This window comes from Pinus tabuliformis, chromosome 8 (assembly GCF_031772625.1).
Source record: "Pinus tabuliformis cultivar Carrire ecotype Pingquan chromosome 8, CPIR1, whole genome shotgun sequence".
Lineage (NCBI taxonomy): Eukaryota > Viridiplantae > Streptophyta > Pinopsida > Pinales > Pinaceae > Pinus > Pinus tabuliformis.
In genome coordinates, this window is record NC_142294.1 from 1,985,892,876 (window position 1) to 1,986,037,054 (window position 144,179).

General features: G+C 38.5%; 1 protein-coding gene across 2 annotated transcripts; it reads left to right on the plus strand.

Annotated features, from left to right (window-relative positions):
* Positions 1-47,148: 47,148 nt before the first annotated feature.
* Positions 47,149-118,336, plus strand: SVR3 (elongation factor family protein). Of its 2 annotated transcripts, XM_089374842.1 has the most exons (14): positions 47,149-47,512; positions 57,972-58,090; positions 58,383-58,586; positions 59,564-59,740; positions 59,866-60,018; positions 61,848-61,937; positions 62,950-63,084; positions 63,197-63,313; positions 63,429-63,580; positions 63,761-63,845; positions 64,025-64,116; positions 117,075-117,240; positions 117,361-117,556; positions 117,644-118,336. In XM_089374842.1, exons 1-14 carry the CDS (start codon positions 47,245-47,247, stop codon positions 117,775-117,777), a joined length of 2,088 nt encoding a protein of 695 aa, XP_089230968.1. In that variant the 5' UTR covers positions 47,149-47,244; the 3' UTR covers positions 117,778-118,336. The 2 variants fall into 2 exon arrangements, with proteins under 2 accessions (XP_089230968.1, XP_089230967.1); XM_089374841.1 differs by having other exon boundaries at positions 117,361-118,336.
* Positions 118,337-144,179: the final 25,843 nt, after the last annotated feature.

Sequence of the window (144,179 nt, forward strand, 5' to 3'; positions counted from 1 at the left end):
TGAGTGCCCTCCTAAGGGAGAAGTGTGCAATTCCATAAGAATCTTTTGTTTTAGCTGGGAATTTTTACAGAGGTACAAGCGATCTTTGTACCATAACGAATCATTTTGCCAGCTAAATGTATCAGACGTACTAGAATCTTGTTGTAACTTTCGAATAAGTGCCCACACTTCTTCGCCATTCTTCCATTCCTCCCTTGCTTCATTTATCCAATCTGGTTGGATAATAGAAATCGCGCACAACAATGCTTCCACATCCTCATCCTTTCTTGAGAGTGCATCTGCCACCACATTTTGCTTCCCTTTTTTGTAGATGATTTCAAAGTCATAACCCAACATCTTTGTGACCCACTTTTGTTGCTCTTCAGAGGATAATCTTTGTTCTAAAAAGTATTTAAGGCTATCATGATCTGTTTTTACCTTGAAGTGTCTTCCCATTAGGTAGGGTTGTCATTTCTTAAGTGCATGGAGTATTGCCAACATTTCCTTCTCATAAATAGCTTTGTGTAAAAACTTTCCCTTGATTGGACAACTTTCAAAAGCAATGGGTCTTTCATCTTGCATTAGAACAGCACCAATTCCATTTCCTGAAGCATCACATTCCACAATAAAGGTTTCTGTGAAGTTTGGTGTTGTTATATACCTAGGGGGGATAATATGGGGTACCAAGGGAGGTACCCATCCCTTACATGACATGGGTTAACCACCTTATTTATTACTATGGCCCATCCCATTATTACATTATTACTTTGGGTACCTCCCTTAGTACCCCATATTATCCCCCCTAGGTATATAACATTCCATCCCCCTTTGCATGTTTCGTCCCCGAAACATGGGAAGAACACAAATAATAAGATCTACTCAAAAGAGTAGTCCACTGGTACCATGCACGTGCATCTAGCCATCCAAGAGAAAGGTGAACCCTCGGTCTCGCTGGTGCCTCGCTCGCTTGAGATGGAAGTTGACTGTGGTAGCTCTGCAGTGTTGATGTGTAGTAGGTGGATCTTCGCTCCTCTCTATCTGTCCTGCGGGGGTTGTTGTCCATGTGGCTAATTGGTTTCCATTTTGATGGTTGCCTTGCGGGGTGATGTGGGTGATGATATGTTGAAGTTTTAACCCACAATGGCTTTTTCTTTAATTCACCCTGTTGTGGTGCCTGTTGTGGTGTCTTCTTTTCCAATATGACTTCAACCACTGAGCTCTCATCTGATGTACCTGTAACCTTTTCTGCTTCAGCCTCTGTTTGTGTTTGATTGTCGATCATCAAAGGCTCATCATCTGATATGTCAGTCCCTGGAACATCTTCTGCTTCCGCTTCCATGTACTCTACCTGTTTATTGATGGAAATATCCTGTAATGTAATTTTCTTCTTTTTATACCAGAGCTTCAGGAATTTCATCTGCACATTAATATTGATCATACCCGCAGATTCCATCCAAGGATATTCCAAAACAACATCCATATTATCCATCTCTGATGTATAAAAATCACCATGCAATGCGTACTTATCCATAGAAAGCTTCAAATCCTTATAAATTTGAACATCCTCATCATCAACCTGTGTATTTTCAATTTGTTTTGCTGGAACCTGCAATTTGTTTGCCAAATTAACATTGATGAAATTATGCTTGCAACTAGGATTTATAGAAACAATGATTTTCTCCTTCTGAATCAATCCATGAACCTGCATTAAGGAGACACCTGTAGCAATTAACCCCTTATGTGTCTCATTCTCCTTTTTTCTAGCCCGAGACCATTTGTCCAAAAAGACTTTTTCAAATTCTGCATCTGGAAGTTTGGTCCACTGCTTGTAGTCAAGTGATAAATTCCATTTTTCAGCCTCATCTCTCATATTAAGCACCACTGGAATCTTCCAATGTGTCCCATGTGTGGACTTGTATCGTTGTATGAATTCTTCAATAGTAGGACCATCATCTTTCCCTGTAAAATATAGCTTCTCCATGAAGAGGGTTTGAGAAAAATTCACTTACTTGGCAAAAATTTGAAATTGTCACAGTTTCGTCAATATTGTTCAGAATCCTTATTATGACATGTTTCCTTAAATGGAACAATCATTCTGCATCTACCCATGTGATAGAAATCCTGATCCAGGCACTAGAATTCCAGATCTGCACTGCAACTCTCCCGCCGTAACCAAAATTTCTGCAAAAAGAGCTGATTTTAAATCAGCGATATCTCCCTCATCCGGACTCCGATTCGACTGATTTTTTTTTGAAATTAGGTATTTTTTCACAAAGATTCCAGATCTACAATTAGATTTTGCAGATCTTGCACCAAGACGTCCAGATCTGTGCCGCAAACTCGTTGCCCTGAAAAATTGCCTGCAACCCCACTGATTTTTAGATCAGCGATATCTCCTTCATCCGGACTCCGATTCAACCGATTTTTTTTTTTGAAATCGGCTATTTTTTCACAAAGAATACAGATCTGCAATTAGATTTTGCAGATCTTGCACCAAAATGTATATATCTTATCTGCAACTCGCCGCCCTTGAAACCCTGCAAAAAAAAAAAAAAAAATCTCCACTTTTATGCCCAAGAAAGTGCTCTGATACCACTTGTTACAGATCTAATATGAAAATATAGCTCTGATACCACTTGTTATAGATCTAACCCAGAATATTATAGATCTGATATGAAATATAAGATAATGCAAATAAACCCATAAATAATATGAAATGATTCTTTATTGATCAAACCCTTAAGGTAGGGCAACACCATACATTCACTCCTTAAGGAAAGAGAACACTCCACAAGCCATATGCCTGTTCATACAATAATCCTTCACTTTCTCTCCCTGTGGAGTTTCTAGCCTCTATATAAGCCTCATACATACAATACCATGGATCATTACCATGGTTCCCTCATACCATCGACTAATACCATTGGGCCATTACATTATTACTAACTACTTGTGGTCCCTTACATGATATGGGTTAACCACCTTATTTATTACTATGGCCCATCCCATTATTATATTATTACCTTAGGTACCTCCCTTGGTACCCCATATTATCCCCCCTAGGTATATAACAGGTGTAGCTAAGACCGGTGCTTGGCACATTGCCTCTTTAAGATGTTCGAAGGCCTTTGTTGCTTCCGGAGTCCATGAAAATGCATCTTTCTTCAATAATGTTGTTAGAGGTGCTGCTATTCTCCCATAATTCTTAACAAACTTGCAATAATACCTTGTCAACCCGAGAAATCCTCACAGATGCTTTATGGATGTGGAGATTTTCCATTCCTTAATGGCTTTAATTTTGCTAGGGTCTACCTTAACTCCTTCATGAGATACAATATGACCCAGGTATTCCACCTCTTGGACTCCAAAGAAACATTTGGATCTTTTTGCATATAATTGTTTCTCCTCCAATAGTTGTAGCACCCTGTCAACATGTTCAACATGATCCTTCCAAGACTTGCTGTAGATTAGTATATCATCAAAAAATACCAACACAAATTTTCTAAGGAATAGTTTGAAAATTGAATTCATCAAACCTTGAAATGTTGAAGGTGCATTGGTAAGGCCAAAAGGCATGACCAAAAATTCATAATGACCCTCATGAGTTCTAAATGTTGTTTTCGAAATGTCTTCAATCTTCATTTTAATTTGATGATATCCTAAATGAAGATCCAACTTGGTGAAGTAAATTGATCCATGCAATTCATCCAGTAATTCATCAATGATAGGAATGGGAAACTTATCTTTAATAGTGAGCTTGTTGAGCTCCCTATAATCTGGACACATGCGCCATGATCCATCCTTCTTGTGCACCAATACTACTGGAGCAGAGAAAGAACTTTGACTCAGTTGAATTATACCAACCTCTAGCATTTCTGCAACCATACGTTCAATTTCACTCTTTTGGGCATAGGGATATCTGTACGGCCTGATGTTTGGAGGAACACTTCCTGGAATCAGATGAATAGCATGATCATGATCACGCATAGGTGGGAGACCTTTGGGAGTCTCAAATACCTTGGAATGATTGTCCAGGACTTTTTGGAGATCTGGAGAAATAGATGATTCCGACGTGGAAACATCTAGCGAACATAATGGTGCAATTACACCTCCTTGTTCTTTTTTTAGAAGCTTTGTCATACCATCAGAGCTGATTATCTTTCCTGGTTTCCCTACCATACCCCTTAATTCAACTTCCTTTCCTTTCGTAGAAAATTTGATGAAAAGTTCTTGAAAACTAAAAGCTATTGTACCCAAGGATTGTAGCCATTGGACTCCTAGTACAACATTAGCACCTCCCATTGGAATGGAAAGCATTGGGCTAGTCAATACATATTCTCCCATGGATAGCTTGATATTATGGCACTTTCCAGAGCAATTTATTGTTCCTCCATTTGCAATCATCACTTGACATTCTGGTGCTGGATATAGGAAGCAATTCAATTCTTTTGCTACCTTACAATGAATAAAATTATGGGTGCTTCCTGAATCAATCAACACTATTACCTTTTTCTTCTTGATTTGTCATTCTATCTTGATGGTTTGAGGAGTGGTAATTCCAGCCAATGCATTACAAGATATGGTCGGATTCATTTCTTCTTTATCTAGGCTTTGTTCTTGGAGTATCTCCTCTTCTTTTGACCTTTCTTGCTCCTTTTCTTCTTCCTCTTCATAATCTATGTAGAATAATTTCTTCTCAGCACACTTATGACCTTTAGTGTATTTGATATCACAACTATAACAAAGACCTTTTGCTCTTTTTTCTTCCAATTGTTGTGGTGTCAACCTTATAGGTTGTGGAAGACTAGGGGCAACAACACTTCCGTCTTTATAGTTGTGAGTGGTATGCTTCCTGGTTACCATAATTTTGCTTTCCATTTTTCTTGCTAACCTGAATGCCTTCTCTAGTGAATCAGGTTCCCAAAGGCAAACATCATGTTGGATATTATCCTTTAAAGACCCTATGAACACATCAATCCTATGCTCCTCTGGAATATCTTTTACCCTTATGTTCAATTTTTGGAACTCCTCAATGTGCTCCATTATTGAACCCTTTTGTTTGAGACTTATCAATTGACTAAAAAAAGTGTTGCTTTTTGTATCATCACAATGTGCTATCAATTCTTCCGTACAAATTGCCCAAGTGATAAATTGTTTACAAGAGAAAAGCCATTGATACCATACAAACTGATTTGGTTCCAAATATAAAGTTGCAATACGTACCTTTTGTGTGTATTGCACATTATTGAGATCGAAAAATTGCTCCATCTGTAATATCCATGTTGCGGGATCCTTGTCATCAAACTTCCTCATATCGATTTTTGGAATATGGCGGGTCTTCGATCCAACATTAGAGTCTATGGAATCATGATTAACAATTCTTTTGGTGCCATCATGAGTTTCATTTACTACCCTTTCACCATTAGTGACCATTTCTTGTAGCAACTTATTCATATTTATCTTCAATTCGTCCATGTCTGTCTTCAAATCTATCTTCAAATCGTCCATCTTAGCTTCTACGCCTTTCTTTAAACCATCCATCTTAGATTTTGTTCATTTTTGTGCAAGTGACAATTGTTGCACTTGGTCTCGTAATTTTGATATATCATGTTGCATTTCTTCCTCTTCTTCATGGTTCATGCTAGAGCTTTCAGGTTGCCTACTAGGTGTTTGCATTTTCTTTCCTCAGGGCATCAATTACCAATAATAATGCTTTACTATGCCCTTTGAATTCCTTCAAACTAATTTTTCAAACCAATCTTATGCAAAAAATTTTAAAAAAACTACACACCTTTTTTCACTTTGTAGGAGCCTGATATTGAATCTGATGTATCTCTTTAATTTCGGATCATCCAGTTCTAAAATTGCGATTTGTGGTAGCACTCTGTGTCCTCTTTCCAATGCCACCAGTCTGATCCAAATTGGATTCTCCAAGGAAGAGTTATGTGGAATCTCCCACAGTGACCTGATTATAGACTAGTTCAGTAGAGCAAACTTGTACGACGTGCCGCGAGTCACTATTTCGACCTTTAGCTCTGAAAAATATATAGAAGAAACTACAGTCCGTCCTCTTTCTGCACCTTCTTATGAAATTTCAATCTAATGCACAGAGAAAAAGTTATGACAGTTTTCCCTAGGTCACCTGTTTGGAATGTAATTCAGGAGTCCGCAAAAATCCCAACTTCCTCAGATCATATCTCCACGAATATAGTGCAAAAATCTCTAAAATTCGGACCCGAGATTTAGCACGATGTCTTCTCAAATGGGTTTTTTTTTCAACTTCTGAAACGTCGCAAAAAAAATGTTATAGCGAAAATGCCACGATGACCTGTTTGGAGCAGCGAAACCCTAGAATCCAAAGCTCTGATACCAAATGTTATGAAACCAGCTCAAGAAAAGATAGAAAAGATAAATCCACGCCTTAGAATTCAGCCTCTTCGAGGGGGAAACCTCCTTTACATTACATAAATGAACAATTCTTGGATGATACAAATGAAAAAACCTCCTTTCTATATATAGGAGTCTAAGGAGTCACAATATAACCCAGCCGACCTAACAATAATAATATAAAGCCACAAAAATAACAATAGAGGGATTCTATGGGGCACAGTAATAACAAAATGGGGATAATAGGGGCACAACAATATTAATAAGGGGTATAACTACAATAGTAATGGGGTAATCACTAGTATTATAGGGACCCAACAGACTATAACACTTAGGTAACCTAGAAGAATAATTCAATTAGAAATGCCCCATGGGAGGCATCTAGTGCATCATGGCAGAGATATAGTTCACATAACGAGTTGCAAGGATACCCCCATTTTCTTATGCACCTAATTGAAAATTACATGCATTCACAAACCTTTGGTTTTTCGTCCAAAAGGTGTAGCTTAATAGTTAACCCATGTAAGTAGAACAATATTTATTACTGATTGACAAGGGTTTAAGCTTTAAATCTTATGAAGACTACACCTGGCCTAAATATGCTCCTGTAATGGAAAGCATGAAGTCATGGACTTTAATAAAACCAAAATATAAAATACATCAAAGGTCAATATCCATGATTGAGTACTCACTCAAAAAAAAGCATTCTGATGTCAGCCCCTCATGACAAGGTCTGTAACATCCCTTCTTAGCATATTTACCTTAGCACTGCTCTTCTTTTGCCAAAATTCAACCCAAGATTTAATGACCTTAATCGATTTTTTGTTGCTTCATCACACAAATCAATACCACAAGCTTTCAAAATAGTACAAAGAAATTTTATTAGTTAGAAGCTTTCTGAAAACATTGACCAAAGAAAGTCGAGTATTCACTGGAGTGGATTTTTTAAGCCGAGCTAACTTACCATTTGGGGATGTCACTGTGGCCGAGCAAGCTATCAAACATCTTCACTAGTTACAGTTTTCCAGAAAATCTTCCAAAACAATTTCCTTGAAGTATCCACAAACCTTTAAACTCGCATGGCATAGATCTGGAAAATCAAGTTCCAAAAGTGTTTCCCATTAAAGCTTTGATTCCATCATCATGTAGAAGCCAAAACCACTTTACCTTTACCAGATGACCTCCATTATTCCATAAACTAGCTTGGACTTAAATGTGGAACAAGGAACGACAAATGATTTTACAGAGTCTTCCTCCATGGCGCTAATTCTCAAATCTAAGTTATATCACTATACATTTAGTATTTCAATCATATGATCTTTTCTCTTCCATTTCTGTAACTCGATGTCTTAACCTCTGAAGATTCAAATGTTGAATTATTTGCCATGCATAATTCTGAGTAATCGAGAAACGACAACAACGAACAACATAGGAAACGCTTTGGAGTTAAATGTCAGAAAGCTCACAATTTCGCTAAAGTGAGAGAAATGTTAAGGGTTGATGAGGTCGCAACCAGATGAGATCCCAGATAATATTTTAACAATTTAAATATCCATAAGTCACAATTTCACAAACCAAAAAATGATAAACATTACAAGTGTAACCTAATGTAAATACACATTAACATTCAAAAGATACATATGCTTACACTTGGAAATAGTCAACGGTGTTGTCTCTCATCTGCTTACACTTGCATTAATCAACAATGTTGATTAGATGACATTTAATTAATTACATGAATTATATAAGCCCAAAAGCTAACCTATAATTTCAAAGATGTTGCTTAGAAAGTGCTTAATTAATTACATTAATTTTCATTACACGGTGTTTGAAGTGTTGTATCCATCGTTGAATGCTAACCTATAGTTTCTTTCAAATCACATTAGAAGTAGGCTCTCTAAAATGAGGCTAAAATGTTTGAGAGTCCATTGTTGTGTATCAATTTTTTTCAGGTAGTGTTTCAATCGCTAAAACATTAAGAAAATTAGAATGCTCACACCTAGTTAACTAGAGGGTATTTGCTTCTCTTTAATAATGACAATTGTTTTTGCCGTATTTCTCCATGAAAAGCCTTGGAGACTTGGACACATTTACTTAGGCACATCACTGGTATTTTTTTACATGCTCCTGCCTGTCATTGCTCTTGTTTCCAGAGAGGATAACGAGACTCAGCGTTTTATTGTTTCTATTTTTCAAGTTGGATCAAGTGATTTGTCTAATGGGAGGTCGATAATGGTTGGCAATGGTATCTGAATTGGCCATCAATATTTCTGGAGTTATAACTCTATTAATGCACGGGGCAGTATATGCCACCCCCTAGATTTAGATAAGTACAAATCCCCAAAAATTAGCATATATTGTCCCAGTACATTAATAGAACTATAGCTCCAGAAATATTGATTGCCATATAAATTATTCTTTATTTGCATTGGAGTTGTTTTTAGTGCGATTTTTTGGAGTTTCCGATGCTAGAATCCGGCGAAAAAATTTGTGGTGAAATCTTGATTTGTGTTATTTAAACTAATTTTTTTAGTGTATATATGAATTCAACGCCCTAAAAAACCCGTAAAAAACTTCTATTATGCAAGGGTTACCCATCAAACTTGTGATTTCAATAAATTCATGCAAGATTTTAGAGAAATTAAACCAAAAATATCTACTAAAAAAATTCCAAAAATTCACACTAAAAAAACTCAATTACACGTTCCTCTGGCTGTTTATAGTTTCCCAAGAATATGTACCATTCACCTTCGTTGAACGCAGTTGAGGTAGTCTCTTCGCACCTTTTTCGCAGAGATAATCAGTATCATGTTGCTTATAGTTAAATTGAATGGATGCAATGTGTTCCAAGGAATTTGAACATAGACCAAAAGATTATTTCGAAAATTTAACTCACCTCAATTTGCGGGCCAATGGAGAGTGCCAATTCTTTCCGCATACGCTAATTTGACCTTAGGCATGGTTAATCCTAAAACTTAGGCGTTTATGTTCATTTAGAAACGACCCAATGTCTTGAATGAGTAAATTGAAAGTTCATGTTTTTGTTTTTATATGGAAAAAAAGCTTTTAAACTGTAATTCTCTTTTTAATATAAATATTTTTACCAGTATCACTTATAAAATTGAGTAGAAATATATAAATTAAATAATTTGAAAATTTGGATAAATATCAATTCATGATAGTATAATTATAATTTATGGTAAATATAAATAAAATTAAAAAATTAAAATTAAAATTATTATTAAATGAATATATAAGCGTAGTATAATTTAGAGACGAAATGACTTTTTCACGACATTTTTTCTAGTTAATTTTAATTAAAATCTGACGAAGATTTTTAAAAACTTGAATTGAAATTGTTTAATGTGTATAATTTGAGGGTGTTGCATCCATTTGTGCATTCAAAAATATATTTTAAACAACAACAAAATTTTGAAATTGTATGCCCTGATTTTAGTGAATTCAGGTGAAAAAAATTATTTCATCTATAAGTCACACTACACCTACATATATGTATGTGATAAAGAAATTTTTTGATCATGTAGATTTACTCCCATTTCATTATGTAAAGTCTTGTAATGAACTTTGTTATAATACTATAACTTATTCCTATCACATATAAAAAAACCATAACTCATTTCAAATTAATTATATTTCTTTTAAAACTACCTTAATTTATCAACCAAAAAATATAATCTTCAAATAAAACAATTCCTTAACTAAAATAAATGCCACTCCATCTCGAATTTGTAAATAAATCCTATAAATGGATGAGTGGGCAACCAAGGATGTTGACCTGACATCCATTGCGACCAAGGATGTTGACCTCACATCCATTTTTTCAATTTCATTTTAATTCAAATCATTTAAATTAGTTAAGTTAATTATTATCCTTATAGAATTTACAATGATAATTATGTTTATTTTATTTGTATTTTCTTTATTTATCTTAATGTTAGGTTTTAACTTAAATTCTATATCATAACTAATATAGCAAAGTTTAAATGTCCTTAATATAATATAATATATATATTATTTCTTTATTGGTTAGAGGTTTTTTAATGCCAGATAGAATTATAGAAAATAAAATAAATGACTAGAATTAAAAAAATATTTCAAAAGTTTTATTGTATTTTTTAATTTTTAAATTAATATTTATTTATTAACAATGACAATATTGTATAACAATTAGTTTTTAAAAGTTAATATACTAATAAAAAGTAATGTGTTTATTAACTAACATAGATCCATTTTAAGCATGGATTTAATATGAGTCAAGAGGATCAGAGGTGAAAACTTATTTTAAAGTGCAAAAAAACAATGTGTAATTTTTTATTGTTTAAATTGTATTATTGAATGCTATATATCTTTTTAAATATACCTCAGTATTAATTCATATTAAAATATGGATCTATTCAGATAAAATAATAATAATAATAATAATTTAAATAGGGACATGTGAGGACGACAGGAATACTTACACATCGCCTTCACAGGCTACAGAATGAGCCTCTCAGCTCAATAATGATCTCTTGATTTATTATATATAGCTAAATTAAAACTCATCTTCTTTTTTTTTTTCTAATAAAGCCCTTGAAGCTGAACTTGCTACATTGGAAAGCTTTTCTTGACCAATATTTATGCCCTAAACTCACTTAGCATACTTGTGGGTTGTTGGAGGGATAGTCCCTCCAACTCAACCCCAAACCTCCTTGATAATAGATGACAAGTCTACTAATTCTCTTTTATACCAAAAAAAAATATTATTACATTACTAAAAACATATATGTCTTCATCTACGGGTCTTGAATACATTGTGATCGAGTGTTCTGTTGATGTGAAGTCACTCATTCAATTCCCATCGTGATCGGGGTGATATATTGGACATGATGAAGATGAAATCTTGCCAAACTTACAAAAACACACATATATGTCTTCAATTTTTTTTAATAATTTCATTATTTGTATTTTTGTTACAAACATTTTTTTATAATTTACATAAAATGTATCGTTTAAGTGGTATTTAAAAATATATATATATTTTTAATGAAAATATATATTTGAGTAAAAAAGGGGATAAATGAACTCATATATATGAAATTATTATGGAAAAAAGATTACAAGTAGTATAGATTATTGATCAGGAGCTCGGGACTAAGTGTCGTAAAATGATCAAAAATGAAAGTCTTCAGAACTGGTTTGAACCTGAACAACCGGATAGAGCTCGTCTTCCTGATTCTGGCACTGCGAACGGTTCGAAAAATGGTCTCCGTATGAGGAAGTCATGCCAAAAGGAAAAATTGCCCAATAACATTAAAATTTTGAATTTTTTCAAAAAATTTAAAATAGAATATTCTATTTTGGACAGCGAATGGCAAGCTGCCACGTGGCAAGCTCGAAGGCCGCCCCATGGCCCAGATGACGTCAACAAGTACGTTGGGCGCATGTTTAAAATGTTTGGGAGTTCTGAGTATTGAACCCGCAACCTAGAGTCTACAACAACCACGCCTTTCCAACGTGCCACCGGGGTTACATTTGTCATTTGGGTGGTGGAAATTTTTATAAAGTTTGGTTTTGTATTAAGGCAGGGCCCCAAGGGGCCAACCCCCACCCATGAGACCACAGCACAAGACCACGGGCCTATCTACTAAACCGTCAACGCTAATAACGTTCAACGGTTATAATACGTGGTGGTCACATGTCCCCAAAGTCCGGGTTAAACAACGGTTAGACTGCCCGTCAACCACAATTTTGGGCACACAATCCGAGAAAGACTGCCAGTGTTATAAATGCATTCACATGCACTTTAACACAAAACAGTTAAATCCGGCGGTCCAGTCAGGGTTTGGTGGAGGATTTGGTGTAGCGCTCCAAAAATGGCGGAATTGCCTATTTGGCGGGGTTATCTGGCAGTTAGCCAGTGTTATCTGGAGTTTTTCTAGCGCAGACTAGAGAAACTTTAATCAGCCATAACTTTGGCTAGGAAAGTCCTTTTTGGACGATTTTTTTTTTTGATTTTGGGTCTCTTCAACCTTCTCAAGCCATTGGAATAGGTTTCACAGCCATCTGAGGTCGTTTGCAGGTGATTTTGCTTCGTGGAAGTTCCAGGAGCCACTAGGGCAAAATCAGTTTGGGAGTTGCATTGGGAATTGTGCAGCTAGTGAATGTGAAACGAAGGTCATTCCTAAAGTTTTTCAGCATTTTGAATCCATTTCTACAGCTTGTTTTTCCTGTTGAGGCATTCTTCTCACTGTTTAGCTTCAGGGAAGCTTTCAGGGCCACTAGGGCCATTTCAGTGCTTGAGCTGTTTGGGGGCTATGTTCATCCATTTTTGGTGATTCAAAAGCCTATGTCTGCTATTTTCAACCTTCTGAGTCTAATGGCAGAGGTTTCAGAACCAATTGAGGTCATCTTCACCTTGAAATTCTCCATGCAAGTTTAAAGGGCCACCAGGGCCAATTGGGGAAAGTATTGTATAAGGTATAATTTCACTATTTAGTGTTTTGGAAAGAGCATGTTTAGCTAATTCCTATCTTCTGATTCTGTATTTATAGTCATATCTGTCTTTCGAGACACTCATGTTCTTGTATTAGCCTTTGTAGCATTTTTAATATAAGAGGACAAGTCTAGTTTGAGAGGCTTGGTCCAGCAGATGTAGCCCAGAAGGGGTGAACTGCTTCATTATTTGGATGTCTTTATTTGCTGAAGATGATATGCTAAACAAAACTGATATAAAGTGTTAAACAATAAATATACATAACTTGCATACACACATAATCACCTATTGAGCTGCAGAAAGTTATTTGTCTTATCCGCAAGACATCAATCTTCAAGTATGTGTATGTCAATGACTTCTAAGTGTTTACTTCGTTATTTCTTTAGGCAGAGCCTGTAGAGGGCTAGGTAGCCTCTGGAACTCATCCTCTCTTTAGAGGTGACATGTCCAGAGAATGCCCCTACAGTCTATCTCTGTATAAGAAATAAGAAGTTTTCACATTTTCAGAGGTCACTTAGAGTGTATAACTCACATTTGAAATTATGGGAAATGGATACCTTGCACCCTTAAACAAGTACATTTCATTTTCAGATCAAAATTTCTGATCTGAAAATGGAATGTACTTGTTTAAGGGTGCAAGGTATCCATTTCCCATAATTGCAAATGTGAGTTATACACTCCAAGTGACCTCTGAAAATGTGAAAACTTCTTATTTCTTATACAGAGATAGACTGTAGGGGCATTCACCGAACATGTCACATCTAAAGAGAGGATGAGTTCCAGAGGCTACCTGGCCCTCTACAGGCTCTGCCTAAAGAAATAACGAGGTAAACACTTAGAAGTCTTTGACATACACATACTTGAAGTTTGATGTCTTGCGGAATAAGACAAATAACTTTCTACAGCTGAATAGGTGATTATGTGTGTATGAAAGTTATGTATATTTGCTATTTAACACTTTACATCAATTTTGTTTAGCATATCATCTTCAGCAAATAAAGACATCCAAATGATAAAGCAGTTCACCCCCTCTGGGCTACATCTGTTAGACCAAGCCTCTCAAACTAGGCTTGTCCTCTTGTATTAAAAATGATACAAAGGCTAATACAAGAATATGAGTGTCTCGAAAGACAGATCTGACTGTAAATACAGAATCAGAAGATAGGAATTAGCTAAACATGCTCTTTCCCAAACACTAAATAGTGAAATTGTACCTTATATAGTACTTTCCCCAATTGGCCCTAGTGGCCCTTTAAACTTGCATGGAGAATTTCGAGGTGAAGATGACCTCAATTGGTTCTGAAACCTCTGCCATTAGACTCAGAAGGTCGAAAATAGCATACATAGGCTTTTGAATCGCCAAAAATGGATGAACATAGCCCCCAAACAGCTCAAGCACTGAAATGGCCCTAGTGGCCCTAAAAGCTTCCCTGAAGCTAAATAGTGAGAAGAATGCCTCAACAAGAAAAATGAGCTGTAGAAATGGATTCAGAATGCTGAAAAAATTCAAGAATGACCTTCGTTCCACATTCACTGGCTGCACAATTCCCAATGCAGCTCCCAAACTTATTTGGCCCTTGTGGCTCCTGGAACTTCCACGAAGCAAAATCACCTGCAAACGAACTCATATGGCTGTGAAACCTATGCCAATGGCTTCAGAAGGTCAGAGAGACCCAAAATCAAAAAAAAAATCGTCCAAAAAGGACTTTCCTAGCCAAAGTTATGGCTCATTAAAGATTTCCTCCAGTTTGGCCTAAAATCACTCCAGCTAACTGTAGTGGAAGTTCAGTTAGCTCCGCCAATTATGGCGGGACTGCCCAAATTTGGCGGTGTGCCAAAAATACCGCCAGACAGACCACGCATTAAATGGTGAGTTGCAACTGCATGTGAACAGATTTAACATCTGGCAGTTTTCCTTGGTTTTCGTGCCCAAACGTTGGGAACGGGCAGTTAGACTAACGTTAACCCCGCGTTGAATGTGGCCATGTGCCCACGTAACCAGCATATAACGGTGACTGTTTAGAGTTACCCGCGCAGTTTAGGGAGGTTAGCACCCGGTTTTCTGGGCGGTGGTCACATATATGAGGGGGCTGGCCCATTTCGGGCCCCGCCAAAATGAAGTTTAAACTTCATAACAAATTTTCACCGCTCTCATATCAAGACCTTCAGTCGTGGAGCCTTGGTAAGGCTTTGCAGTTGTATGTAGGAAGTCGCGGGTTCAAATCACAGTTCGCCCAAAATTTTAAACATATGCGCCCATAATGCTGATGTCATCTTGGCCACGTGGCAACCTGTGCAATATTCTATTTTAAATTTTTTTGAAAAAAATTCAAAATTTCAATGTTATTGGGCAATTCTTCTTTTTAGCATAACTTCCTCATATGGAGACCATTTTTCGAACCGTTTGTGGCGCCAGAATAAGGAGGACGAGCTCTATCCGGTCGTTTAGATTCAAACCAGTTCTGAGCACTTTCATTTTTGACCATTTTATGACACTTGGTCCTGAGCTCCTGATCACACCTCCCAAATGAGAGGGCTTTTGGTCCCCAAAAGCTGACTAAATCTTTGAACTGAAATATACAGCACTTGAGGAACAGAAATATCCTCTTCCGTTTAGCCAAAGGAGCATACTGATGTCAAAATGTCCTGCTTTGCCAACTGTCATCATGGCGACTTTTTGCTGCATAAGCCAAGTACTTGTCGAATCTCGACCAAGCTTGTTCGCCAGACAAACTGAAAATTTGCAGAAACCAGCAATGATACTTGCTGATATATGAGCTGAAATCTTCCTCTGAACATGTGGGCTTGCCAACTGTCACGATGCCCATCCATGGCACCTCCACTCCAGAAGAAGAGCTGCCTCCCAAATGAGAAGGCTTTTACTGGCTGTAGCATGCTGAATGTACTACAAATGCTCATCCCAAACTCTTGGGATACTTGCTGCAAAAACTTCTCAAAAGAAGTAGAGACCCATGCTGAAATTTGAGCCCTCTTTGCTTGCATGCTTTTCCAGCTCATAGAATTGTGCACAGCGTTGCACCAAATTCTTTCCCTACACCAAATGACACCAAAGGTATCTTGTGCAACAAGACAATCATCAACAACAATTTGTCCTGAAATATGTTGAACTATGGACTCAACCATCAACATAACAAGTGTATACACAACCAACACAAGTCAACAAAACATGTGCACCACAATCGACACAAGTCCATAATCAATGTGTGACACCGTCGACAATGTAAAAGTGTGCTCACAAGCAACACTAGTCGACCAAAAACAAGATACATTTACAAATACCTATGCATGTATCATGTACAATGAACTATATACGGTTCGACAAACACACCTACAACATCTATGTACATGTGCAACTTCAACTCTTCTTTTCTAAGACCAACAGGTACATCAAACCAATAAAAACACATGTGGGTGACAAGCGCTAAAATAGAGTGAGTCCCATACTTAGCTTTTCCATCCTGCAACTTGCATTCCCTTAACAAAGAAATGCATTCAATCAAAAGACATGCAACTTTAATTGGATAAGAATTCTAACCATTTCTTACCAATCCATTTCAAAGGCGCTTCCTTTAACTGCACATCGATATCAACATGTGTATCATATTGACACATATCAATGATGGAAACTTCCTTCCCATTCTTGCCATACTCTTTCTCCAATTTCTTCAACTTTCGTGGAAGCATTGTTGGATTCAGAGTCCAACACCTTTCAGCAGTATGTCCATGCTTATGGCAATAAGTGCAACACATGTTCATCTTCTTGACAGCATGATTTGCATTGTTCAATGGAACTTTGGCTTCTTGCCTCCTTTCCTTCAAAAGTTTCTTGTATGTTGCCATTCTTTTCCAACATCTAGAAACACTATGGTTAACCAAACCACAAAAAGAACATGCAATTCTTTTCCAATGCTTGTGTGGAAATTTTCCATGCTTTACATGATCAAAGGAAGTGTGATGGAAATCAGATTTATACCTTTCTCTTTCACCTTCATTACCTTCATAAGGAGGTGAATCGAAAGAAGAAGAAGCTCCCTTTGGAACACTATCAATCCCTTCAATGGTTTTAGAGCTTTCACCACTTTCTTGTTCAAGTGCATGCTTATGCACACCTTCTTCCTGCAAAGCATGTTTCAAACTATTGCATTCCTCAAGGATACAACCTTTACAACCTTGAGATAGAGAACCTGAAATGAAACTCCTTCTAGGAACTGTTTCAATTGCCTTCATGGCTACTTTGGAACTTTCTCCATAAGATTGTCCATAGCCAAGACCCAAATACTTAGGCCTTACCTCAACCATTATTGGCTCAACTATACCCTGTGCATGTTTGCCCAATCCTTTTCCTTCATATCCCATTTTGGACATCAACTTGGACCCTATGCCTCTGGTATGTTTCTCAAAAGAACCAACATAAACATTCTTATAAGAATTTGAAGACAAACTAGAATTGTTTACCTCTTCTTCAAGTTGATACTTGGCTAAGGCTTCTTTGGCAACAAGGAGTTGTGTCTCCAACTCATGCATCCTTTCCAGATTCATGTTTGCAATATGAAGCTGGCCTTCCATTTCCTGCAATTGGTCAGAAAGCAACTGCTTCTCTTCCCTCATGGAATTCAACTGCTCTTGAAGTCTAGAGCTCTTTCTTTCATCCTCATACATTTCTCTCACCATATTCATCATGATGAAAAATTCTTGCTTCAAGCCTTCATCAAAGAATCTTGTGAAGGAGGACGATTTTGAGAACTCACTTATGGAAGTTGTCATTATAATGTCAATGAACAAATTAACTTCAACAATCTGCTTAAAGCTTTTCAAAACAAGTGACAAAGCTTTCTACCCAAATGTCTTTACAGACATCACATTCAAGCAGCCAACAGCAAATCAACTCAAGAAAAATTCTTGGAGTGATTTTAAGGTCCTTTTGGGGTAAGGAAAATACCTTCTATTCCTTTTTGTCTTCTCCAAGACTTAGCTAATCAGTAGCTATACCCAAACTTCAGCAAACTCAAACAACATGCAGTTTGCAAAATAGTAAAGCAATCAATCTTCAACACTGCTTAAGACACCTTTCAAGCTACACAATCAAGCTAGTGATGTCAGTCAAGCAAACCTAGTGCTCTGATACCATTCTGATCTGAAAATGGAATGTACTTGTTTAAGGGTGCAAGGTATCCATTTCCCATAATTGCAAATGTGATCTATACACTCCAAGTGACGTCTGAAAATGTGAAAACTTCTTATTTCTTATACAGAGATAGACTGTAGGGGCATTCACCGGACATGTCACCTCTAAAGAGAGGATGAGTTCCAGAGGCTACCTGGCCCTCTACAGGCTCTCTCTGTATAAGAAATAAGAAGTTTTCACATTTTTAGAGGTCACTTGGAGTGTATAGCTCACATTTACAATTATGGGAAATGGATACCTTGCACCCTTAAACAAGTACATTCCATTTTCAGATCAGAATGGTATCAGAGCACTAGGTTTGCTTGACTGACATCACTAGCTTGATTCTGTAGCTTGAAAGGTGTCTTAAGCAGTGTTGAAGATTGATTGCTTTACTATTTTGCAAACTGCATGTTGTTTGAGTTTGCTGAAGTTTGGGTATAGCTACTGATTACACCTCCCAAATGAGAGGGCTTTTGGTCCCCAAAAGCTGACTAAATCTTTGAACTGAAAAAATATTACAAGTAGTATAGATTATATATTATTTTTATAATATAGAGACATAAAAAAATAATTTTAAAATTGTACTAGTTAGATTTACAAATGTATGAACTATTTTTATATGTTTGATGAATAGTATCCTTGGTAAGTATTTGGATAAGTCTTTGTTGGTTTTTATTGATGACATATAAGTATATTTAAAGACTAAGGAGAAGCATGAAGAACACTTCAAAATGGTACTGCAAATGCTAAAAGAGCAACTATATGCCAAGTTTAATGAATATGATTTCTTTCAAGCACAAGCACACTATGTGAGTCATGTTATTTTAGAAGAGAGAGTGGTAGTGGACCTCAAGAAGATCAAGAAAATAACGGAATGGTCCAATAACATTTGTCAACGTGATTTCTTTTACAATTGGTGAACACTTATTCTATGGAGAGGTGTTTAGCAATTAGCTTAGTTTATTATTTTGGACATTTCACTCTTCATATTTTGATGTCCAGATGGCTTATTTTTGTAAATATAACTATTTGATCATGTTATTATTGAAAATTGTTAAATAAGTTATTTCATACCATAAGTTAATGGTCTATTTTATTATATGACCTAAACATTTGTATGTAACTTGTGAGCAAGGGATAAGTCAGAGGAACAAATCTGATCAGGGGAGGAAAAAAACATGGAGGAACTCAAATTATTGTTGTAATGGGGAGGACAAGGGTAGATAGAAGGATGAGATTAGGAAGAAAGGGCGCTTTGATTATGCCCAAAGAATTGGCAGAAATTTGTGGGTAAGGGATAAGTCAAAGGAAGGCACCAAAATAGTGGATGATGACAATAAAAACAGGAAGAAATAGGGTTCATCCCCCCATTTATCCAAATGATTATTGTGTTGAGCCACATTCAGACAAGAAGAGTCCAAAATCATGGGGGCGATCAACTTGATATACACCTTAACTAACTTCATGCTTTGGAGGGCATGATGCAAATTATACCAGGCCTAGCGTGAAGAACTAAGGAGGTGATCTAATATTGATCTAAGACAAACAATTAAGGTATTACAGACTCATGTGCATGGATGTTCCTATGTTATTTTATGCAACAGATCGATAAGATTACGAAATACACAGACACTGAAGCAATTAGAGAAAACACAACAGGCAAACATGTAAACACAACAAGTTTAATAAGGAGTTCACCCAATACTCCTAGGCTACGTCTCCCAGTCCAGCCCTCAGTGGTGGCCTCTCTATTATGTTTTCAAAAGCAAAGTTTTTACAACAGTGAGCTCAATTTGAGTCTCACACAGCATATATAAATCAGCAAGACTGTACTTGGATCCCCCAAGTCTCTGGAGTACACAGACTCTACTTATTGATACTTGACCTCCATTGGTCACAGCAGTATGAGCCCAATCTGAGACTCATACATGACAGACATATACAGAGGAGTTCGCTTGAACCTCTCAAGCCTTCTCTGGAGTACACAGACTCTCTGACTCTCTCTGGCTCTGTCTGGCTCAATGTTGCCTTTTGCTTCTATAGGTCAGCTCGGCTTCTTCTCTTTGCTCTTAGCTTTCTGTGTCTAACTTACTTGCTTCTTTCTCTATCAATTCATGGCTTTAAAGCCAATCTACTTTCTGACTATTCATTTCTGCTTCTCGGCTTTCCGGTTTCCCTGCCTCTGTCCGTTTGAATCCCTCTATTCTATGTAATCATCACTGTATAACGCCTCACAGGGAGGTGGCCACCTATTTCGTAATGAACTGAGTGTCAGTTCTCTTGGACATTTTCAAAATGACCGTTTATTCCATTAACTCCAAGAATGCCTGCGAAACACGACCTTCTGCCAATGCATCGTCCACCTCGGACTTCAAATCTTATACAACTCTGCCTGTTTACCTCGTCAAATCCGGTCACCCATCGGAACGCATCTCCGTCATTGATCTGGAGCCTCCAGATCCAACGGTCATCGTCCATATCGGGCGGATAAGTAACATGACGTTTACCCGTCCGATGTGAGCGGTTTTCTCTCTCTTTCGCTAGATGCGTGGCACCCATTGTGTGGCATCGGGCGGGACTCGGTTGAAACCACTTACCGCTCAAAGCCCTTCGAATATTCTGTCGGTTTTTGTGGGACCCCGCCTCTGATGGAATCGGCGCGATATCCATTACATTTTATAACTTTTCAGGTCCGGGCGCTCGGGGCTTTTCCTTCTTTGAGGGGTTTTCCCAACGATATGCGATTAGCAACTTGTCACTAATTACATATCAGAAACTACCCCTTGTTTCTTAATTTGACCTCTGGTTTCGCTAATTTGTGGCAACGCGCGTTACCATGGGACGACGGCCTACGCGCTTGACCAAGGGTCCTCGTTGCTTCACGCTGATCACAAATTGCAACTGTTTCGAGGATATCTCTGATAAGCTTGATCTTTATAAGACTTTGAAACTTTGGCATAATTTTAAGAGTTCATGAAAACTTAGAGAGTGTTCTAGGATCCAATTCGGATCACGACCTTCCCACTAAAAAAGCTTTTGGACCACCAAAAGTTGGTTCTTAAGCATCAGTCAAGTGAGGGTATAAATTCCTCACTTGCCCAATTTCTATTCATCTTGCACTGCTTGGTTTTGAACCTTTAAGCCCAATCCTGAGGTACTCAACATCCCCTTTGCACATAGTTCTCACCTTCCTGTCCAAAACTGTATCTTCCTGCAATTCATTGAAATATTCAAGCAACAGATCATCAATAGAAGGCAATTGACTCTGCTCTTCGGGATCTTCAATCAGTGAAGGTTCAAATAGTCTCAAGCTTTCTGTATTAACAATTGAATAGATGTGCATGTAAGCTGGAAAATCAAGGCAAAAAGCATTCTCACCAATTTTCTCAAGTATCTTGAAAGGTCCATACCTTATCGGCTTCAGCTTCTTACCTTCACCTTGCATTCTGTCTTTGCTGATATACAACCAGACTTGATCACCAACTTGGAAATTATGCTCAATCTGATGCTTATCATGCCTTGCCTCGTACTTGGCTTGGCTCTTTCCCAGTTGTTCCTGTACTACCTAGTGAATCTCTTGGATTTGTTCAATGAACTTGGTTACCTTGTCCACATCTCTGTGTCCATCAACTGCTATGTCTTTACCAAAGACAAAATCTAAGGGAGACCTTGGTGTGAAACCCAAACAGGTCTCAAAAGTAGATCTCTGTGTAGAAGAATATTTAGCTCGATTGTAAACATGTTGCACATAACATAGGTGTTCATCCCAAAACTTGGGACTCTTGCTACAATAGCCTCTGAGCAACTAGATCACTGTCCTATTGACCACTTCTGTTTGGCCATCTGTTTGTGGATGAAAAGTTGTGCTCTTCTTTAGTCTGGTGTCCATCAATTCCCACAGACTCGACCAAAATTTCCCAACAAATCGGGAGTCTCGATCAGATATAATGGAAGTGGGTAATCCAAAATGAACCCATACATGCTGAAAGAACAATTTTGCAATTTGTTCAGCTATAATCTGTTTGTTACAGGGTACTAAAATACACATTTTGCTGAACCTATCCACAATAACATATAAATAGTCATGACCTTTTTTAGATTTAAGCAGTCCCCCAATGAAGTCCATGGAAACACTTTCCCAAGGATGAGAAGGAACTGGTAGTAGAGTGTATAAACCTAGTTTTCTATTGCTGGGCTTGCTTTTAGCACACATACTACACCCTCTTACATATCTAGAAATTGTTTCGTTCATTTTTGGCCAATAACAAAAACTTTGCAGCTGTGCAACTGTTTTACTTACACCAAAGTGACCTGATATTAGAGAAGTGTGTGCTTCTCAAATTATCTTTACTCTTTCAGTTTGTGGAATGCATAACTTTCCAAAATGATACAAGAGTTGGTCCTTAACATGATAATCTAATTCTTCTACTTGTTCGCCATGGCTTAAAGTTGCATATACATCTTTAAAATCTATATCTTGAGCATATCGTTCAATGTAGCTTTCATGCAATACTGAATTATGCTTAAGTATAGTCGATGCATTTATGATTGGTCTGGAAAACATATCTGCAACTTTATTGTGTATGCCCTTTTTATATCTGATGACAAGATGAAACTGTTGTAGAAAATCCATCCACCTATACTGTCTTGATTGCTGCAACTTAGTTTGTGAGTGCAAATATTGAAGTGGTTGATGATCAATATGTATAACTGTCTCTTTGCCCATTAAATAATGTTTCCACTTTTTCACACTCTGTACTAATGCATACAATTCTTTATCATATGTGGGATAATTAACTACTGCAGAATTAAATGTCTCGGAATGATAACATATGGGTTTATCGTGCTGCATCAACACTGCTCCCATGGCATAGTCACTGGCATCCGTTTCAATCTCAAATGGTCTTTGAAGATCGGGCAGTGCTAGTACTGGTGTTGTACTAATCTTTTTTTTCAAGGTGTTGAAGGCTTTTTGTTGTTTGCCTCCCCACTGAAACACCTTGTTCAATCCTATTAAAGCATGTAAGGGAGCTACAATCAAGGAAAAGTTAGAAATAAACTTTCTCCAATACTCTGTTGCTCCTAGGAAGCTTCTAACTTTAGTAGCAGATTTGGGTTTAGGCCAGTTTATAATGACTGCAACCTTAGAGGGATCTATCTTCAATTCACCACCCCCTACAATATGACCCAAATAATTCAAATATGTTTTGCCAAATTCACATTTTGAGATCTTAACATAAAGATTTTCTCTTTTCAAAACATCTAGAATCTTCTTTACATGCTTCAAGTGTTCTTCCCATGTTTTACTAAATATAAGAATGTCATCTAAATATACAATGACAAAATCATCAATAAAAGGTCTCAGTACATCATTCATTACTCTCATGAAAGTAGCAGGAGCATTAGTTAAGCGAAAAGGCATAACCAACCACTCATATAATCCCTGCTTTGTTTTGAAAGCAGTCTTCCATGCATCTTGTTCTGGAACTCTGACCTAATGGTAGCCACTATGCAAATCCAATTTGGAAAAATAAACAGCTTCTTTCAACTGATCTAGTAGATCATCTATGCGAGGAAGGGGATAACGATTTTTTATCATTATCTTATTTAGTGCTCGGTAATCAATGCACATTCTCCATGAGCCATCTTTCTTTCTCACCAATACAATTGGAGACCCACATGGCGATGTGATAGGTCTTATGAACCCTTTCTCAAGTAGCTCCTGTACCTGCTTCTTGATTTATGCATTCTCTAAAGTGGACAACCTGTACATTCTGATGTTAGGCAATGGAGCATCTTGCTGCAAATTAATATCATGTACTATTTCCTTTTTGGGTGGTAGGCCTTTAGGTTCTTGAAATAGTATATCATATTTTGAAACAACTTTTTCTAAATCAGCTTGTTGTTTAGCATTACAGCCCTCAAACACATTGGTTTTATCAGGTTCTTTTCCTGTACAACCATCAGTAAAAATTGTTTGCATGAATTTACAATTCTTTTCATTTGCCCTGAGTTTATGAGAGTATAATTATCCTTGAGTTTATGAGCTCTTACAATATATTCAATTCCATCTTTAACGAGTTGATACTTGTTTTCTGCCCTATAGAAAATAGCTTTTCTATTATACAAGTAAGGACTTCCTAAAACAATTCCACATATATCCAAGGGAACAATATCTAACTCAACCTCATCTACAAATGCTGACCCAAAAGAAAACCTAAGTTTACATTGTCTAGTCACCTGTAGCTTTTCTTTATCACATAACCAACCTAATGGATATGGCTTCTTGTGAGGTGTGGTTAGTAATTCCAACTTCTTTACAATTGCTTTAGAAATTAAATTTACTTGTGAGCCACTATCAAACAAAGTATCAATCTTTTGATGCTTGGAAATAACTCTAATATGAAAAAGCTCATGTCTTTTCCTCTCATTTTCTTCGTTATCAATAGGTTGTGCAGAATTAATAGTAGATGCTTCAGAATTTTTACCTTTTATACCTGTGGCTATGATTGTTGTTTCATCCCCTGAGTCTAACCCCAAATCTTTTTAATAGCTGCAACAGTCTTCTTCTTTTTGCCATCGTACTTCTTGGGCCTCAGCTCTGGATGCAGAATCTAGCAGTGTTCATCATCGTGCCCATCCTTCTTGCAGTGAGTGCATGAAAATTTGATCTTTTGTGCAGTATTTGTCTTCCTCTCTTTCCATTTCTGTTTTCTATTTTCCTTATTCTTGCTTGCAGTGGGTTTTGATTATCCCCCAAATTCTGGGTTCACATTCTTGCCTCTAGCCTCTAGATGTGTAGCCTAAACAGATACCTCATCTACGCTAGTGGGATTAAACATGAGAATGGTGTGCTTTAAATAACTGTGTAGACCACTTTTATACTTTAACATAGTTTCAGGTGAGTCTAAAGAAATTCCTAGAATCAAAGCTCTTTTTCTAAATTCTTGGGTGTAGCCTTGTACACTTTGCCCCTTTAATTGTCGAAGAGTTTTCCAACTCATCATGGCTTCCTGCATATAAGCTAGTGGATATAATTGTTTTTTAATTGCAGAAACAAATTCACTCCAAACATAAAGAATTTTACCATGCTTCTTCATGTCAGCTTGTGTCCTGCCTTCCCACCATACCAAGGCAGTGCCTCCAAGGCGTAGGCTGGCCAGCTGAATCTTACTTTTGTCTGAATCAATGCTCTACACCCTGCAATATACATCAATCTGTCTAATCCAATTATCCATCTTCTTTGCATTCAACTCTCCATCATATATCGACAAATCAAATTTAACATCTAATTTAATCAAAGATGTTTTCTTTTTATTTTCAGGGCTATTAGGAGGTGTGGGAAGTTTTTCTTCTTTCCCTTTGCCTTTAGAATGGTCATGGAGAATAGATTCTTCTACTCCTTTATCTTGTTTGGAGTTTGATGAATCTTCATCTCTACCTTTCTTAAATTCTCTATACATTTCCTCTACCATGGCTCTCATGGTCATGAAACTATCCATGAACTAGGAGTCTGATTCCAAGGGACTTTCTTCTGACATTTTCCTCTTAGGGTAGACTCTTCCAATTTCTAGGTTAGCTTTAACCAACTCTTCTTCTCCTCATTTAAGCTTTGATCTAGTTACCATTCAACAAAAATCCAACACAAGCTTGTCTAACCTTAGTAACCTAGAGCTTTGATACCACTTGATCTGATATTGATCTAAGACAAACAATTAAGGTATTACAGACTCATGTGCATGGATGTGCCTATGTTATTTTATGCAATGGATCGATAAGATTGCGAAATACATAGACACTGAAGCAGTTAGAGAAAATATAATAGGAAAACATGTAAACACAACAAGTTTAATAAGGAGTCCACCCAATACTCCTGGGCTACGTCTCCCAGTCCAGCCTTCAATGGTGGCCTCTCTATTACGTTTTCAAAAGCAGAGTTTTTATAACAGTGAGCTCAATTTGAGTCTCACATAGCAGATATAAATCAGAAAGACTGTACTTGGATCCCCCAAGTCTCTGGAGTACATAGACTCTACTTACTGATACTCGACCTCTATTGGTCACAGTAGTATGAGCCCAATCTGAGACTCATACATGACAGACATATACAGAGGAGTTCGCTTGAACCTCTCAAGCCTTCTCTGGAGTACACAGACTCTCTGACTCTCTCTGGATCTGTCTGGCTCGATGCTGCCTTTTGCTTCTGCAGGTCAGCTCAGCTTCTTCTCTCTACTCTTAGCTTTCTGTGTCTAACTTGCTTATTTCTCTGTCAGTTCATGGCTTTAAAGCCAATCTGCTTTCTAACTGTTCATTTCCGCTTCTCGGCTTTCTGGTTTCCCTGCCTCTGTCCATTTGAATCCCTCTATTTTGCGTAATCATCATTGTATAACGCCTCACAGGGAGGTGGCCACCTATTTCATAACGAACTAAATGTCAGTTCTCTTGGATGTTTTCAAAATGACTATTTATTCCATTAACTCCAAGAAGGCCAGCGAAACACAACCTTCTGCCAACGCATCGTCCACCTCAAACTTCAAATCTTATACAACTCTGCCTATTTACCTCGTCAAATCTGGTCACCCATCAGAACGCATCTCCACCATTGATCTGGAGCCTCCAGATCCAACGGTCATCATCCATATCGGGCGGATAAGTAACATGACGTTTACCCGTCTGATGTGAGTGGTTTTCTCTCTCTTCCGCTGGACGCGTGGCACCCATTGTGTGGCATCGGGCGGGACTCGGTTGAAACCGCTTACCACTCGAAGCCCTTCTGATATTATGCTGATTTTTGTGGGACCCTGCCTCTGATGGAATTGGCGTGACATTCGTTACATTTTATAACTTTTCGGGTCCGAGCGCTTGGTGCTTTTCCTTCTTTGAGGGGTTTGCTCAACGATATGCGATTAGCGACTTGTCGCTAATCACATATTAGAAACTACCCCCGTTTCTTAGTTTGACCTCTGGTTTTGCTAATTTGTGGCAGCGCACGTTACCATGGGTCGATGGCCTGCGCGCTTGACCGAGGGTCCTCGTTGCTCCGCACTGATCACAAATTGCAACTGTTTCGAGGATATATCTGATAAGCTTGATTTTTATAAGACTTTGAAACTTTGGCATAATTTTAGGAGTTCATGAAAACTTAGAGAGTATTCTAGGATCCAATTCGGATTAGGAGGAATGTGAGGAGATAAATCTGAGCGAATTTTAGTTGATTACTATTTGTGCTATATGTCCACATAGATTGAAGCATTACCACATACCTCGATGGGACCAACATTCGTGGAAATCAATTAAGGAATTAGAGAATGGTTTTCATAAATTTGAGAGTGGCTTCTTCAAATTCAATCGCTTGGTTTGCTATATCATCTACTCTTTTTTTGTTATGCCTTAGTACTTGAGAGCTTGGAATTCCTTGATTGGGATTAAGGCTAGATGAATCCTCTTAAATATGGAATTGAGTCGCAAGTCAAAGAGGAGTGTGTTATAGTGGAGATGCCTAATTATTATGTCTGAGTCTCTCTATATGAATGGATTACTAATATTTAAGGTAGAGGCTTGTATCCCCCGATCGGGGTGCGAGATAGTTGGAGGCCCATATGGGGTTGATTGACATGACAGAGCAATTAAATGTTTGGGATGATGGGTGGTATCCCCCACGCCCTCGCCCCGCTCTCTTGTCTTGATAATGTGAAGAGTCACAGATCATGGCAGATCCACGACGTGAAGTTTGGTAATCCTCAATGTCTACAAGTGGTGGGAGCAGAGATGGAGTTTAAGAACATCTACCTGGCGTATAAATTAATGTCCTCAGCTTCTAAGGGAGCCTAAGTTTGTTGTCTACAGGTTCGCGGTGCTGGGAACGCGGGGGGTAAAATCAGACGTTGTCCGTCTTTATTTGAGGTTGGCATATATAGTCTAGTATGTTATAATGCTTACCTTATATCCTGGGTTGGGGGGTAATAATTGTGATAAGCCTCGCATCTGGAGGGGAAAAGAAACAATGGTTAATTTAACAGTTTCTGTGACTGGAAATCTTGGCCTTCTTGACTATGTAATGTCAATACCCATCTCTTTTGGAAACATTCTTTCATGCATGGGCATGTTTACTAGTTTCCAAATCTTTCTCGTGATGTTTCCTCTGCATGTTGATAATTTGTTTCCTTGTTTTAAGTCTAAACTATCTGGGTAAGCCTTGTGGCAAGTAAGGATTCTGGTTAATGATTAGGGCCGAGTCTACAGACTCTGGGCTAAGGGGTGCATGGGGGACGTTGTTTATATTATGGTGGTACCTCACACTCCCGAAGGGTTACTATTTGTCTATGCGTATTGGTTTGGGAGGTGGAATTTTGGAGGGGTGTAGTGTTGTCTGGCATTTAATTTATTTGTATGGTCTTACATTAAGTTAATGTTCGTCTTTTGGGTGGTTCTCTATATAAATTCTATTTCATGTCTGCTTAAGCCGCCTCTACATCCAGCCTCTGTACAGAGGGTTGGTTTACGAGCGCAGGGAGGTGGAAGAAGGCTGAAGAACGAAGGTCCGACTCTAGTAACCATGGTGAAGACTCCTCCTCACGGTGGGGCCTCAAGTCATTAAGGACGGGGCCACAGAAACTAGGATGGAAAAGGCAAAGAAGTTGGCTCATTGTCTAGTCAGTCTTTGTGCCAGAGGGGTCGGAAAATGAATTCTAAGGTTGTTCAGGTCATGATTCAGGTACACTGCGAAGGGACCCCGGCTCAGGTGAACCAGTTGATTCTGACATGGGAGGCAAAGTTGAATTTGAAAGCTGAGCTCGAGCCGCTAGTAGAGGATTGGGGGGATCTAATCCCTGACCCTAGGTATACCTGCGAATGTCTCACCCTTTATGGACAGTCTGTCCATCTCTTTTGTTTAATGAAATGTATAGTGGCCAAAGCAATGGATTCTTCCATCAACACAACAACAAAAATTGAGTCTAACCCAGGTCTCTGAGATATTCAGAGAGAGCTCCAGCTCATTCAACTTCACTTGTAGCACCAGAATGCTCGCTTGGGCTGCATCAAGCGACATATTCCATCTCTGCCACAATCTGAATTGCTAGGTTCAATTGATAAATATCCTGCTCCAATGGAATCGTCAGATGAATAGTTGGTCGAAGTCATGTTTGTTAATTTTGGTTTAAATTTTGTTGTATATGTTGGGTAACATTTATGTTTACACTGTTATGCTTACTAGTTGGTTTCCAAACTATAAGCCTTATAAGGCTTGGTTAGATAGACTGAGACTATTTATGTTTTGGATGGCTTATAATGCGGTTTGGTGGCCAACAAACCTGGTTTCCCACTGGGCAGGTTGAGGCCACCGAACGATTTATATGTTTATTACCTGCTTGATTATTGAAATGAATGAATCAAAAGTACTGCTAAACTTACCAAAAAAAAATAAAGACTTGTATGATTCCTTGGTAAACAACATAGACAATAAACAATGTTCCTGCCATAAAACAATTATGGCTCAAATCATGCACATCCATATCTATGTATCTATATAAATTCATATTAAATAAATAACTAATATTTATTTTAATTTATAAATAATATATATTATATTTATTTAAAAATTAAATTGTAACTAATAAATACTTCAAAACATATAAATTGAGATTGTCGTATAATTAATTGAATAAATTAAACTATAAACTTAAATTTTAAATTTTATCTTTTAAAAATTAATTAATTTTTTTTTTTTTAATTTAAATACATTAATATATTAAACCAACTTAAGAGTATTATACAATTAATTTATTTTACCCCATCTTCCTAAAATAGTCCCTATGGGGTACTATGAACAATTATGTGGTATCTATAAACCATTGTTGTAGTTTTATGAACAAATCATCTATTTTCAAGATATTAAAAATATGATTTTTTTTAATATGAAATAGAACTTATCTGCGTCTTTTTTTAATAATGTTTTTTTCAAATATTCTTAAAATAAAAAATTAATAGAAATTTCATATACCATTAAATTCTCAAATGTTTTATTATTTTATTTTAAATTTAACAACAACAAAATAAAAACAATTTTAAATCAATTTAATTAATAAAATTTAATTAAAATTATAAATTAATCAAAATTTGATATGTAATGAAAATCATATATATATATATATATTTGTCAGGCCAATTTTGTGTGACTGAATAAATTGTGTTTGCATTAAGAGATTATTGATATATACATTGAGAGGGAGACTCTTGAAATTCAAATTTGAGTGTCTCTTCACTTCTTCTATTTTTTTGTTTACAATATTTACAAAGATTTCTTAATGCCAAAGATTAGGTGTGAACATTCCCCCCTTAATCTAAAGGGATGTTGGTCAGTCCAGGCATCATTTTGAATCTTTCAAACTTTTAAGTTCCAAGAGGTTTGGTGAAGATGTTTGCAATCTGCTCATTTGTGAAACAATGGTTAAGGTGGATAGTTTTGGCCTCAACATGATGTCGAATCAAGTGATATTTTGTATTGATGTGCTTGATTCAATCATGGAACTTTTGGTTCTTGACTAACTTTATTGCAGAAGTGTTGCTAATCAAAAGAGGATTTGAATGCACTTGTTTCTCTTGCAAATCTCCTGCAAATCTTCCCGTGCCACACAATTTCCTTTGTTGTTTCTGTTGTTACTACACATTTTATCTCAGTTGTGGAATTTGTTGGAACTGACTGCTTGTGTGACCTCTAGGAGACAACTCCTAATCCAAGACTCACAACATAACCTGAAGTAGATGCTCCATTTTCTTTATCTCCTTCAAAATATGAATTAGAGTATCCAATCAAGCTGAAGTCATTCACTCGTGTATACTTGAGTCTAAAGTCTTGAGTTCCCTTCAAGTACTTTAGAACTCTTTTTGTAGCAAACCAATGACCCTCACAAGGCCTTTGCATAAACCTAGAGAGGATTCCAACAATAAATGAAATGTATGGTCTGGTAGTAGTTAGGTAGTTTAGACTTCCTATGAGTTGTGTGTACTTTTTTGCATCCTCAAATTCTTTTCCTTTATTGGATGTGTGCTTTAAATTAGGTTCCATTGTAGTGGTCAAAGGATTGCACTCAACCATGCCAAATTTGTTCAACAAATCTCCAATGTGCTTCTTTTGAGAGAGGAACATAAACTTCGAAAGTTGGGTTACTTCAATACTAAGATGGTAATGAACATATCCCAAATCTGTCATTTCAAAACCTTTCCCCAGTTCTTTCTTTATGGATGCAATGTAATTTTCGTTGTTTTATATCATCAAAATATGATATACATACACCATAAGATATACAATTGTTTTGAAAACTTTACTGACAAACAAAGTTGCATCATCAAGATCATTGTGTTTAAAATTGAGTTTCAGAAGATGCTTAGTCAATTTTGTAGAACTTTTACCGTAGATCAAACTGATTATGCAATGTACTAAAGCAAAATACTTTATCTACTTCTACTATCAAACTTTGCGGAAGCTTAATCAATTTTGAGCAAGATCAAATAGAACAGATATAACAGATGAAGAAGATTCAATCACACATGAAACAAAGAAGAATACTCTAGGGAAAGCCTCAGCTAAAAAACCCGCTATCTGTATTATCATACAAGTGGAAATATCTCAGGATTACACAAAGCTTTAGCTCACAAGCTATCCAGCTCTAAGTACAATCCCTCACTGTTGCTCATAGACATAATAGACAACACATATGCCTTCCTTCAGTCCTCCAAGCCTCCTATTTCCTTGCGCAGTTTCTCTTGGGTCCTCCAGCTGCAACTTGTGTGATTCTCACCTCACACACAACACTGACCTCTGAAATAACTGCACAATCCTGAAGGAGTGAATTCCTTCTGCATGGATGAGTTTCCTTTATAGGAAAATTCCTCCAAATGATAGTACAATGTCCCTGTCTTTAATCTCAACTAGGTCTTTCTCTAAACTGACATGCATGAGTTATTTATGAGAGAATATTCAGTTATCTGGAGAACACTAGTTGCATGCATGCATGCATTAACTAACTAAACTCACAATTAGTTCCTCAAACTGTTTGAAACTAATTTAACTGGACTTAACTCAGTTAACTGAGCTAACTAATTACAACTCAAATACAACTCATCCTTATCTCCTTAATTAATGGATAACTTCCTCAATCAAAGGGATAACTGTTGCATGTCTTCACAAAGAATTCATGTTTGATTTTCTCCAACTACTTAACTCAAGATGAATTAATTAATTATTTTTCAAACAGCCACTGAGACCAAATTTGAATTTGAATTCTCAATTTTAATTCAGGGACTAATTCAAATTGGAATCTATCCTGAAATGCTATTTATAGCAATGTTATTTTTAGCATTTCTATTTTTAGCATTTCTTGTTGCTATTTTCAACACTCCCTCTCAACAAGAAAGGTATTCAACTCGAACCCGATCTTGAACCTTTGGAATGTTCTGCATGAAACACTTCTCCCTAGTGTTGTTGCTCCAGCAACTCTAGAAACAAAAAATATCCAACCTGAATCAGAATGGTGCCTCTGTCATCAAAGTGTCTGACTGTTATTGCCTCTATCGACTAAAAACTCTACACCTCAGTGCCTTTCAATATCTGACTGCTCTAGCCTTTGTCACTTTGATCTCTGACTGCATCAATCACACTGATTCCTCCTGCTGCATCCGTGTTGCTGCTGGTCCTTTCTCCCAGCACTGCATCCAACGTACGTCTCCTGTCATCATGTTGCCCACTGTTGCACTGCAACTCAGTTACTAAGAAGTAAGTAACTGATCTCCCAACTGACCTCCCTGTTGGGCTAGAAACACCCTCTGATGTTGAAGCTCCCTCTGCCGCTGACAAGTGCTCCCTCTCTAACCTCTGTATTGCTACAACAACTCCCTGCATCTCGCACCATTGCACACCTCTCTGTGCCTTCCTGCAAAGGTGCAACACTCTTATGCCTCTCGCATTGCTGCAGCTTGCTAGCTTTGCGCTGTCTTGGGACTCCTGCACTGTAGCTCTCTCTGTCGCTCCATCCGCATTCCTCTCTACCCACTTAGCCAATCCTGCTACTCCTCGTCGGGGCTCCCATAGCAAGGTCTAATCAAAGAGGCTGGGTACCTCAAGGATCCTACCCCTATTTCAGCCTTCTTAGGACTATCACTTCACATCGCCCCACCTCCCACCTGGAAGTATGGATGCATGTGATCCCTCTGTCCACTTGGCTCGAAATTTCCCCCTACTAGAGGTCTCTACATGAGTGGATGCCTCCACTCAGTCTCCTCTTTGCTTCTCCAGTTGTGGCTCCTCCACAATTGTCTGAGACTTCTTCTGGCACTACATGTTGAGAGGTAATGTATTCTCCCTCTCAACCACCAAGTCTCCAACATTTGCCTTGCTCCTCAAGGCTTTGCATGCATCTTGAACCTCAAGATCATACAAGTTCTTGGCTAGCACACCAAATTGTTTCATCTTTCCCGCTGTCATGAAATTTTCTGGAAAAAAAGTTGATTTTAAATCAGCGATATCTCCCTAATCTAAACTCCGATTCAGCCATTTTTTTTTTTGAATTTGGGTATTTTTTCGCAAGGAATCCAGATCTACTATTTGTTTCTAAAAATTTTGCACAAAATTTTTCATATCTTCTCTGCAAACTCGCGACCCATTTTTATTTTTATCTTTACTTCGAATTCTCTTCTTCTTATACTGTTCACAGCTCCGATAAACTTGGCTCTAATACCATGTAGAAATTTCACCATAGATCAAACTGATTATGCAATGTACTAAAGCAAAATACTTTATCTACTTTTACTATCAAACTTTGCGGAAGCTTAATCAATTTTGAGCAAGATCAAATGGAACACATATAACAGATGAAGAAGATTCAATCACACATGAAACACAGAAGAATACTCTGGGGAAAGCCTCAACTAAAAACCTCGTTATCTGTATTATCATACAAGTGGAAATATCTCAGGATTACACAAAGCTTTAGCTCACAAGCTATCCAACTCTCAGTAAAATCCCTCACTGTTGCTCATAGACAGAATAGACAACACATATGCCTTCCTTCAATCCTCCAAGCCTCCTATTTCCTTGCGCAGTTTCTCCTGGGTCCTCCAGCTACAACCTGTGTGATTCTCACCTCACACACAACACTGACCTCTGAAATATCTGCGCAATCCTGAAGGAGTGAATTCCTTCTGCATGAATGAGTTTCCTTTATAGGAAAATTTCTCTAGCTGATAGTACAATGTCCCTGTCTTTAATCTCAACTGGATCTTTCTTTGAACTGACATGCATGAGTTATTTATGAGAGAATATTCAATTATCTGGAGAACACTAGTTGCATGCATGCATGCATTAACTGACTGAACTCACAATTAGTTCCTCAAATTGTTTGAAACTAATTTAACTGGACTTAACTCAGTTAACTGAGCTAACTAATTAAAACTCAAATACAACTCATCCTTATCTCCTTAATTAAGGGATAACTTCCTCAATCAAAGGGATAACTATTGCATGTCTTCATAAAGACTTCATGTTTGATTTTCTCCAACTAATTAACTCAAGATGAATTAATTAATTATTTTTCAAACAGCTATTGAGACCAAATTCAAATTTTAATTCAGGGACTAATTAAAATTGGAATCTATCCTGAAATGCTATTTATAACAATGCTATTTTTAGCATTTCTTGTTGCTATTTTCAACAAATTTCTCATACCAGGCTCATGGTGCTTGTTTGAGGGTATATAAGGATTTGACAAGCTTGCGTACTTTGTGCTCCTGACCCTTCACAACAAATCCTTTTGGTTGGGACATAAAAACATTCTCTTTTAGATCTCCATTCAAGAAAGCAATTTTTACATACATTTGATGGACTTTTCAACCGTTCTAAGCTGCCAAGGCAAATAGATTTAAGATGGTATCCCATTTTGTTGTGGGGAAAATGTCTCCTCATAATCGACCCCTTCCTTTTGTGCAAAACCTTTTGCCACGAGCCTAACTTTATGCTTGTCAAGGGAGCCATCTGCTTTACGCTTGTTCTTGAAGACCCACTTGCATCCTATTGGTTTGGTTCCCAATGGAGGGTCAACCAACTTCTAGATATCATTCTTTATCAAAGCATCATATTCTTTCTGCATTGCTTCTTTCCATTCATCACAAGAAGTGACTTGTTTGAAGGAAGTTGGTTCAAAACCTGTAGACAAACTTAATTCAAAATCGTAATAAATGTCCATATCAACAAGTGAATCACAATCGTCTATATCAACTCCATTATGTCTAGCAGAGCTTCTTGTCCTTGTCTTTTCAACCTCATCAGGACAAACATTTTCAAGTGTCTTTGTGAGCCATTTTGGAGGACCTTTCTGAGATGGCCCACGCTGCTTAGTTGACTGAGATGGGGCTGAATCAAGATTTAGCCTCCTAATTCTCTCAATCACATCACTCAAAGTGTCTTCTTAATCAGTTGTTAAAGCTTCGTGAGGGGAAGAGAGTGCTTCATAAGAAGATTCCACAGATTGATCCAGTATAGGGATCCTTCCTTCAAGATGTGGAATCTCATTCTCAAATTCTTGAAAAGATTTTGCATGCCCGAATCTGTCCAAGCAATCAAGTTGTCACTCAACAACATTGCCAGTCTTGGAAGATTCAAGAAAGATCACATCTCTCGATATTATAAACTTCTTATTTACTTCATCATAGAGGTGATATGCTTTGGAGGTATTTGAGTACCCAAATAACATGCATTTCCGACTCCTTGCACTGAGTTTGTTTCTTTGTTCCATAGGAATCAAGCATAGTAGGTGGATTCAAAAACCGCGAGATGCCTCACCAAAGGAATGTGGCCATACCACATTTCATAGGGAGTCTTGTTTTTGAAAGCATGAGATGGCCACCTATTCTTAATATACACAACACATAGAACTGTGTCAGCCCAAAACATCAACTTTATATTTTTGAAAAACATCATTGAACATACCGTATTTAAGATTGTCCTATTCATTCTTTTAGCTACGCCGTTTTGTTAAGGATTATAAGGCATGATTATTTGATGTTTGATCCCATGCTAGCAAAGATAGTTTTCAAATTCATTTGAAGTAAATTTTTTTCCATTAGCAGTACAAATAGAGCCAATATGAGATTGTGTATCATTTTTCAATCCATGCATGAATGTTTTTGAAAGTTTCAAAAGCTTCAAATCTGTTCTTCAATAGATATACCCAACACATTATGGTACAGTCATCAATAAATGCCATCATGTATTTATTACCATTTGCAGAAGGAGTAGGCATAAAGCCACATAAGTCAGAATGAATGAGTTCAAGCTTTCTATGTGCTCTGGAATGAGAATCATGAAAATATTATTTGTTGTGCTTTCCTAAGATACAAGCATCATATTTCTTAAGTTTCCTAGGAATGCTAGGCAAACCAACAACACCATTTTTCTTCAATAAATGCAGATTGTCATAGTTCAAATGTCCAAATCTAGCATGCCATAAGAGACTGAATGGTAGTGTACCTTCATCAAATTGAGAACTGTGTGCAAAAACTTGTGCATGATTAGAGGTTCCTTGCAACTTCAAAAGTTTTTCTTCTTCTATCCCAATCATGACAAGTGAGTTATCTGATGCTTTTTTGACCTCAACCTTGCCATCAAATATGTGAATGGAGTTGATCCAGGTGGATATTGGTGGCCACCTACCAAGTCCACCTGGACCCCCACCATTGTCTTTCTCAGCATTTTCAGTTTCCTTAATTGTAGCACAACTTACTATTTTTAGCAGATTTTTTGGGTCCTGAACTTCCGGAGCCGTTTTGAGGCCCTAAACGACGTTTTTTGGGGAATCCGGGGGCAACACGAGTCCATGGAATGGACTGGTGTTGCCCGTTCCAACAATGATAGTGCTCGGATAGATCTTTCTAATGAGCTATTGTACGCGTCAAACGGAGATCATATGCCAAAGTTACGACCCCGGGAAGTTGATGTACCAACTTACCCCCAAACGGGGCCCACAGTTTGGCGTTTCATCTCCTAGGGTTAGGTTTTGGAATGTTAAGGGTTTTTCGATTGTTTCTCAACAATAAGTATGCCTTCGAGCCTCATTGTAACACAGTTCAGAGGCATGTAGCCATCACATCTCTTCTCAGAGATAAGCTACCATCGCCCTAGCTAGTTCATTTCCATTTCTGTTTGTAAGAATATTTCAGTATTTTCCATTAATGAAACGAAGTATTATTTCCGCTGCATCTTTGTGTATATGGTTATCTCTGTAATTTGTTGCGTTCCTGTTTAAATCCGGATCAGTGGTATCAGAGCGGTCTGCTTTTTCTCTGTTTTTCTTTGCATGTCCCCAACAAGGTCGGGATATAAGGAGTTAGGGCTTGAACTGGTTGAACCTTTGCAAGACCAGCCTCGCAAATCCCGACGGCCTCCCATGGCGGACGAGAAGAAAGACGAGGGGGCAGGAGATCCCATCAAAATCTTGCTCGAAGAAGCGCTCGAGCGACAACGGAACGCGATGATGGACAGCTTTGCGCAGATCCTTCAGCGGCTACCCAGAAGCAGCGCATCGGCTTCCAGCAGCTCCTCTGGAAACGCCACACCCTTTAAGGTACAAGTTAATTTTGAAATCCCCATATTCGAGGGTCAGATAGACGCCGATGCCGTAGATAAATGGTTAAATCTGCTAGAGGGTTATTTTTCTGTTCATGAATTTTCGAGTCGGGAAAAGATTGTTTTTGCTCTTCTCAAAGCAGCCCCCCACGTCAAGGACTGGTGGGAAACCTACTGCGAGCAGAAGGATGAAAGTACTGGCTCACTATTTTCAGCCGCACCCACCTGGGATTCGTTCCGGGATGCCATCAAGGAGCAGTACTACCCTGTCGGAAGCTATGAGGATGAATACATAAAGTGGACCACGCTGCGGTAGGGAAGGGACCAAGACGTGCCGGAGTTCACCAATATTTTCCATACCCTTCGCACAAAGTTGGGTATCAAGGATTCGGAGCAACATTTGATACTCAAATACCGTGGCTGCCTGCACAAGTACATCCAGGAAGAAATACAGTTCCTAAACATCCCCTCGCTCGGCGCAGCATACCGGTATGCCGTCAAGGTCGAGCAGAAGTTTAAACAAAAGAAGCGAGACTTTGGATCTGCGAATCCAAAGCAGGGAAAGGTGCCCCTAAACCACAGAACAAAGGACAAAGCCAAGGCGGGACAGCCCAAGACAACCAGCCGAAGCTGCAAGCAAAGAGCAACGCCGCGAAGCCGAGAAAGGACACTGGAAAATGGTGCGAGTTCCATAAGAGCTCCACTCACAACACAAGTGAGTGTCAGGCCAAGCAGTCACTGGTGGCTGAGCTAAAGGTTTCAGAATCAGATGCATGTTCCGACTCTGAGTCAGAACCCGATAAGGGGTATGAAAAAGGGAAGCAGATCATTGATGCGGATCCCAGCGCCACTGTTGCTACCGCAAAGATCCAGAAAAATGAACCCGAAGATCCAGAGGAGGAGGAGCGTCTCTTCCACTCCCAGATGTGGGTAAAGGGCTCCCCGATACAGTTCATTGTTGATAGCGGGAGTCAAAAGAACCTCATTTCGGCAGAGGTCGTGAAGCGGTTGGGCTTACCGACCACAGCACATCCACAACCATACACCATTGGGTGGCTTCACCAAGGGCGAGATCTCCGTGTGAGCCAGCAGTGTCGCCTTCCATACAACATCAAGCCCTTCACGGATGAGGTATTGTGTGACATTGCTCCCCTTGAAGTTTGTGATGTATTACTAGGACAACCATACTTGTGGAAGCGACATGCTGTGTATGAATCAAGGCCTCGTGCTGTTATTATTACATTGGGAAATAAGTTGTTCAGGATACCAGAGGTAGCACCACCTGCCGCCATCTCTTTGATTACTGCAAAACAATGCAGTAAGATCATTTCCAAAACCAGGAAATTTGTTTTCCTGATGATACGCCCTCAAGGGACGAAGAAGACAGTGGCCGCGGCCTCCAAACGGGGTCCCTCTGCACGGCAGCTACAGATGGACAAGATTGTGGAGGAGTACGAAGACATCTTCACCTCCCCGGCAGGGGTTCCTCTGCACTGTCAAGTCAAGCACTCCATCGATCTGACCCCAGGTGCGCCGCTACCCAATGGACCAATTTATCGGCGCTCCGTTCTGGAGAACAATGAAATCAAGAGGCAGATTCAGGAGCTCCTGCAGAAAGGTCACATCTGTCCGAGTTCTTCACCCTGTGGGAGCCCGATAGTGTTGGTACAGAAGAAGGATGGGACGTGGAGACTCTGTATTGACTATCGGGCGCTGAACAAGATCACTGTCCGTAATAGGTACCCGATCCCGCGGATTGATGACCTCCTAGACCAACTAAAGGGGGCGAAATATTTCAGCAAGATCGATCTGAAGTCAGGATATCACCAGGTACCAATTGAACCCTCAGATGTGTGGAAGACTGCCTTCAAATCCAAGGAGGGCCTCTTCGAATGGTTGGTCATGCCTTTCGGATTGACGAATGCTCCTGCAACCTTTATGAGGCTAATGGATGACATCTTGCGGCCATTCACCAACTCCTTTGTAGTAGTATACTTGGATGACATTCTGATCTTCAGCCAGAGTTGGGAAGAGCACCTCCACCACATCCGACAGGTTCTCCAAACACTGCGGCAACACAAGCTATGTGCCAATTTGGAGAAATGCACTTTTGGCATGACCGAGGTTCAGTATCTGCGATACATCATTGATGAACAGGGGGTGCATGTCGATCCAGCCAAGGTCCAAGTCATTCGGGATTGGCCCTCTCCAATCACTCTAACAGAGCTCCGCAGCTTTCTAGGTCTTGCCAACTTCTACCGCAGGTTTGTGTTGGGATTTTCTCATATTTCTTGGCCCTTGAGTCAAGTCACCAAGGGCGGGGCGAAAGAAAAATTCTTTTGGTCTGAATCTCAACAGAAGGCATTCAGGGAGTTGAAGGATCGCCTCTGCACGGCACCAGTGCTTGCGTTACCAGATTTACACCAACCATTTGAGGTCGAGACAGATGCCTCTGACTATGCTATTGGGGCAGTCCTTACTCAACATGGACATCCAGTGGCATATCACAGTGAAACACTTTCAGACACAGTCCGGAAGTACCCCACTTATGATAAAGAGATGTATTCCATTGTACAGGCCTGCCGACAATGGAAGCATTACATTTTGGGGAAGGAAACGGTCATCCACACAGACCACCGACCTCTGCAGTTCATACAGACCCAAGGGAAATTGCAGAATGATCGCCATCAGAAGTGGTCTACATACCTGCAACAGTTTCACTTGAATATCAAGTATAAAAAGGGCAGCACCAATAATGTTGCAGATTGCCTCAGTCGCCACCGATCATGGCGCTAACCACCATGCTCAACTCTTGCGGGCACGAGACTTCTGATTGGCCACTTCTCTACAAAAGCGACCCAGAATTCAGCCACACATACCAGACACTCTTGGAGGGTCGGCAGATTGCAGATTTTCACCTCCAGGATGCCCTATTATGCCACCTCGGTCACCTTTGTGTTCCTTCAAGCGAGCGTGCCAAGATGATTTGGGAAGCACACTACAGTCGGGCTGCTGGGCATTTCGGGGTCGAGAAAACAGTGGCAGTACTGCAAAACTATTTCTATTGGCCGAATCTTCGACAGGATGTTGGGAAGTACATCCGATCATGTACTGCCTGTGCCATTGCCAAACTGACCATTAAGAAGCAAGGCCTCTATACCCCGTTGCCTACCCCTAGTCGACCTTGGGAATCCATCTCCATGGATTACATGTCAGGCCTTCCTTCCACTAAGCATGGAAATGACTGTGTTTTTGTGGTCGTCGACAGGTTCTCAAAGATGGCCATTATGATGGCCTGCAAGAAGAATATCACAGCAGAAGCCACTGCTAAACTTTTCTTTGAACGAGTGTGGGTGCACTTTGGGATCCCACAGTCTATCATCTCAGATCGGGAGAGTCGGTTTCTCAGCACCTTTTGGTCCAGTCTCTAGTCAATGCTGGACACCAAACTCACGAAGTCCACAGCCTTCCATCCTCAAACTGATGGCCAGACAGAGGTTGTCAATAGGATGATTGTGCACATTCTGCGCATGTATAACTCAAAGCATCCACGCACATGGGACGAGAGCCTCCCCTACGTTCAGCACAGCTACAACCGAGCTCTTCACAGCTCCACTGGCCATAGCCCTTTTCAGGTGGGTTTGGGATTCCAGCCACTATGCCCCATTGATGTGGCCATGCCACTTGCAGCTACTCACATGAATTCAGCTCATGTCCAGTCCGAAACAGATAAGGCCACCAGCTTCATTGAGCGCATCCAACATATTCGCCAGCAGGTCCATGATATTCTTGAGAAATCAAATACCAAGTACAAGCAGCGACATGATCAACATCGGGTGCCACACAAGTTTCAGGTGGGCAACAAAGTCTAGTTGCATTTGCAAAAGGAACGCCTTACTGGAGCCTATCGGAAATTGAGACCACTCCGATATGGTCCTTACACCATTACTAAGGCTATGGGAGACAATGCATTTGAGCTCATCATTCCCCCATTCCTTGGCCTGCACCCAGTATTCAATGTGGACCGCCTTCGGCCATACTTTCCACCATTGCTAGACACATCCGACATTGCAGAACAGCTCAAACCCACGGAATTAAATCCAGATTGCATGGAACAAGCTGCAACTGATCGGATCATGGACACACAGATCAAGAACACTCGCCAACAGAATATCCAACTGTATCGAGTTGTCAAAGCGGGCCAACTCCTTCAGCAGGGCAAGTGGCTCACCAGGGAACAAGTTCAGCAGAAGTTTCCTCATCTCATGGAGGAGCTCAACTCAATGGGGACCATTGCTTCCTAAGGGGGGAGGAATGATCCAGGTGGATATTGGTGGCCACCTGCCAAGTCCACCTGGACCCCCACCATTGTCTTTCTCAGCATTTTCAGTTTCCTTAATTGTAGCACAACTTACTATTTTTAGCAGTTTTTTTGGGTCCTGAACTTCCGGAGCCGTTTTGAGGCCCTAAACGACGTTTTTTGGGGAATCCGGGGGCAACACGAGTCCATGGAATGGACTGGTGTTGCTCGTTCCAACAATGATAGTGCTCGGATAGATCTTTCTAATGAGCTATTGTACGCGTCAAACGGAGATCATATGCCAAAGTTACGACCCCCGGAAGTTGATGTACCAACTTACCCCCAAACGAGGCCCACAATTTGGCGTTTCATCTCCTAGGGTTAGGTTTTGGAATGTTAAGGGTTTTTCGATTGTTTCTCAACAATAAATAGGCCTTCGAGCCTCATTGTAACACAGTTCAGAGGCATGTAGCCATCACATCTCTTCTCAGAGATAAGCTACCATCGCCCTAGCTAGTTCATTTCCATTTCTGTTTGTAAGCATATTTCAGTATTTTCCATTAATGAAACGAAGTATTATTTCCGCTGCATCTTTGTGTATATGGTTATCTCTGTAATTTGTTGCGTTCCTGTTTAAATCCGGATCAGGAGTGTCCTTGTTGGCAGATGTGAACCAAAGATAATAAGTTTCTCTACAACTCTGGGAGGTATAGAACACCATGTAGAAGAAAGTTTGGAAGACCACACAGTTTGAGCCTGATGGTGTCAAGCCTCGATGACTTAACTTTTGACTTGTCTGCAAAATAATTTGCTCCATCAACATTGTCAGTGATTTAAAAAAAAAAATCTCCTCTAAAAGTCATGTGGCAAGTTGCCCCTGAATCAAGCAACTGCGCATCTTTCCATGAAGCAAGTGAAGCATTATATAAGTCTTCAATTACTCCAATATTGCAATGTGCCACACCATAATGAGCATATTCTAGTGCTTTACCTTTCCCTTTATCTAATTATTTTCCCTTCTCTTCATCCCTTTCTTGTCTAATCCTATCCCATGAGAGCTTACATGTGGAAGCATCATGTTTGTTTATGTTGCATCGTATGCAATGAAGATCAAGTATTTCTCCTTGGTAATGTCTGCCCCCTCCCTCTATTATTCTTCCTTCCACTTCCTCTTTGGCCACCTCTTCCTCTAAAAGAATCATGTGCCTAATTCTTCTCTTTTTGTGCAAGGCACACAAATTCTTCAGGGGACTGAGCATTTGTCTTCTTCTTCCCAAAATCTTTTTCTCTTTCAACAAACTTCTCCACAAGAGAGTCAAAAGAAACCGCCTTAAGTTTGCCACTGGCTTGTAATGTCTCAAGATAACGGGAATAAGTGGGATACAATGCCTTGACAAAAGTTGTGAGAGGAACATCCATTTTAACACTGGTTGCTTCTATATAATGCATAATTGACCTTTTTCAGAGGCTAAGGCAAGTGGATCATCATCTTTCAATTCTAAATAGAAAAGTTTGATCATAAGTTGGACTACTTCAAGCTGAAAGTGTGAGTCATATAAATCCATCAACTTCTTTAAGGCTTCAAAAGCATTTGTAAATGCCATAATATAGCGACTCACCTCTTTATTCATTGATGCTGCAATCAAGTCATAGGACTTTCTATTCTTGTTCTCCCATATGGTGAGCTCTTTGTCTGAAGTGGGCTTCTCAGGAGGATTGCCTCCTCCTCCATCACAAACTCCTTTCTAGAACTCATTAAAAATCAGGGTACGTTTTATCTTCTTGGACCATTCATGGTAATTCTCTTTGCCAGAAAGAACTACTCCAACTATGGAAATGAGTGAATTAATTTCTAGAAAACTTCTCGGCTAGACCTTGAATAGAAAAATTTCTTGTTAAACAAAATATCTTAACAAAAACTCATCATACATGCATCTCCTTCAAAAATTAATCAAAATAAACCAATTCAAATGATTCAATATATATGAATAGTTTTAAAAAATATATATAACTCAACTTCAACTGTTATGTCCCTATACTACTAGTGTAACCCCTTATTGCTATTAGTGCAACCCCCTTATTATATTGTTGTGCCCATGTAGTACCCATATTGTTAGTATTGTGCCCCATAGAAGCCCACTATTGTTATTGTTGTGCCCTTACATTATTATTGTTATGTCGGCTCTGATGATATTATGACCCCTTAGAATCTTACATATAGAAAGAAGGTCTTGTCATTTTGTATCATCCAATTGTTCATTTGTGTAATGTATAGGAGGTTGCTCTCTTGAAGAGGCCGATTTTTAAGTCGTTAATTTATCTTTTCTATCTTTTTGTGAACTAATTTCATAACATCAACCAACACATATAAACTTAAACATATATTTTTACCAACCATTATATAATTTATTGCCCACCAAAACTCAATGTATGTGACAAATATGTATTCATTCAATGCTCCAAATATAATACATATAAGTTTCACTTACCAATCATGCACACTTTTATATCCCATTACATACCAACCTTTGGTAATTTCATATGCCAATACATACCATACGCACTTTCCAACCTATGGGGAGCACCTTTAAAGAATGGGTTAACGCAGAATGATTTCAAAACACCACACTAGCTTTACATAGAATTTCCCCTAGATTTACATAGAATTTCCAATGCACACATATATGCTATCACTATAGCTATGATTCACGATTTTTAAAAATTGCTCAACACAACCCTCAAAAAAATTTCAATGCACAAAGCTTTATATCATACCATTAACAAAACAAATAGCGCACAATACATGCTAGTGAACAACCATTTATATACATCATTTAAACAACCCTCGTTATTTTAACACAGACTATCCATACAAAGCACAAACTATCCATGCACAACATTCAACACACAAAATGAACCATACATTGTTCCCTTCAGCGTATATAAACAAGAAAGGACGTTCAACCATATGCATTGAACTCAACAAATACACCGGTAGACAGGATAAAGGATTTATGGACAGAGAACAGAACAAAGTTTTAATGGCAGTAGTTACAAAGTAGAATTCATGGACAAAGAACAGAACAAAGTTTTAATTACAGTAGTCACAAAGTAGAATTTATGGACAAAGAACATAACAAAGTTTTAATGGCAGTAGTTACAAAGTAGAATTTATGGATAAAGAATAGAACAAAGTTTTAATGGCAGTAGTTACAAAGTAGAAAATTAAATTGGCACTTCTTGTTTTGATACCATGTCAATTATGTTGGTGTAATTCCAAATGAATTGTGTTTGTATTAAGAGATTATCGATATATGGAGAGAAAGACTTTTGGAATTTAAATTCCAGTGTTTCTTTACTTTCTTTATTTTTCTATTTATACTATTTGTAAAGATTTCTTAATCCTAAAAATTAAGTGTCAACAAAATTTAACAAAAATCAAAAACCAATTTTAAATCAATTTATATTTCCAAATTAATTTATATTAATGAAATTTCATTAAAATTATAAATTAATGATTTTTTTTTTTTTTTTATAATGAAACATGAGAAATCCACTATAAAATTATATTATACAATAATTCATGTTTAAATAGTCAACTTTCACTTATATTTTTCAAGTATAAAAACTATGTTAGCAATTTTTAAAAAAATATTAATTATGATATACATCAAATAAATTTAATAATAATATTCATAGTTAAAAAAATAATTTAAAAATATTTTACTATTTCAATTTAATTTATTTATAACCTATAAATTTTAACATTCATCTTTTCTATAACAATCGTTTTATGTATACGATTACTATAGAAATTGATTTAATGAATAACAAGTAAAGATGAAGAGAAATAGAGATCAATCCTTTTTAAGAGAAGTGGTGCGAGAGACGTTAGGGATTAGATATACAATTTTATTAAAAATATTAAATTTATTTGTTTATTATTATTATTATTTTGCCTATTAAAATAAGACCATAAATAGGATCTAAATTAAAAAATAAACAATAATAAACTATTAGAAATTAAATTATAAACAATAAACTATTAAAACTTATTAAGAATATTATTAAATTTTAATTTGTTATTAAAAAATAAAAATATTAAGGTCTAATAAGACCAATTAACATTAATAAACTATTAAAAAATTATAATCATTATTATTTATAGAATATTAAATAACTAATAAGATTTATAATTGTTAAATTTGAATTATTAGTAACTAATAAACTATAAACTACTAAATTATTTACTAACAAGGTAGGCTAACTTATAAATGAAATAACTTTTTTCATTGGAATTCACTAAAACAATACAATTTCAAGATTTTTTTGTTATTTAAAATACATTTTTGAATGTATAAATAGATTTAACACACTAAAAAACCTCCAAAGTATGTAAATTAAACAATTTAAACTCAAGTTTTTATATTTTTTTGTGTGATTTTAATTAAAATTAACCAGAAAAATAGACCTAAAAAAAACCATTTCGTCTATAAATTAGACTACATCTCAACTAACTAATAAGAAAAATTATTAACAAAAATAATTAAATAACTATTAGTTAATTAAAAAGAATCATTATTATTATTATAAAATAATATTAAAATTTTCCAAAAACTTGTTATTTATTAGCTTTTTGATAAAATACCCTAATAAGCTACCAATTTTAAGAAAGGTACTTCCACATATTACAACTATGGAAATCTATATTCAAAAATTGATTTACTTTTTCATTCCATTTAACATAGCATATAAAAATATCTTTACTACTCAACATAATAATCTATGGAGAAAAATATATAAAAAAATTATTATAAATATAAAATATTTATATTTAATAATAATAATAATAATATAATAATATATATATATATTTTTTTTTACATTAAAATATACCATAAATTATTTTACGTACTAAATTATTGCTGTTTTATTTTATTTTAAAATAATCACATGTATGTTTCCCAATTTTCATATTTTTAGTTTTCCCTATACAACAAAGAAAGGAAGCAAGAAAATGATATGGGATCCATACGATTTGTTATCGATGCCGTTGGTTCTTAACCCTCCTCACAAAAGATAGATAGGATCGTTAGGGATTATACGATCGGCCTTCCTTGGTGCAACTTGTGGACAAGAATTGGACAAGAATCATTGAATGAGCAAATAAATCACAAAGCCTATTGCTAATTTTGATTCTCTTCCAACACCATTGTTGGGCATCCCGCTGCAACTAGAGCAGCAGTATCTAGCTGCAACTAGAGCAGCAGTACCTAACGATGGCCATGTCACTACAATTGCAACTACTACATGGCTCTAAATCCTTTCAATCTCTACCTGGCTCTAAATCCTTTCAATCTCTACCTGAAAACCATCCCCACCATGGATTTCAAAGACTATTTCTCGGAAAAAATTTATTTGGCAAATCTCTGTTTAAGTCTAGCGTTATTAAAAGTTCTTCGAAGAGTGTGGATGCTGGGAAACACCACAAACAGTTGAAGCTGAGGAGTACCAGATGTTCAGTCTCAACGACAGAGCCTTCGACAGGTACATTATTGTGTATATATCGATCCCATGTATATTTTCTAGTTGTATATATCAATCAATTTTATCATGCCCTACAGCAGAGAATGGCGAATTACAGATAAATGGCGGGTTGCTGCTGTAAAACATCTTCTTTTATGGTTTAATGGTTGGATTTCTAACGATTTCGTGAACACAATGTAGATAAGTGGTACATCCGCACATTTGGTTCTTATATCTCTATATTGATCTTATTCTCAGTGGATATTCACTACTGAATATATACAATTAATAGTTTGAATCAAATGCAGATAAATGGTACACTCCCACATATCATTCGTGTATACCCGCATGCTAACTTGGTCTCTTCCTTAGTAGATACTCACTTTTGAAGATGTAGAATTGATATCGTGAATGGAATTTAGATACATGAGATATACCTACATCTGATTATTGTGTTACCACATGCTAATTTGAATTTTTTTTCCCTAGGTGAATACTCACTGTTGAATTTGTAAGCGCAATACATACCCTACTCACTCTCTTACTGGCTGCATGCCTGAAACAACCCTTCACTGTACTCGCTCAGCAGGGTAGGTGTAACCAACCCTTCTAACATGACTTAATTTCTAGCTAGCTGAGCACAGCGAGAAGCTCTTTGCTGGTAAGTAAGACCTCTGTGCCTAGGCATAGCGAAGGAAAAGCCCTGAAAGGTCTTATATGAGCTAGTTCTTTCTCAGGTGAGGTCATCACTTACCTGCCTGCCCGCCTGAGCTCTGCTCAGGTAAGGTCCTGAAATGCTTTACCTTCACTAAAGTTGAAGCCTAGAAGGTAAGGTTACCTGTCCCTGACGCACTCATTCACTGGTTAACTCAGGAAAGTTTATACCAAGCAACCCTTGTAACTAGGTAAATGTCATTTCCAATTTTTCACTCTTGATGAAAATGAAGGATTCCTTTATCTGCCTTTTTTATTTTCGGAGTGTAAATTTGTTCTTCACTCTGTGGATTCTCACTGTTGGTGATGTATAACCATTTTTTGTTTAGTGGAATCAACTGTAATTATGAATGAAATATCGTGTTCTGTATTTTTTATGGTCCATTCAAACCCAGTGATGTAACTTCCGTGTACATGACATCCTTCTCAAATATAGACAGCCTTCAACAAAATGTTAGTCAATTACACTGGCCACAGTGCTCAACCAAACGCTCAGAGACAGTTCAAGGCAATTTTCTTTTCATCATTGATACAATATGTTACAAGGGTTCCAATTCAAAATATTTTCCTCCCTCAGTCACTTTCAGACCCCTCAATCTATCTCTCAGATCTTGTCACTCTGTTTTGCACACATTGACGCCATTGTACTGCTATCCTATATTACAATATTAAATTTCCTTATTTATTTTTCCCACTATGTTCGGCATTCTAGTCTATCTATCTTCTGCTTGCTATGGTGGTTGTGTCTCTTTGTTTGCCACGTTTCCCTCAAACGGGGAATGATGCTTCTGCATTACCTAGAAGGTCTAATTAGACATAAATAATTATTTAGTCTAATGTTTGAATTGAGGTTCTATAGTTTGTGGTTATCAATTTTGCCAGTTTGGTAAGTTTTTGGGTTGTCAGGACTCAATAGTTGCTAATGGGGGGTGCTAGTTCACTGTCGAGCTAGGTGGAATGTTAATGTTAATTTTAGGTATGTTCTATACTTAGAGCAATTTATTTCAATTTTCACAGTTAGCTCAATATCTTTTCCAGATTAGCAATCACATCAGCATTAAAGTAAACTGCAGATAGAACATAAACATAAATCGCAGAAGACAAGCGAAGACAAGAGGACACAAGCTATGGCGCTAGTCAGGGACAAACCCCAATGTGGGGAAACCCTTGATCAATTCTTCTTATATGTTATTCAATAGTTTAGCAGAGAGGAGAGAGAGAGAACGTTTACAACAGAAGTCAACACTTTGACTTATCTAGATAAGAGCATAGATCATCTCTAAGAAGGAGATACATGAGATTAGTTGAAGACATGCTGCTTCAACTGATTCTCCAAGGTGATTCCTTCACCTATCGTTGTGTTGTATTTCGTCATCATGCTGCACCTCACCGCGCTGCACCATGCTGCACCCATCATCACTATGCTGCATCTCATCACGCTTCATTAATCATGACTGTACCCATCACTGTACTGCATTATGTGCCATTGCTACACCATGTTGCCGTACTGACCTATGCTCTGGTTGCACCTTGCTTGCTTGTTGTCTCTTGTTTTCTTGTTGTCCCTAGCATGCTTGTTGTCCCTTGCTTGCTTGTTGTCCCTAGCATGCTTGTTGTCCTTTGCATGCTTGTTGTCCTTAGCATGCTTGCTGTTGCATGCTAGCTGTCCCTTGCATGCTAGTTGTAACATTGCATGCTTGGTGTATTTGCTGCTAAGTACCATACAACTGTCCCAATGTTAGTTAGTTGTCCCTTGCATGCTGCTCTCCTTCGAAGACAGATGCTCCGACAGTTCCCGGCAGTTCTGGCAGTTCCCAACAGTTCCGGCAGTTCCCGATAGTTTCGGTTGTCCCAGCTGTTCCTGGCAGTTCCAGAAGTTCCCGACAGTTCCGGAAGTTCCCGACAGTTCCAGCAGTTCCGGCAGTGCTGGCAGTTCCCGACTGTTCCTGACAATTTTGGTTGTTCTGGTAGTCCCGACAGTTCCTGACAATTTCGGTTGTTCCGGCAGTTCCGACAGTTTTGGCAGTTCCCAACAGTTTTGGCAGTTCCAGCAGTTCCCGGCAATTCCTGACAGCTCCCAGCAGTTCCGGCAGTTCCCGACAGTTCCCAGCAATTCCGGCTTTTGCCCTTTGCGTCAGCTTTCCGAGCTGTTTCAGCAGTTCCGGTTTTTGCCCTCTGGATTAGGGCAGCATTATCGCTTAGGATCTCTCCTTCTACTAAAACCCAAAGACACATAGAGAGGAAGAGAAAGTGTGTTGAAATGACTTGAAGGCTACCTCTATTTATACTAAAACGTTGAGCACAAATGGGGTTTATTTGTTTGCTGGCTGACCTTGACAAATTGTCCCATAACACAAATAAATTCATATCTGCATGAATACTTATCGGAATTAGATGATCTTTAGATCAATCCCACACCTCTCAATGAGAGGGATCCAAGAAAAATATCAGCTTCCATTAATAAGATGACCCACATGGAGTTTGGCCCTAGTTGCCAATTTTAACACTTCATCTCAACTAGGGAGAACTCCAGCTGCTGATCCATATGTCCGACTATACTATCTCTGCCATCAGTGCCCTGCACTGCTCTGCTTTGTTGAGCTTTGCTTTGCTTTGCTCTGCTTTGCTGAACCATGAAGAAGAAGAATTGATTGAGAATGTCTCATACCATTCTCTACTGACGCGAACTCAATTTCATCTGAAGAGAGTGTGTCACATCACTCTTACTGACCCGAAGTCAGTTTTATTGATCCCAGATCAATATCACAAGAGAGTGTCTCAAACCACTCATACTAATCCCAGACCAGTTTCATTGATCCTAGATAAATGGAGGTCATCCTGCATAGGGAGTACGGTAGATACAATGATGCATCCATCGATAGTACTACTATGGTCCCTAACTCCATTTCCTTGCTCATTGATCAGATGAGAGGTACTTCCCATGAGTCCCAGACTGCATGGGTAGGATGCCTCGACAGGAGAACTAATAATCCTGTCCACAGGAGAACGAATCATCCTGCCCCACAGTCGCCACGGGAGAATTAATCATCCCGGCCCACAGGAGAACTAATCATCCCATTTCACAGTTGCCACGGGAGAACTAATCATCCTGACCCACAGGAGAACTAATCATCCTGTTCCACAGTTGCCACGGGAGAACTAATCATCCCGGACCACAGGAGAACTAATCATCCTGTTTCACAGTTGCCACGGGAGAACTAATCATCCTGGCCCACAAGAGAACTAATAATCCTGTTCCACAGTTGCCATGGGAGGACTAATCATCCCGGCCCACAAGAGAACTAATCATCCTGTTCCACAGTTGCCACGGAAGAACTAATCATCCTGGCCCGTAGGATAACTAATCATCCTGTTTCACAGTTGCCACGAGAGAACTAATCATCCTAGCCCATAGGAGAACTAATCATCCTGTTTCACAGTTGCCACAGGAGAACTAATCATCCCGGCCCATAGGAGAACTAATCATCCTGTTCCATAATCGCCACGGGGTATCACAAGGGAAGGTTGAACCTATCATCCTATACATAGTGCACCACCAGGGGAGGGTGAGTCGCCCTGTGGTTGTATGTTGCTCCAGAGAGTACCCCAAGCCCCCTAGAGCTCCTAGAGCTCAATGCATGCAACATGCAAGACCCTTATAAGAAGGTCTCTCAACAACTCCAAGTCGTTCGGGAAAGTCACAGATTTGACCTTTCCCGAGGCTTTGACAAAATGTCTACGACCTGTACATCAGTCTCAATGTGATGGAGCCTCCTCGCTCATTGACTTACCATATCCTAGGTAAGGCAGTGTCTAATGTCTATCTGCTGGAGCAATCGTCGAATACGGGATTCCTCAATAATCAAATCCCCCCTCTGGTGTCATAAAGAATCACAGTGGTATTCATCATGTGTACAAACAACTCACTGAAGAGCTTCCACAACTAGGCAGCTTCATACGAGATCATACTCGTAGCTATGTATTCAGTCTCGGCGGTGCTTATAGCAACCGACTTCTGCTTCCTGCTCATCCATGATATCGAAGCAGAACCCAAAGAGAACCAGCGCTGAGAAGTGCTTTAGTGATCCTCCACATTGCTTGCTCAGTCAGCATTTGAATAATCATGCAGCTTCATATTTCTGGCAGTGTATCTCAATCCATGAGAGATTGTGCCCCGAAGATATCTCAGAAGATTCTTAGCAGCATTCTAGTGAGGCTCAACCAAATATGAGCTCACCATGCTAACTGAAAAACATATGTCCGGACGAAAGTTCACCAAGAACATCAATGCAAATGAGTTTATGGAACTCAGAGGCATTTCCCAAATCTAGTCCGGCATTATCACCATATAACTTCTGAAAGTTAAGATCCTCGAGGTAGTCATGGGCTCGCAGTTTACCATTCCACATCCGGAATCCAACTCCCTCTTACTTCTGTAAGTGAGAGGGTCTGCACCTGTTTGAAATAGGTCGTCCTCAGAAGGTGCTGGTATGAGAGGTCTATCATCTGCAACCTTCAAACAATGGTTTGGATCGGCTTCACTCTTAGTGAATCTCAGCTTCATTTGACAGTTATCAATCCTCTCATACTACGCCTTGGGAATTTTGCTTCAAGCCATAGAGGGCTTTCTTCCTCCTGCATACGTGAGATTCCTGATCATGAATCTCAAACCCCTCAGGTTGTTCCAAACCTGTGGACCTGGTACATGAGGGGAATGGTCCCCTTGTAAGATTTTCCTTTGGTACATCTCAGACATGTACTTTCATGCTCTTTTTGAATTCAGGCATCCCTGTCACCATCTGACTCATAGACCTCTGGTGCTATGTGTCAGTGGATATGGTCCCCAATGGACTTCCTGCAACTTGATACAACCCTGAACTCAAAAACATCTTTGAAAATTCTATTTTCAAACACGTACCTTTCCATCGATGAGTGCCACCCTGTAACCTTTGACTTCCATTGCCGAAATGGACACCAAGTTCTTCTCGCGATCAGGTACATAAAAGAGATTCTGTAAATGAATCGAGTTACCCTCATTCAATTGAGGGGTAACATTCCCTACACCCTTTCCGGGATAGGTGGCATCAACTCCAAGTATAATCCCACGATTGTTTCCATCTCTACCAAATTAGAGAGTGCACCCTACTATCCATTGAGGTGCCTTGAAGCACCACAATCAATAAGCCAGATTCCCAAAGAATCTGAAGGAGAGGGCCAATACAATATAACGCTTCTTTATCTTATCAAAAACAACATTTGATTCTTCATACCTGGGGTTCCTTGTTTTTTTTTTTAAAGAGTCGGCCATTTCCTTGATGACCTGCATTACCTGTCATTCCTTTGATCATTGAAGATGTCCCTGGAAGGATTGTTATCTTCATCAAGAGATGTGTCTCTGCCATTTAGACACTCCTTCGCATAATGGCCGAACTTATTGCAACCAAGGCATCTGCCTTTCCTTCCACCCAGTGTTACTTGGGAGCGGGAGCGAAAACGGGTGCGGGGGCGACATTTTCAAAAGCTCTTGGTTTGGGAGTGAATCCCGGAGCGTTTTTTTATATAATATATATATATATATATATTTTTTATATTTTTGATACATATATGTCAACAAAAACATGTAGAATTATGAATTAGATATAAAAAACATAAAAAAAACATAGATTGAACCATATAACAACAATCATCTAGAAGTTATAATCTTCATCAACCACGTCCACAAGTTAGTAACATAGTAACATACAACATATTGAGTTTCGTGATTCATCAATCTTAAAGTTTCAAGCTTTCAAAATTCAATATATAACATTTATCATCATTGATCACCAAAGTTGTACTTGTAAGCTAAGTGTAACCATTACAACAAATAATATCTAACATGAAATGAAATGTTATAAAATGAAATGAAACAACTTTCAACTTTCATGAAGCATCATATTCATAATTCATTACTAATGAGTTATAATTGCCAACTTCAAACTTAAATTGTCATATATTGTTTAAAAAAAAAACATAATAAATATGAAAGAGTCAATAGTTATAAAAACTACTAGAAACTAGAAAAGACAAGTAAATCTATTATCTATTGCTTATGCTTGGGCCTCTTGCCACCATGAGAAATGTCTAGTTTTTTTAGTCTTGTTGGAAAATCAAGATCTTTGTCATTAATATCGCCCTCTAAGCATTAATATCCAGAGGTATCTTTGTCATTACCTCTGTATCTGTATAGGGATCTTTGTCATTAATATCACGCTCTAAGCATTAACATAAGATAGAAAAAGCATAGCATGTCAAGTCAAGGTTTTGTTTGAGTGATGCGTACATTTTTAGGAGGGTCATGATAGAGGAGTTCAACAACCAATGTCACTAACATCAAGTTACATAGAGGGATTGGTGCTTTTGATTAAATACGAGTTCCATACCCTAATACATGACAAAATTCAATGGAAACATTGCAATCCTGAAATCCTGAAAAACTGATAAGTCCACTGGATTTTAAATGAAATCTAAAATTCTACTTTCTCCATATCAAATCAAATGAGGTCAGAACCACTCTCAAACATCCCGAGTCATTTCATGGTAATGTTAAAAATTTAAGTAAAAGGATGAAAATGAAGATTAAGGAGAATGTCACTTTTACTAACATTACCATGAATCGCATATCAATACTAGGGCCATAAGCTTGATCATTAAGTTGCCCCACTGAAAATTTATTTGTTTCTTTGAAAAAAATTTGCATTTGGAACATTACTGCAAATTTTTTTTTGCAAAAAAGGCTAAACGCTCCCGAAAAGATAGGGAGCGTTTTTTTTAGGGAGCGCGCTCCCAAGGCGCTCCTGCCCAGAGCGCGGATTGGGAGCGGGATCGGGGGGGGGGGTCCCGCAACACTGCTTCCACCCTTAGATCCGGACTTCCTAATGAAGTGATCTTTAGGTAGGCCATCAGAAACTTCCGCTGCGCCATTCTGATACTATTCTTTGCTTCAACTTCACCCTCGGTGAATTTGAAGAGGGATGAGGAATCCACTGATCCTTTTGTCCTTTCCCAACTGTCTTTGGTGATTGCTCTTTCACTCTTGCTTGGGCATTGTCTTCACCTCAACTCCGATTCCATGTTAATTTTAGGTATGTTCTATGCTTAGAGCAATTTATTTCAATTTTCACAGTTAGCTCAATATCTTTTCCAGATTAGCAATCACATCAGCATTAAAGTAAACTGCAGATAAAACATAAACATAAATCGCAAAAGACAAGCTAAGACAAGAGGACACAAGATGTGGCGCTAGCCAGGGACAAACCCCAATGTGGGGAAACCCTTGATCAATTCTTCTTATATGTTCTTCAATAGTTCAGTAGAGAGAGAGAGAGTATGTTTACAACAAAAGTCAACACTTTGACTTATCTAGATAAGAGCATAGGTCATCTCTAGGAAGATGATACATGAGATTAGTTGAAGACATGCTGCTTCAACTGATTCTCCAAGGTGATTACTTCACCTATCATTGTGTTGCATTTCATCATCACGCTGCACCTCACTGCGCTACACCATGCTGCACCCATCATCACTATGCTGCATCTCATCACGCTTCATTAATTATGACTGTACCCATCATTGTACTACATTATGTGCCATTGCTACACCATGTTGCCGTACTGACCTATGCTCTGGCTGCACCTTGCTTGCTTGTTGTCCCTAGCATGCTTGTTGTCCTTTGTATGCTTGTTGTCCTTAGCATGCTTGCTGTTGCATGCTAGCTATAACATTGCATGCTTGGTGTATTTGCTGCTAAGTACCATACAACTGTCCCAATGTTAGTTAGCTGTCCCTTGCATGCTGCTCTCCTTCGAAGACAAATGCTTCGATAGTTTCCGGCAGTTCCGGCAATTCCCGACAGTTCCGGCAGTTCCAGCAGTTCTCGGCAGTTCCAGTAGTTCTCGGAAGTTGCGGCAATTATGACAGTCTCGACAGTTCCGACAGTTCTCGACAGTTTTGGTTGTTCTAGCTATTCCCGGCAGTTCCAACAGTTCTCGGCAGTTCCCACAGTTCCGGCAGTCCCAACAGTTCTTGACAGTTTCGGCATTTCCGACAGTTCCCAACAGTTTCGGTTGTTCCCGGCAGTTCCGACAATTCCTTCAGTTCTGACAGTTCCAATAGTTCTCGACAGTTCCCGGCAGTTCCGACAATTCCTGACAGTTGCCCTTTGCGTTAGCTTTCCGAGCTGTTCTGGCAGTTCCGGCTTCTGCCTTCTGGATTAGGGCAGCATTATTGCTTAGGATCTCTCCTTCTACTAAAACCCAAAGACAAGTAGAGAGGAAGAGAAAGTGTGTTGAAATGACTTGAAGACCACCTCTATTTATACTAAAACGTTGAACACAAGTGGGGTTTATTTGGTCGCTGGCCGACCTTGACAAATTGTCCCATAACACAAATAAATTCATATCTCCATGAATACTTATTGGAATCGGATGATCTTTAGATCAATCCTACACCTCTCGATGAGAGGGATCCAAGAAAAATATTAGCTTCCATTAATAAGATGACCCACATGGAGTTTGGCCCTAGTTGCCAATTTTAACAGCTGTCCAGCAGGTTTCTATTCTTGCTGTGGTCTACTCCACCAGCACGATATGGGTTTCAGGAGGCCTTGCTGTGAATTGTAGGTACTTTTTGTGGAATCGTTGAATTGATAACCTAGACTTGGTGCCTAAGTTATAGGAAGTCTGCTCTTTGAGGTGCAGCCCTTAGATGTATGTTTCTTGACGCATTTCCAGAAAAAGAAAGGGAGTCTGCCTTTGCTCTGATATTTTTATCGAGGTTATGTGATGATTTTTGTCCTGACTGGTTTTCATGGTTGTACAAGGTGAATTAGATTTCAGGGATCTGTTATTCATGTTAAGTTTAATTTTCAGAGAAAATTGCAGTTTCAATTTTAACTTCTTGTAATGCCAAATAAAATTCTTGCAACTACATTGCTTCACATAGATAACAATGTTTGATAGGGTTCTGACTTTCATGATGTATTGTCTGGGGGATGAAACATTTCAGAAATGCGGGCTCAGTTTTGGGACATGTTTTCAAATTACAAAGCTTCCTCGAAATGTTTTAGATAATTTAGAAATGCGTTTCTGCACAATTCTGGCCTAGAAATGCAGGGAGTGGAATAGTTTTGTAACTTAGCATAAATAATCTTATTAAACCCTAGTTGACTCATTTAGTGCTAACTTGAAATCACCAAGGTATATACACCCTGAAGTGCATTATTGATATGACTATTAGATTATAAAAGTTCTATTAGCTAAAGCAAAAATTAGCTTATCATAACTAGCTAGTTGCTTATGTTGTAAAATAGCAAGGTTCAATTTTATGAAGACATCTCTGCAAATCTGTTTTATGTTCCTTTCATTGTCGTAAATTTTTCAAAAGCAATGGCACAGTAGCTTTCATATGGAGATTTTAATTGATTGCTTCACGTATAAAGTAGGAATTTCTGTTACTTCGACTTCTGGTACTTATAAAATGTCAAGTCATTGTTAGGAAATAGATTTTAAGGGAAATAAGACCTTGATCACCAGGTGAGTTCAACATCCCATGGCTAATTGTTTTTGTTGATTTACAGGTATCTAAAGTGGTTACATAATCAGATCTTCAATATGTGGAGATCAATGGAACTGCACAATTATAACCTTTAAAAGATAACACATCTGTTGGTATATATATTATTTGTTGCAGAATGGATTCTAACTCTCGGATTTTCTCTTTGTGGCAGTTGAAAATCAAAAAAAGAATCAGCTGAAAGCAAGGAGAGATGTAAGAAACATAGCAATTGTTGCTCATGTAGATCACGGGAAGACAACTTTAGTGGATGCAATGTTAAAGCAAGCCAAGGTTCTACTGGCTACCGGAGAAATATTTCTGATTCAAGCGCTATTTTTAAAAATTAAATAATCTATGTAGAAGATACATAAATAGAATAGCCAACCAGTGCATTGCTTGAAGCATGTATGCTTCATTGTTTTTCTATATTAAGGTGCTTGTCTTTGTCTGAAATTGCTCTAAGCAAGCACACGAACGGCCATAGTTGGAAAGTTGTAGTTGATTTCTTTTATTCTAAGGTCATCATTAAGGATCCATTATTATTGTTAACGTAAATTTCTTTTATGTGGGTTTTCCATCCCAGGTGTTTCGTGTCAATCAATCTGTTCAAGAAAGAATTATGGACTCCAATGCACTGGAGAGAGAGCGGGGCATAACAATACTCAGCAAGAATACAGCAATATGCTACAAGGATACAAAGATTAACATCATTGATACTCCAGGTCATTCAGACTTTGGAGGGGAAGTGGAACGTGTGCTTAACATGGTGGAAGGTGTCCTTCTTGTGGTATCATTTATTACTTGAGCTATTATGCACATATTTATCATAATTAACTTGCATATGTTCTAGAACCACACAGTGATCCGGAAATATCAAAATCTTTGTGGCCAGTAGCATGATTCTTTTATTGTTGTTAATCACCTGCTCTTAGCAACAACAACAGCCCATTTGGTATTGAATTAATGCATCCCTAAAACAGAGTCGAATTCCTAACCTGTTGACAGTGAGTTATATGTTTGGACTCTTAGTTGATATTCTTCTGTACGCTACTTCACTTTTCAAAAGTCAATTTTTGGCATGTTATGTTCAGGTTTCTTTAGTTTATTGATTGTCTTTAAATGTTCATTAAGTAGTAACTAGTAAAAGGGTGAAATAGGAACCTTAGGATGACAGAATTTAGAAGACAACAAAGAGTTATATGTTTGGACTCTTAGTTGATATTCTTCTGTACGCTACTTCACTTTTCAAAAGTCAATTTTTGGCATGTTATGTTCAGGTTTCTTTAGTTTATTGATTGTCTTTAAATGTTCATTAAGTAGTAACTAGTAAAAGGGTGAAATAGGAACCTTAGGATGACAGAATTTAGAAGACAACAAAGAGTTATATACGTCCAATGAATATGGTTCTTTCTTCAAATGGTTCAGGCATGCAATACGACTGTATTATGCCCTTTAGTTCTAACAGAACAAGCTGCAGGTATTGCCATTCCCTATTTGGTGAGATGCATCATTTGTGTTACTATAAATTGAAAATATGGTTTTAAGTTTTAAACATGTCTTAAAGTAAAATTATTCTGTTCTTCAGTAAAAAAGGGCATCATTCTGGCCTATGAGACCTCTTAGATGAAAGACTTGTGGAAAATTATCAGGGGTGATACTGCAGACTTATTTGTTTTTTTCTTCAATATAGATCAGCTTGGACTTTCTTTATTTTGACCAGTCTGGCAATTTATTTATAATTGGTTGTCATTAATTGTTTTTCAGGTGGACTCTGTTGAGGGACCAATGCCACAAACACGATTTGTTTTAAAGAAAGCTCTAGAGCTTGGACTTTCTGTTCTAGTGGTGGTGAATAAGATTGACAGGCCTTCAGCTCGTCCTGATCATGTGGTCAATGCAACGTTTGAGCTTTTTATTGAATTGAATGCTACTGATGAACAGGTAAATTTTTCAAGCAAGGGTTTTCCAGCATCAGGAATCACGATTTATAAAATTCAAGGCTGATAATTTGTTTATGTCTGCTTGTTTTTCCTTAAAGTTATGTGTTAATGCTATTGTAAATGCAGTGTGATTTCCAAGTCATATATGCAAGTGGTGTCAAGGGCCAAGCTGGATTAAGTCCTGAAAAAGTTGGGAATGACCTTGGACCTCTTTTTGAAGCAGTCCTTCGGTGCATACCTGAGCCGACTATTGATCCTGATAGTTATTTGCAGATGCTGGTGTGTTTTTTTATTTACAACATCTCTCTTTCTGTTGCTACAAGTAAAATATTGCTGCCTCATCTTTTGGTATATTTATTGATTTTGCAATATATGATAAGACGATATTCACAGTGTAACAAAACAAACTGATTGGCCATTGGAACATTCTGTTAGTACATATGTATAAGGCCTAACCAAATTCTTAATCTGTACCGATATCAAAATATTTTGAGGGAATAATCAGTCTAGAACATCTGATAAGTAACTCTTTTACAATCTCTACTATCTGATTAGGTTCATTATTGATAGTTCTAGCAATTGGGATCCTTTTCAATTATGCAAACAATTTTGTGACTATTAGATTTGTCCAAAAGACCATGGGAGTTCAAAATATTATCAAAGCTTGAGAGAATTGTTAAATACATTGAAACTTTTGCTACCTCTACATAAAGTTTGTATAAAATTGTTGAAATTCTGAAGTTCTATGCTGTTACAATCACTTCAATCTAGAACTTCTTTATGCCGCAATATAAGTTAAGTAATTGTAGATAGAACATAAACCATATGCACAATAGAAAGGCAACCAAAACTCAATGAGACACAGAGAAGTTAGGTCAGTGACCATGGCAAAACCCACAAGGGGAAAACCCAACCAGATTCTTCTTCTATTAGAAATCAATTGTTCAGCAAAGATACAAAGTACAATGAGAGAATGAAGAAGTTCACCCAAATCTGAAGAAGATCTCTGATAGCACTAGTTGATGCAAACACTGAATCACTTTGGTTCTCCAAGATCTGCTCTTGCTCTTCAAGACTCTCTCTCTCTCTCTCAATCTTCCTCTAGCCTCTTCAACTCTCTCTCAATCTTCCTCTAGCCTCTCCAACTCTTTCTCTCTCAAGTTCGAATTCTCCTTTCACATGCACAGGTGTGTCAAGTGAGGATGAGAGGCACAAATAGGAAGAGCAAGGATGTCAAATTCACGAGGGAGTAGCTCCTATTGAGGAGGAGTTAATCATGCCAAAATTGGAGAGTAACTTATGTCATAAAGGAGGTACGCTCTCCTTAGTAACTTATGCCATCAAGAGGGAGAACACATGCCTTGAGTAACATACACCATAAATAGAGAGAGGTACACATGCCTTGAAGAGTGTAACTTATGCATTGAAGAGGTGTAAGAGGAATCTTATGACAAGTCATAAATGCATGTACGAGGTGCGTAAGAACATTCGAGAGAGAGGGACGAATTCATTTAGGGAGAGAGTGAGAGAGGTATGAGTGCCATCAAAGAGAGAGAGAGAGATGAGGTGGATTTATTGCCAAGTAAGAGAGGTGACATGTATTTCTCTTTTAATAATATTATTATAGCATCATAAGGATAATAATAATAATATTAATAATATTGATGATTAAATAAAAAATTAATTAATTGAGATTGATTAAGGACAAGTTAAGTGATTTTCCATCATCTATATATGATTACGAATTGATGGAAGGTGATTTACTATTTTTGGAAAGTCATGGGTGCAAAGATAGACATGACTTTCTATTTTTAGAAAGTCACTCTAGAAAGGTCAGAAATGAAATTTTATTCAAGGAAATTCATCCCATAGCTGCCAATTTTCAACAAAAATGACTGCGAAAGCTCTTCTAAAGGAAAATTAGAGGCATTGTGAATCACCTGCCTCGTTAAATTTTTCGTTTTGAATAGCTAAAGGATTTTTAATTAGCATATATGTAATTCTGATTTCTAACTGTCAACAATTTCTGATATAGCTCAGCTTAACATGTTAATAGATTTTAGTGACAAGGTTGTTTCCTTTTTTATTAAGATGGTTGAAATTCACAGGTAACGAATTTGGATTATGATGAACACAAAGGACGAATAGCTATTGGAAGAGTTCATGCTGGTAAAATGCAGAGGGGTATGGAGGTAAAGGTAAGATATGCAGTGATCCTATAACACCCTTAATCTGGATTTTTAATTTGTCTTTGGGACATGGGAAGACATTATGATTTAGGGTTTGGTTCAAGATAGTTTGGTCTGAGATAATGCCGCAGATTTTATTTAGTTGCCTTTGATTCGGATTAATGGGCAAGGTAGTGAGAAAATCAACATGATAACAACAATCACAGCATTAAATAAGCTCTGAACTGAATATAGCATGCTCCATACTGCATATTAATAATAAATTGCATAACCTGCAGAGAATGTTAATCTCCAGTGCTTCCTTTATAGCTCTTATATTACACAGGGTTGCAGTTTGTGATCTATTACACAGAATCGCTTGTTAAAACACATTTTTGTAATGTAGCTTAGCCCCTTTCTCATGGTCAACTAGAACAACCTTCTACAGCATCATGCATAATATGAGAAAGGGGCTAAGCTACATTACAAAAATGTGTTTTAACAAGCGATTCTGTGTAATCTCTTTAGTCAGCCAGCATGTTTCTTAATATTACACCTGTCATTGCACCTTGTTTTGATAATTAAATTGGCAGTCAATTTTTGAAAGAACCTAAAAATGAACTTGTTCATGAATGTGATGCCCCTTTTTAATAATAAAATTAGTTTATAAATAGACATTGCTATTTACTTGAAAAATAAAGATTGCATAAAATACTGTTCTTGGCAAAAATTAAAAATCAGTTTTTTTTTAAATTCCCTTGGGTTTATGAAAACAGATGGGTTTCATCTCTGCTATTTTGTAGAGCTGTTTTCCTGTATATTGAACTATCTGGGATATTGGATTTGTTTGTTGATACCTTAACTGTTAACATGCTTATACTTAATGTTACTTATGTAAATGCTCCTTTTAAGCTATTTGCCACATCTCTGTGGAACCAGCATTATACTTAATGTTATAAAGATCTAATGGCTATTTTAAAGGTCACAATATGATTTTGAATTTGGAATACTGTTGTGCCTCTTATAAAATGCATCCTGTCAGGTGTGTACACCAGATGAAAATTGCAGGTTTGGCAAAGTTAGTGAGGTCTTTGTTTACGAGAATTTTATGAGAGTCCCAGCTGAAACAGTAGAAGCTGGAGATATCTGTGCCGTCTGTGGTATTGATGATGTCCTTGTATGTCTCGATACTCCTGTATTTACCTTTCATAAAACTGTAATGTTCATGTTTTTAAGCTTTTTGCAGGTATGAATTGCTTTTAATTTCCATTTTGGCATGGTCAGTGCAGATTGGTGAGACACTGGCAGATAAAGTTAATGGCTTAGCTTTGCCTGGAATAAAAGTTGAGGAACCAACTGTAAGGATGTCATTTTCGATCAACACTTCGCCATTTGTTGGCCGTGAGGTTTGTTTCTGATTTGAGTCATATTTTTTAGAATGAGGCTGTTTTTACTGATGGTACCTTTGGCAGATATAATATTGGTCATGCTAATATGTCTTTAATTTTGGTGCCTTTTCAGGGGAAACATGTGACAAGCAGAAAACTTCGTGAAAGGCTTTATCGTGAACTTGAGAGAAACTTGGCAATGAAAGTTGAAGATGGGGAGATGGCTGATACGTTCATTATCAGTGGGAGGGGTACATTACACATAACCATACTGATTGAGAACATGTGGGTGGATAGGGATCCTCATCATTTATTTCTTCCAAACTGCATGTGGTTAATATTTCCATTGTCTTGAAACATGTGTTCAAGACTTCTGAAATTTTTTGGATTTATCATTAGACAGCTACGCATCTTGAAACAATGCCAGAAGAAACCCTTAAAACCTTTTGTATTTTGAAATTTCAGGCGGAGGGAAGGATATGAATTTATGGTGGGACCACCAAAGGTTATAAACAAAAGACTAAATGACAAGTTGCTTGAACCCTATGAGGTACTATATTGTACCAATTATTTTAGATTTACAGTGATGATTACTATATCCGAGGAAAAATAATAACTTTAGACAGAAAGTGATAAATAATGGACCATATCTGGATGGCATACATGTATTGCAATCCCAAGCATTGCTCTGTATCTAGTATAAAATAATAACAATCAAACTGGATGCAGATTGCTATTGTGGAGGTGCCAGAAGAATACATGGGTTCTGTTGTTGAACTTCTGGGAAAACGTCGTGGTGTGATGGTCGATATGCAAACTGGGTTTGTCCTTTATCAGCCCTGTTCTCTTTGTTATAATTTTTTTTTGTCAATGTTTCTCTACAATCAACATGAAAGCACAGTTGTAAGTATTTGCGTAGATGCAAATCTGTTCCTAACCATAATTTTTTGTAAATCTGGTACAAGTAGGTTCTTTTTGGGTTGTCCATTTCTCATTTTGTTAATTTTATGTGTATTTTCTGCTTTTTGGTCCCCAACTTGGTTTATATACTTTTCTTCTATATTGAATCTTCTTAGATGAATGCCAAAATTGACAATTCTGATTTCATATTTTTTTCACAATCATTAATGTTTTGACACTACCATTCTTGCCACTTCAATTTTGGTTGTTCGAGATCTTAATAGATATTCCTTGTATGTCTCGATACTCCGGGAGCGAATTCGGCGGAAAAAAAATCGCGCGGCTAAAAAATCGTTTTTTTTTTTTATATAATGAGGGAGGGAGGGCTTTTATGATTCATTGTGACTTGAGTGAGACTGAAAGCAAGGTGCCAAGGAGCAAGGAGCAAGGAGTCTTGGGCGCATTTGAGGTAGGTTAGCAATTTTTTTTTTTTAATGTTTATTAATTTACTTCCAATTTCTAAATAAATAAATAATTTTTTTTCTATTTCGGTTTCCCATTGGGCCATTCCCATTCCCATTCCATTTTATTAAATTTTGCAGATTCAAAACTACAAATTTCAAACATCATGGTTATATTTCTTGGCATTTTCTTCTTCTTGGCTCCTTTTCTGGTTATTATGGTGCTGGAGAGTAGGAAAAGGAGGGTTCAAAATGAAGAAGGGGGACAAAGTGGATTTGATGAAAACCCCGGTGAGGAGGAGCTGGAGGAGGGTGAACATGATTCAGCAGCTGAAAATACTAAACAAGACCAAACCCCATTGTGGAAATATGTTAACAGGCCTGAAGTAGGGAAAGGGGGTGGAACCATAGTTTTACGAAACGGCCGTACCGAAACGGAAACGGCCGTATCGAACCGTTTCATTGCCAAAATAGCTGACCCGGACCATGACCCGGTTCGGCTGGCCGAGTCAGCCAATGACTCGGCCGAGTCATAGCTGACCCGGTCAACCCGGCCGGGTCCCGTCATGACTCGGCCGTTTCAATAAAGTCCGGCTGGGCAGCGTATTTACCAAAAAAAAATGAATTTTTTGCTGATTTTTGATAAAGTTAGTTAGGGTTTGTGGAGCTGAAAGGGTTATTGTGATTTGTTTAATGCTTTTGGGGTCCATTTCCCCCTCCCAAACTCTATTTAAGACAGCCAAATGCTCTCATTTCACTCACAACAGTCTTATGCATTTGAGTGAGAGTCTTCTTTGAGAGTTAGTGAGCAGTTCTTGAGCTTGTTTTGGAGCAGCAGTGAGGAGTCTTGGAGGAGCATTGTAGCTGGAGTGAGGAGCTTCTTGGGCAGCCATTTGGAGCAGCATTGAGGAGCTGATTTTTGGAGCAAGCTTGAGGAGGCAGTTTGTGCCTGGAGGTATTTTTTTCCACCCTTACAAATCTGTTTTTGCTTAGTAAATTTTAGTTGCATATCAAGAAAGCTTAGAGAGTGTTTTTTGTCAAATAAATGAACATTGAATCAATTTTTTTTTTTTTTTCATTTTCAGATTGTTTTCCTAGTCAAAAAATGGCACCTAGAGCAAAAGATCATGCTTGGGCATATGTTGAAATGGTTGATAGTCAGATGTGTTGCAAGTTTTGCCATAGGAAAATTAAGGAAGGTCCTGGGGGGATTAATAGGCTGAAACAACACTTGGCAGGGATTAGAGGCAATATTACTGCATGTCAATCTGATCAAATTGAGGAGATTAGAAAGAATTTGTTGGAAAGCTTTGAAAAATTTAAAGAAGAAAAGAATAGGCAAAAAGAGATACAGGCTGAAATTGGGAGGAAGAGGGAGATAAAAAGAATGATGGCTGCCAACCCCCACTATGAGTTTGAGGGTTCTTCCTCTATCCCTCAAACTGATGCATCAAACCCTTTCCGTTATGTTCCTCCCTCTTTTGCTTCTGTTCAAGATAAGGGAAAGGGTAGAATGAAGGGTGATGGGACTATCAAAAGTTTTTTCACTCACTCAGGCTCCTCTCCATCAGATGCACATGGTCCTGAAGTTAGTATTAGTAAAGGTCTTGCTCAGCCCACTTTAGATGACCATTGGAAGAAAGAATTGAGGGAGACTGCTTGTGACTACATAGCTAGATGGTGGTATGATGCTGATATCCCCTTTAATGCTGCTCGTTCACCATATTATGAGCCTATGTTTGAGGCCATACATGCTGTTGGAAAAGGCTTCAAAGGCCCTACTATGCAAGAGCTAAGGGGTTTCGTTTGCAGAAAGAAATTCAATCAATTAATGAGTATTTGCAAGATTTCAAGGAATCATGGGCAAGAACAGGGTGTACCATCATGTCAGATGGATGGACTGATCAAAGAAACCGTACCATCATAAACTTTCTTGCCTTCTGCCCACAGGGAACCATGTTTTTAAAATCAGTTGATGCATCTGATAAGGTAAAAGATGGCCACTTGTTGTTTCAGCTATTGGATGAGGTTATTCAGGATGTGGGGGTGGCTAATGTTGTTCAAATCATCACAGACAATGCCTCTAACTATGTTCTTGCTGGTAGACTGTTAGAGGAAAAACACAAGACCATCTTTTGGACCCCATGCGCTGCACATTGCATAGACCTCATGCTTGAGGATATTGGAAAATTAGATTGGGTCAGAAACACTGTAGATAATGCCAAAAGCATAACAAAATTTATCTACAATCATACACTGGTTTTGAGTATCATGAGGAAACACACTGGAGGCAAGGATATCATTAGGCCTGCCATCACTAGATTTGCTACACATTTTTTGACATTGCAATCTATGCTTTCCCAACATAGAAACTTGCAAAAGATGTTTTCCAGTGATGAATGGAATCAAAGCAGTTGGTCTAACAAACTAGAAGGCAGAGAATTGAAAAGGAAAGTCCATGATGAAACTTTTTGGAGAAAGGCAGCAGAGATTGTGAAGCTTGCTGACCCACTAGTTAAGGTGTTGCGGTTGGTGGATGGGGAAAGGTTGGCTATGGGCTTCATTTATGAGGCTATGGATCAAGCAAAGGAGCAAATAAAGACATCATACAAGGATAGAGTGGCAAAGTATGGGCCCATTTGGGCAATCATTGATGAAAGATGGAACAATCAACTCCATCGCCCTATACATGCAGCTGGGTATTTTTTGAACCCACGGTATCATTATAAAGCTAAGGAGTCAGGAGCTTTGAGGGGGGAGGTCAGAGATGGACTGGTTAATTGCATTGAGCGCATGGTCCCATCGGAGTCTGATCAGCTGCTGATACATCAGCAGGTCACATCCTTCAGCAATGCAACAGGTACCTTTGGGAAGAACCTAGCAAAGATTGCAAGAGAAGCAGATGAGCCAGGTAAACAAAAATTTCAATTTTCAATTTCTTAATGGTTTTACTTTTTTTATTAAAGTTTGTTAAATCATTTATAATTTGAAAGTTAGATATAATTTGTAATTTTGTTGAGCTTCAGCCTTCATCTAACTCATAATTCATTACACTCCTATGTTTTTTGCAGCACAATGGTGGGAGGCCTTTGGTGGCCAGTGCCCTGAATTGCAAAGGTTTGCAATTCGTATTTTGAGTCAAACTTGCAGTGCATCTGGGTGTGAGCGCAATTGGTCTGTCTTTGAGAGGATTCACACAAAGAAGAGAAACCGTTTGGAGCAAAAACGGTTGAATGATCTAGTTTTTGTCCAATACAACCTTCGGCTCAGACGGAACCAATTGCTGAACAAAAGACCTGATTCAGATCCCATTGTGTTGGAAGACATTGACCCAACATCAGATTGGGTAGTGGAGAGTCGTCTACCAGAGTTTGATCCTGATGAGGATCTTGATGAAATTGATGTTGGAGATCCACTGCAGCGTGTTCAGTTGAATGCAGATCCCAATCCACCAGCCTCAGTCTCACAGCCAGCTAGTAGGACTCCAGTTGTAGGTGCTTCCTCTGCTCAGCCACGACAGAAGCGCAGCCGCATTTGTACTCTATCTCAGCTTGCATCTGCTGCACAGCCTAGTGGTACTGGCACCACTTCTACAGTTGCAGTTGGAGACGATGATGATGAGGAGGACCCATGGGGCCCCTTGTCTGACTCTGATGATGATGATCCAGAGATTGGTCGAGATGATCTTGGCTCCTCTGGCAGTAGCGAGTAGCGACTAGCCTCCTTGGTTATTTGTATTTTGTTTTGACTCTTGAGTCTTTGTCACTTTGATCATGTATGACAGACTACAGTTGACTATGTATTTACTATTGCCATTGGGTACACCGTACCATTTTGATATAATGGATTGGTTCATGAGCCTACTTTGATCATATGTTGTCTTCCATGTATATTATAATGTTGTGTGTTTGGAAACTTGAATGAAAATCTTTAAAATTATGTTTAAAATATTTAAAATTATGTTTTTTTATAAAAAAAATAAATATTTAATGTATTTTTTACAACGACCGAGTCATTGAAATCGAGCCGGCCGAGTCATTACCGAGTCCGAGTCCGAGTCCGAGTCGATCCTCGGCCGAGTCCGAATCCGAGTCCGAGTTGTAAAACATTGGGTGGAACCACTAAATTTCATTGCCCCCATTGCAACAATAATTACATAGGTTCATACACCCGTGCCAAAAAACACCTCTGTGGGAAAATGCCATGGGATGGAGATAAACAAATAGGAATCAAAACTTGTGCAAGTGTGTCAGCAGCAGATAGAGCCAGCTGCCAAATACATAAGGGAAGAGTAGGAAGCCTAATACAAATCTAAAAAATCAAGGGGTTTCTTTGAACCAAGCTCACAATCACAAGCACAAAGAACTCCTTCAACATCCTCCCAAGGTAGTGGATATGGAGGCACAGGGTCCCCAGCTTTAAGGCGTAGAACCATATCATATGTCCTTGATGAAGGGTGTAGGAATGATGTGGATTCAATGGTTTACAAGTTTCTCTATGCATGTGGGATACCATTCAATGTTCTTCGCTCACCTTATTGGCACGAAATGGTTTTTGCCATAAATGATGCCCCTAAAGGATACAAGAGCCCTGGGTATGACAAGGCAAGAACTGTTGGACTTGATCATGAAAAAGCAAAAATATCACATTCTTTGAATAGAATGACAAGTTCTTGGACTGACCATGAGGTGTCCATTGTATCTGATGGATGGACGAATGTAAAAGGCAAGCCATTGATAAGTGTTCTTGCTGTGTTTGTTAGTGGTGCCATCTTTCTAAATGCATATGATTATTCAGAGAAGTTCAAGACCGGCATCAACATTGCAGAAGCATTACTTGAAACAATTGACCGTATTGGGCCATACAATGTCATCCAAGTCATCACTGATAATGCGCCTAATTGTAAGTCAGCGGGAGCAATTATTGAGGATAAATACCCCAACATATTTTGGTCTGGGTGTTTGGTTCACACTGAACCTTTTGATGCATGATGTTGTTAAGAACAAAAATGAACAATACAAATGGATTGGTGATTTGTACAAGAAAGGCAAACAAATGATAAAATTTATTACAAATCATAGCAATACCCATGGCCTTTTTCGCAACCACTCAAGATTGTTGTTGTTGAAGATTGCGAGGACTAGATTTGGTAGCTATTACCTCACCTTCAGGCGCCTTTTGAAGGTAAGAGAGTCATTGGCTAGCATGGTATCATGTCCACACTGGCAGATATCAAAGGAAAGGGCTACAAATGCAGCTGACAGGCGAGGTTTTGAACTGGTGGAGGAGGCCGCTCTTGATGGTATGTTTTGGGCACGTGTGAGGCAAGTATTGGATTTCACCAAGCCCATTTATCATATGATTTGGTTTGCAGATACAGATAAACCAGTGATTGGCGAGGTGTATGAGTAGATGGATACCATGTTGGGGCAAATAAAAGATATTGTTCATAACAATGATCTCGACTTGTACAAACTGATTCATGATTGTGTGTGTGTACGGTGGAATAAATTTAATCTTCCACTACATTGCTTGGTGTATATCCTTACACCAAAATACTACTCTACATCTTGGTTGGGCCAACCTGCACCAGGGGGTGGGGTTAGGACGAAACCCCATATAGATGAAGAGGTATCTAAAGGATATTTGGAAGCATTAGAAAAGTTGATACCTGATAGGGAGGAATGTGCTAGTGTGCACCTTGAAATAGGCAGATACATCAGTGGCACTGGTTTGTTTGGTACCTTCCATGCAATGGAAGACAGAGACAGGTTTGATGCTCTCACATGGTGGGAAACATATGGCGCCCATGGACTTTTGCCAAAATTGGCAAAAAAGGTTCTATGACAGGTTGTAAATACTTCTTCTACAGAGAGGTGTTGGAGCACCTACAGCTTCATAAATAATGTGAAAAGAAACAGACTCAATGAAAACCGGGCAGAAAGCTTGGTTTATGTGCACTACAACTTGAGGTTGTTGAGTCATTACTGTGATCGGGCTTATGAGGATCCAACATATAAAATCTGGGACAACCACCTAGAGGATCTGGATGACAATTTGGAGGATGGCACTATACATCTTGAAGAATTGGAAGAGGAACTTATAAGGGAGGAAGATGAAGCAGCAGCCATGCCGCCTCCACCATCCAGTAGCAATGCTCGAGTTCCGAGTCTTGTTCCTTTGCTGTTGCCACCTCCATCCACACCCTCACGTGGAGGGCATGTGCCTTCTAGTTCTGGTCGTCAGTCTGTGTGGGAGACTCCTAGAAGACCACCACGACCTGCTCATACAGTAGACTCTCGTGGCAAGGGCCACATGCAGTAGTAGATAATAGATTTACAGTTTACTTGTCTTTTCTAGTTTCTATTAGTTTTCATAACTGTTGAGTCTTGAGTCTTGACTCTTTCATATCATAATGATATTTTTTGTAAACAATATATGACTGTGACAATGAAAGTTTGAAGATTGAAGTTGGCAATTATAACTCATTGGTAATGATTTTGAATTATGAATATGATGCTTCGTGAAAGTTGTTTCATTTCATTTCATAATTCATTTTACAACATTTCATTTCATGTTAACAGTTAGATATTATTTCTTGTAATGGTTAAACTTAGCTTACAAGTACAACTTTGGTGATCAATGATGATAAATGTTATATATTGAATTTTCAATTTTGAAAGCTTGAAGTTGAAACTTTAAAATTGATGAATCATGATTCACGAGACTCAATATGTTGTAATATGTATGTTACTAACTTGTAGACGTGGTTGATGAAGATTATAACTTCTAGATGATTGATGTGATATGGTTCGATGATTGATGTGATATGGTTCAATGATAAATCTATGTTTTTTTTATGTTTTTTATATCTAATTCATCATTCTACATGTTTTTATTGACATATATGTATCAAAATATAAAAAATATAAAAAATATATATATTTTTAAAAAATCGCTCCGGGATTTGCTCCCAAACCGGGAGCGTTTGAAAATGTCGCTCCCACTCCCGTTTTTGCTCCCGCTCCCGCTCCCAAGTAACACTGCAATGGTACATTCACATACAAGATACACTAGGTTCACTCTGGAAGATCTTGAGAGGCAAAACCAGCCCAACTCAGAGCCACACCTCTCTGTCATTCTATTAACTTAACCATTCACAATACATATTTAGATAGTCCGTGGTGGCAGTTAACTCTAATCTGCTAGCTAGGATTAGATTACAACCCTACTCCCTTAAGTGGGATTAGATTACATTACAATGGGTATAAAACTGTGGGCTGAAACCAGTCTCTGAAAAATAAGGAGATAATTTTTTTTCCTCTAGGGTTGTGACCCTAGACTTCACCAAACATGTCAATATGTACAATGTATACTGGCAAAGAATACATTGCATCCATTATATAAGATTTTATCACATTAAACACTCTGAATACTTATTTATTTCTGAGCTGGAGATTTTGCAGACTGCACAGCTTGAAACCTTTATTTACAGCAACTCAACAAGCACCCAACTAAGCATGAACTTAATAAACCAGGTTACAAGTTTGTTCTTGCTAGTACCTTGAAATCCATGATGCATAATGATGTAAATCTTATGCTTTGGGAACCAAACCCCCAATCCTTGACTGGCAACCAAGAGAGAATCATTCAACGACAATACCTCATGCCAATCTACATATAAGTCCAAGTTAGAAAGGGAAGTCCCGTTTGGATTGTGAATAACTTATACCTTGGAGGTTACCTGAAGAGTCCACCTTGCAGATCAGAAATGCTTAAAAAAGGCATTTCTACTTAGTCCATGTCTTATTAACTACCTGCTATCTCTTCTTGACAATGCATCTGTTTTGGGGCCCACCAAATTCACAAGGAGGAAGTTGTCATAGGCAGGAATATTTACATATGTTCACAACTTGTATGTATAATTTACACAGTTGCATATCATTCACATGCTTGGTTCCAATATGGACCCATGCCTCACCTACTTGTCCGTTCAGCTATGGCAACTCTATGCTAATGTTAATCAACACTGCTCTAGATGGATTCTTGTGTACTCCAACATTGTTTATTACTAGTTTTCTAGTCATTGTGATCTGTGGAGGAGTTCTAAGGTCATTGACCTTAAATTTCATTGATTAACTTGGTTTAAGCCTGTTTATGACCACTGAAACTCTCCCTGATTAGTTTTTGCATGTTTCAGGTTGCTTGCTAGAACATTACATCAAATATCTTTCAATCTCAATTGAGTTTCATGCTTCTTTCTTCAATCACCTTAATTGAGTCGTGGACTTCTTGTTCAACTCTACAAATATTCATATTAGCATCACTTTGTAAAATTTGGATACATCTTAAGATGGAAGCCATGCATTTTTGGATGAAGAGATAGTTGTGATCTCTATGTTGCTTAATTGTTCTCTTTTAAAATGGATAACAGATGACAATACCTTGGTGATTTTATATGGCATTTGTTTGTGTATAATTACTATTAGCTATTGGACAATTACCTGAAAAGATATCTCATATCTTGAGAAATCTATTTTGATCTGCATATAACCTGGTTTTAGCTTTAGTTTTTCCAATATTTGTATTGAACTAATAGTTGCGGTGTTCATAATGATAAATAATAAGTGTTATCGGGAAATCTAGTGTCCATTCAGAGCTGCTAGTCCCACTAAGACAGGTAGCTATCTTAGAAACAAACAAACTAAAGTTACTTTTGTTTTCCTTTATGAGAAGTAGATGAGAGAGAAGCAGAGAGTACCAACCTCAGTCTTTCGCTTGGCTCCTTGCTTGTTTCCTCTCCCCTTTGACAGATCTTTGCCGCTCCTTCCTCACTTGTCCCGCTTCAAAGAACACCTGTAGAGTCAAAGCAACATAATACCATCAAAGCATAGAGATCTACAATCATAAACAATATAGGATCAGATATATATTGACCATACAAATGCATATATCAATTCAACATTCAAAGACATACAAGAATATGGAGGAAAACTCAAATAGCTTTATTGATAGAAGTAGTAGAAGAGAGGATTACAACCCATTGATCTGACCCAGTGCCATCCTCCCAGCATGAAAGCCCTTCTTCACCTCATGAAAAGCTAGATCACCCAACACTATGATGTTCCACAAAGAAACCAACAACACTTCCTTACAAGATGCAAAATTCCAGCCTTTGGATCTCTAGGATGAGGGATCCATATATAGATGTTTGCAGGTGGGTGAGTCAGCTTTTGGGTTTTTGATTAGTGTCATTTCTCTGATAGTTCTCAATTCCACTTGGAGATTTCATGATCTCTTACTCATCCCTAGGCGAATTCAGAGAGGCAAGTGTCACAGGAGAAGTTTCTGGAAGATTCCATGATCATCCACCTTGCAAACTGTCTCTGCCATTTGTCTACTCTCGCCCATCGCACCCCATAGAAGGGCTTTTCAGTATGCATCGCACCCCCCGTGTGCATTAGGTGGGATGCATCGCACTTTGACCATGGAGCAGGTGAGATGGTCCAGTTTTGACCAGTGTTTCATGGAGAACTTCTGGGAGATGATGTAATCAGTTGATCTTGCCCCTTTAGGGTATGAAACAATACTTTTAGGGACTTAGAAGCCCTTGGTTTATGGACATATGTGATTGGGGTTGTAGTGCCCAAATATGTCTATAACAGTTGCCCCCTAAAGCATGAGGTCGTAAATCTTTTTGATGTTGGGTGAAATGCTTTATCATGAGGATCCAAGGTTTTTCGCACTGGAAGGCGACTTGTAATAAGATACAATACAATACATTATCTTCATAATATTTTCATGATCTAGCTGAGGCGGGCATTCCCATGCTCAGCTTTATAAATTCATTCATGTAAATATGACAGACAATCGTCTGTGTGGCAGACGGATGATTCTGATAGAGCCATCATCCTTTGGCTTGGATGATTATCTGTGCAGCTATGATGTACATTTGATGTCTTTATTTTCCTGAATATATCGCAGCCCGGATGGATGAAACTAGATCCGGGGTCTTCAAAACTCGTTCACTCTTCGCCCGAAGTACAAGTTGATCCATGTGAAAAGATGTTCTGGAGTCGAACATGGAAAGACATCACCTGATTACTAGCCAATGATGTAAGCTGTTAACAGGCGCGAGAGGAGTCACCGATAATGATGATGACCCTCAAGGTACGATAGTACAATTCACATGGTGTGAAAATGGGACTTAGCGTCGAACACCACGCAAAATCTTTCGGTCGAAGGCCATTAATGTAAACCTGTCGCCGGAAGTGAGAAACTTGCCATTGAGGCATGCAAGCTTCAAAGCACTGAAAGGGTTGTCCCTAGGTCGACTTCTTGGATAATGAGCTGATGTCGACAAGAAGTGACCCGTCATAGGAGGGCATTAATAAATTCCACATCTACGACGTGGAACGGAGCAAATGATTTTGTGGAGGTGAAAACGATTTGATGATACAAGGTTCAGGGTGGCGGTCATGAGAGAATGAAGCGTGAAGGTATTGCAGCGGATGAGACACAAGCTGGGTTGGTGAATTCTCTGAGCGACTTCTCTTGAACATATCGGCGACACTGAAATGGATTGGTAGCGTTAACCCCAAAAATGGATAGTATGGTGGACCAATGGTGATATGGCCAGTGAACGGAATAACCCAACCCGACTCAATCATGGTGATGGAGTGAAAGTGTCATGTTCAAGAGTGACTTTCTACCAATAAAGTTTCTTCAAGTTTTCTTCCCAATTTTTCCCCAGTCATTGCTAACCAGTACCTTTTTATTTTTGTCAAGCTTGAGGAGGATAACACATGTTTGTTCTATAATTTGCCCTTTGGTCAAACCCGTCACTATGTTTTAACGAGCCTAGTGACTGTGAAACTCGTTCTTGTCTGTATGGACAAGTTCGTTGCTATTGTTTTAATGAGTTTAACGACAAATAAAACTCGGTCCTTTTCAATTTTAGAGAGTTTGAAAAGAGACGGAAAGGAAACTCCAGTAATCCTTTTTCGTAGTATAATCTCTTAGGTTTGAAAAAGTATAAAACAATATGAAAGGGATGACTTTTCGATAGTTTTAACGAGCCGAATAAGACAAGCGCTCGATCTTTTTGTGCAATGATCCCTCAGGTCCAAAAATATTAAAATCTAGAGGAGGGATGGCACTTCCAATCACTTTAACGAGCTGGAGAGGCCAATTGCTCGGCAATCTTTTCATATTTTACGAGTCAGATGAAAAGAGCTTAAAGGAGACTCGTTTTTTGAGGAACAAGTGATGATTTTGGATAGCAGCTGGTTCCAGGTACAGTTTGGAACTTTTCAATCACGACAGTGTAAAGAAGGTGGCTAATAGGATCACTCATCGCAGCTATTCCTCAAAAGGGGTAAACAATCAAATGGAGGCGTATGATTGGCTAAAAAAGAGTGCAGGTGATGGTAAGAACACGACCAAGGCTCAAAAGTTGATAATTATGCGATCCCAATGGTTATTTACCGAAGGTGGTTTCATTTTTTAATGAGCTTAAACTTTGGTGGAACATATGCTCATTGCTAGGTTGATTTTTTAACGAGCTTGAACTTTGCGTAAAACTGCTCGTGGCTAGGTTTATTTTTTAACGAGCTTGAACTTTGCGGAAACATTGCTCGTGGGTTTGCATGCCCCCAACGTGATGAAAAAGAGAGTCTCTTGTAACTAGATGGAAATCATTGCGGTGAAGCAGGATGGCTTTGTCTAGAATAGACAAAGGTGAATGGTGTGATAGACCAATCACATAACCTACAAGGAAACTTATCTTTACAACTAGGTGCATGCCCCCCAAGCTTCATTACATTCACTAGACTACTCATGGCAATTAGGTGGATGGAATGAAGGTTCAGGAGATACCGATTTCGCTCGGAATCCACTGTATTTACAGTATTTGATAGAAAATCAAAAACTGAAGGATGATTAAGGTCGCTGGAATAATCTTCGTGGTAATCCGGAAGATGGGAACAATGGTGGTAATCTTCCCATGGTGCCTCTCCTATCATCCTTGACTGAATGATTCCTTCGTCTGTAGAATGTACATGCGACCAAGGATCTGAAGAGATACCATATTCCTTAGACCTATCTATCCAAACACTCGTTGAATGTTGATTTGGGTTTGACCCCCAGGCCAAGAAAATTGATTGCTACAATATTTCTATTGGGCATGGGGGAATACCTGGCGATTATCCATGTTGACAAAATGTTCGGGAATCTTCTGAATCTTTTAGATATAGAAGATATCATATTGCAGGTCTCCACTATGGCTACTTCCGCCAGATTACTCGGAGGTGGTAGAGCAAAAGTACCCATCAATGTAGGGTCTTTTAGGAGGCCTACTTCGATATTTTGAAGCGATTGAGAGCTTCCATGGATCATGGGGATGCTTCCCGTAACTTGTGAACTGTTGGGGAGGAAGGTTTGTTGGTCAATGATTGTAATTCCTCCTTGAAAAGGAAATGCAATCTTTCTGAAGTATGTCGACACAACAGCGGCCATAGCATAAATCCAGGGCCTTCCCAATAGGATGTTGTAATCGAGGTTTCCATCGATAATCTCAACATCAATTTCTACCGTTTTGCCCCCCAGTTCAACTTGCAAGTTACTTAAAATCCCGTATGGGGTGTATGTTTGTCCATCGAATATTTTTAATGTCGTTGACGATCGTGACAAGGGTGGTGATCCTAAAGTTTTCCAGCAACTCATTGACATAATGCAGGTAGATGCCCCCTCATCAATAATTGTTCGATGAACAGTTTTGCTGAGGGCTTTCACTTGAATGAGGAAAGTGAATTGAGTTGGTAACTGAGGTTCATATCCTTTATGATTAAAGGCCACGAGATTGGAATCCGCTGGGTCAATCCCACCTATTGCTAATAATAGAGCCTGCTTTTGGGAGGGGCAATTTTGCAGTACTTTAAGTGTTGACATAGCGGACAGTGATTGAGCCAGGTCCTCTACTATATTATAATTCTGTGCTACTCTGGCATGAGGATTGAATGTCGATTTGTGTACTACTCCCTTTGGCGACTTTATCGTTAGCTCAGGAATGATGGGTGGCACAACTTCGGTCAAAGTTGTCGTCGAACTACTAGGTTGATCAGTAGCCTTGTTGTTTGACAGCTATGGATTCCCGTAATCTTTATTTCTTGTCGATATCAAAACATCGTTTTGCTGTTTTGAAATGGACAACATAAGCACTTGGGATGGGGAAGCATTGTCACTAGCAACCAGATTGGTTCCCGGGTTTGGAAATGGATCAGTCAATATCGCTGAGGTTTTTGAACTCTTAAAGAGTTTCTTAACTTCAGCTTTATGTGGACAATCTCTTGTCCAATGATCCTCATCGCATATCTGACACCCCGAAGGGGGTTTCCTTTGCCCAGAAGGGTTTGCAGAAGATTTTTCAGGAGACGACTCATCCTGCTTCTTCTTTTTCCCTTTCTTTTCTTCTTTCCTCCTGGTTGCTTCGGTTCTTTGCCTTTGTCAGTCAACACGACATTAACCTCCGAGGCGAGAAGTTCCTCATTTGCATTTTGACTAGAAACCGTACGGGCTTTCTTTGATGTAGCCTTTGCGGTTTTCGTGCTAGTCGTACCTATCACGCCATCATCGGCATGAGAGTCTTTGTTTGATTTAGGAGGAGGAGGAACGAAAAACTTCGGTCTAGGAGCATCAGGGATTTTGTCGTAGAGCGTGCCAGACTGAGTATAGATCAAGTCTAGATATTGCGCACGACCAATGACCTGCTCTTTGGTGACGACCCCTCCCTTTGCCACATCTTCTGTAATAGAAGGTAACAATGACTTAATAAACCATTCAGCTAGCAGCTGATCAGGAACATATGTTTTTACCATTCTACGACAACGTTGACACTCATGAATATGATCAGATATGTGAGTGGCTGTCGTTTGCTTGAAATTGGTAAGAAGCTCCGTTCCTGTTTCGTACTTTATTGGTAACTGAAAATGGGTTAAAAAGGTGGTGGCAAGGGTGCTGAAGTTATCGAATGAAGCTGTAGGCAATTCGATGTACCATTTTGCTGCTGGACCAGTTAACGTTCGCTGAAAAAGGCGAAGCCTAATCGAATCATCATTTAGAGTGTTGGACGAACACCACAAATGAAAGGTCATCACATGATTCGACGGATCTTCACCCGAATTTCCATTGAATTTAGGAATATCTGATGGAAGTTTATGAGGAATCGCCGACCACCAAGGGGCATAAGCAATTGGATCGTTTGTTAGCCGATTTAGATCTGGTAACTCTAAAGTCGCCACGAAGGGCAACTGTTGATTCAGGTTCGGCGAAGCATACCCAGGATAAGATGGGATTGCCTGAGCAGTGGGTCTTTGCATACCAGCATAATGTATTTGATGTTGATAACTTTGGTAAGGTTGATGGGCATAACCATTATGATATGATTGATGTTGACCGTTTTGAATATACGGCTGCCCATTACCCGCAAAGCTTTGTTGCTTAGGTCCTCGGTAAGCTTGTTGGAATTGCGGTTGTTGATATTGTACTAGCCATGGTTGTGAAGCCATTTGCTGTTGTCCAACACTGATTGCCTGACCAAGATGAGGGCTAATAGTACCCGTTTGAGCTTAGGTTGCTCTAGTTAAGGAGCCACTAATCAGCGATTGTGGTTGTGTCGTGGAGACAAGAGGCTGTTGTATTACGACCTGAGAAACTTGAGGTTGGCATACAATAGGCAATGCTTGTACTTGCGACACCGTCACAATAGCCGGTGTAGTGGGGATATTCGACACAGGTAGATTTGGTTGCATTGAGTATACAACTCTTGGTTGTTGAGGCAGTATTGGCACCCAACCACTAGATGTGATTCCAGCATGACCTGAATTCTGTTGTGAACTCTCATATGGTTGTTCTCCTGGAGGGAACAATGAAAGGGCATATTGCCCCCCATATGGCGACAATCCAGTGTTCAAAGGTAAGATTGGCCTCTGGAGATTGGACTGCCCAAATTGATACTGTTGTGAAGGATCAATTTGCTGAGACTCAACATAAGAGATTCCAGATATTATTCCGGACGAACAAACGGGAACAGACCATACTGTCGAAACAGTCCCTGGGTGGACTCCATCTAGCGGTTGAGAGCTAGTTGGGACAGATGGTACACCAACGAACATTGTTGGAGTAGCAGCAGGAGGTTCTGCTGCTGCTGTGTCAGATGACACAGTCCTAGATGTCGACGGTTGTTCAGACATATCGAGTCTATCCAAAAGATTTCCTAGCGATTCTACAGGAACTTGCGATGAAGGGAGACTAACTTCTGACGAAGAAGGATATAGGGTGATCCCAGTTCCAAAATGCAATGGAGTACTGGATGGAAGATCCTCCACAATCTCTTCTATAGCAATCAATCTAGGTGGGAGAGGTAGACCGTCAGGTCCGTAAAATATTTCTGGTGCCGAAGAAGGTATAGACTCTGCAGCGACAGATGCTGGAGGGGTAACACCTTCCGAATTAGCCCTAGATGGAGCCGGTTCAGAAATAGAAGTGTTTACTGTTACACTAGGATCAGTTCTAATGTCCTCTTGTGACCGTGAAACTTCTTCTGTAGAGGCAGGGATACTAGAAATGGTTGGAGTAACTGGAGTCTCTAAGGATGTTGGAACACAAGTTCCAAGCAAACCAGGGGACTTTGACCCAGTTAAACGAGTTCGCTTGGCCCGCAATAGTTTCGTTTCCGGAGTCAAAGACAGTTGACTCGTTAGTCTCCATGAACGACGGGTTTTGATTGACTTTCTTCCACGATTGCGGATTACTTGATCAACTCAAAATAAAAGGGAAATATGTGCTTCCGAATTAAATGAATTTTAGACGCTTTGACACAACTTGCTTTTTCAATTTTTAAGAGTCGAGAAAAAACTAAAGATGACTCTAGTCGCCTTCGATTTTTAATGAGCCTGAAGTGACAAGTGCCCAGATGGACCTTTTCTTTTACGGAGTTTGAAAAGGAACGAAAGTGACTACTCTAGAAATCTAGACAGAGGGATTACCAAACCAATCGCAAAACTGCGAAATACTTTTTACGGTACGGTAGTCAATCTTTTCGAATGCTGTGTTCAGTGCATTGCGATTGATAGGGCGACAGACACAACTTCCTAAGGATAAAGGATATAGCCTATCGTGGTCTCCCAATATATACTCGACGGTATGTAGGAGCATAAGTCTGTACTGGCACTTGTTGTCTCAAAGAGGAGGAATCACCCAACCTACGATGAAAGTGATAGTTACCAGGCTTTACAACGCCGGAATACGTCTCTAGCCTAGACTTCTAAATGTTGTGCGTTAGGTTCCAAAGCGTTTTTATGTTCATTGAATTTATTTTACAGTTGATCTTTCTTAAGAAGTTTGCCTTTAAGGTTCACCGCGTGATGTAGATATACAATTCTTAAATATGCAATCTAAGATGATAAACAGTCGTTTACTCTTCTTTTTGCAATGAAAATCCTAGCTACTAAGGAAAGAGAAGCGAAATCCTTTCAACATAGAGCAGAGAGCACACACTAGATGCACTGTCCTAAATCAAAATCAACAAGCAGTCTAAATGCAAATGCACATGCATGTATTTGTTTTCCGCTTTCTTAATGTGTGAATGACAAAAAGAATGCTAAGTACAAATCTGAATTATATTTTCTTTCAAAGCGACAGTACTAACAATTTTCTCTTCAAAATACGAAAGGAAGACAAGGACAACACTTTGCGATTTTGAATTGAAAACTGCTTTCGACACTTGAAATACTATTAATTCAAATCAAATACAAGAGTAACAGTGTAATCGACCATCAAAAAGAGTAGGATTCTTTTCTTTGATTGAAAACGACACTTGCGACACTTCCAAATCAAAAGACGACAGTTCGATTAAGCTACTTTTTTGTAAAGGAGAACTGTAAATGGCGAAAAATACATAAAAACATTCACAATTCTTTGTACAATGGAGGCTGAATAATGCAAAGGAAGGGAGTTTCAATAGTGGTATACTGATCACAGACAGCAAAACTCCTGAATAAAGCTGAAGAGAGTGAAGAAAAAACCAAAATCTGGAGGCAGAAACAGTCTTATCTGATCATCGCACCTGTAACACAGGGAAACAGGGATGCATCTCACCTACTGCACACGGGAGGTGCGATGCATCCAGACTGTCAAAAGGAGACAGTGCGATGGTCCAGGGACGAGACTTTAACTTGGTTTTTGGTCATAGTTTGCAACTTAGTTCAGGGATTTAGGCTGAGCTAATGATAGTCAGTAAATACAAATCATAGGGGCTGATCTAATGATGTTACTTGAGCCACCACCAGAGCAATTAGGATGTTTGCAAATCAATTGTTCAGTCTATAAACAAAACCCGGAGATGGACTGAAGTAGCATTGATCTACTTTGCACTTGCATAGCAAATGCAGTTCGAAGGTTAGCTGGCTTAACTTCAGGCTCTATCTGTAGTTTATAAAGCAAACAAATATAAACAAGCAAACAAGCTATTCGATCCCCAATGGAGTCGCCATTTTGTTATCGGGAATCTAGTGTCCATTCAGAGTTGCTAGTCCCACTAAGACGGATAGCTATCTTAGAAACAAACAAAGTAAAGTTACTTTTGTTTTCCTTTATGAGAAGTAGATGAGAGAAGCAGAGAGTACCAACCTCAGTCTTTTGCTTGGCTCCTTGCTTGTTTCCTTTCCCCTTTGACAGATCTTTGCCATTCCTTCCTCACTTGTCCCGCTTCAAAGAACACCTGTAGAGTCAAAGCAGCACAATACCATCAAAGCATAGAGATCTACAATCATAAACAATATAGGATCAGATATATATTGACCATACAAATGCATATACCAATTCAACATTCAAAGACATACAAGAATATGGAGGAAAACTCAAATAACTTTATTGATAGAAGTAGTAGAAGAGAGGATTACAACCCATTGATCTGACCCAGCGCCATCCTCCCAACATGAAAGCCCTTCTTCACCTCATGAAAAGCTAGATCACCCAACACTATGATATTCCACAAAGAAACCAACAACACTTCCTTACAAGATGCAAAATTCCAGCCTTTGGATCTCTAGGATGAGGGATCCATATATAGATGTTTGCAGGTGGGTGAGTCAGCTTCTGGGTTTTTGATTAGTGTCATTTCTCTGATAGTTCTCAATTCCACTTGGAGATTTCATGATCTCTTACTCATCCCTGGGCGAATTCAGAGAGGCAAGTGTCACATGAGAAGTTTCTGGAAGATTCCATGATCATCCACCTTGCAAACTGTCTCTGCCATTTGTCTACTCTCGCCCATCGCACCCCATAGAAGGGCTTTTCAGTATGCATCGCACCCCGCATGTGCATTAGGTGGAATGCATCGCACTTTGACCCTGGAGCAGGGAAGATGGTCCAGATTTGACCAGTTCTGGAGCAGTTTTTCATGGAGAACTTCTGGGAGAGGATGTAATCAGCTGACCTTGCTCCTTTAGGGTATGAAACAACACTTTTAGGGACTTAGAAGCCCTTGGTTTCTGGACATATATTGGGGTTGCAGTGTCCAAATATGTCTATAACAATAAGTCAAAGGCAAGGTCAGTGTTTTCAAGAGTGAATGTTAGGCAGTTGCAAGGTTCGGGAATCGAGACTATTGGGAGGTGAAACTCGGGATATATGGGAGCTACAAAGATTAGTGCTTTAACATTGTAATTTTTCTAAGTTGCCCAGTTCAAATTGTTGTTTCAGTTTATATTAGAGCTGCATGTGAATCTAATAATAAGTGTCCTAGCCAAACATTTTTGCAGATTGGCATGTTGTTCCAAGAGTGAAAGATATTGAACATGCCATTGTGTGTGTGTTTTTTAATAAATGTCTTATATTTTCATCAAAATATTTGCAAAAAGTCGTACAAGAGTAGAAGGGTATATACAATGGACACCATAACTTCTTCCACAAAGCTGCTTGTTGGACACCTAATCCTCTATGGGTTGGTGTAGAATGTGAATAGCCATGAGAGTCCAAGAGACTTTGGGATGTGAAACCCAATGGTCACACAAATGTGCTATAAATGCATATCATGTCAATAATAATGCAATTCAATGTTTATCATCCATCCTTGTTGTTTACATTCCATGTGACTGTAACATGGTATAAGAGCTGCCATTAGGCCTGGGCATTTTCAGAGATTGTGAGCGCTGTGTTCTTTCCAGAATTTGTCTGCCATTTCCCTATTTATAGAAATATACTAATGTTGCTCTGCTGCACTGGGCGCTCTAGCAGACCGTTTAATTTTGTGAATGTATATGCGTTGAATCTCTTTCTGTTATGTGCACTAGTTCATATGTTGAATGTATATGCATTGTATTCATGTCTGTATTCGAGACTGTTTCTCTGTCTCTTGGAAAAACTTGTGCCAAGGCTGTTTCTCTGTCTCTTGAAAAAAAAAACTTGCTTTGAACCAACTCGTCGCCCTGCATGACTTGTAGCTACACCACCTGAAGGTAGATGAAGTTTGTCCTGTGGAGAATGTCTCACAACTCGAACAGGGTTGCCATGCTCCTTCAGTTGCCAGAGAACCATTTGAGAGTTTGCATTGAAGACCTGAATGACCCTTGTCTCACCTTGCAACAGCAATGATCTGTCCATTAGAACGAAATACTCCTGAATATTCCACATCTTTAAACTTTGTGATTGTCTTCTTGAGATTACAAGATTTACCGTCATAGATATGTACCCGGGTAGAGGATGTAACTGCGAAATCATGAGGAGGTTCAGAAAAAAAAAATGATGCAAGTAACGCCTGCAATCTGCCTAGAAACTTCCTTCTTCTTGAAGGATTTCTAGAAGCTCGAGTCAACTGCGCTTGGAGCAGGGTTTGAAGGGTACTCTTGCCGATCAAGTGGTATAAAGTCGTCGACGTTATTCTCTGCCATTTCGAGGTATTTTTTGTATATTTGAGGAGATTTTCTATATATTATGGTAGCAGTGAAATAATGGTGGTAACAATTACTAATGCGCAAGAATCAAATCGACTCGTGAGATAAGACAATGGTGGTGTCAACACGGCCTGCAAACAGTGGAGGCAGAGAAGTAACGCAGAGGTACTAAGAAGAGGGGAAGATTCCCTGAAGAGCAAAGCATAGGAACAATGGGTGTGGAAGAAATCACTGAGCGAGTGATTGTGTAATAGACAGTGTGGGGCTTGAAGATGAGATCTGCACAGTTGAAGAAGTCGTTCAACATCTTCCGAGACTCTATTCACGGCTATAGTAATGCCCACAGTAACACCCACATGTTGCAGTAAGTGAAATATTGGTGACTGTTGAATACTTCATGGAATGTTGCATTCAAAACCTGACTTGAAGCTCCTTGATTTCTATAGTCGTTAGTTGGAGAACTAGACTCCTGCAAATCGAAGTTTTGAAGATCGTGAGACAGTGATATTTTGCATTGATGGATGGTATGCTGCGTGTTGTGCGAAGACAATGTGCCTCTTTTTGAAATCCATTTGTGATTACTAAGTTCTCTACATAATTTGAAGACGGTATCTAACACTGAGGCCGTGTATGCTTCCAAACACGAATGCTCAGCTCCATTCCATACATTGTTGCTCCATACCACCGCTCCACTGTTATAACACCACTGCTATCGTTCCAGGTTCTATTATTTAGGTAAAAGAAAGAAAACGTAACAGTGTAACATGCTAACCAAAGAAATACAATTTGTTGCCCACCTGCACAAAAGTCGGTCGTGGGGTGTAGTCGATGTTGAAGAAAAATTCATCTGGTGCGAAATTTATATGTTGGCATGCAGTTGCCTGGGAAAACAAAGATTGGAGAATCTGCTAAAGGCGTTCCGGTTTCTTGATAGGAATCAGACGAAGAATATCTACGTGGGAGAGCTACGCCACCTGCTCACCACTGTTGGTGAGAAGTTGAGCGGCGACGAGTTTGATCGGTGGATCGATCAAGAAATTCACTGCGACTCCAACAGGCGTATCAATTTCCAAATTCTGGTGAAGAAGCTTATGTGCTCTGACAAATGATTATATCGTCTACTTCCATTTCTGCAATACTTTTACTTATTTGCAGTCACATATTGTTTAAATAAAGTTCGGAGGATGTGATCTAAGAATTAGATAAGGAGGTTTCCTTTATCCGAAGAAAGCTCTGTGCTGTTTGTTTGTGGCATTTAACAGCGCAGTGCTTGAAAATTTTCTTGACTTTCTTAAATTCAACGTAGGAGACTCCGGGGAGTCGCTTCTGAGCTGAACGCTTGTTGTATAGGACCAAGTCCTCTTTATTTAAGCTTCACAATGCCCCTGTACGTGATTGTTGGGTATTTACTTCAAAGGGCTTGACTATTGAAGAATAAATGGACAGTGTGGTAGCACGTGCCTCTGCTGTATGATATTGTTGGTTTGCGAGTAGACCACAATCTTTCTTTCTGTGAGGACGAAGAGCACATTAAATTGGGATGAGTGGAGCTGGGTCACAGTCACTTTTCAGATCTACGTGGGTCCCTTTCCATAGTCAACAGTGGTTTCGTTGCATCTATTGGGGTTGAAAACTTTGTGTAAGGTGCAACTGGTCTCATCATCATCTTGAATAACTCAGAGGTTGTTGCATTGGAGCAAAAATTCTAGATTGAAAGGTCACTACTAGTCACTGGATTTGGCTATGAACATGATGAAGCTTGGGAAGAAAATATTTATCTTTTTAAAGAAGTCACTCACGTCAGCAGCTTAGATCTTGCGCTAGTATGCATAGCGTACACAGGATCAAGCGATGGGTGAGTAGCATGCATGCTATTGAAGTTGTAGAGCCTGCTCACAAAGGAAGAGCAATGTGACACACCAATTGTGTGGGCTCATTGATTACTGCATATAGGAAACTTTAGAATTTTCCTCTGCATTTAATTGGCTTTCTTTATTTGAACCTGTTTGATCAATGTTTCCCTTTTCATTAGTGTTTTCATTATTTTTTGGTTTTCACCTTCAACTCAATATCATCTTCTAAAGGCTCTATATCGCCATTGAGCTTGATCTTGCCCTTGAATATTTTCACAACATCTGTGTCATTACAGTAATCCATATAAGAATGGCCAAATTTTATGAAGTATTAGAGTTATTGGAAACTTTGATACAATCTAATGTCGATGACGCAGTGAAAATAAGCAAAGACTCTCTTTTAGACATTCAAAATTATCTACAAAATGCACAAGAGAAAATTGACTTTTTGTAGCTTGAATCTCAGCTACAACAAGCATAATTACAACAATGGAGTCATCATTCTGAACCTGTTTCTGTTCAGAACAATGAAACAGACTCCCATAAATAGCAAGTCAATAATGTTACAAATTCAGATCCAGTGCCCAATGAAGCAACAAGGTTACATGCAGATGCAGAAATTTAGTCTGCACTTCCCAAGCCCATCATCAAACCTTGGGAAGAGCTTGTCCACAACAAGCACAAAACTGGTCTTGGATATGACAAAGACGTGTCCTTTCATATTCCAGACTACTCAAAGCCCATCCAGTTTCAGAGTGCTGGATTCCATCATGACAGTTCACTTTCAGCTATTCCAGATTCTGATCCTCTTCCACAGTGATCTGAAAATGGGGCACTCAGGCTTCTTGTCTAACTTACAAGAACCTCTCCCACTTCCAAAGCTTATTTATTCCCCAAGTCTTTATGATTAACCAATGCGGAACTAAATATGTACTTGAAAATAAGGTGTATGCTTATGTTTATTGTTGACTTTTATGTGTTTTTAAGTCTATTTGCTTGAACTGATATAACAACAACTAAAGCAGCAGATATAATGAAGCAATAAAACAACACACATAAGACAACAATTTAATTAGGAGTTCACCCAAAACTCTTGGGCTACATCTCCATGAGCTCTAGTCAACTCAACTAGGCTCTCTGGGATTATGACAAAGTCCTTTTACAAGCTCTTGGCTCAACTCCACTGTTTTACACAGAAACAATAGGTTTAGACACCATTTTATCCCTGGCCCTTGAGGCTCTTGGCTCTTCTGGCTCTCGACTCTGGCTCTGGCTCTTAGCTCTAGCTTTTGGCTCTGGCTTTGGCTCTTCGGCTCTGGCTTTTTTGGCTCTCTGTATCTCTCTGGCTTTTGCTTAGCTTTCTGCGCTCCTGTCTCAGCGCTGCCCTTCTCTATCATTCTGTGGCTTTTAAGCCAATCGACGCTGTCTATTTGTTTCCCCTTCTGGGCTCTCTGGCTCCCTGTCTCTGTCAGCTCAAATCCCTCTCTAAGCGTTAGCAATCATTGCTAAACGCCTTCAGGGATGGTGGCCACCTATTCTGTAACAGAAGGGACCATTAGGCCTTTGAAATCCCCAAAAATAGTGTTCTCTGTTTACATAGAGAAACACTATAAAACAAGGGAAAAATCTGCCAAATCACTGTTTATCGGACTTCAAATATTATGAATTCCACCCTATGTTCCCTTCGGATCTGTCTCTGGGTGTGATCGCAAGTGATTGTTGATCAACAATTATTATTAATTTCGGGTGGCTAACGCACACGGAGATTACCCGCCCGAAAAGGGTGGTTTTCTCTCTCCGACGCCTAGCCATGTGGTAGCCAGTGTATGGGCTCGGGCGGAGCCCGGCCAAAACCACTTATCGCCTATGGCCGGCCCGAAATCCTGCTCGTTTCATGGTTTCCCTTTGTATTTGAAAAATACATTAAAACACTGAAAACATCGCCTATGGCCTGCCCGAAATCCCGCTCGTTTCATGGTTTCCCTTTGTATTTGAAAAATACATTAAAACACTGAAAACATCGCAAAATGGCTTTATGGCGGACTTGAAATGTTATGCAACTGCATTTACAAACCCTTTCGGGTCTGGTTTCATCGCTTATCGCATCGCATGTGTTTTGGGTAAAATCCCAAATACATAGGGAATACGTGAAAATCCGAATTCCCGGACCTGAAATTTTATACAATTGGGCTTTGAAAACTTATCGGGTCCGACCTTTTTATCGGCATCGGGGGTCGTCGATCGCTGATTGCCGATTTCAGCGATTGCAATGTCGCTTGGCCTGGGGTTCTGTGCATCGCCGATGACGATTCGCCAATCCGATCATCAGCGATCGGCGTATTGCATGATCGCATTGCCAGATCCAGGGTCCCAATATCGCATATGTGTCTGCCTCCGATCTGATACATTGGGTCGGCACATCGGAGGTTTCTCCCCTTTCCGCTTAAGTCCTCTCTTTTGCCCTAGTCTGATGCGATTTCCCTTTATAAGAGTTTTTTGCCCATGTTAGAGGATTTTTCCTCTTTTTCTAAAGAACATAGGGCATCTTCTTTCTGCGATAACTTCTGCATCCTAAGTCCATTTTTTCCCATTCAAGTTGCAGTGGATTCAGAATGAAAAGATCTCTGCAATGGGGCTATTTCCAGGAACTTCCTTGGACTTTCATTTTTCTCTGTGAGGAACACTTAGGAGTCTATCCAAAATCCATTTTGGATCACGCCTTCCCACTAAAAGAACTTTTGGTCTCCAAAAGATTGATATACTGATCTGAACAGTACCTGAGAGTAACAGCACCCTCTTCTTTCAACCTCCCCACACTTGCCTTGCATAGTGCCTCTGAACCAAAGTCTCTGACCACTTCCCTTCCTGGATGGGTTGGTCTTCCTGGGAAGAATTGTCTTCCTCCTTGCCTTCCTGCAGAACTTCTGCTGAAATGGTCATAGAAGGTGGTTTGAACTTCTTTGCCTTGATCATTGATCCAAGGTGGCTCAAACAAATGTGAAGTTCATCTGCTCCACAAAACTTTCATTTGTATTTGTTTGACAAGCTGTCAACAACAACTGTTAACAACAACAGAAATACAGACAACAACTGGATGGCCTAAACTCCTGCTTCAACAAAAGAAACAGATTTCACAGCTTGTGAACACCTCCATGTCTTACATTTGCATACAAATGATGGACTAGATTACAAGCCCACAAAACATGCCTTTAAACAAACGACTCTTCAAGTCAAGCATATAGAAAAAGACCATTATGACTCTTTTCAAAAGATGAAACACTTCATTATTATCTCCATCTTGGAGACCAAGTTAACTTCTCCCAAGTCAACATGGTATCACATGCATGTCAAAGCAATCAACCCTACAAGTTAATTACACATACATGTTCAGAACAAGGAAAACATCAACATCCCTGTGTCCATGCACATCATGCTCATGCATGCATTTCATCCTTAAACTTTCACTTAAGCACACTGTACTTTCGAAGTTGAAATGAAATATAATGTTGTAGCAATAAAGTCAGTCTCTTACTCAACTTTTCCATTCACCTTCTTCGTAAGAACCTGCAACTTGCATCTCATTAACAAAGAAATGAAAATAGATGTATTAATAGACATGCAATCTTAATCGAATAAGAACTCTAACCATTTCTTACCAATCCTTTTCAAAGGTACTACCTTTGTCTTCACATCAACATCGTCATGTGAATCATCCGGAGGCATATCATTCATGGAATCTTTCTTTCCATTTCTACCATTTTTTCTTTCCACTTTCTTCAGCTTTTGTGGAAGCATTGCTGGATTCAGAGTCCAACATTTTGCAGCAAGATGTCTTTGCTTATGGCAGTGAGTGCATTGCATGTGCATCCTCTTAACAGCATGATTTGCCTTGTCCAATGGACCTTTGGCTTCTTGCTTTTTTTCCTTCAAAAGTTTCCAGTATGTGGCCATTCTCTTCCAACATCTAGAAACATTATGGTTATCCAACCCACAAAAGGAACATGCAATTCTTTTCCCATACATATGTGGAAATTTATCATGCTTTGCACAATCAAAAGGAAAATGTCTAGAACCACATTTATACTTGTCTCTTTCACCTTTATTGCCTTCATGAGGAGGTGAAGCAAATGAAGAAGTGGCTCCCTTTGGAACATCATCACTCTCTTCAAGGCTGTCAGAGTTTCCACAACTCTCTAGTTCAAGTGTGTGCTTCTGACAACCTGCATCCTGCAAATGATGTTTCAAGCCATTGCATTCCTCCTGAATACAATCTTCACATTCTGTAATGCAACCCCTTCTTGGAGTTGTTTTAATGGCCTTCATGGCAGCTTTGGAACTTTCTCCATAAGCTTGTCCATAGCCAAGACCCAAATACTTAGGCCTTTCCTGAATCATTATTGGCTCAACAATACCTTGTGCATGTTTACCCAAGCCTTTTCCTTCATAGCCCATCTTGGACATTAGCTTGGAACCTATGCCTTTGGTATGTTTTTAAAAAGAACCAATGTGAGCATTCTTAGAGGAATTTGAAGACAAACTGGAATGATTTACCTCTTCTTCAAGCTGATACTTGACTAAGGCTTTTTGGGCAACAAAGAGCTGTGTCTCCAACTCATGCATCCTTCTCAGGTTCATATTTGCAATATGAAGTTGCCTCTCCATTGCCTCATATTTGTCAGTAAGCAACTGCTTCTCTTCCTTTATGGAATTCAGCTGCTCTCTAAGTATGCTGCTTTTTCTTCCATCCTCATACATTTCTCTCACCATATCCATCATGGTGGAAAAGTCTTGCTTCATGTCTTCATCAAAGAGTCTTGTGATGAAGAAAGAAGAATTCGAGGACTCACTTGTAGAAGTTATTATTATGCCAATGAACAAAAGAACTTTAAACAAGATTAATAAAGAGCTTATTTAGCTACCTTTTGCAACAAACCTCTTGTGCTCCAAGGATTGCTTTGAGGTCCTTTGGGATAGGAGAATGCCTTCAACCCTTATTCCTTCTTGTCCTTCTTGGACTGAGCTATCAACAGCTTTCCCTTCACCTGTGCAAACTCAAACAATAGTCAGTCTGCAAACAAACATACAATCAACCTCTGACTGTTTAAACACCTTTTAGACAAGCAATCTTTGCTCTGTCAAGCAAGCATTCTGATATAACCTTCTTTGAAGGTGTGGTTAATCGATCTTAAGCTCTGATACCACGTGATCTGAAAATGGGGCACTTAGGCTTCTTGTCTAACTTACAAGAACCTCTCCCTTATTTATTCCCCAAGTCTTTATGATTAACCAATGCGGAATTAAATATGTGCTTGAAAATAAGGTGTATGCTTATGTTTATTGTTGACTGTTTATGTGTTTTTAAGTCTATTTGCTTGAACTGATATAACAACAACTAAAGCAGCAGATATAATGCAGCAATAAAACAACACACATAAGACAACAATTTAATTAGGAGTTCACCCAAAACTCTTGGGCTACGTCTCCATGAGCTCTGGTCAACTCAACTAGGCTCTCTGGGATTATGACAAAGTCCTTTTACAAGCTCTTGGCTCAACTCCACTGTTTTACACAAAAACAATGGGTTTAGACACCATTTTATCCCTGGCCCTTGAAGCTCTTGGCTCTCACTCTGGCTCTCGGCTCTTGCTCTGGCTCTCGACTCTGGCTCTGGCTCTTAGCTCTGTCTTTGGGCTTTGGCTCTTGGCTTTGGCTCGAGCTCTGGCTTCTTTGGCTTTTGCTTAGCTTTCTGCGCTCCTGTCTCAGCGCTGCCCTTCTCTGTCATTCTGTGGCTTGTAAGCCAATCAACGCTGTCTGTTCGTTTCCTCTTCTGGGCTCTTTGGCTCCCTATCTCTGTCCGCTCAAATCCCCCTCTGAGCGTTAGCAATCATTGCTAAACACCTTCAGGGATGGTGGCTACCTGTTCTGTAATGGAAGGGACCATCGGGCCTTTGAAATCCCCAAAAATAGTGTTCTCTATTTACACAGAGAAACACTGTAAAACACGGGAAAAATCCGCCAAATCACTGTTTATCGGACTTCAAATATTATGAATTCCACCCTATATTCCCTTCGGATCTGTCTTTGGGCGTGATCGCAAGTGATTGTTGATCAACGGTTATTATTGATTTTGGGTGGCTAACGTGCACGAAGATTATCCGCTCGAAAAGGGTGGTTTTCTCTCTTCGGTGCCTAGCCACGTGGCAGCCAGTGTATGGGCTTGGGCGGAGCCTGGCCAAAACCACTTACCGCCTACAGCCTGCTCGAAAACCCACTCGTTTCGTGGTTTCCCTTTGTATTTGAAAAATACATTAAAACACTGAAAACATCGCAAAATGGCTTTATGGCGGACTTGAAATGTTATGCAACTGCATTTACAAACCCTTTCGGGTCCGGTTTCATCGCTTATCGCATCGCATATGTGTTTTGGGTAAAATCCCAAATACATGGGAAATACGTGAAAATCCGAATTCCCAGACCTGAAATTTTATACAATCGGGCTTTGAAAACTTATTGGGTTTGGCCTTTTTATCGGCATTGGGGGTCGTCAATCGCCGATTCGGCGATCGCAATGTCGCTAAGCCCGGGGTTATATGCATTGCCGATGCCAATTCGCCGATCCAATCATCGACGATCGGCGTATCGCATGATCATAATCGCCAGTTCCAGGGTCCCGATATTGCATATGTGTCTGCCTCCGATCCGATACATCGGGTCGGCAGATCGAAGGTTTCTCCCCTTTCTGCTTAAGTCCGCTCTTTTTCCCTGGTCCAATGCAATTTCCCTTTATAAGGGTTTTTTGCCCATTTTAGAGGTTTTTTCCTCTTTTTCTAAAGAACATAGGGCATCTTCTTTCTGCGATAACTTCTGCATCCTAAGTCCATTGTTGCCCATTCAAGTTGCAGTAGATTCAGAATGAAAAGATCTTTGCAATGGGGTTATTTCTAGGAACTTCCTTGGACTTTCATTTCTCTGTGTGAGGAACACTTAGACTTAGGAGTCTATCCAAAATCCATTTTGGATCACACAACAACAACAACAGATTGTGAAAGTGAAATGCCAACACTGTGACCGAGTTGGCCACATGAAAGATCACTGTTTTGATCTTCATCCATGTAAGCACTGTCATAAAACCAGTCATTCTCAAATAGATGCTTCAGAAACAAACCTCCTGCAAGAACAAAGATTCATCTTGGATGGATTGCTTCTTGGCAATGGTCTTCAACAGCCAAGAAGATATTTCACTCATACAACAGGATTTGTTCTCGAATATTGAAAAGTCTTGCAGTTGAGTTTTCTCCATCATCTCACCTTGTATCTGACAGGGGGAATGATGGTCATCTACAAGCTTCAAAGCCACATCAAGCGAGCCTGAGCCACAACCTACCATACCAGACTCAGAGTTGTAGCCAGAGACAAAGATACCCCTGATCATGCCTTCAGCTGGTGATGCCTCTTCAAAGAATTGGGGACACTTCCTCTAGCAAAAGACTTCAGCTTCTTGCTAGTTTTGGCAGAGTTCCAAGAATTGCATTAAGCATTCCAGAGTTGTTGGTCATCCTTAAACCATCACAGGTTGAGACCTCCCTTTTTAGGTTGAGATTCTCCCTTTTATGCGGGGTGAGACCTCTCTTTCATGGTTGAAGGTTTCCCTCTTCAAAACATGAGGAGCACTTTTTCTAGCAGAAGACCTGAGATTCATGCCAGACTTGGAAGAGTTCCGGGAACTGCACTAAGCGTTCCAGTGTTGGTGGTCATTCTTAAACCACCCCCCTTATACCAACATTTTAGAGAGCACATTCAGCCTAGTGCTGCCATGCATGTTTTTTGCACATTTTGTATTAGAGCTCTCTTCTTGGACTCATACATACCACTTCAGATTAAGGGGGGGAATGTTGGACGCCTAATCCTCTATGGGTTGGTGTAGAATGTGAACAACCATGAGAGTCTAATAATAATGCAATTCAATGTTTATCATCCATCCTTGCTGTTTACATTCCATGTGACTTTAACACTGCTAATACTGAAATAAAATCAGAATACTCTGTTGAATCCAAAGCTTGGGCATCTTTGATTGATATCGTATCCTTAGCCATAAACTAATGGTGTATCTCATCCCTCTGCATAGGACAAAAGATGGATAAAGGGTTGACCTCATAATTGAAAATAGACTTATAATCGAGTTTAAACAAAACAAATAACGCTGGAATCGTAGGAAATGCTATAGCCCAGAGAATGTAGTATGAACCAAAAAGTGGTAATCTCCAAACAATACAAAATGCTAGTGAATCTCACCTTTAAGTAGCACTAAATGTTGATCCTCAAGATAGCTTCAAAGACATTTGGCGAATTGACACTCCTAGAAAGTATACTTCATTGTATTTGTGCAATGGTAAATGGGACAAAGGCCATCAGAAAGTCCACTCTTGGCCAAACAGGTCTTCTATGGGATCCTCTAATGGACTACCAACCAAGCAAAAACTTTCAACTTATGGGAGAGCCAAATTGACCAAACACTATGAAGTCTACACGCCCATCTATCCTCTGGATCCTTGAACACCCAACATGCAGTGAGGACTAGGCATAACAGATACCTTGCATGAAACATTGAATGTAGTTATCGACAGTCACACTGGGGAAGCAATCGACCAAAGCTCTATCCCCATTCCCTCAAAAACGACCCAAGCATCACCCCTGATATTGCTGAGAGGTAAACTTGGTTGTGTAGGTTGGTGTGATGATTCTAGCCTTCCAAAGGTTGGAACATTGGTGTATGTTGCTTTAGTTGTGCATCATGCTCTTCATGGACCAATGTCATTGTTATCACCTAGTCATATTCTAGTCACTTTCACTTTGTGTTGCATGGTTAGTTCATTGAGTGTCCTCTAACATGGTGACATAATGTTTTCCTAGTTTCATTCATGTTCCATGACATTTCACCTAGGTAATTTGTTTGTTGCAAGCATATCTTCACCTTTTAGTTTTTCCTAGTTGAATCCCACTTCACGCTGACATTTTCATCACACTTCACCATTTTTCCTCGGTAGCTTGTTTATCACATCACATTCCTACTTTTCACCTAGGTAAAATTCATCCTTTACACTTACGTTTCACCTCATTCCATCTCCTAGAAGGTGCGTTGTTAGGGTCCAACCCGAACCCCCTTATTTATGTAATAGGGTCGAGTCATAGTTATAGTTAGTTAAAGAGTCAATAAAGCCCGTATTAATAATTGTAAGTGGTTGACCTGCATTTAAAGAAAGGGACCACAGTTAGTTGCAAACAGGCCATGGTATTAGATAGATGGTATTAAGAGAACCATGGTACTGACCCATGGTATTGCATGTATGAATCCTATATAAAGGATAGAGACTCCCCATTGAGGAGCATCGTGTCTCATTTTGTAATCGAGCTCTGCTTTGTTGGAGGTTGTCCCCTCGAAGAGGCAAGTGAACATTGCTTTCATCTTTGAATAATAAAATACTTGCTGTTTTTCTCATTTTGTTTCGTGTTTTGGGTTGTATTCTTCATATATTTGGTATTCTGGCATCTTCTCGCAGGACAAGAGCATAACAAGTGGTATCAGAGCGCTTTCTAGGGCCGGTGGTATCTCCATGTTTAGCAAAATTTTTTTAGGCTAGAGACGTGTTTTAGCGTCTTTAAACCACGGGATCTGTCATTGAGCACATAAACCTACGGATTTGGGGAGGCATGCATGCAGGAAATACAAGAGGTGGTCACGCTTGTTGGACTCCCTTGTAACCCCTGTGGGTACCCTTTCGAGTAGTAGCGCATTAGACAGAACTGTACATGGATTGTCTTCCATGTACCCTCTGGGTATATCGGAAGCCCCCTAGGCTCACCTGAAACCTCGTCGTAGATAAATCGTCGGCTATCTTGCTGCTATAGTACACTAAGAACAGCACTTGGGGAGATTACTCGCACGTACGATAGGGTAGTTGGGTAGTACGACTAAGGGTACGTTGATCCTCCTTAGTTAGTGCCTTGAAAGATTGGGCCGAGTACTATTGTTGGACCCTTATGTATGTTGTGATCTGTAGCACCTCACACTCCTTGAGACCATAGTTCCCTCGTCTCTCTGAAGATTGCCCATTATCTTCTTTGCCAGATCAGATCTAGTAGTTGGGGTTCTGTCATTGCCGCAACAATCAGATCCACCAGTTCAGGGTCTACCGCCACAGTACCATTCAGATCTAGCAGCTAGGGTTTTGTCGCTGCCGCAATCTAACTCACATTCAATAGTTGAGGGTTTCGTAGGCAGATCTGACCATTTGTGCAGGGAGGCTTGTGGCTCCTATACCCTGGGGCGATTCTCACAGGACATTGGGTAGGATTAAGTTTTCTGGAAATTGGCCACTGTAGTATTGATAAGTGGGGAGTAAAACAAGGCCTTCCCGGGATGCTTATAAGCGACTTAGCCCATAAGAATCAGGACGATGAGCTAATCGAGGTGGTACCATTCACTTGTCAGCTTCAATTTTTAGGTGGTCCCAATTTTTTTCAAGGTAACGACAAGTGACTAGGATCGATGTATGGTAGAAACCAGAGCTCAAGCCATGGCCAACGAGAAGATCGAGAGCCTTGAAAAAGAGTTGGCTTCTTTCAAGCGCCTAGTGGACCAGATGCAACAATTCATGGACACAGTCACAAGGGGCAAGTCGGGGTTGCAATCAGAGACACATGGTTTTCATGAAGACGTTGAAGGCGAATCTAGCCATCACCTTCACTTCCATGGAAATTACCAACATTCCCACCCTCGATCACCCAAGATGGAGATGTACAAATTTGATGGCTCTAATCCGGCAGTATGGGTAGCAGAAATGGGCCAATATTTCACTTTGAATAACATCGTAGATGATGAAACTAAACTATGTGTGGGAGGCCTTTACTTGGACCAAGAGAGATGGCAATGGTGGCAGTGGCATCAGAAATGCTATCCAGGGAAAATTACTTGGCAGGCGTTCGCAAAATCCATTTGTGACTGCTTTGACCGCGAATCTAATTTTTTGGGTCGTCTTACTAAGCTCCGATAGACAGGCACAGTGAATGACTATATTACAGCCTTTGAGACATTGGCCATCCACACAACAAGTCTGGGAGATGAATTCTACTTGGAGTGTTTTATAAATGGTCTCAAAGAAGCCATCCAAGCCCACGCTCGGATGCACCACCCATCCACATGGATGGAAGCTTGCAAAAACACTATCGAAGTGGAACGTGCTTTAGCTGCCCAGTCGCCTCGTCCAAATTTCATAGCCAAGGGGCGCCCCACCTAGGCTCAGGGCACTACCCAAACACTTAAGGTTCAAAAGGTGTCCCCGCAAAAATGGCTGAAAGAAGAAAGCAAGGATTGTGTTACTACTGTGATGACAAATACTCCCCAGGGCGTAAATGCAAGGAACCCAAATTCTTTCAAATTGATGTTACTGATCACAGCTCATTTGAGGAAGCCCCACCCTTTGATGGACCAGAGGAGGAAGATGAGGACAACCAGCAGGACAATGAGCTCCCAGCTACGCCAGGACTAGTTACCTCGCTCCATGCTTTGGCAGCAATTTCTGCTCCCCAAACTCTCAAAATTAGAGGTTTTATTAAACATCGCCCTGTAGTAGTATTGATTGATAGTGGCAGCATGCATAACTTTATCCATCAGAGAGTCACCGAAGCTGTTCATTGTTTTGTCAGAGCATTCTCTAATTTCTAGGTCCAGATTGCTGATGGGGGGACAATGAAATGTGAAGGCTGTTGTGAAAATATCAAACTTTAGATGGGAGATTACCACCTAAAGACCCACATGTTTGCCATCAACATGGGTGGTTGTGACATTGTCTTGGGTGCTGAATGGCTCCGCACACTAGGCCCAATCACAATGGATTTCCAGGAGTTATATATGAGCTTTAAGCAGAATGATCACATGCATACCCTCCACAGACTCCAGGCAGGTGCTTCTATCATCAGCTCGCATCGAATGTAAAAGTTGTTGAAAAAGGGCCATCATGGAGTTATCGCCCAATTTAATGCCATTTAGGCCATCGAGCCCACTACTCTTCATATTCATCTTGAGATGCAACAAGTCTTAAACCGCTACCCGCAGGTCTTTGACAAACCTAACGAGCTTCCACCCTCTAGAGGGGAAGATGATCATCACATCACTTTGGTCCCAGGGGCACAACCACCGAACGTGCGCCCATATAGATATCCTTTCGCCCAAAAGAATGAAATTGAAAAAATCATCAAGGAACTCCTGGAATCTGGTGTCATTCATCTTAGCATCAGTCCTTATTCATCACCTGTGGTCATGGTGCTCAAGAAAGATGGGGAATGGCGCATGTGTCCAGAGTTCAGGGCCCTCAACAAGCTCACGGTCAAAGTTAAATTCCCTATCCCAGTTGTTGATGATTTGCTATATGAACTAAATGGTGCTCAATTCTTTACTAAGCTAGATCTTCGCTCGGGCTATCACCAAATACGCATGAAAGAAGTAGACATTCCCAAGATTGCTTTCTGAACTCTTGAAGGCCATTATGAGTTCCTGGTCATGCCATTTGGTCTCTGTAATGCCCCATCCACTTTTCAGAGCCTCATGAATCAACTGCTCAAAGCATATCTCAAAAAATTTGTCCTCGTTTTCTTTGATGACATTCTCATCTACAGCCTCACCTGGGAAAAACATCTTCAGCATGTAGACTTGCTCTTGCAACTGCTCCAGAAGTATAAATTATTTTTCAAATTGTCCAAGTGCTCTTTTGGCATGGAAGAAGTCAAGTATTTGGGCCACATTATGGGTCGTGAAGGTGTCAGGGTGGATCCCAAAAAGATCCAAGCAATGCAGGATTGGCCCCAACCAAAGACCTTGAAGAGTTTGAGAGGATTCTTGGGTCTCACAGGCTACTATTACAAATTTGTCCGCAATTATGGTCGCACTGTTAGACCCCTCACTCACCTTCTCAAGAAAAATTCATTCCTCTGGACTGATGAAGCACAACAGGCGTTTATGGCTCTCAAACAGGGCATGTGTTCCACTCCCGTATTGGCACTACCTGACTTCACCAAATCTTTTGTGATTGAATGTGATGCTTCAGGTACGGGTATTGGGGCTGTTTTAATGTAGGAAGGTCGACCCTTAGCTTTCACCAACCTACAACTAAGTGGGAAACATCTGGTACAATCTACCTCTGAGAAGGAGATGATGGCCATCTTACATGCAGTAGATACGTGGCCACCATACTTATTAGGGCGGCGTTTCCAAATGCGCACAGACCATCAAAGCCTCAAATATTTTTGGAGCAACGTCTATCCTCGCCACATCAAAATAAATGGCTGGCCAAAACGCTGGGATATGATTATGAGATAATTTACAAGAAAGGGCATGAAAATGTAGTATCGGATGCTTTATCATGCCAATTTGAGGATGACAGCACCCTGCTACCAATCTCTCTTCCCATTCTAGATTGGATTGAAGAAGCCTGCAAGGAATGGTTTTCACATCCTTCTCTCTCCCAACTCATTAATAACTTGTGAGCAGATCCTAATTCCACATTGGGCTACTCTTGGAAGGATGAGATTCTTCGCTACAAGGATAGAGTAGTGATGTCACTAACATCCACCCTCAAAACACGCATTTTGGCAGAGTTGCAGTCATCTCCCACTGCAAGCCATGCAGGCTTTCAGAAGACTTATGCTCGCACTTGTTGTTCCTTCTTTTGGACAGGCATGAAAACTGACATTCTTACTTTTGTAGCTGAATGTGATGTGTGTCAACGCCACAAAGGAGAAACAATCAAGTCCCCAGGCACCTTACAACCATTGCCCATCCCTGCCTCAATTTGGACAGATGTTTCTATGGATTTCATTACTGGTCTTCCGAAGTCAGGCAACAAGTCAGTCATCATGGTGGTTGTGGACAAACTTTCTAAGTATGCTCATTTTTGTGCCCTACCCCACCCATTTACCCCCACTTTGGTGGCTCAATCTTTCATGGACCAGATCTTCAAACTGCATGGCATGCCCACTTCCATTGTGTCTGATCGTGACCCGATCTTCACCAGTAACTTTTGGCAAGAACTTTTCAAGCTACAAGGCACCCAACTCCAACTAAGTACTTCCTATCATCCCCAAATTGATGGTCAAACTGAAGCAATCAACAAATGTTTGGAGACCTACCTCAGGTGCTTCACTTCAGAAAAGCATCATGGTATTAAGAGAACCATGGTACTGACCCATGGTATTGCATGTATGAATCCTATATAAAGGATAGAGACTCCCCATTGAGGAGCGTCATGTCTTATTTTGTAATCAAGCTTTGCTCTGTTGGAGGTTTCCCCCTCGAAGAGGCAAGTGAACATTGCTTTAATCCTTGAATAATAAAATACTTGTTGTTTTTCTCATTTTGTTCCGTATTTTGGGTTGTATTTCTTCGTATATTTGGTATTCTGGCATCTTCTCGCAGGACAAGAGCATAACATGCATGGTACATTTTGCATATAATTCCATAAGATTTATATCATATTAACCCCTCATTTCTTACATTTCCAATTTTTCCAGTGTGAACACACCTAACCGCTTTGGGATATTTTAATTAAATGCTAAAGCCTTTGGTTGAGTTCCTAATTAATTGGCATATTAGAACTTTAGTGTTATAAATCTTCATTAAGAGTAATTTCATAAGTTCTATTTTTAATTTGTCACTAGAGGATACAACTTATGCCTATGTGGTACAAACATGAGACTAGGCGTTCCCCCTTTCTTGCATATGTTGAGGCAACCCACTAAAAAGTCAATTCATTGAGCCTAAACATTATCCTTGTTCACATGTGCCAGCTTATCTGCGCTTCATCCTTATCCTTTGGTGCACATTTTGAGGTTGTTGAGATTTGAGTTGACTATGGGAGCTAACTATGCATGTGCCCTAAGGTTTTGACCCTCCACCTCATCGTGAGCACACATCCCTGGGGCATTAGGTGGTGTGCTCCACTATGAGGACTTAGTTATTCTTTATATGACCTTGTTAACACTTTGCACACATAGTCACTAGTAACTAGTTTGACTTGGTCAAAGGAGGTTCACATGCACATTATTGAGGAGATTTATGATTTAATGTGGACCCATTTGCACAGATACTTAGGGCACATGATATATGGTAGGATCTTCATGGTTGAATAGGTCAAAGGTGGTTGGAAATGCACAGATATCAAGGGTGTGCTCTCTCTCGCTCTTCTCAAGGGCACATGGATGCATAAATATTTTATTATTATGGTGGTTGTTATGTGGACACAAGGCACTCCTTCCTAGGGTACATTGGAGGAAGGAGTATTTTGCTGTTTCAACAAACTCAAAGTGGTCAATAGAGCTCACATACTAAGTGTGCACTTGTTTGAAGGGTATTATATATTGTTCCTTGGTCAAAAGGCTTCTAGAAGAAGCACTCAAATCATTACACTTGGCATTTGTATGCATATCTAGTAGAGCGCCTTCATCATGGAGCTTGACACATGGCATTCTCACACCTAGTTGGAGGTGTGCCTTACCTCTTACACCAAGCATTTTGTTATTATTTTGGAGGTGGTTATTTCTAGAAGAGCACCCTTGCACATGAGCAAGACAAATGGCACTTGGATCTCACCTTTTAAGAGCTAGAAGGTTGAGGAAGATGACCTGTGGCATCACATTCATCTACAAGATTGTATCTAGTATTTTCAATGGCTTTTGACCTAATTTGTGCACTTATGCTATTATTGTAAATATTTTTAGTATTTTCTAATATTTTCCTTGGATAATCACACAAGGAAAATATTATTTTTGTTGTAGTAGAGTTGCACTAAAACTTATATAAGGGTTTTCTCTAGGGACAATTTTAGCGATGGAAATTTATTTTAAAGTTTAGAAACCTTGGCGAATCTTACTATTCCTTAATATGCTAACTTTAAATTTTTTAGTGATATCTTAGTAAAAATACTCAAATTTCTAATGATTTTATATATAGTCTCTATAATTTTTTTACTATATTTAAGGTGAAATAATTATATATTATAAAATCTGGGCGAATTTTTTAGAAAAAAAGGGAATTTGTTGTTCTTGTTGGTAGCTCATGCAAGTACTTTTGCATAGGTCCAAGTGTTAAGGTGTGTGGAAGTTGCCTAATTACCTATTCACCTTGGCAATTACCTTATTTATTAAAGAAATTTATTTTTTTAGAACTGTGAATTTAATATAATGAAATGCAAAGGTTATTTGCATTAGTGAATTAGATAAATCACAACTGTTGATCTCAAGTGAAGTTGAGATTTAATCTCAACCATCAATCACTTTGGAGATTAGGGTTGATGATTTAGTCATAACTCAAACTTATAAAAAGAAGGTTGGGCTAAGGGAGAAGACACATTATTGAGCACAAGATACTGTGAGACAGGTGAGACTCTCAACAATGAGTGGAGAAGGACATTCGCTCAAGTGTGCAATAACCAAAGGGAGAAAACAAGGAGCAACAAGTTAGAGGAATATTCAGCAGCTGATTTTGCAGCATAGACACATGTGAGTTGTAAATCGATCCTAGGAAGCTGTACAACGTTTGCAGGGGTAGAAATCAGCTCGGGCAGGTTTGGAACAACATGAAAAGGGAAGTACAGACCACGTGTTGTAGAAAATCCATGAAATTCTGATTTGCTAATATGAGCAATCTGTAATAAAATTTCTTCTCACATAAACACAAAATTTCTCTCCTCTACTAGATGCAGTGGAATAGGAACATAAATAAAAAGCACAGTCACACAACTCAAAAACGCAGAATTATCTAGGGAACCCAACCGGGAACACCCTCTACTTGTTTGAGAATTTTATTTTTAGAAGAACTGACCAATAGATCTCTTACAAAATACAACTGTTTCAATCTGAAAGACACACTTGTCTTTCCTGCTTGTTCTAAGCTTGAAACCCTTGCAAGATTGTTGATCTCTACTGCCCTCTACGAATCTGTGTACAAGCTTCTCTTGCACACTCTTCCTCTCACAAGCTCCATGCACAAACTTGTGCTTCCTATTAATTGGTCTCACCAACTTGTGCTCACCAAAACAACAATTAAACTTGTGCCTTCGTTTCTCCTTTTAAAACCAATTCGAATGGTTAAATTTAGAGAGTTTTCTAATTAAGGAATGGTTTTGTGATTGATTGAGTTAGCATGAGTTAACTGCTTATGAAACTCGTCCTATTTCAAGTCAACCACTTGAAATTCAATCACTTGTGTTTTTCCTCAATCAACTCACACTAGAAAATCAAGAACTCGATTTTCAATTTCAAGTTTCAACACATCAGTTAACTGCATCCTAACTGGCCCTAATTTTTAGTGGCTGATTGCTAAATTATAGGAACTCGTCCTAATTTATAGGGAATCTCCTAATTTTTAGGAACTCGAGCATGCACAAGAAGGAACTCGTTCTGGCTCCTATGATTAAGGTACAAATCAAGGAACCCTTTTCTTGCTAATATTTTCAACATGTGTGCGACAGAAAGGTTGTACGAGCTCATGTGGAATTGCACATGCGCGGGTAGTTAGAGAAAACTGGTCAGAAATTCCTACACGTGTGCGGGTGGGCAGAGAAAACTACTCAGAAATTCCCACACATGCATGTGCAGGCTATATTAGCATGTGGGCAGGTGGAAACAGGCTCATACAACAGAGTGTGTGGCTGTATTATTGAGGGCTGAAGAAAAATTTCTTAGCTGGAAGTTTTTAGGTTTTGCTGTGTGATTTTTCCTCAGTCACCCTTTATTTTCCTTGTTGGGAAAACCTTTGTATGCTAAAGATTTTTAGAAGTGAAAAAAAATTGAAAGACAATTTTTATGTTTGTTTGTTGATGAAATTGGCTGATTGAATTTATGCTTCCACTGAAAACCCAATTTTTATTTGTAGTTAAAATCCCAATGGTACATTTTGTCCAACAAGATGAAAAATTGAATTAGAACAATAAGGAAAATTGCTCGAAAACAAATTTTCATCTACTGGAGTTACAAAATTAACATGGTATCAAAGCATTTCTGAAGAGGAGGAGGCCGATTTTGAATTTGCACAGCAGAAACCAACAATAATTTTCTTGTGGCTGTTAGAAGGTTTTAGCACAAGACAATTTTATTTGTTCAAATATGGAAATGGCAACTACGTCTCAGGTTTTAGGACATGTTGGATGGGGTTTCTAACTTCCTACCCTAGAAAGCAAGGGTTACATCGTTGTTGAAGGAGATGATCTTTGGGAAATTTGTTTATAATGAGATTCAACCACCAATAGATCCAACACTTTTGGTAGTTCATGAGAAGAAGGATATTAAATCCTAGAGTCATCATGGTTGCTATAAAGGACCATTTGATTCCTCACTTGGTAGAAAAAAGACAACCAAGGGAATGTTCAAAGCTCTGGATTTGTTCCAGAGAAACAATGTGAACCAGAAGATGATCTTAAAGAATAAATTAAGATCCATCTAGATGCTAAGATTGGACAACATGACCATCTACTTCATGAAGATCAACCAAGTGTGTGACCAACTTGCAGCAGTTGAAGAAAAGGTGGAGAAGGTAGAACTAGTAAACATGGCATTGAATGGGTTCACCAAGTCTTGGGAACTATTTCTCAAAAGGGTTTGTGCTCGGGAGCAGCTTCCCAATTGGGTGACACTTTTGGATGATGCATCTAGGAAGAGGCTTGAGAAGAGTCTAAGGCTAGTTAGTAAGGAGGTGGAGAGGAGAACCTAGCCTTCATGGGTCAAGTCAAGAAAGGCAAAGAAAAGGGTTCCACCAAACACATCGATGAAGGGTCAACCTCACAGTTGGGCAAGAAGGACTTGAGTAAAATACTAAAATCAAGTGCTTCATTTGTCACAAGAATGGGTACTGTTGACCATTGAAAGTCCATTTGAAGATATGTCAAAGACTCCATGCCCAGAGTACACCTCAAAGCATTCCAACATATTCAGAACAATCAAAATTCCAGAAATTCCAAAGCATTCCTCTTCTTCTTCTCAACAGTCTGTTGTGTAGATTCACCACCCCTACGAGGATATTATAAGTTTTTTCCTTAGCTCATTATTTGTGTTTTTTAACACACATAATTAGTGAAGTTTTTCTCCCAGATTTATCCCAAAGCTAGAGTGCGACTTGATGGTAGAGTCTTGACTCTTAAGTGAATCCTAGTGTCTAGTGTCAATGTATATTACCATACCAGATCATCTCTAAAGTTTTGCGAAATTTGGGTAAGTCTAAGGGTCAATTTTTAATTGTTAAAATTTCCTGCTAGACGAGATTTTCTATGTAATTTTTGATGTAAGATATAATAAGTGTTGTCTAGAGAATTTGTTAGAAATACTGGGAGGGGGGTGAATCAGTATTTCATTCCTTTTCACAATTGATTAGTTCATTCAACATACAAAGCATCAATGAGAACATAAAAATCACATCAGTAACAACACAAGATTTGGCTCAATAAGAAGCTCAGTTATGTATGATGTACATGTTTTCACTCAAATTGTACAGGGAATATGCGACAACGATTAGGGTGGGGGCTGTCACTCTGATCCGTGTCCTCTCCGTTCTAGCTGTCTCCCAACAACAAACTATGGGGGGTAGTCTCTATGGATGTGAAGATGAAAAACCTGTCGGCAACTAACAAGTCCGGGAGACACAACTGAATGGCATAGCAACTTGGTTAATTTAACAAGTTTAATGATTTGATTAAATTACTTTGAAAGACCAGTGCTTTAAATGGAGTCAAAATACTTGCTTTATGTGAATTATCTACTAAGCCATCAGGTGAATAGTTGTTGCTTTAGGATGCTTCACTATCCTATATGAAAATGCAACACCTAAAATCTAAGTGAAATGCAAGATCTTGGTTTATTTTAAATTAGATGCCTAACTAGGTGAATCCTTCCTCTCAACTATTTTGAAGCTAGTCTCTAGTGTAGGTTGTGAGAGAGAAACCCAGGGGAAGATAGCAAAGGCTATATTAACAATACCTCCCCTAGAGTTCTAACCACTTGATGCCTCCGGTGTTGCAGAGACTGTGGCTCTGACGACTGCAAAGTCACCGTGTTAACCACAAAAGAGGGTCTAGGCTTCACAAGCTGGGTGAGAAAGGTGGTCCTATTTTTCTATCAACCAAGCTTATGCTTGGAGGTAAATTAATTAGTGCAAGGCTAATCCTAGAATGTAAGTGCAAAATATGAGTGGTTATCTTTAGGTGAAGTTTTAAAAGATCTTAAGTACTTAGAGACAACTTACAATGATATTCAATTTAAAACAATGAAGTATTTAACAATGTATAATGATGATCTTCACCACAAGAAAGTTCTCAATGAACTAGATAGATAGTGCCAAAAATGTTCTCAAGATTAATTGCTCATGAAATGACCATAAATAAACAAATTTAATGCTTCTTTCAACAATGCCAATTAGATAATGAAAATCTTGAAACACAATTAGCAACTTCTTAAGATTACTTCAAGATTACGCTTATCACAATTATGATTATCAATTAAGTGCTTTAAGAGTGATTTGATTAGCAAGATTACAAACTTAGATGTGAAGCTCACTTGCAATACACAATGTTAGTATGCATATCACCAAGATAGATCCACAAGAAATCCAATAACAATATAGCCACTTATCCAATATCCAATTTCAATGATAGCAATGACAAGTAGAGATATTTCAATGTCACAACAATGCTAGCTATCAATAAGAAAAAGAAAATATTATCCTTTAGAGCAATAAACTAATCTTATCCAACAATCAACAATTCAACAATTCAACAGCCTGTTAGAGCACTTATGTTCTCATTTAGATTTGCCAATTAGATTAAAATGTGAATTATGAAATGCTTATGCAAGAATGCAATGCATGCAATGTGCAAGTGAATGTAAGCAATGCAAAAATGCAATGAGATGCAAGATGGAGCAATCAAGAGACCAATAATTGTAGTAGTAAGAAAAACACCCAAACACACTAGAAAACACTTATCCAAGATACACAAGGATGCAAGGAACGAATGCCAAGTGAAAAGAGATGATTGTCAACAACTTTTCACACTGCAGCTATGCTTATATCAGACCTTATGCAGTGCATATCAGATTTAAAATTAACACTACAACCTTAAAAAAAAATGACAAGAATGCCAAGTGAAAAGAGATGATTGTCAACAACTTTTCACGCCACAGCTATGCTTATATCAGACCTTATGCAGTGCATATCAGATTTAAAATTAATGCTACAACCTTAAAAAAAAATGACAAGATATGCCAAATAATGCAATTCCAACTAATGCCAATGACTTACCAATGATGAAATATGCTTGCAAGTAACTTATTATGCCACTGTTATGTTATTTTACCACTGCTGTAGATGATTTTAGATGGTTGTAGCAAGCATATCAGACCTTGAATTTACCCAACAGTCCACAAAACTTCTCTTATATGCAATCAATTCGACCACAAGACTAATTTTTTAATGCCTTAAGTGAATGATTAGTGAATTTAGGATTATTTTAGATGTGTTATGCCCTGAATACACTGCTGTCATAAAATACTTCAGAATTATAATTGAAAACTGTGATGACAAAGAGGGATTAGAGGGCAAACCAAGAGGCCAAATGGCCTTGTTTGTGACTAGAAAGGCTTCCAATGAACTTGACTACCTGCAACCACCAAGTTAGCTCCAAAATCGCTGCAAAACAAGATGTTACTAGTTAGAGATAAAATGGCAATGCAAACCAACCCAATGACTGAAGAATGGCCAAATGAGGGCTAGAAGGATAGGCTAGGGCTAGAAGAGGGGCTACAAGGGCCAACGATGAGGCTAGAAAGGCCAAGGAAGGGCAACGATAGGCCAAGAGAGGTTAGAAGAAGCCATGACTAGGGGAAACAAGCCCAATAGGGCTGCCAGAAGGGAAAAGATGCCAAAGAGGGGGCCCGAGAGGATTAGAGGCCCTTCTAGGGTCACGACAAGGCCTGAAATGGCCCGCAACTAGGGGAAAATCCCTCTAAGGGTTGTGACAAGGGCAGAGAGGCCCCACAAGGGGCTGCGGCTAGGGGCTAAGGCCCTAAAAAGGGTCGTCGAGAGCCTTAGGAGGGTTGATGACAAGGGATCAAGGCCCTAAGGGCTTGCGGCCTGAGGGAACAAAACCACAATGGCCTATGACTCACCCAAACAAGGAGAAAAAGCCTGACACAGAGGGAGAAAAGACCACAGCTAGGCCTTAGAAGCCTTAATTTTTTTTGGAACCTTGCAATCACAAACATTGCCATAAAATCGCCAAAAAATTGCTTCCTTACGACCAGTCTCTTCCTTTGTTCGCTGGATGTTGAGCTTCGATGAAGATTATAGGCTAAATCTTGCCTTCCTAGGCCTAGATTTGCCTCAAAACTCCAACAATTTTCCTTGAGAATTTGAAGATTCACCTGCACAAATGAATGAAATAATTCCAAAACCCCCAAATATATATAAAAATTTAAAAAACTCCAAAAACCCCAAGTGCTACAAAATAAAACGAGGGTTAGAAAATAATTTTACAAATGTACAATACTTACAAAATAATTTTTTAGCTCTCATTAGCATGTTAAATCTTTAGCTCAAGAACAAATAAAAGTTTTTGAGAAGATTTTTAAATAAATTGCATGGATGAATAATTTCGAAAGATAGACCAGCCAAAACCCTCCTGCAAAATAATTCACCACAATGAAAGCTTAGAGCCCAAACAAGGTTAGCTCTTCCCCACAGTTTGTGAACTTGGAGCCCAAGGGCTAGCATACTTGTAAATCTCTATAAATTCTCAAGATAAACTGTTAATTCATATAGTGAATTAGATCACCTAAGATAACTCGTACCAATAAAATGTTCTTATCACCGACAAATGAAATAACAGTTGAAAAAATATTTAGCACAATATAGGATAAACACATAACCAACACATACCACAGATCAACAGATAGAAGAACACCATGAACTGAACCCCAAAGTCTTTCTATTATGATAAAAAATGTTTCCAACAGAGCAACAACTCAGTACAAGCGTTACAAAATTACCTCATCTAAAGATGGGAAATAGAAGCTCAATAGCTTCTTTATATAGAGAAAACCCCTCCAAGTGGAAAATAATGGCTAGTTGGCTTGATTCTCGTCAAAAAATCTCGACTGTCAAAAATAACTTGATCATTTTTTAATCTCCACTGTCGAATTTTTATTTTTGAGGAAAAATTCGAATTTCCCTTAAACACCATTTTTTATTAATTTAAAAACTAATATTTTGGATTAATTTCCTCAAAATTTTGACTTTGATTTAACCACCACGGTCCAAGGGCTCAAATTTTCTTAAAATATCTATTTTCTCTTGGTGGAGGATCTCCAAAAATTAATTTCTTTTTGACTGATGAATTTTTGATTATTTTCCAATTGGATAGAAATTAATTTCTTTATAATTATTTTTGACTTTAAATTAATCAATTTTCTAGCTTAAGATTTTTATTTTATTTTGCCAGAAAAATTAATTGATTGACTTTAGAGGGGATTTAATTATTTTTCCACCCTCAAATATTTTAGGCATGGTGTCTAATTATGAGGGACCATGCACTAAAATATTTTTTACATCAAGATATTACAATTTAATTCAACCCTTAGAAAGGGAAATACACATTAGACCAGACCCTCAAGACATTACCCAATTTTGCGACACAATATGATCTAGTATGAAACCAAGTGCGTTTATAATAAAATAGCTTAGCCATGGTTTCTGATTGCGAGGTACCTGTTGTCTCATAGAATGTGTAGGCACCGCGACAACGACTCAGATCAGGGGTTGTCACCCTGATCCCCAATCTCTCTGTTTGAGTTGTCTCCCAATAACAAACTAAGGGGGGTAGACCCTATGGAAATGGAATGAGGGAAGATTAGTTGGGAACCAACTAATCTGAGAGACACAGTTAAACAACCAATACTTGTTTAGATTGCGCAATATTTTGAAGGATTCAATTTGATTTGAGGAAAATGATACCAGTGCCTTGTGGAGTCAACTATCTTGCGAAGGAAATAAAGGCCAAGTAATGGATGGGAAACTATTGCTAAATGATTCGACTATCTTATATGCAAATGCAAAACTTAAAACTGTGTGAAATGCAGGGACTTGGTTAATTTTAGTTAAATGCATGTTCTAAGTTTGATCCCTCAATGCTTCTATCGACCAAGCTTATGCTTGGAAGTAAAATTTTAATGTGAAAGTACTAGCTTAGTATGCAAATGCAAAGTGAAATGATGTGATGGCGAAAGGAGGGCCTAAAATATGAGTTATTCTGAAGTATGTCGTGAATGTTTTTAACTTAAGGCTCAGAAAAATGATCTTAATGTGAAAACAAATACTTATACCAACAATGTAAAATATGAAGTCTGCACAAGTAATTACTGAAAACACAATAGGAAACCAATGTAAAATGTTGGAAATAAAACACTTTATATTCAAAAATCCATTTGTATGAGGTACTCAATCAGAGATCATTAGATGCATAAGTAAAACTAAATTAGTCCTACTTGAATGAGCATGTAAAAACAAATGCACTTCAGGAATTAAATTAAGTGTTTAAACTCATATCACAACAAAAGTATGAAATATCAGTTACAGTAATCTGCTCTTAAAACAAATGACAATGCCAACAATTTATCTTAAACCAGTAATCGTATAACCATTCAAGATTCAGATTTTTTTTCTATGTGTAACAACAAAAACTTCACATGACAAATTGATAACTAACAATTCAGAAAATTTTTGGGTTTAACTATTTCCAATCAAGTGATGCATTTGATCTTAAAACTCATAAATAAATTATTGAAAAAGCAATGAAATAATATTTAGAAATTTGTCAATTAGCATGCAAAAGTTTTTTAAGATAATTCTAATCCTGAAATGTATTGGAATAAAAGATGCAAACTAAATTTGTTGTCAAACTTCAACTAACTGAAACTCTATGCCAGTATTAGTCTTGCTCTCAAATAGATCAATGAAATGGGGTAAGGGTTTAGAGGATGTGCACCAGTCAGCCCTTAGGGGCTTGAAGATACTCGGAGATAAGCTGCCCAAATCACTGAAGATCTTCAGATCCAGATGCCAACTCAGAATTTTGTTTGAGAAATTTTAGGGAAAAAATTAGTGAAATTTTTTTTTTGTGAAAGAGGGTGAAAGAAGAAAGGCTGCAAGGATGAGGGTCGATAAGGACAACCCTTGAGGCCGAGAGCTGGAGATGGTCAGTGCAGGGAAGGAGGCCGAGAGGGAGCCTAGGGTTGAAGGCTTGAGGGTGAGGGCCGAGGAGGTAGGGGTCTGAGGGTTGAGGGAGGAAAGGAGGCTAGAGCCGAGGGGATAAGGCCGTAAGGAGGGAGGCCGAATGGAAGGTGAGGGAGGCTGTAAGGAGGGAGGCCGAGGGGAAGATGCCGTGAGGGAGAGGGAGAAAGAAGGTGCAGGGGAGTCGAGGGTAGGAGCTGGAGGGATAAGGGAGGTCGTGAGCTAGGCCGAGAGGGAGACAGGAGGAGCAGGGGAGGCTGTGAGCTAGGTCGAGAGGAAGAAAGGAGGAGCAGGGGAGGTGGTGAGTTAGGCTGAGAGGATAGAGGGGAAGGAAACGAGCTCGGAGAAATAAGGAGGTGAGGACCGAGAGGAAAGAAAGGGGGACGAGAGCTAGAGATGGCCAATGCAGGGCCTCTAGGCCCTAAAAAATATTTGCCCACGATCTTTCGCAAGATTTGCAGGGCCTAGATTGAAACCTTACGAGTTTCCTTTTTGAAAATTTTCCTTGACCTGCAAATAAAATGGAGATAAGATCTTGCCCTCCAGGGCTTAGACCTGTCTCCAAAATTCACAAAAATCATTGGCAATCTTCAGATTTGTTCTTGCACAAACAAAAGATAAAAAACTCCAAAACATATATATACAAAATGTGAAATACCCAAAACCCTAATGAATTAAAAAAATGAAATTTACAAATCTACAATAATATTCTACAGATGTAGCAGATTTGAGGAGTATGAGTCCAACTCCGCTCCCAGATTTGCAGATCAAAGCCTTCTATTAGCCAGATATAAACAATTTGCACGAATTTGTAAATAAACTGGAAATTTTAAAGAGGCACAAGCCCAAAAAACCCTGCAAATAAAATATTTTGTAAGATGACTTTAGAAATTAAAAACAATAGGCTCTTTAGATTTTGTAATCTGAGAGTTAGTTGGTCCAGCTAAGGACTTCCCCAAACGCCCAAATCCTGAATAATAACTTTTGCACACTTAGATTTGATTGTACACGATTCAATGATCAAATCCAAATAATAGAGAGAGACTTCTAATTTATAGATAAATTTTCCAACATCTAGATGGCTTGATACCCATCATAGTAATCTTGACTGTTGATGAAAATCGAATGATCTTTTAATCATACTTGTCGAAATTAAGTTACCTTTTTGAGGAAGATCGAATTTTACTTTTAATTTCTTTTTAGATAGCTAAAAAATGATTATTTTGAGTTAATTACCTCAAAAAATTGACTTTGACTTAACTTCTAAGGCCCAAGGGTCCAAAATATCTTGAGAATTCCCTTGGCCGGAGACCTCCAAAAATATAAAACTTTAAAACCCACGAATTTGAAATGTTGGAGATTTTAATTTTTCCTAGTACCGAAATTAATTATATTTCCGGCTTAGCATTTTTAATTTATTTTAGCCAGAAAATTTAATTATTTGACTGATGAGGGGATTACTAATTTTTCCAACCCTCTAATACTTTAGCATTATAGCTAAAATATTATTTACATGAAATATTACATTCTAACCCATGAAGGGGGAACACCCGTTCGTTATAGACCCTCTATAAGTTACCCATTTCTGCAACTCAAAATATGATCTAGTAGACTAAGTGACTTGTAATAAAATAATCTAACCAAATAGCTAGAATTATTCCCAAATCACTTTTACAGAGACTTGATAAATAACACTAAGACTCATCTAAGATCCTGATGACAAAATCCACCCTAGCTTTGGGGTGAGGCTGGAGGGAAAAACTCTGCTGATCATCCGTGTTTAGAAACACACATGAATTAGTGAAACACAAAACTTCTTAGGATAGAAATCATCATCAGAAAAATAAATTTACCTGGGTTGTGACATACATTTGTCTTACTAGGATCATTTACATTACAAAATGTAGAATGGGTTTACAAAACTCCAGTGTACATATAACTGATAATGATGAATCTGTGGATCATCTGAGTGCTTGGACATGATGGAAGTCCTTGCGTGAAAAAATGTACATGGAGTGGTCAACAGGACCATGCACTAAAATTATTCTTAAACACACTTCTACAATAGATTCGATATAACACTAGTAAGTCACCTAAGACCTTGTCGACGAATTCCACCCTAGATTTGGGGTTATAGCTGGAAGAAAAACTTCGCCGATTAGGCGTGTTTACAAACATACATAATTTAGGGAGGTTAAAAAATTCCCTAGAATGAAATCCTTTGCCAAAATCAGAGACTTACCTAGGTGTTGTTACATAATTAAATGGTCATACTAGCATCATTTACAATAGACCTTGCATAAATTGGGTTTACAATGATAACTTCATGCTGGACTTTGATCTCTGAAAACATTTCTCGACTTCCTTGTACACTGCTTTCTCGGGTTGTTGACAAAATTGTGGACAACAATACATACAACATTTACTAGTAAACCTGAAAGGAAGTACAAGACTCCCCAAGTCTCCATTACAATATTTTGATTGCTGAGCATCCACCACCTATCAAAAGGTAGGATGCTATGTCACAGTTTTTGTCGTGGATTCTGCTAGTCAAGAGCCCCCCTTGTGGTGGAATGTCAACCCAGGATTAGCAAATATCAATATGCCACTTAGACAAATTGAAACTTGGTGGGGGCAATAACAACACCCTGCATTCATTGAAATGGTAAGCTCTCTTTGAAATTTTTATAATGGTATTCCATCCTAACTGTAAGTAATGCTGGGGTAGTTGACATGGAGTGGTCAACAGGACCATGCACTAAAAGTATTCCTAAACACACTTTTACAATAGATTCGATATAACACTAGGACTCACCTAAGACCTTGTCAACGAATTCCACCTTAACTTTGGGGTTATAGCTGGAAGAAAAACTTTGCTGATTAGGCGTGTTTACAAACATACATAATTTAGGGAGGTTAAAAAATTTCCTAGAATGAAATCCTTTGCCAAAATTAGAGACTTACCTAGGTGTTGTTACATAATTAAATGGTCATACTAGCATCATTTACAATAGACCTTGCATAAATTGGGTTTACAATGATAACTTCATGCTGGACTTTGATCTTTGAAAAAATTTCTCGACTTCCTTGTACACTGCTTTCTCGGACTATTGACAAAATTGTGGATAGCAATACATACAACATTTACCAGGTAAACCTGAAAGGAAGTACAAGACTCCCCAAGTCTCCATTACAATGTTTTGATTGCTTAGCATCCACCACCTATCAAAAGGTAGGATGCTATGTCACAGTTATTGTCACGGATTCTGCTAATCAAGAGCCCCCCTTGTGGTGGAACGTCAGCCCAGGAGGAGCAAATATCAATATGCCACTTAGACAAATTGAAACTTGGTGGGGGCAATAACAAAACCCTGCATTCATTGAAATGGTAAGCTCCCTTTGACATTTTTATAATGGTACTCCATCCTAACTGCAAGTAATGTATCTTATGATCTGTTGTAGACATGTTTTGAATTTTACTGGACAGATGGGCATAGGGTGAAGACCTGCCCCATGGTATGAAATGAGTGGGATTTATTGGCATGAATAGAAAAGAAAATGACAATGACTTTTCTGGAGTAACTGCCAATCATTTGTTTGGCTTGTTGTGCCCATCATTAAAAGTAATCATGGGCCACAAATGGATGCCAATGGGTTCTTCTGCTTCAGTCAGTAGATGATAGGATGCCCTCTCCAATCTGGTTGGTGCGTTTACGTAGTTTTTGAGATTGTCTCTTTCCATGTTCTCTCCTTTTGATAGTGTTTGTGACTTGTTTAGTAGCATCGTCTCCTATGATAACCTTTTCCTGCTTCACATAGTCTTCAGTTCATATGGTAGATATTTCTACCTTAAGTTTAGTCTGAATTTTATGGGCTAGTTTGGCTGGTTCAGAGATGATGCTATGATTGCGATATGGATTGAAGTTTCTGGTTTCTTTGTTATATAATATATTGAAAATACAAGCAAATGGTATGTCTTTGGGAGTGAGTGTTGTATATGTGAACGTGGCAGTATTTTATCTGTGCAAGATCAATGGGATACACGGAAAAGTGTAGACCTATACTGGTAATGATGGAGACAATAGAGCTAGCCATTCCCATAGCCATATACTTGATGCTACAAATGGGAATTGTAAGGCTGTGAAAACCTCTGGTGCCTTTGCTGTGGACCACAGTAGCATTGTTCATAAAATATGAAAATTTCCACGGTAAAATAAATTATATAGTTCACTACTATAAGAATGTTCAGGAAAAGCATTCACCAGAAAAGCTGTTAAAGGTTAACTGAAAAATATAATATCCTCATAACTGTCCAATTCATATAATGCTGTTTCGTTCCTGCCAAATATCATGTCCATATTCCTGTGCAGAGTGAGAGTTTTAAGTTCATGATTTAAATGTTAAATTTAGTTGCTCTAAATGTCTAAAATAAATGTATGGTAGATTGTACTGCAGTTCAACTTCTACACCTGTCGAGCTGTGGCTTTAGTGTTTGGAATGGGGTGCCGCCATGAAAAGAGCCCAGTTTTAGTCTCCAACTGGTGTAGAACCACTTGTGGTGTGTGTGGGGGAACATGTTTGGCCTCCTAGAGTTGGTTTCCAGCCATCATCAAAGGGGTAACACATGTCCAACAAGCTAAGTTGGTTTAAGCCGATGTGCGTAGGATACTTTACTTTCTTCGAGGTATTGAGTAGGTTCAAAGTGAAAATCTTTAAGGGAAGAGTCCAACAAGAACTTGTTCACAATAAGTTGAACGTTAGATATAGCTCTTTTTAAATTTACTAATAAATAATGGATTTTAGATCAATAAATGATTTGTGGATGTACTTTCTAATAATTTTATCTTAATAATCAAGGTTCACTTGTTGTCCATTAGGAATACAATACCATAGTCATTTTCTTGGTTTTTCGAGAGGATTTAAGTTTTTAGGTTTCATAGATGTAAAGAATGTGTTATAAAAGTAATCATCTTTTGTCATTTTTTCAAGTTTTTTTCTTTTTACACTGGAGTGTCTTGGAATATTATTAGGCCTCACCCAACTTTATTGTCTTCTGAAGATTATTATTATTGGATGTCTGTACTAATGTGCATTCTCTTCTGCCATATAGTATCGATGCTGTTGTCATGTTTTAGAGGAAAATTAAGTAACCCTTGTGAAATGATATGAATTTCTTGCCTCATTTTGGAACTGGAACTGGTTGTATTTTTGGGCAGTCATCTAGTAGTTGTAGTGTGGTTCGTGCTTGTCTCAAGGAAAATCTCTTTATTGAACATTTCAATTGGTTTTTGCATGTAGTGTGGAGAATACAACAGTGGTGAAATACAAAATACCAACTCGTGGTCTACTTGGTCTTCGAAATGCGATTTTGACTGCTTCTAGAGGCACTGCAGTTCTAAACACTGTTTTTGATGAGTATGGACCATGGGCCGGAGACATCAGTACAAGGGACCAAGGCTCTCTGGTACATTGTTTATTTGATTTATTACAAATTTTAGTTCTAAAGTCTGTTTATTTCACGTATCTGAGATGTAATGTTAGATAATTCCTGAGATTGTATCTTATAAAAGTATTTCATGTCCAGGTCTCATTTGAGACAGGAACAAGTACTTCATATGCCTTATCCAGTTCTCAAGAAAGAGGCCAGTTGTTTTTAGGCCCTGGTGTAGATGTCTACAAGGGTCAAATTGTAGGTATCCATCAAAGAACAGGTGACCTGTCCCTAAATGTTTGCAAGAGGAAGGCTGCAACAAATGTCCGTTCAAACAAGGAACAGACAGGTACTGACAACTGTATCAGATCAAATAAATTGTTTTCCAAACATCTTTATACATTTTGCATATTAACACCTTATTTAATGTTTGCAGTGGTCCTTAATGCACCTTTGGATTTCAGTCTGGATGATTGTATTGAATATATCCAAGAGGATGAACTAGTTGAAGTCACACCATTGAGCGTGCGCATGTGCAAGAACCCAAGGGCAATGAAGAAAACAAAATAACTTACACCATTAACATACTACAATAAATATATCAAATATTTACACCATAAAATACTTTTTCACCTGCATAATCAGTGGTCTTGACTCTTTATTACGTTATCCAGGATCTGAAGACGGATTATCTAGATTTCCCAAGCAGTAGGTAACCTTATGGGTTGTAGATAAAAAGATTTGTCTTGGATTGATACCTCTCTCAATTCTGATTTTCTAGTAACCTAGAGTTTTACACCACTGGAAGAGTTGGGAACTCTGGGTTTCTCCCAAAGTCAGAGATCAGAGTGTCTTGTGTGTAGTTCAAGGTTTGGCTTGACCTATTAGAGTCTCATTCATTGCTTTTGTATATGAAATTTCATTGCCATATTGTTATTACGTGTTAGTGGTGAACTGGCAGCAAAACAGCCGAGGAAGAATAATAAGCTGCTGGCCCATAACTTTAGGCATTTTCGATTATGAGATGCTGTTAGAAGAAGTAAAAGTTTATTTAAATTACATGGCTAAAAGCCATATTTCATGATATAATGGAAAAGGTTATGGGGCTTCATTTTTGTTTTTGCTACCATATTTTATTCTTCATATACGTGGATTGCAAGATTGTTTATAGTTTGCCATACATATTATACTTCAGTCTTTTACTATATAATTACATTCAGAACAAAATATTGCATATTTTTTCTTAAATTCAAAGGTGAGATTTGCTACAAATAGAAATGCCCTTGTCCCATAAAGGAGGGGTCTCATACACCAATTTGGTGTCTAGCTTGGCCATGATCTTAAAATTAGATGATTATTATTGTTATTATTATAATATTGATATTGTAGTGACATGCACACACACTTTCCTCCCTACATGTTGTATGCACACAATACCATCAATGCATTACTCAGACACAAGAAAGGGCAAGGGAAAGGGCAAGGGCAGTTATGCAAGTATAATAGGAAATTGTTGAAACAATACACATATCTGATGTACACTCACTTGTAACTATATATAGTACAAATATGGGGGGAAGTGATCAGAGTTGACCAAGTCTTCAAGACAATAAATTTTGTGAATGATCAGTACATTTATGATACATGTTCTAAACTAATTCTCCCCATGCTTACACGTTATCTAGGGTGATTCTCATTAGTTTCTCCCTATTGAGAGCAAATTCAAATTGTTCTTGATTTTGGCTAATGTCGGGGTACAACCTTCCTAACACAGGACAAAATAATATTTCGGTCAGGTGTAGTATGAGACGTTGCAGCATGATGATAATCATAGACACAGGCAAGAGGTGTGGACATTGCATAAAATATCTTGGGTGAAAACATTTTGATGGGATTATCTAGAGTGATTCTCATTAGTTTCTCCCTATTGAGAGCAAATTCAAATTGTTCTTGATTTTGGCTAATGTCGGGGTACAACCTTCATAACACAGGACAAAATAATCTTTCGATCAGGTGTAGTATGAGACGTTGCAGCATGATGATAATCATGGACACAGGCAAGAGGTGTGGACATTGCAAATAAATATCTTGGGTGAAAACATTTTGATGGGAGACTGACGGTTGATCACCATGCTATGTAGTTCTGAACATAGCCATGATGGTCCCTCAAGTGGATTTGAAACTGTTGTCGCTGCAGAAATGCTTGTATGAAAATTAGGTGTTGTTGTTAGTCCACTGGTAATTCAGTAGTGTTGAGGTTCGTGGAGCTGTGAAAGTATCTAATGGAGTTATGCAGAGCCATGAACCAAAAAACAAACACATAAGAAAGCCTGTCCACCAGAAATAAAAATACTTGAAATCACTGAGATTGATTCTCAAACACTGAAAATTGGATTGAGTCCACACCATAGAAATGGTTGCCTTGAAGCTTCCAAGCGAAGGTTGACTCAAACCATGAAGAACCTACAGAGAACAAGTAGACTCAATTCTACTTGAAGAGAGTAGAAATTTCAGAAATCTTGCAATTAATGGAATTCGGAAATTTCACCTCATATACTTGAGGTTTCTTGGATTTAGTCTATGAGCTTTCAGCATTAGGGCTGATCTGAAATATTAAATTACTTCCTTTCAACCCAATTTCAACCAGCAGCTCAAGAGAATAAATACCATACAGAACCACAATGTTACAACCCTTAGGACACCCTTTTCAAGGCATACAATATTTTATAATGTCTTATCATAACAGATTATAGCAACACGAAATCTGCTCTTTATCTTCCACGTGTTAAATTATTTAACCAATTCAGTTGTATGTTATTTCAAATCAACATAAACAAGAAGCATTGGAATGTACACAATTAAGAAGATAACATAGGCTGAAAATCAATCTGCAAATACTCAATATTTGGATAGTGGAAGCTTCACATATATGCAAGACATGAAGTACAGACCGAAACTTTCTCACAAAGCTGGTACAAGTCAAGCTCTCTAAAACCTAGCTAGGGAAACCATAGGAAAATTCTAGACACCAACTCCTCTTAGCTAGGAATCACTCCCAACCAAAGCAGGTCACTCTGCGAAAGATCCTCAACAATCTATTATCAACACTGACAAGTCCTTCTTGGAACATACACCTAACTTGATTCACACAAGTTCTCGACACTAGTGCACATCTTCCTTGCTGCTTATAAACCCTAGCCATGTTGTGTCATGCAAGTACATGGTAAGATAAATATAGCACTATTATCCAAGTCTACATGTCCATCATAGGGTTCGAGTTCTCAAACCCTAGGTCTTCAACTCTTGTATCAACACAAGCACCATGACCTCCATGCAACATCATGAATACAAATTGGGTCTTTTTTAAAGCAAGGCATCACACCAAGCTCAATACTTATCAAGTTAAGTTTTCCATTATCTTGCTCTAGTCTCCATGCATCTCGCAAGAACAAGGCTACTAAATCATGCAATGTGTCAACTCCACTCCCCATGCCTTGTACTAGGGTAGAAACCCTAACACTATAACAAGAGCCACAAGAATGTTGGAAATAATACTGAGAGGGGGGTGAATCAGTATTATTACATTAATAAAACTTTTTTCATTTCCAAACTCTGATTCATATATGCTACTTCCACAACTTCTTATGATTAAGTTAATTGATCTTCAATGAGTGCATTAGAACATTATCAACCATATTATCAGTTAACAGATATCACACATAAGGCACACACATGAACACCATGATATAAGGTGGAAACCCAATGCGGGAGAAAACCACCTACTGCAAGTCATCTCAATCTTCTTCTTAATAAGAAAATCTTTTTACAATATTTGTACTGGTGCAGTCTTATACCAGTACGGGAGCTACAACCCCCTTTTCTCTTGTACTAGCCGATCCATTTACTAGTACGCAGGCTGCTACCTGCTATAATGCTCCAAAGATTTCCTTTAGCTCTTGTACTAGCTTAGATACTAGTACGTAGGTGCTGGCCTACAATATTTTCTCCTCCAGGTACCACTTTTCATCAATTTTCAGACTGGATACACTGAAGCACAACACATAATCTGAAAGGCCACATTTCATCCAATTTTCATACTGGGCCCAACAACATTGAAGCTCATAATCAAACAACCTTCTGAATTACCCAAGCATTAGATCAATACATATACAAGTGAGTCATCAATCAGATCTAGTCCATCAGATCACATAAAATGAGTCAATAAGAACCTGATCCATTCATCCATCAATGTATAAACATTTAATCAATCATTGCTGTTATCAGAACTTAATACCAGAAACCAGACATTACTTCAAAACCCAGAACACAACAATAATAAACAGGGGCAGCTAAATAGATTTCATGAGAAGTACGCAGCTTCACCCATAGAACCCCTGCGTAGAAGTACGCACTGTTTCCAACTGCGTTCCTGCGTACCCACACACTGTGCCTCACTGACTTCCTGCGTACCTGCGCTCTGTGTCCAATGAACTGCCTGCGCACCTCCGCATCTGCAGCGCTTCTGGGCCTGCGTATCTGCGCACCTGCAGCGCTTCTGCGCCTGCGTATCTCCGCACTTTTCTTTCACTGTACTTGCGTACCTGCGGGTATAGATAATTTCAAGACTTCAAGAATAACCCAGACTGTCAGATCTACAAATCTGAACATGCGCCGAGGAGATATCAACCCATTAGTAGATCCGACTTGTAATTCTCATGTTTCTCCTTGATATTGATTCAACTCTCTCTCACAAATCGATTACAAGAATTTCAGATCAAGCTTCTCTTAAGATCTTCTAATTTCACAAGTGTCTAGCCAAATGATCTCCTTTGCTATATATAGGCAGGCTCTTCCTAAAATCATGGATCAATACCATAGATAACCAATACAAGGGGCCCAAAAACATGGGGCTCAATAATTATAATAATAATATAAAACAATACCACTGACCAAACCATAGGATCAAATACGTCGGGCTAAATACTATGGTCCACCATTGGATTCCCACGTGAGAATACTTTTTCACTGCATGAAAGTGCGTGCACTGGGGTCCGCACCTTTTGTCCGGTGTGCCTGCGTACCCCTTATTTTCTTCAATATTTGATAGCTGATCATCAATCTCTGCTACTAACCTGAAGTGCTGTGATCCATCACCTGTATAAGTTGCCATCAAGGACAACACTTTAGCCATAATGCCAACAATCTCCCCCTTTGGACTTGATGGCAAAGCTTACTTGTGAACTGTCATCTGATCCCTTTGAACTGTCCTACATCCATGTATTCTGTCATATTTGATATCTCTTCTGTGGATTCATCTGAATGTAAACAAGTGAGATGTTCTTCTATGAGAGGGTTGCCATCAAGTACAACACATGCATCATAATGCCAACAATCTCCCCCTTTGGACTTGATGGCAACAACACCAAATCACTCTCCCCCTTTGACATCAAGGGCAAAGGGTTTTGCTCCCCCTAAGAACATGCTCCCCTTGACTATAAACCAGATCTGCTCTGCTATATAGTGCTGTTCATGCTCAAGCTCCCCCTGACTGTAAGCAAGGTCTGCAAAAAGATGTTCTACAAGAAGAACATGACTCTCTATATCATAAATGACCTTCCTACCACCAAAAGACTCATACATACATCTATCTTCCATCACAATGGTGATATACCAAAAGTTTACATATGATAACATATCATTCATCCCAGGCATAGTGGGGAAACCAACATAGGTCGTTACATGACCTGAAGAGATGACTACAATAGATAGAGACATACTATTACATCATGAGTCGTGATATGACATTTAAAACAGAGACCAACCACCTAAGATAAACAACAACAACACTGTATGATCTGCTCCAAGGTATCTATCAACAACAACTAGATCAGCAACTTGCATTAGTGCATGAATCATCACGGTATGTCCGCATCAACAGAATTTCACATTCTATGTGAGAAACATCATAGCCATCATGATCATCATTTGGGAAGAGCTCATCATCATCATATCTCCAACAATGCAACTTTGAATAATCATCCTTGTATCCAGCCAACAATCCTCATCCATTTGTGCCAAGAATGAAAGGAATCATGCATCATAACTGTAATATATGATCTTTATGCATCTGTCAATAGCAACATATGAGTGACTCATCATCAAGAAGATGTGAATTTAAGCTAAGTTCTTCTCCTTATCCTCATGAAGGTTACCATGTAAGCACCACAAATCTGATCCAAGAACCATGTGAACAACTCATAGCAAGATGAATCATTTATCTATATAAGCATCATCACCAAGGACTATTAACCATAATGCCAACAATGCATTAAGAGCATATGCTCCCCCTAAACCTGTGCCATCTGTCAGATCTGATCATGCATATTAAGAAGTATCAAGACATCAGCAATATCAAGTTAGAACCAAAATACTTCTAACCATCATATGCAACCATTATCAATTAGAGCAAAACTGATCCTTTTCTTGAATCTGTCCCTACTGCCTTTCTTCAAACAATCATATACGCGATTGTGCAGTATCCAACTCGCGTATATACGCGACTTCCCCTTATGAAGTTTGCATATGAGATTCAGGACACTGAAGTTTTGTACTTTCAGCTCCCTCTGATTCTGGTATGTCTGTACGTTGTGCTGTGCCGCCTTTTTCTGACTGTACTTCCTTTTTCCTCCATATCTTCAAGCGTGATGATGACATTTTCTCCTTTTGATATGGTGCCCACACTTTGTTCCTGCATTTCTTGGCTATATGTCCAAGCTTGTTACATGCATAACATCTTACATGTTTCATATTCCTTTTGTAGCGATCAACAACTTTGTGACCATACATATTGCAAGCAAAGCAATATCCATTAAAGTACCTTGAATGTGATGATCTTTCTGCATAATGGTCTTGAACCCTTCTTCTTCTACATTTAGCTGCAACATGTCCAAGATTATGACATACATAACATTCAACGTTATTCATAGGAGGAGTAAAGGATTTTCTTTGAGGAATCTCTTTCCTTGGTTGATGATGAGATTGATCTTTCATTTCTTCGTTGATCACTTTAGATTTCTCTTTAGAGTTCCTTGCCTCACCTTGTGAACTAGATTCACCTTCAACAGATTTATGGAAACCAAGACCAGTTTTGATAGCAGGAGACCTTTGACTACTAAGAATATCATCCAAGACTTTAGAACTATCTTGAAATCGTAAAAGCTTATCCTTTTCTTCTAATTTACCTTTCAAGATATTTACCTCAACCTGAAGCTGTTCTTCCTTTTCAAGAGATTGCCTTTTCAAATCTTCTTCAGCTTTCCTTCCTTCTTCCATTTGTTCCCTTAGTTTGAGAATCTCCTTTTCTTGTTCTTCATTCAGATCCTGCTGCATTTGACGAACTCTGAAGGCACTTTCCAGCTGGGATTTTAAGTTGATGACTTCGTTGTCTTGTTTTTCAATTGCTTGGTGTAGATCTTCATTCTGCTTCTTTGATTCTTCAAGATCTTCCTTTAGTGAGAGGATTGTAGCTTCAAGATTTTCATAGTAGCTGGATCTATCTATGAGTTTCTTGATGGTTGTGCTTCTTTCGTTGACTTCTTTTCTTAATGATGTCACTTCCTGCTGCAATTTTTGACATTGGTCTTCCTTGTCCTTGAGTAGTTTTCTTACCTTGTTTCCTTCTTCTAGTTGGGCCTTTAGTTTGGTAGCTTCTTCTTTGAAATCACATTCCCTTTTGTTCAATAGATCTTGTTGATCTCTAATTTTGTTTGTCAGCCTTTTAAATTCTGCCTCTATTTGATATCTTTCTTGTTCACCCATAACAACAAATTCAGTAGTTTCGCTATCACTTTCATCTCTTCCAAAAGGAAAGATAGCTGGAACATCAGAGGATAATATATTCATACCTGATAATGAATCTGAGTCTGATTCTGAATCTGAAGAGCTTCTTATACCTAATCCCCAATCATAGTTCTTCTGAGATGTCTTCTTCTTCTTATGAGCTTTCTTCTTAAGCTTCTTTCCCATTGTTCCACGGATCTCCTTCAAGCGATCAAGCTTCTACCAAAGGACCTGCTCTGATACCAATTGTTGGAAATAATACTGAGGGGGGGGTGAATCAGTATTATTACATTAATAAAACTTTTTTCATTTCCAAACTCTGATTCATATATGCTACTTCCACAACTTCTTATGATTAAGTTAATTGATCTTCAATGAGTGCATTAGAACATTATCAACCATATTATCAGTTAACAGATATCTCACATAAGGCACACACATGAACACCATGATATAAGGTGGAAACCCAATGCGGGAGAAAACCACCTGCTGCAAGTCATCTCAATCTTCTTCTTAATAAGAAAATCTTTTTACAATATTTGTACTGGTGCAGTCTTATACCAGTACGGGAGCTACAACCCCCTTTGCTCTTGTACTAGCCGATCCATTTACTAGTACGCAGGCTGCTACCTGCTATAATGCTCCAAAGATTTCCTTTAGCTCTTGTACTAGCTTAGATACTAGTACGTAGGTGCTGGCCTACAATCTTTTCTCCTCCAGGTACCACTTTTCATCAATTTTCAGACTGGATACACTGAAGCACAACACATAATCTGAAAGGCCACATTTCATCCAATTTTCATACTGGGCCCAACAACATTGAAGCTCATAATCAAACAACCTTCTGAATTACCCAAGCACTAGATCAATACATATACAAGTGAGTCATCAATCAGATCTAGTCCATCAGATCACATAAAATGAGTCAATAAGAACCTGATCCATTCATCCATCAATGTATAAACATTTAATCAATCACTGATGTTATCAGAACTTAATACCAGAAACCAGACATTACTTCAAAACCCAGAACACAACAATAATAAACAGGGGTAGCTAAATAGATTTCATGAGAAGTACGCAGCTTCACCCATAGAACCCCTGCGTAGAAGTACGCACTGTTTCCAACTGCGTTCCTGCGTACCCACGCACTGTGCCTCACTGACTTCCTGCGTACCTGCGCTCTGTGTCCAATGAACTGCCTGCGCACCTCCGCATCTGCAGCGCTTCTGGGCCTGCGTATCTGCGCACCTGCAGCGCTTCTGCGCCTGCGTATCTCCGCACTTTTCTTTCACTATACTTGCGTACCTGCGGGTATAGATAATTTCAAGACTTCAAGAATAACCCAGACTGTCAGATCTACAAATCTGAACATGCGTCGAGGAGATATCAACCCATTAGTAGATCCGACTTGTAATTCTCATGTTTCTCCTTGATATTGATTCAACTCTCTCTCACAAATCGATTACAAGAATTTCAGATCAAGCTTCTCTTAAGATCTTCTAATTTCACAAGTGTCTAGCCAAATGATCTCCTTTGCTATATATAGGCAGGCTCTTCCTAAAATCATGGATCAATACCATAGATAACCAATACAAGGGGCCCAAAAACATGGGGCTCAATAATAATAATAATAATATAAAACAATACCACTGACCAAACCATAGGATCAAATACGTCGGGCTAAATACTATGGTCCACCATCGGATTCCCACGTGAGAATACTTTTTCACTGCATGAAAGTGCGTGAACTGGGGTCCGCACCTTTTACATGGTGTACCTGCGGGTATGTACGCACCTTTTCTAACACATGCCTGCGTGTCCGCACCTTTTGTACGGTGTGCCTGCGTACCCCTTATTTTCTTCAATATTTGATAGCTGATCATCAATCTCTACTACTGAACCTGAAGTGCTGTGATCCATCACCTGTATAAGTTGCCATCAAGGACAACACTTTAGCCATAATGCCAACAAAGAATTGTCATTATCTCCTAGGTTGTATTTTTCTTCAAGGTTTAGTTGCATAGCGTAAACCATAACTTCTCCCAAGAGCAAACCCTGGCATCACATGAGCAATTTCTAAGGACAACCAAGATGTATTTCTCTTCTTGTATTCTCTTAGGGTTTCCTCACGAACCTTGAACATTTTGCTCTTGCAAGACCTATACAAGACAACAAAAAGATGGAATAAAGTGCAAAGATGATAATGATATGACAAAACTCTTTCCTTAGTTTATATATGCAATAGGTGAAGAAGGCTAAAGCCCTACATGTAACTAATATGATAACTACACATGGAACACTCTACAATACAAGGATGTACAAGTGCTAATCTAGTGTTTATCAAACACCCAAAATGAAACACTCTTCAAGCATAAATTTTGTAAGATCAACCCTTGTATTCTAGGATGGTGCACTCTCCAACAAATTGTTAGAGCAATGCTTCTCTTTCGAGGGTGGTATCTAAGTGTTTCCATGCAAGGTGCTGCTCTTCTAATTGTGTGCCACATGTCCTTCATGTGCCCATTGCTCCCCTCATGTGCACCAATGTAGAGACTAAGCTCTAATGTCTCTTAACATACATGTTTAGGTCCACAACTAACTCACATGATGTATGCTTCTCAATCCAAATGTTAGATTTTCGTTAAACCTAACAACTGATAAATTATTAACCTAATGGATTATTATTCTACTGAATAACTTACACAACTAGGTTCTTGATGCCTACAAAATTGTTGGTAGGATATTAATGCTACCAACAATCATTCGTTCTCAATCTCCTTCTCAACTGTGTAAGATACAAGAAATTCCAGTCCCTGCAACTATGAACATCATGTAATGGACTCCATTTGACTTCATGAATCCTTCTAAGCCAAATACACTCTTATTGCAATTTCATGTTATAGGCATAAATTCACAATTTATAGTTTGTAGGTTATTCACTTGTGCACCCTCAAACTGAGTGTGCAAACATATTACTCAAGGAGTTGCATAATTCACATGTCTTGGAATACACTGTTTCTATACTCTGAATAATATAGATCCTCATACCTTCATTTACCTTAAATGCAACTCCAATGTGATTCATATCACATTCCATAGTTCCACACAAAGTTTACTGTATGTTGGGTGTAATCTTATCCACGCAACTCCCTCCTCATCGCTTGACTTGATATGGGTGTTTCTTTGATAAATCGAGACCCATAATTAACTAATGAAATAAAATGCCAAAGTATCAATTTTCTTATCTCTTTGCATAAAGTTCTCAAGCCATACCAATGGTTTTCGATTTGTCTATCAATTGAAATGTACAACAAAACACAAAATGCCCATGCTTCCAAAAATCAATTTAAATTGCCAACACATTTTCCACCTCTAATGCACTCACAAATTTGTGTCCTAAATCATTCACTTCAGCTTGATCTGCGAGGTGATTATTTCCTTCTAATATGACCAGGTCTATACAATTCAATGCGAATTTGAACTCCAAGATCTAAGGCATTATTCCAACACAGAGAAGACAAATTACCACTTAATGATTCACAAAAGAACAACTCTAGTTTACGCGAGCTTGATCATGCCTTGTTACAATCAATTGTGGGGTTCGCTTCTCATTGTCAACACTTGACTATTTTTCCCAATGAAGAGTGCCAATGCAACTATACTCAACACCCGAACCTACCTTACTTTAGCTAGAAATCAACCCTCACAAGACAAATAAACTCAATTGTTTTCAATGCCACTCTCTACGAATTCTTTGATAATATTCTGCAAATGAAATTCATGATTAGACATACTTAGAATCCTATTCACAGGAACCAGATATTCTTGCAATTACACCTTGTTGGAATTCATACGAATATCAAAACCCTGCACACATATTTATACGTGCAATTTCCAAAATTTCACCATAATACCCAGTGAATTCACCGTTACGATCAACAAAGATAGCCCATTATCACATAGACAAAGGTGTTCACAACCCCAAAGCACATAAAATGCTATCCATTAATCAAATCCCAAAACACATTAAACTTGGCTTGATATACAATGTGAGCATGTTCAACCCTAGCTTTTTTTCTCACCTCTCAATGCACACTTTCTACCCATCTAATGCTCAACAACTATAGTGATTAATAAAAACTTATAACAATAACAAATTTGGTTAGATCCTAAAATCACTCCATGATCTATTCCTAAAATCACTCCATAAATCACCGCTAAATCTCTCATGCCCAACAAAGTAGATTTGCTCATAACTTATCATATTCAACTTCTAGACTAATGACTTAACTTTTTCTAAAACTTATTTAGTAACTTAAGAAAATATAATTATTTATATCTAGAAATTTGAATTCCTCATGAAATGTCGAAACCCCTCCTTTGAGCTTTGTGCTCGAATGCTTGATGGCTTTAGGATACGACAATGCTCCTGCATCAGACTCCCAAAGTAGAAAAGTTTCATGACCTCTTGGTCATGTGCTTTCAATGAGTGAATCCTCCAAGATCCCATACTTTATGTTGTAGATGGCCACTCATTCCTTTGTGTTGCTGCTTTGCTACTATCATTGCCTTAAGTTCTCTAGGCTTCCAAATTCTACATTGTTGTTTTTCACTTACCTTTCTGAGGCAAAGCCTTATAGTCATATGTACTTTATTGTTGGTTGTCCTTTTCTTCCTGCGATATTTTCTCTTAGAGATCTTCTTAATCAACATCCACACTCCATCAATCTCATCATCCAATTCTGTTTTTGTTTGAAATTTGCTGCTATCATCCCTCATTTGCTACTGCATATCCCTTTGTGTAAAAGCTATAAAACTCTTGTTCACTCCTAATTTGGATGCTTCCTTTATAACTTGTTCGTTTGTTTGGATATGCTGCTGTCCTATTGTTTGAATTTTACCATGATCCCACACATGGTTTTCTTGCTACCTAAAATCTTGTAAAACATTCATCTCCATCTTTCCGCTTCCCATTATGCTTATGTTCACCATTTTAAGTGGAATTCTTCCAACAAGAAATATACTTTTAGGATTACTCTTGTATTCACTTGCTTGTAAAATTTGTGCCTACATTCTTTGTCCTATGTCAACCTATTGATTGAACTTTGTTCTCATGTTGTCCGTGAATCGCTTAATCTCTTGTGGTGACTTTCATTTCTACATCCTCTTTCGTGTCAACTTCTGGGGGTTGTCCACCTTCATGTTCACTATTTCCTGCATACACATAATTAATTTGACTCCTGAAAATAATTTCTGCCTTTTTAGATGCTATGGGCATGTCTTCTCCATTTAGTACCTGTAAATATTTCTTGTCATTGGCTGAAATATCTTCTTCTACCTCTGGTTCTCTTAATAACTTTTCCACTTCATAACCTTTCATGAGCATTACACCTAAATGTCGCTCTACATCTTTGTACTCCTTTTGGTTGTTTTCTTGAGCCAATTCTTCCCTATTTACTATACTAATAGATCCTTGCAATTGTCTTTCATTGAATACATTTATCAACTGTGTATGAGTCCCCCCATGATCACGGTTATGAGGCAATATTGCCTCATTTTCATCCAGAAAAATAATTCAGATTCTTTCCTCCAACTTTCTCTATCTTCGTGACAACTTCAATTGACTTTCCATCATCTGTAAAACTTGCAACCATACACCAATTATTAGATTTAAAAACATAAGGCTCTCTAGCCCCATTTGATGCCTTTATCATCATATCTTTATGTTGATCTTCTTCCTCCAAACAATTTATGAGACTCTCAACATACCTCCTATCAACATCATCCTCATTTTCTTCAAGCAATGGTCCTTTCTCTCATTCACAATAGTGAATTTCGTTTGTCATTGATTTGTGACTAAACACAACTCCTCTGAGTTTTTTCTCAATTTTCATATAGAACTTAAACCTATGCAACACCTTTTTGGCATATAATTGCACAATAGGCCATTTGACTCACTTCTTTATCCTCCATCCATGTTTATAGTTTTCGTCCAATTTCTCTTGTAGCAACTGCGTCATTATACTGAGCCTTTTCTTTATCTCAACAAACTCTTTGTCAAATTTCTCTTGACTCATCCTTCTCCTTATGCCATTCACTTTGGCATCATCCTGGCTATAGCTTGCACCTAAACCTTCTCTATGACTATCAATAGTCATTTTCCTTCTCCCTTTTCACATTTCCTTTTATCCATTGTGAGCTACAATTAAGTCTATGTAACAAGCCTTCTCCATTGACCTATTAACCAATACCTCACCAAGCTTTCTCCTTAGCTCAACCTTTTGGTATTCCTACAATTCTCTCACCTAGAACCTCCTTTTGAGCACTCCTTGCCCTCCTGTCTACTACACTTACTTAGCTCACCTCTTTTTGAGAACTTTACTTATTCTTTGTTACAAATCTCTAGCTATCGTCAATGCCACACTGTCTCCTTCCATTGCTGCTACCTGTAATAAACAATTTCTTCCTTAAATTGGTTGAAACATAAAAGACCAATTTTACTTGTCTGATTTCATTCGAACATGCACACCTGCAATTTCTCCAATCCTTGTTGGCTACAAATATCCTATTTGTATAGCCACTTGCCCTGCTTTCCAATCCCCAGAAGTATCAAACTTGGGCTATGATACCACTTGATGCCTAAAAAATTGCTGGTAGGCTATTGATGCTACCAACAATTGTTTGTTCTCAATATTTCCTCAACTATGTAACTACAAAAAATTCTAGTTCCTGCAACGATGAACATAATGTGATGGACTCCATTTGACTTCATGAATCTGTCTAAGCCAAACAAATTTTTCTTGCAATTTCATGTTACAAGTATAAATTCACAATCTACAATTTGCAGGTTATTCACTTGCACACCTTAAACTTGAGTGTACAAACATATTACTCTCTCAAGGAGCTACATAATTCACATGTCTTGGATTACTCTGTTTTTATACTCGGAATAATACATATCCTCATACCTTCACTTACCTTCAACACAACTCCAATGCGATTCACATCGCATTCCATAGTTCCACACAGAGTTTACCATGTGTTGGGTGTAATCCTGTCCACACAACTCCCTATGGTGACTCCCTCATCATTGTTTGACTTGATTTGGTTGTTTCTTTGATAAATTGAGATCCAACATTAACTAATGAAACAAAATGCTGAAGTATCAATCTTATTACCTATCCATGCAAGGTTCTCAAGCCATACAAATGGGTTTTCGATTCATCTATCAATTGAAATGTACAAAACACAAAATGCCCACGCTTCCAAAAATCAATTTATTTTTCCAACACATTTTCCACCTCCAAAGTGATACATGATTGATATTAAATCTTGCTTCACTTGAGAGCAACGGTTTATATTAAAACACATTCACTAAAGTAATTTACTTTACTTTTCCTAAGTTTCTTTAGCTCAATTGATGTCACATGGTTCAAGTTCGACAATGATTAGGTTTGACTTGAGTTCAAAATTTTTTATGAGGTTTTCCATTAGGTTCATATATATATATATATATATATATAATGCATTATAGAATAAAATAGTAAGAAATCAACATCAGTGAACATCAAAAATGTTATAACAGACATGGAAACTGCAATGATAAATTACAAACTTGAGTTGTGACATGACGTTATGAGTTTTGATCTATGGAAGTGGTCAACGGCTATGGGGTTCGACAAGGTTTGTTGAACCTCATTTTTTTTTTAAGGTTCGCCAAAATTTGATTCTCAAGGTTAAAGTTCGCCGATCCTTGTGACATAGAGTGGAATAAGCCAACATAATAATATGTGCTTTTCCTAAGTTAGACTTAGTCTATGTTACACTAGCAAATTTCTCACACTAGAGCATGTACCTAAGGAGACTATGGGTGAATTTTGCAGGCCTATAGACATAGGCTTGTGCAGAAGTACTTTCCCAAGCTACAAACATTAACACCAAATGCCCTCAATTTAAGTGTCCAACCTCCAAGGTGTACATCACATATTCCCAAGCTACCAAGATAAGTTCTCTCTTTTTAGTGCCTAACAATCCTCTTCCTAGGTAGGCATCCCCCCTTATTGATCAATTGACTCTCCCATTCTGTGTATTTAATGGATTAATCATAATGTGAATTATGGTAACAACCTCCTAGTTAAATGTGCTATCCACTCTAACCAAGGTCAATCATCCACCTAAACTGGGGCATCTATATGTCCATGAAGCATCACCAAATGGATAAGAGACCTAATGTTCTCCTAGCAAAGTGAAAAGACTTTTAAAGTAACCCCAAAAGCCAACACTCCCTTTTTATGAGTTTTTTTTGTAATGCTAATTAAGTCCCTTTAAATATGTAACCTAGAACTTTGGGTGCCTCCACAAGGTAGAAATAATAATCATTCATCATGAGAGAACATCATACCTGACCTACAAGAGTAATACCCATAAGAATAGGTCCGCACACTTCCAACATCGAAGTTATAATTTTCCACATAATAGGTGTGTCTCTGCCCAAGAAATCAACTAAGTAATTTGCAACTTGTCTTTAAAATGGTGACCATGTAAGGAGAATAAAACAAAGCCACTTGGTTTATGTTTATGTCACCAAACCGAGTCATTATTAGGGGCTCGAAAAGAAGAATGACCATCTGTGAAATCGAAGGAACATAACTTTGGATCATTGCTTCCTATCAAATTATGAAATCACTTGAGGACACAGAAGACATTAACAATAACTTGTTAAAATTTCAACATCCTTAAAGTCATCATCATGGGCCAAAATCTTTTGGCACCACATCAAGAGTTGATAAGGATAGCTTGCCAAATATGACCACATCTTCAACAAGACCAATACAAGATGAGACGATATATCAAATCACAAGATAAAATTTGCGTTAATATCAACTTGTTTATCTTGAAACACAAGCTCATGGTAAGATTAACAAAAGAGCAGAAAGGGTCATTATCAAAATGTGAGCATGATAATTCCTCTTGAGCACCTCAAAACCTTTAGCAATTGAGGAAACAACTTCAACAAGGTCACCTATTTCTCATGAGAGAATCCCATGGCAATAATATCATCATGGTGAACATCCTATACCTAAGGGATATCAACAACTTAGTTATCAATTCTCATCACTAACCCCACTCATGACAAACTTGGAATTAGTGAATGATATACACCATCACAAACTTGAAACTATCTCGAAGTTGTGTCTTCAACACCTTTATTTAGTGCCAAACACTCCAAATGTATAGTACACATGAAGAATACAACATGGAAGATCCATTTTCCAAGACCTGATAAAAATTATAAATGAACAAGATCACCAATAATTTAGTATCACACTAGTGATCAAATCAATGCTCGATCCCTTTTCAAATGAACATGATGTATAATCAATACCATCCCCAAATAATAACACTGGAAGCTCTCTACATTTGTAACAATCCTTAACATTAAGGAAGGTGGCCATTCTTGAAAATCCTTTAGTCACAACAAAACCAACATATATTAGTCAATAATCATTAATATTTCATAAACTAAATCAACTCCCGAACTCCAAAAATCAATTTGACAATTCAACTGTCAAGTATGCATACTATAGGCATCAATCCACTCCAAACAGTGGCACCTACTAGAAAAATCAATGAACTATCATAAGTTCCCATATGGTTCATACCACCAAATTATATACCACATACAAACAATCAATGAAGTAGATTCTTCCCCTGTCACATGTGAAAACACATTCGCATCCATTGGAACAAAATAGCCATTTATTACAGGGCCTCTTGGGCATCCCGCCAAAAATAAATATATGACATTCATGAATGAAGTAGAACACAATGGTATCCACTTCAACAAATCAACCACCTACGAAAAGTCATCTTGGGCATCTCACCTACTAAAAATATATCCATAATATACATCAATGAAGTAGATTAACCACATATCATAGGTGGGAACACATTGGCATCCAGAGGAACAACTTGACTTAGACCTATCGTAGGTCCTCTTGGCCATTTCACCCATTAAAAATAAATCCTCTCAGAAGCGAAAACATGCCATCTCCATAAGAGTAACTAGAGTTTCAACCTATCACACCCTTCACAAGTGCAAGGGCTTGCTCATATGAAGTACATTAGCGTTTCACTACCCAACAACCACTCCCAAGAATAATGATTGAGATATTTGGACTTTAAATGGGGGAGAAGACAATCTTAGTCCAAAAAGCTTTGATACCATGCATAAGTTTTAGAAATATAACAATTAATGCAATGTAGAAATTTAATCTCATTTGTTTGAGGTTTCTTGGCTCTAATTCTCATGAACTTTCAATGACAATTTGACTTGAAATATTAAATTACAATAATGATATTTTTCTTTACTTCAACCCAATTTCGGCTAACAATGTAAGAGAAGAAACACTATATGAGTGTATCTCAATATCACAATGCTCGAGGCACTCTTTTTGAGGCGTATAACAATTATGAAATGCCTCATTACAAAATATTATAATGGCCACAAAATTGCATCTTTATCTTTTAGATATATGTTAGATCACTAACCAATTTAGCAATATGTTATGTCAAATCAACATGAACCACAAGTGTGGAAATCTACTCAATCAAGAAGATAATATAGCCTGAAAATCAAATTTACAAGGACAATATTTGGACACCTAAAAACTTCATATATATGAAAGATATAAAGTGCATATCAACAATTTTTTTTTTTCTCATTTTTATTTTTTGCATCAATGTATGTTCTTACCTAAAAGAACCTTGTTTTTTCAATGTCAAAACTTTAACATGGCTAAATAAACAAATTTTCATTTTTTTTTTTTGAATTTCAATGATAATGGTGTTAGATCCTAGTTAACTTACCTAGAAAATGCAATTTTTCTCCGTTTTTCATTTTCCAAGATTGCACAAAGCACATTGCAAAGAGCATACATAGAAAAGAAAACACTTTCAGTCATGTTTTTGACGTATCGATATCACACAAAGAACATGAAAAATGGTATATGTAGATTGGAAAGAGTAGAAAACTGAGAATAAAAATGTAATATCAAAATATGAACTCAAAAAATAAATTAAAATAGTGTATATAGACTTTATACCTTCAGTTTTGATAAAAAAATCCGTATCTTGGGAAAATAGAATTATTTTGAGGTGAAATGAAAAACATTCCCCATTGAAAGTAGTGTTGTCAATGTAATGGAATAGCTTTCTCAATCCTAGAAATGCATAAAAATACTAGAAATAATTTTTCTTGTTGCATGCAATAACACATGTTCAATATGCTGATCAATAAGGGGAGAAACTCTTCAAATGAGTTTTGATACCATTAGAAAAAAGGGTATTCCATGTAGGATGAACACCTTCAATAATCACACAGATACCATATCAAAGATCTTAACAATAGTGTTCTTACATGGCTAAAACCATCTAATGGGAAAATAATCCACGATCCTAGCCAATGTGCCCAGTTGATGCAATTTATTAATGTAAAATGAAAATTTGTATAGAATAGATTTACTCACATTTGATAATCAACAAATGACCCTCCATGCTATTTAAATGAGGACCATGGGCCAATTAGGTGCTAAGCCATGGTTTAATAGTTGTTAGTACCAACGAGAAGATGAGTCGTTAGATCATTTTTTGTTTAAAACATAACATGGCCATTGGATTACATAACTACAAATTTGTATTAAAGAAACAATTTTTTACCTAAAGACACATTAGAACAAGTTGAAATTAACTAACTTCTAAGTGTTAAAATATCCTAACAACTAGAAACATGAATGTGGATACTAGGAGCATTTGACTAGAAAGTCAGGTATTTAGGATTGAAGGATATGTCTCTAAGATAGATAATTTGCATGAATAGGATTTTATGGTCAACAAATTGAAAGAATAGGTCTCTATGATCAATGATATGTAAGCAAAGTTTTCCAAAATCAATGAAAAATTACGACTCATCCTTACAATACTATCAGAAAGGGGGTATTGGTAGGAGCCACTATTGTATTAGGTAAGTGATGAATCATCTACAAAAGCTAAGAATTGCATAGGGCTACCTTTTTAGGAGAATCAAAAACATATATTACATGGATCACCTAAAGTATTTTTAGAAAAATTTAAATGTTCCAACCCAATATGATGGATTACCTAAATGTAATAGTAATATTCCCTCCAAGGTATTAACGATGAACTTTTGAAAGATGTAGGCTATCTAGTAGACATTTTGGAGGGTTTTTCGACAACTTTTCTGATCAAAATTACTTAGAATTTGGCAAGAATTTTTTGGAATCATAAGTTCGAGTTGTAAACTCTCTATAGTTTGAGTGCCCTAGGGGTTTTTCCACATTCTAAATTCAAATATGCAGTGAAAAACCCATTTTAAACAAAAAATAAATATTTGACCAAAGTAAAGTTTAGTGGATTCCAACCAAAAACTCCAAAAATTATCATATATAGACAATTCCCTTTTGAAAATTTAGGGCACATTTATTGGATATAGTTTGTAAAGGCCATATATGATCACATGAATCGGTGACTATTTTTTTTTGCGATGGAGGCCAAGTTGTGAAAAATGACTACAATTAAAAGCTTTATTTCTTTCTTAGAGAAATTAGATATTTACATAGAAGGTATAACTAATAATTTTTTCAAAGAATGTTTGCTTAGTGTTTAAGGGATAATATTCAAACATAATCCCATATGTCTCACCCATTATATGGTTAGAGGTCTCTTAGTATCTAGAGAGCATAGGTGGTGGTAACTGCCTAGGCCAAATTATAATACACGAGCTTCAATAAGGAGGGTCATAAACACATCCTCAAGGGTCTCCAAGCTAGTTCACTTGAAATTATCAAGGCTCCACAATTTCAATGAGAGTTTCACCTTGGATTGTGAGGTATCCAAATATGGACTTGGAGTAGTGTTGATACATAAATAGCAATCATTGTTATTCACCTAAGCAATTTTGTGACTAAAAAATGGGAAATTACACCTATGAGAAATAAATTATGGATATGATTCATGCCATTAATACATGACACTTGCATCATGTTGAGAGGTGCTTCCAAATAAACATGAGAAATTGCTGCTTGAAGTACCTTTGGAATAATATATTTCACTAGAGAAACACAAGTGGGTCACTAATATGGTAGGTTATTATTATGAGATAATATACACGAAGGGAAAGGAGTATGTGGTGATTTATGTTTTATTTAGGAAATATGAGAAGGTAGGGCCCCTCTTTGCCTTGTACTTACCAATACTAAATTGGATTGCTAATACTAGACAATAATGGTTGGCTATTGACAAGTTTGTTCACTTCATTGAATGATTCAAGGACCATAGCCCCTCATTATGCTTCACAACATGACACCTTGAGGTATAAAGGGCATAATTATTTGGCATATAATTATATTTGAAAATAATTGGTGTTGCTAAAATTTCATTCCTCTCTTACCATGGGTCACTTAAGATTGTCAAAAACATACAAATGAGTTAAATGGTCCTTTCAGGAAACCATTAAAAAGAGCATCTACACCTTAATAGCTAAACTTGACACACATAAAACCTAAAAAAAGGGTAAATGAAGAAGACACTAGGGCATTTTAGTTACTATTGATCCGTATGATTATTTGGACTAATAATTAAACAAATTTATAATGGGCCTTCCTAAACCTAGAAAAAATCTATCATCATGGTACTAGTTTGTCACCTTTCCAAATATGCTCTCTTTTTTTCCTTACAACACCCTTTATACCATCCACTATTACTCAAGTATTCATGGATTATATTTTTAAATCACATGGAATACCTAATTCTATCATGATGGAGCATGATTCCACCTTCAATAATAAGTTCTAGAATAACTTTTTTAAACTACAAGGCACATAATTGAAAGTGCACATAGCTTATCATCCCTAAATGGATGGTTAAATAAAGGGGGTTAGTAAGTTCTTGGAAACTTATTTGAGACATTTTACATATGATTGACAAGGTCAATGGTTTTAGTGGCTACTAGTTGTGGCAGTGTTACAATACTGCATATCATGGTGCTATCTAAATGTCACCATATGAAGCTATCTAGGGCCTAAATCCTCCCTCAATGAATTCCTACTTACCAGATGCATATAATGTGTATGAAGTGGATTACATGCTTAACACTAGAGCAACCATTCTCAATATTCTTAAGGATAATTTTTCTTAGCTCCAAATAAAATGAAGCAACACGTAGATCAACACCAATTTAGGCACTCTTTTGAAGAAGCGGATTAGGCTCTTTGTCTCAAACATTATAAGAAAACACCTCTCAAATAGAATGATGTAAAATACTGAAGTTATATTCCAAATAGGGATATAATATGTATAGGTATAATAATTGTGATAATAACCATAAATCGTTATTATGTAATTATTAATGTATAATAATGATAAGGCACATCCTTTATGAAAGACATGACCTATCACCCACCATGTGTATTTATACATGCCTATATGTTCAATGATTCATGAATTTGATAAATATATTCTTATAATAAATATTCGTTAAAATATGGATTACCTTGTGTATTCTTTATATGAGGTAGACTACAAGGTCCACTTCAAGGGGTGTTGGAGTGGACTTTTTGCTGGCCAATGGTAAGTATGTGTGTGTGCACATGTGTGTGTATTATTTTTATAATAACATAAAAAAATAAGAGATTTACATATTCCCATAATAAAAGAAAAATGAGAGAATAATAAGTTGTTGGTGCTCAAATTGTCCCAGTAACTGAGGACAACCTGAGACCACATCACTGAGGATTCCAAGAATCCTCCCACTTCGGGCTAAAGGGATGGCCTCCCTTAGCCTCAGGGGGTCTTCCCTGGTAATAATATTAACTAAAGAATTATTCAATTTAGGAAAACAAATAAGGCCAGTTTACATATATGGAAGTGTGTCGTTTAAAGGAATAGAGGTTAAACTTTGGGAAAGGGAACTTATAGTAATTAAAAGATAAATAATCATGATTAAAACCTTAAGTATGCAATGAGAAAGGCCATAACAAAAATTAGAGATGAATATGACAAAAGAAAAGGAAAAATGAAAGAAATGTTAGCTGTACTTGTACTCCATTTATTGGCTGCTCATCATGATGAAAAAAAAACAAAATAAAATAACATCACGTGTTATTACATTCCATTTTCACTCAAAAGGAAAGCATTAAGACATGTTCATTTACTGATAGTATGAATATATGAAAAGAAACAAATCATCTAATTGTTGTGACAAAATGTGTAGAATTTTCTCTACAAATTAGCTAGCTCACTGATATCATGTAGAAATTTCACCTGCAGATCAAACTGATATATGCAATGTACTAAAGCATAATACTAGATCTACATCTACCATAAACTTTGCGGAAGCTAATCAACCATGAGAAACATCAAGCATGAACACATATAGCTGATAAGAAGGAATCAATCACACATAACACATAATATATCACTGGGGAAAGCACCAACATAAAACCCCAACACTGTATTATCAATCAAGTGGAGATCCTCAACAACATACAAAAAGAATCAGCTCAATAGCTATCCTGCTCTCTTGTAATTAGAATATGAAAATCATGGACTACCTAGGCCTCAATATATAGGCTGTAAATTGGCCTAATCATACCTGATGTCACCTTAGGTCCAACTATGTAGTCATAGAAGAAAATAGATTCCTTCCTCATGCAAGGAATACTTACTAGAAATATCCTAGCATCTGATAGTACACTGTCCCTCTTCTGATATCAACCGGGTCTTTGTCTTAACTGCCATGCATCAATTATTCATGAGAGAATACTCAATTATCTGAAAATAATAGTTGTCACATGCATGCAAGCATCAACAAACTATATCTCATTAATTTAACAACTTGTTAAATTAATCTAACTGGACTTGACTAAGTCAACTGATCCTCTCAATATAGAATTGAACCTTATCTCCTTTAATCAAGGGATAAATTCCTAAATCAAGAGAGAAAATAATTGCATGATCTCACAAAGACTTCAAGTTTAATTTTCCATAACTAATTAACTCATGGAGATTAATTAATTAATATTTTAAACTGCTGTTAAGACCAAATTCATTTTTACTTCCTATAGTTAGACCATGGACTGCTAAAAATAGGAAGGGGCCCAGAAATGTTATTTTTAGAAGATTCTATTTTTAGCAGTTTCACCTCCACCCAAGGTGGCCAAAATGCTCATTGGCCAAACTGATATTTTTATACATGCTATTTTTAGCAGATCTATTTTAGCACTTTCTAAAATTTAGCATTTCTTGTTGCACATTTTTCAACGCTCCCTCTCAACAAGAAAGGCTTCCTCTCGAACTCGATCCTGTAACTCTGGAATGTTCTGCATGCAACACATCTACCAAGTCCGATTGCTCTTGAAACTCTCAAAACAAAAAAAACTCCCAACTGACCTTTCTTTTGGGCTAGAAACATACTCTGATGCTGAAGCTCTACCTGCTGCCGACAAGTGCTCCCTCTCTAACATTTGTGCCACTGCAACATCTCCATGCATCTCGCACCATTGCACACCTCTTTGCCACCTAGCACTGTGCAACACACTTGTGCCTCTCGCATTGCTGCAGCATGCATGCTATGCGCTGTCCTGGGATTCCCTGCACTGTAGCTCTCTCTACTGCTCCATCCACATCTGTCTCTACTTAATCAGTCAATTCCTGCTACTCCACATCGGGGCTCCTATAGCAAGGTCTCATCCAAGAGGTTGGGTACCTCAAGGATCCTACCCCTCCTCCTTGGGACGATCACTCTATATCGCCCCACCTCCTACTTGGAGGCATGGCTGCATGTGATCCCTCTGCCCACCTGGCTCAAAGTTTCCCCCTACTGGAGGTCTCTACATGAGTAGATGTCTCTACTCAATCTCCACTCAGCTTCCCTTGTTGTGGTTGCTTCACAACCTCCTGAAGCTGTTGCACCAATCGTGGCTCCTCCACAATTGTCTGAGACTTCTTCTGGCATTGCATGTTGAGAGGTAACATACCCTCCCTCTCAACCACTAAGACTCTATCAATTGCCTTGCTGCTGAAGGCTTTGCATGCATCTTGAACCTCAAGAGCATACAGGTTCTTGACCTGTGAACCGATCTGTTTCACCTGTCTAGTGATGATGTGTCTAAGGAAAACCTTTCCCTTACTGAAGACTACATCATAGCCTCTGTCTTCCAGCATTGCGATCAACACCAAGTTTCTCTTCAGTCCTGGTACATACTTGACATCGGTCAAGGTAAGGCGAGCTCCATGCTTCCTTTGAAAAATAACCATGCCTACACCTGAGACACTATACTTTTCATCATTACCCATCTCCATGAGTATCTGGAGATCTTTCTCCTCCAAAGTACTGAACAAACTCTTGTCGCCGGTCATGTGGAAAGAAGCTCCACTATCAAGAAACCAACCACTTCCCACCATGGATGAAACCATGCATGCGAAGAGTGTGAAATCCAACTCAAACTGTGAAGCAAGTGCCTCACCTTTAGATCCTTCCTCGAATCCCTTCTTGGATTTCCTCTGTGGACAATTTGTAGCATAATGGCCCACCTCATGACAACGAAAGCATCACACTTTCGATTTGTCAACCTTCTTCCCACCATTGGAAGAATTGGATTTGGAAAGAGAAACCTTCTCCTTCCCCTTCTTTGCCTTACTCGCTAAGGCACAATTCTCCTCATCCTCCATGGATGAAGAACTGTCTCTGGTGCTCCGTCTGATCTCCTCCTGCATCAAATCCGACCATAGTCGTTCCCAATCTGGCAGTTTCTCCCTTCCATTAACCGAGTCCTAGTAGCTATGCCAGCTCTTAGGAAGGCCAAGGAGTGCTAGACTCACCATATCATCATCAGCTGTCATGACCCCTACACTTGCAAGCTCATCCCCGCATGTGATGAGCTTGGTCAGATACATAGAGATCGTCTCATCCTTTTCACACTTGATCTTTTGAAGTTTGTCCTTCAGTGCTAGCTTCCTCTGATCACTGCTATTCTGATATAAATCTTTCAATGTTTTCCACACTGCATGTGGAGTCACCTTCCCATGGAGGCTTGAGACAATGTGATCTCGCACTCCCTCCAAGAGAATTCTCCTAGCTCTAGCCACACACTTCTTCCATTCCGCCAATTGAGTAGCATTAGTAGGCTTAGGGACTTCTTGATCAATGAAGTCCTTAAGGCCGTTATCTTCCAATACTGCCTCGATGCGATCCTTCCAAGCTATATAGTTTGAGTTGCCATCAATGACATACTCAAGCCTCAAACCATAGAACGCCATCAGTGAAATAGATGTGATAAGAACTTGAGATCTATATCCCGAATAATAAACTTCAAATTCCTTCTTGTATACTGTTCTTCCTTGATCACTTGTGCTCCGATACCATGTACAATTTTCTCTGCAAATCAGCTAGCTCATTGATATCATGTAGAAATTTCACTTGCAAATCAAACTGATATATGCAATGTACTAAAGCATAATACTAGATCTACATCTACCATAAACTTTGCGGAAGCTAATCAACCATGAGCAACATCAAGCATGAACACATATAACTGATAAGAAGGAATCAATCACACATAACATAGAATATATCACTGGGGAAAGCACCAGCATAAAACCCCAACACTGTATTATCAAACAAGTGGAGATCCTCAACAACATACAAAAAAAATAGCTCAATAGCTATCCTTCTCTCTCTGTAATCAGAAGATGAAAATCATGGACTACCTAGGCCTCAATATATAGGCTGTAAATTGGCCTAATCATACCTGCTGTCACCTCAGGTCCAACTACGTAGTCATAGAAGAAAATAGATTCCTTCCTCATGTAAGGAATACTTACTAGAAATATCCTAGCATCTGATAGTACACTCTCTCATCTGATCTCAACTGGGTCTTTGTTTGAACTGCCATGCATCAGTTATTCATGAGAGAATACTCAGTTCTCTGAAAATAATAGTTGTAACATGCATGCAAGCATCAACAAACTATATCTCATTAATTTAACAACTTGTTAAATTAATCTAACTGGACTTGACTAAGTCAACTGATCCTCTCAATATAAAACTGAAC

Coding starts and splice junctions, on each gene's coding strand:
- SVR3 (XM_089374841.1), top strand. CDS start 47,245: ATGGCCATGTCACTACAATTGCAACTACTACATGGCTCTAAATCCTTT. Junction 58,587..59,563: donor TGGAAGGTGTCCTTCTTGTG/GTATCATTTATT, acceptor ATTGTTTTTCAG/GTGGACTCTGTTGAGGGACC. Junction 63,314..63,428: donor CGCCATTTGTTGGCCGTGAG/GTTTGTTTCTGA, acceptor GTGCCTTTTCAG/GGGAAACATGTGACAAGCAG.